This window comes from Larus michahellis, chromosome 14 (genome assembly GCF_964199755.1).
Source record: "Larus michahellis chromosome 14, bLarMic1.1, whole genome shotgun sequence".
Taxonomy (NCBI): domain Eukaryota; kingdom Metazoa; phylum Chordata; class Aves; order Charadriiformes; family Laridae; genus Larus; species Larus michahellis.
In genome coordinates this window covers 2315833-2430702 of record NC_133909.1, presented here as the reverse complement: position 1 = coordinate 2430702, position 114870 = coordinate 2315833, and the positions used below count along the sequence as shown (strand labels likewise).

At 56.2% G+C, this 114870-nt stretch overlaps 3 protein-coding genes and 2 pseudogenes across 5 annotated transcripts; all 5 read left to right on the top strand.

Annotated features, from left to right (window-relative positions):
* The first annotated feature begins 6184 nt into the window (after nt 1-6184).
* On the top strand, nt 6185-40994 carry LOC141751332 (tektin-3-like). Of its 3 annotated transcripts, none has more exons than XM_074607920.1 (11): nt 6185-6339; nt 8517-8607; nt 30153-30424; nt 33438-33520; nt 34182-34796; nt 35355-35438; nt 36091-36161; nt 36443-36586; nt 37458-37680; nt 38898-39052; nt 40644-40994. In XM_074607920.1, exons 5-11 carry the CDS (start codon nt 34218-34220, stop codon nt 40858-40860), a joined length of 1473 nt encoding a protein of 490 aa, XP_074464021.1. In that variant the 5' UTR covers nt 6185-6339; nt 8517-8607; nt 30153-30424; nt 33438-33520; nt 34182-34217; the 3' UTR covers nt 40861-40994. The 3 variants fall into 3 exon arrangements, with proteins under 3 accessions (XP_074464021.1, XP_074464020.1, XP_074464022.1); XM_074607919.1 differs by lacking the exon at nt 6185-6339 and adding an exon at nt 6510-7305; XM_074607921.1 differs by lacking the exons at nt 6185-6339; nt 8517-8607; nt 30153-30424 and adding an exon at nt 31261-32510.
* Nucleotides 40995-55931: 14937 nt separating this feature from the next.
* On the top strand, nt 55932-56596 carry LOC141751192 (RING finger protein 222-like; annotated as a pseudogene).
* Nucleotides 56597-59965: 3369 nt separating this feature from the next.
* LOC141751235 (tektin-3-like) lies at nt 59966-66603 on the top strand. Its single transcript, XM_074607652.1, has 7 exons — nt 59966-60544; nt 61103-61186; nt 61839-61909; nt 62191-62334; nt 63203-63425; nt 64643-64797; nt 66387-66603. Exons 1-7 carry the CDS (start codon nt 59966-59968, stop codon nt 66601-66603), a joined length of 1473 nt encoding a protein of 490 aa, XP_074463753.1.
* A 15071-nt stretch (nt 66604-81674) lies between these two features.
* On the top strand, nt 81675-82797 carry LOC141751393 (RING finger protein 222-like; annotated as a pseudogene).
* A 2910-nt stretch (nt 82798-85707) lies between these two features.
* LOC141751218 (tektin-3-like) lies at nt 85708-92271 on the top strand. The gene is made up of 7 exons (XM_074607617.1): nt 85708-86286; nt 86793-86876; nt 87529-87599; nt 87881-88024; nt 88881-89103; nt 90317-90471; nt 92055-92271. Exons 1-7 carry the CDS (start codon nt 85708-85710, stop codon nt 92269-92271), a joined length of 1473 nt encoding a protein of 490 aa, XP_074463718.1.
* The last annotated feature ends 22599 nt before the right edge of the window (nt 92272-114870 follow it).

Here is a 114870-nt window from a genome sequence, read left to right as displayed (position 1 = left end):
AATGGGTGCAATGTTTCCCTTTTTCCAGTGCCCGGGGACTTCACCTGATGCCATGACTTTTCAAATACCACCTTCTTCCAGGAACACCCCTTGTTTCCTTTGGGGTATTGCACTGGTGTTTCCCTCCTGGCTCCTGTGACCTCAGGAGCCCCCGGCTCATCTCTCCAAGACTTCAAGTGTGAGGCAGCGTCACCAGCGCGTCTCAGAGCAACAGGCCCTCGCTGGCACCCCGTCCCTCCAACCTTGGCATCTCATCCCACAGGGACAGCCCGATATTGTCCCCCTCTCCCTTCAAGCCTTGTTTAAAGCTCTGTCAATGAGCTCCGCTACCTCCTGAGCAAAGACCCTCTTCCCCCTTGGAGGTGGGTGGGGAGACCTTGGCCCAGGTTGCCCAGAGAGGTGGGGGAGGCCCCATCCCTGGAGACATTCAAGGCCAGGCTGCATGAGGCTCTCAGCAACGTGATCTAGTTGAAGATGTCCCTGCTGACTGCAGGGGGGTTGGACTAGATCCCCTTGAGAGGTCCCTTCCAACCCAACGCATTCTATGAGTCTTGGATTCTATGAGAGGTGAACCCCATCTGACACCAGCAAGCCTGGTGCCGTGTATGCCATCCCATTACCATAAAACCCAAAATGGTGTTGATGACACCAGCCACGGAGCCACGTATTAATAGGCTGGTCCCACCTGTTCCTTCCAATGTCATTGCCCGCAACTGGGAGGAGAGGAAAAAACAACCTGCCTCCCAGATTCCCTCACCAACCGCCCCAAGGCCCTGAAGTCTCCTTTGATGGGTTATCAAGCATTGGAACAGGCTGCCAGGGAAGTGTTTGAGTCACCACCCCTGGAGGTACTTAAAAGATGGCTAGATGGGATGCTGAGGGACATGGTTTAGTGATGGTTTTGGCAGTGTTAGGTTGATGGTTGGACTTGATGATCTTAAAGGTCCCTTCCAACCCAGACCATTCTATGATCCTATGATCGAGACCCCTTGGATTACGTGTTGTGGCTTCATTGCCACCCACACGGGAGAACAGGAATGGGTAGTAATCCAAGGGCCATACCTCTTCTTGTTGCCTAAGAAACGAAAAAGGAGAGAATGTCCTGGAGGAGTCTGATATGAATTTGGGTGAAATCAAAGCTTGCCACAAGACATGTTAACAGGATATTGCATAACTAAGGCATATTATCCGGCTTGAGGGAGAGAGAATTCCCAAAACAGTATCAGCGGTTCAGAAAAAAAACCCCAAAGTCACTGCTTTTATGAAAAAAAAAAAAAAAGAAAAAAGGGAGAAAACTTTGGCAAAATGGTAAGGAAAATTTGGGCAGTGTAGGATCATAGGAATGGCTGTGCTGGCTCAGAGCAAAGTGCAGCGAGCCCCACATTCAGCCTCTGACAGAGCCAACAGCAGATGCTTGGATAAAAGCACCAAAAGAAGGCAAGCACCCTGTGATACTTTCCCAGTCTACTTTCCCAGCTTCCAGCAATTAGCATCTCAAGGACTTCCTGAGCTGCCAGGGCTGTCCTTGAATTTAATGTCCCCCCGTGGATTTGTTTCACATGAGCTTGTTCCAGTTGTTCCTCGAGCCCGTGCAGACTTGCAGCATCCGCCGTGTCCCTCAGCCGGCAGCTGCAGGGGACGGAGCATCGTCACCCTCGGAGCATCGGCGGCCGCTCTCGGGACCCTGGAGGAGACCGAAAAAGGGGCCAGACCTGGCACTGCTGAAGCCAAAAGTCTAAAACTCAAGAGCTTGAGCAAAAAGCTGGTTTAGATCGGTATCCTCGGTAGGTTCAACAAAGGAGCTGGCAGGGGGTTGGCTGTCAACACGCAGGAGACGAGCACAAATCCCAGTTTCTGAAAGTATCTGAGTGTGTCCTGACACAGAGTCACGTCCCAGATGGGAACCTCGGTTGGTTTTTGTTTTTTTGGCTTTTGGAATCAGTGGGTAAATTTTGGTTTCCTTGAAGCCAGTGGGATTTTCTCCAGGGATTTCAGCCTGACTCTATCAGTGATGACAACTGGCTTGGAGGTGAAAGGGAAAAAGTTGGATGAAGTCGGGTCTTGGGGCATGAATGCAGACGGGACTCCAACATTTTATGAATTCTTCTTGGTTTGGTGGAAAACAAATGTCAGGAAAAGTAAGTAAATGTCTCCAAGATGTATTAGGGCTCTTGTTTTAGAAGTTTGCTGAACTTGAATGTCTCCCCTTCTGTCTTTTTTTTTTCTCCTTGAAATGGCTTTTCAGATCGCCATTCCACCAGTTTGACCAGAAAAGGTAAAAAAACCCACTCTCCCTCAGTGCAATTTGATCCAAACAGCATTTCATGCTGCAGCAAAGGCCCATGCCCCACGCAGCCCTGCCGTGGGGCAGCCGTGGGGCTTGGTAACCCACAGCAGCATCCTTCCCGGGGCACGGCACCCGCCTCCCCCCCGGCACCTCCCGGAGCCGGGGAAAGGGGGAGATCCTGGCACCCTCCACGCTCGCTGCCAGCTGGGGACGTGCTCTCGGGGTGGAGAGCCTTCCCCCAGGCCTTCGGCTGGAAAGACTTATTTAGAGAGTTATTTCTCTCTGTATTTTTATAGAATTATTGTCGTGGTTTGGGCCGGTGAGATGAACGATAGATGCTCTCCCCCACCCCCAAGGAGAGGAGGGAGAGAAAGAAAGAGAATTAGGAGTTTAGAAGGGACTAAACTACTTTAATGAAATATTAATAAAATAAAAAAAAATTAAAATGAAATATATACCATATATATAAACTGTATCAAGCTCCGAGGATGAGATCACGTCACCAGCAGGCACTGGGAAAGTCACAGACTGGACTCAGCGACGGATGGGAACTGCGTTGTTTGGGGGAGCACTATCGGTTCTCCGTACAATGCGAGTCAAACCGTATATTGCTCTCCTTATTTCCCTAGCAGCACAGATGTTTGAAACCAGGATCTTTTTTTTTTATTTTTATTTTCCCCGTTTCCAGATTTCTGCCCTTTTGCCCTTTGCATTTCAAGTCCTCTGTTGCCAATGGTCTCAGGGTAAGGAACTGGAAGCGAGTCCCTAAAATTGTGATGACAGAGCAAAATCTGGGGGTTAAAGAAGTTAATCCACAAGAATCATAGGACCATAGAATGGTTTGGGTTGGAAGGGACCTTGAAGCCCATCCAGTGCCACCCCCTGCCCTGGGCAGGGACACCTCCCACCAGCCCAGGTTGCTCCAAGCTCCGTCCAGCCTGGCCTTGAACCCCTCCAGGGATGGGGCACCTGAGAAGACACACGGAGAAAAAGTTGTCCTTTGGTGTCGTTTGAAAATGCTTGTTTTCAGAGCGGTTTCATTTGCCTGGCCTGGGGAAGGGGGTGGTGTACGTGTACGCTGGACCGATGGCGGCCGAGCCCATGATGTGCTGGTTCAGGTGATGCCGCAGACACGGTTAAACGAGGCTTCGACCCTTTTCAGCAAAGCCCTCAAAGTCCGTCACTGCCTTGTCAGATTAGATCCGAGCCCCTTGAATTGCTATAAAACCCACTTTCCCTCCTAAATTCTCATTATTTTATTCTAGAAATTCAAGCTGAAGCATTGCAAGAATTTTAAGGGATCCCGTGGAAGAGATTCAAAGTGAGAAATCCACTTTTTCTGGTTTTTACCCCGTGTTTATAAAACCCGTTGATCTTCCAGTATTCCCAGCGCAGCCTGTGGCAAATCTCGTTTGTACACAAAAGATTTTTCAAATTTCTTGTGGCGCCTGCCTGTATTTAGGCGGTGACCACTGCTAGCCACGCTCGGACGGAGCTGGGGAAGCCGGGCAGCCGTCGAGCCCCTCGATGGGAAGCAGGGTGCAATTCCCTGGCCTGTGCCGGGAAGGCGATGCCGTCTGATGCCCAGGGTTCTGCTGTGAACACCCCGCTTTCTCACCTCCTTCTGGCCCAGAGGCGCCATCCGGCACCTCCAGATTTGCCTCCCGTGTTTTCAGATGAACTCCCTGGAGCATCCCGGTCCCCCGGCACCAGAGCTGCCGTGATGGCACGTACTCAGCAGATGGTTTTCCAAAGCCCTGCTCCGTTTGGATGATGCACCTTTCCAAGAAGAGGAGCGTCTGAGGAGCACGGGATTGATGTGCTCTTCTCTCTGGGCTTCCTCCTCCGTTTCTAATCCGCAACTCTCCGCCAAGACAGGCTCCATTACCCGCAGGCTACTCTTTGCCCTGATTGGAGTTTCAGGTGTTTCTCCGGCGCTTAAAAAGCTGCTTTTGGCAGCATTTTCAGAGCTGGAACCAAAGTGGGTTTGCTCTCCCACGTTCATGGAGGAGCTCGGGTGCGTACGTGCCCCCCCACGCCCCCCGGCTGCCTGTCACTGCTGTGCATCTCCCTGCTCTGCTTTTGGGGAAGCGGGTCAGATAATTTATCCAGAGAAACACAGCCGCCGAGAGCTCAGCCCTACAAACCCGACTCAGAAGATGGTCTCTAACGGCAGGTTGGGTGGCAGTCCTTGGGGACAAGACCCTTCTCGCCCTGTGTTTGCGCAGCCCCAAGCGCGGCGGCTCCTTCTGCTCTGAAAGCAGCAGACAGCTCAACCCGCAGAGGCAAGACAGCCCGAAATAGCCTCGTTAGCGAGGAATGGACTGATGTTGGTCCAGATGTTTTAGTCCTCTGGGGCTTGCAGTCACGGATGGCACTGGCTGCCGGCAATGCCTGCGATGGCAGGCAGCAGTGTCACAGGGGGCAGGGGGGGTGGCACAGAAATGGGTGGGGTATTTTTCAGAGGGAAGGGCAAATTGCCTCCTTCGAAACCAGGCTGGGCAAACCTGCACAAGGCAGAGCCGGCGCTGCTAGAGCAGAGTTTGGCTCGGCAGCATCGCGGCGGGGCGTGCAGGCATGTACGGAACCAGGGGCTCGAGCACGGTGGGAGGCCGGGGGGGGGCTCATTTCAGCCGCTGGCCCATCTCCCCCCCCATCCCCATAGAGCGCTCCGAACTCCCACTTGCTGGCCGATGTGTGTGACGGGACCACTTAACACCAGCGCGGAGGAGCCAGAGCCCATGCCGCAGGGAACGCGCCTGTGCTTGCCAGGAGGAGGGAGCCAAGCACGCTTCTCTCCCTCTTTCTCCCAGGATTTGCAGTTTTGGTGGCTGGATGCCGAGTTCTCTCGTCTCAGCAAGCAGGACTAGTTCGGAGCTGGTGCGTGAAGAGGGGCAGAGGTGATGGGGAAAGGTGACGGGGAGGCAGGTGCTAGCGCTCAGGTCTCCCAGGGGTGCGCAGGTCTCCTGCGGGGACTATGGGGGAGGTCTGCGCGTGAGGTTGATTTCAACAGATTAGCTGGGGTTGAGGGATGAGCGAAGGCTGCCGTACCGGAGTGCAGCCACCCCTTCTGCCCCGAGCACCTAAGTCCTCCAGCATTTCGGAAAATCTCCATTTAGTGAAAGGTTGCTCAGTCCCACAGGATTCGGCTTTTTCAAGCGCTCAAAAAAGCCCCAGCCCCCGGAGCCAGAAGCCCATTGCCCATCGCGGGAGCAAATTGCAGAGGTGTCACTTTCCTGGCCGCAGCCGCACCGTGTAAACCAGAGGGGACATTGCCCCCGACTGCAGCACAGCCCGTTCCCCAAATCCCGCCCCACGGATCCCTGGCTGAGGCTACACGAACCGCCTCCGCCGGGGCGTGGGGGGCCACCCGGTGCAGCGGAGCTCTCTGTCCTCTGCGTGTCACCTCCTCGCTGACCGCGTCCCCCTCCCCGAGCATCCCCGGGGGAGGGAAGCTCCCTGCCAGCCCTCACCAGAACTCACTTATCTGCTCAGCAACACACGCGGCTGCAGCCGCCGGCCACCGGCCGCCTCCGGCACCCCGGGCTTCCTACAGCCCCGCACCCCGCCGTGCTGCGCCCCCCGCCCCCGCCCCCCACCCGCGGCCGCTCCGGAGAGCGGAACGGGGCAGAGCCGCCTCCCGGCACAGCCCCCCCGGGGCGGGGGGGGCGTCCACGATGGGGAAGCTGGGGGTCCTGGCTGAGGAAGCAAAGAGGGATGGCTGCCCCCCCCCCAAAAAAAAAACCAAGACCAAATAAAAAAAAATCCCCCCGCTGAGCCAGCGGGATCGGCCGCGCCTGTGTGCGGGGACGGGGATGGGGCAGGGAGTGACTCCCGGCTGGGGGGGGCCGGCGGAGGGGGGGTGGGTGCTGGCGGGGCCGGGGCGCTGCCGCATTTACAGGAGGAGCGGCCGGGCGCCGCGGCAGGGCCCTCCCCGTCCCGCAGCCGCCAGCGGGGCCGTGGCCCCGGTTAAAGGGGAAACTTGTCAGCGCCGCCGCCCGCTCCGCTCCGCTCCGCCGCTGCCGCCCCGCGCCCCTCGGCTCCGCCGCGACGTGAGTACGGCCCGGCCCGGGAGGGGGGCGGCTGCTGCGGGCTCCGCCCTGAAGGGGAAGGGAAGGGGAAGGGGAAGGGCTCTCCCGATGGGGAGAAGGGCCAGAGAGACCCTCCGGGGGGTCCACAGGGGAGAGGGAGGGGGGAGCGCACCCCCGTCCCCCCGCTGCGAGGGTCCTCTAGGGAGAGCGGTCAGGGCAGCCCCTCCCTGCTTCTCCGCGGGGAGATGGGCTGCGGAAAGACCCCCCCACACCCGTCCCGCTCCCGGGGGAGAAGGGCAATGAGAGCCCCTGCTGGGGGTGTCGAGGGCAGATAAGCCGAGGAGACACCCCCCCTACGGGGGTCTTGTAGGGAGAGGGCTCAGGGCAGCCCGTCCTTCCTTCTCCGCGGGTCCCCAGGGGAGATGGGCTGCGGAAAGCCCCCCCACACACATACCCCGGGGCGGGAGAGGGGCAAAGAAAGCCCCTGTTGGGGGTGTCGAGGGGAGATGGGTGGAGAAGAACACCCCCCCCCCAACCCGGGGGGAGATGGGCCTAGATAGGTGGCTCCCCCTCCTTCCCGCAGCCGTCCTCTGCGGGGGTCGCCAGGGGAGATGGGCCAGGGAAAGCCCCCCCTGGGGAGAGGGGCCGGCAGAATGACCCCCGGTGGTCCCCATGGTTAGGTGGGCAGGGGACCCTCCATCCCGGCGGAGGGGGGCCGGGGTAGCCCCTCGGCTGAGATGCGCCGAGATAGACACACACACACCCCCCCGCCGGGGTTGCCGAGGAGCACGCTGCCCTCGGGGGGAGGGATGGGAGCCCCCGCTTCGGAGGAGAGGGGCTGAGGGAGCCCCTCGGTGAGCGGGCTTGGGGGGAGCTTGGGGGATCCCCGGGGGCATCCGGGCCGCCAAGATGCTGCTTTTGCTGCTGGGGATCATCGTGCTCCACGTCACCGTGCTGGTGCTCCTCTTCGTCTCCACCATCGTTAGCGTAAGTACGGACTTTTCCTCCGGCACCGGGGTACCAGCGAGGCAGGGAGCGGCCGGCGGGGGGGTTCTGGCATGGCAAAACCAGAAGGTGGTGTTTTTATTTTTGGTTTATTTTCCAGCCTGGCTTTTAGCAGGAATTAGTACTTGCTGACTGCTGGTCTTCCTAACGGTGGGATTTTGGAGCATTTAGCACAGAAAGCTCTTTTCCGTATTTGTGCTGTCAGGTGTCACTGGGGGGGTGGGTCAGTCAGGTGTAATGGGGGGGTCGCTTGGTTGTGTGCGGCAGCGGGTGCTCAGGACATCCCCATCAGTCCAGAGGAGAGGGCTGTTGAAGGCCATCTCCTCATCGTCCCCATGTCACATCATAGAGCACCCAAAAGACTCTCTGTGGGGTGACGTCGCCCTCCCCTTTCATAAAGGAGCTCCACCTGCTAACGGGCTTCAGGCCACAGGACCAGTACAGCCAGTCTGAGCAAAACCCCTTGAAACGGGACTGGTTTGGGCACTGGCTCCTCAGCACCAGCAGTTTTGCTCTGCAGCTCTGCTCCTCTGGGGCTGTGCGTTGGGCACAGCCTCTCGCTCCCCACCCGCATGGGCTCCTCCTGGCGATGTTCAAGGCTTAAGCTGTGCAAGCAGTGGGAAGATGGAGGGTTGGATGCTGCACAGAGGGTTCCCAGCACCGTTCTTGGTCCAGAGCCCAGTTAACACGTCATCTACTTAGGAAGAGGTTTGCCTTGGTTTTAAGGCAGCAGTTTTGTAGAGCTGGTGAAGTTCCAGGCTTGCTTCACCAGGTTCTTCTTTCCCTTAATTTTTTTTTTCTTATTTTTTTTGGGTGGTCATAGTAGTAGAAGACGTTAAAAAAAAAAATAAATCTTGCGAGTCGTTAGAAATCACGTGGAACCATTCAAATAGCCCGGCCCGGCGCTGGGCGAGGACGGCAGAGGGGAGGGAAGCGCGCGTCCCCCGCGGGACTTGGTCCGTGTTTAAAGAGAATAAAGAGCTTCTGTGTTTTTTCTGCCGTTGGGGTGAAAGCGGCTGAAAGCAACTATCAGTATTTCCTTTCCAAACCCCTTTTCTGTGGAAAAGCATGTGCCTGGGAGCCCCCGGCCGGTACGCCCTGGGGCTGCTGGGTGCCGAAGCCCTGGCGGGGGGCACACGGCTGCCTGCCCCCTCCTGCCAGGGCGCTGCTCACGGGGCTGCGTCTCTTTGCAGCAATGGCTGGTGAACGGCGGGCACACGGCGCACCTCTGGCAGAACTGCACCTCCAGTAGCGTCTTCCACTGCCTGACCTCCTCCACGAGCGGTGAGTGCTCCCCCCCCGCAAATCGCTGCCCCTCGCTTTTATTCTCCTCCCCAGCCTTAGGAAATCAAGGGGGATTTGCCTGTGTGGGTTACTTGCGATTCCCTCTTGCTTTTCACTGCACACCCCCCCTCCGCCCCCGAAATTATTCCCTCCCTCCCCATCCCCTCCCCTCCTCTGCTCTGTCCCCAGATGGAGGGACAGGGATCCACCGAATTCCCGGTGTCCTAGTGGGGAGATTGCGCCCCCCCCAGCTTTACCAGTCCCTGAAACTGGGCTGGGGCTTAGCGTGGGTCCCAGCCCCGATGCCCATTGCTCTGCCCCCCAGCTGTGGGGCAGCTCCTGGCAGCACCGTGGCAGGGTGTTCAGCGCACCCAGCCGCAGCGGAGGTGACCGGCTCGAGTGCTTTTCGGTAGCCTCCTGTTATTAGCCCCTTTCGATGACACTGGGATGTATAAACGCGAGGCAGTCCTTGGAGCAGGGCTCGCTGGGCGCCCATCGCCCTGCTGGGAGTGGAGGGGCCGTTTTCATCACGCCTCCCTCTTGCCTGTGTTAAAGTGGTTTAAAGATGCCGCGGTGCCCTGAGGACACCCCGTCTCCAGGGGACACCCTGTCCCCTATCCAGAAAGTTGCCCTGCTTTCTGCCGCTGCGACAGGCTGAGTTTTGGGGCACTCTCCTCGCTCCGTGGTTCGCTGCCGAGCCCCATGGGGTGGGACGTGCTGAGCCCTCAGGCCCTGCCTCATCCCGCCGCTGACGCGGCACCTGCACATCTGGAGTGGCCGAACGGCCACCTCTGGCCTGGGCTGGGTGGAGGCTGCTGTGGCGCTGGGTGACGTCACCCAGCGAGCTGTGTGCTGAGGTCAGCAGGGGAGGGGTGCTTGCTGAGATGCCGTGACGCAGTTTGCAGGGCACCTAGCGGTACCAGTGTCATGAGACCTGTGCTCAAGGAGTCAGGCAAGCCCGTGCCTCAGTTTCCCCACAAGGCAGGGCTAATGCCAGTGGTGCCGCGTCCAGCGTTTGTTTTCAGTTAGCCTGGGTTTTGCTTTCCCCTGGAGACGGATTCTCCCAGTGAAACCAGTTGTGAATCATACCGATGTCACACTACGCCGGAAACACGCTCCTGGCGTAGGAGCAAACCGATGCCACGTGGTCTTGGCAAGTTGCAGGGAAGAGCACTGTGTGCTTTCAAAGGGTCTTGCGGTGATGGGAGACTGTCAGGGGTTTGTGGAGATTCATGTCGCCCTAGTCCCCAGCCTGGTGGGAGCAAAACTCTTGTGGGTCCCCGACGTGGGGAGATGGGTGCTCTGGGGGGTCCTTGGCTCCAAAGCCTCCTCAAATCTTTTGCTTTTCAAATCTCCACCGCTTTTTTTTTTTTTTTCCTGGGTGTTTGCAGGGTGCCGTGTGTTGGGGAGTTTTTAAGTGTTGAGAGGGGCTTGTCCAAAACGTGGTTGGGGTGGTTTCCTCCACGTCTGACTGCCCTGCTGGGGGTTGCCAGTCTATATTGCCCCGTTCCCAGGAGCTGCTCGAAGAGGGGCTTCCCTCTGGATCCTTTCAGTGGTGAATTTTTGTCATTGAAGGGACTATAGTCGGAAAGGCCCTGCTAAAAACGCCGTCAAGCGGCTGAGTTTGGTTCATGAGGTGCCCCAGTGGGCAGCTCTTTGAGTAGAGGTGCATTGTGCTCGAGCCTTAAAGAGCTCTCTGCCAGCTCTTATTGATGTGAAGGCTCTGCTCTGGCATCAGGAAAAGGAGGTTTTGCTTGGGCAAAAGCTTCTGCCCCATCCACCCTGCGGCCGGGCTGGGGGAGCAACGCCGCTGAGGACCAGTCTTCATCTGGTGGGACCCTGGATGCAGGAGCCAGAGCTCACCGGTGCTGTAGGAAGAGAGAATCAAAAGATATTTCCTGGGCTTTTAAAGCAAGGCTTTTAAAATCTGTGGGTAAAAATGGAATAAAAATAGCCCGCAGTATCCTTTCCGGTGGGTCCCTGTGCCCTCCCTCCCTGCTGCCCGTCTCCGAGCCCCTCCGCTGCCGGGGGACCCGCGGTCGGCCATGATTCGGAGCAATAAGAGGGACACGGAACAAGGATGCTGTGGCAGGACCAACTCCGGGGCTCGCCCTCATCCCCTGCCCGCTCCTTGTTAACGCTCCTCAGACTCTCTTTGCAAGGAACGTGCTTATTTTCCAAAATACGAAAGATCCTATACCAAATAACCACAAACCGTTCTCATTTAAGTCTCTCTCAAAACACAGGCTGTGCATGCCGCACGGCGTTGTAGAAAGCGGTAAGAATTTGTTTCTCTGTGCCTGTGCCAAGGACGGTACTCAACGGTTAATCGCCGAGTGCCAAGGTCTGCTCTGGGCTAAGAGCAAGAAATCCTCGGTCGGGAATTTTTGGCAGAACTTGGTCTTTACGTAGAGGCATTTTTTTTTCTTCTGGCCATCGCAGTGGCCGCCGCGGTGCAGTCATTTCTTCCTCTCCTTTTGAAAAGGAGCGGTACTCGGTGCTCGGAATATGTGGAATTAGGTAGGGTTCAGCATGGGGGGGGGTTTGTTGTGTGCTGTGATGTTCCCCTTTGGTTGCACTAGATGGCCTTGAGAGGTTCCTTCCAACCCAACACATTCTATGATTCTGTGTACTTTCTAACCACTTTTTTGGGGAAAATATGTCAAGGGCTCTCAAAAGAGTCAGTTAAAGCACTTTAGATGCTGCAGAGCCCGTTTTGATGTTGGAAATATCAATGCCAATGATGTAAATTAGCTAGCAGGAATTTGGAGTGAGGGTCCCTGGGTGTGATGGTGCTGTTACCTGAAATAAAAGCTCTCGAAACCAAAAGTAGTTTAGAGAGGAAATACTGCTTTATTTGCCACCAGTCTGAACAGATCCTCGGTGTAAGGGGATGCAACGGTGGCGTGGACCCTGGAGGAGGGGGTGTCTCGTGGGGGAACACTCAGGAGACTGGCAGAAGCCCCTACCTTGAAGATGCTGCTCCTGTTCGCTTTGATTTTCCTCTCTATCTTCCGGGCGTAGGTGGTCTCGCAGGTGAGCTGGGGGCCGCTCATGGTCTCCTGCAGCCACTCCCGTGGCTCCTGGGGCTGCTGCCGCGTGCCCTGGGCCCTGTCCCCCTTCTTCTCCAGAACAGGGGGTGCCTTGGCAGGCTGGTCCCTCTTCAGGAGGGGGGTCGGGCTGTGTCCCCGCTTCTCCACAGGGAGGTCTTGCAGGCCCAGGTGCCAGAGCATGGCCAGCATCAGTCTGCGCAGGGCCACGAAGTCGATGGCCCTGACCTTGGTCGTCCCAATGGCGACATCCAGCAGCTGGGCCAGGCTGAGCTGGGCCATGGCTGCCGCCGTGCCTGAAATGACAGAGGGACCTGAGCGGGACCTGAGCTCCTGGGGGAGTGGGAGAAAGAGCTGCCCAGGGGGGCCTTTCTGCCTGGGGGAGACTGGGATGGGTGGGAGGGATGGGCAGTCAAAGGCTTCCTCCTCCTCCCCTCGTCCTCATCCTCCTCCCTGTCCTCGTCCTCCTTGTCCTCGTGCTTCTCCTCCTCCTCCTCCTCCTCTGTTGCCTCCTAGGACCAGTGTGGTCACAGCGGCGGTGGGTGACAAGGGACAATGCAGCGTCCCCCGTTGCTGGGCGATGCCCCCACTCCCGGCCGGTCCTTGGGATGGGGTTATCCACAGGCATGGGAGAGGCCGAGGGTCCCGGCTGCCTTTTCCACCTCCATCCCTGAGGCGCAGCTGGCGCAGGCTGATCTGTGGCCGCAGCCAGCGCAGCCCGAGCCCGGGCAGAGGCAGCTCCCTCGCAGGGCTGTCCCGGTCACTCAGCCCGCTCCGGTGACACGTCCCGCAGGAGACCAGGCCCCGCTGGGAGCCACCACGAATATTTTTTTTTGAGGAATCGAAGTGCAAGACAGATTTTACCTTCTCCCTTAGACACCAAAGACTGCTGGTGACAGCACCAACTCCCTTTGATTTCTAGCATCTTGCTCCAAAGCAAAGAGCCACAGAAGCAGGGAAAAAGAAACGCAAATAAACATGAGCTGCCAGACAAGCCTAGGAAGGATTCAAACACTGGGAAAATCTTTGAATCCGAGTGATCTGTCAGACAAGTACGTAGGAAAAGAATCAGCAAGAACTTCTTTTCCCTTACAGTCCTCCAAGCCCGACCATTCCACAGTGGGGGCACTGCCATCTCCCTCCTTCGGTGAGGCACTCCAAGAGAGTTCCCAGGAAAGGAGGCGGGTGAGGAAGCAGGAAAGGGAGCAGAGAGTTGCTCTTCTAAAAGATACGAGAGATCCGTTTTCAGGCACTGGAGCAACAGCCACAGCTGGGCTCCGAGCATCCAGTGGGGCCAGGGGTTGCAGGCGTGGGACGCAGTTGGGATCCCCGGTGACTGGTCCAGCTCTTGCAGGTGGCTTGGGACCCCAAAAGCATCCATGATCCACCTGATGTCCACCCTCTCCTCTCCCCGGTAGATGGAGGTGCGGCAACCCCCAGCAACACGCCGGCCACACTGCCCAACTTCCCGGGTGCTCTGGACACGTTCTCCAAGCTGTGGACCTCGAAGAGCCTGCAGAGCATGAACAGCCCCATCCCCTCCATGGCCTGCTCCCCACGGGCAGCTGCAGCCCCTCTGGACATCCTCGCCCCATGGCCACCAGCCCACCCGGCCCCCGTGCCCCCCACCTGCACCCCCCGCAAAGGCCCTGGCCACCATGGACGGCCAGAGACAAAGCTGGGTTGGTGAGGGGGGAGAATCGGGGGGTCTGGGCCAGTGTGTTGGGAGCGGGGAGTCCCCCAGAAACACACGGGAATCATTGTCTGGGTCTTGTTGTTATATTTAAGTAGAAGCCTCTCCTCTGGCTTCCGAAATTCAGCACGGCTTCTTGCACAGCCCCCCCTGAACACCCCCTCACCCCGTCCTCCCTCCCTCTGCACCTCTGCCGGGCAGGGGGGAAGCAGAAGTGGGGGCTGTGATTTGTCAACGTGATGCCCCCCCCAGCCTGTGACCACCGTTCCTGGCCCTTCCCTGGGCAAGAGGGGAGCTGGGGGGGTTTAGTTTTCAAATCAACCTTGCTTAAAACAAGAAACAAACCAGCCCACCCAAGACCCCAGTAAAAAACAGTTACAAGGTTTTTTATTAACTAAAGAAGAATTATTAATTTAATTATTTAATTAAGATTGATGAACTTAAAAAAAAATTGAAAAATCCCGTTCATAGCACCAGCTGTTCCTGGCTGGCTGCCTGGGTGCTGGGTCCGTCCCGTGGGGCCCCTGCTCAGCAGGCAGCTGCTCGTCCAGCCGGTCCCTGCAGGTGTGGCTGTCCTTCCCCAGCAGATCCCTCACGTTGTGCTGGAAGGAGAGAGCGGGCTGGCTGAGCCCCGGGGCCGAACTCCACATCCGGGGAAACTGAGGCACGGCTCCCCCAGATGCTCAGCATCTCCCTCCCAGCCTCAGTCGCCCCTTTTGCATCCCCACCATTGTTATTCCTACCTTGCCGGGGAGCAGGAGGGGCTGGAAGGCTGTGGGGGGCTGGAGGCAGTGCATGTGCTGCAGTGGGGTGGTGTCCTTGTGCGAGCCCCCGCAGCTGCGTGGCACGGTGGGGTCCCTGCCCTCGGCCGCTGGCGCCCTGTTGGACGGGGCACAGGGATGCTCAGTGCCCAGTACTGTGGCAGCCCGTGCTCCAGCCTGCTACGGCAGGGAGGGGGCCAGGGGGTGCTCCCCGGTGGTATCTGTCCCTTCCGTCTCCCCTCCCACTGCGGCAGGAGACCCTCCACCCGTCCAGCCATCCTGGATCTGCTCTTTCCCCACAGCTCCCCAAGCCCAAGTTCAGGCTGAGACCCGACAGAACTTGTCACGTGTGGCTTCAGCACCCTTGAGACAGAGACCTGGGCCAGGTGGGGCAGTGTGGGCAGGCTGTAAAACCCCACAGAGCGGGGGCAAGCACAGCTGCCCCTGCGCAGCACATCTCTGCTCCCCTGCCCTGCCCAAGCCCCCCTGGAAGCCTCCGCCCCCACCCTGCTCGGGGCAGCGTCCTCAAATTCACAGGCTTGTACCCCATGGCACCTCCATCCCCGCTCTTCCCCCTGGGGAGGGCTCCCTGGGTCCCTGCTGCCGGGCAAGGCTGCGACGGGGCTTGGCAGGGTCGCACCCCCTAGGCAGACACCCGCACCCCCGTGCCAGCACCCGTCTCCCCCGTCCCACCCACGGTGCCGGGTCCTACTCGGGGCCAAGCAGCCGCATGCTGGGGGTCCGGTCCCAGGACAGGCTGTGGACATGGCTCAGCAGCTACTTTGTCAGCATGCCCACGGATCGCTGGGAAATTGTTCCCGTGCCAGGGAGCACGTGGGCACCAGTCGGGTAGCCAGAGGGACCGGGGCGAGCGTTGTGCCTGCAGCCACCACTGACCCCATCGCACTCACTCCTTAATCCCAGCGGCATCCTCAGCCCCTGGCTGCGGCGCCTTCTCCTGGAGCTGCCCCACGATCCTCTTGCCGTGCTCCTCCAGCTGCTGCCGGAAAGCCCCCAGCTCCAGGCGGTCCAGCTGTGGATGGGTGCACACCCTCAGCCAGCCGCCCCGCGATGGGACATCATTGTCCCCGGGGGGGACAGCTGGGAGGGGAGGGCCCTTGCAGGCAGGCCGCCATAGGCCCCCAAGGCCCGATGGTGCCAGTTTTGTGTGGTGGGGACAAGCCAACCCTCACCTTGGAGGCCGTCTCTTCACTGAACTGTTGCTGGACCTTCTCCTGGCCTATAACCTGGCTCAGCAGCTCCTCAATCGCGTCATTCAGCCGCTTCATGCTTGTGTTAAACTCGGTGAAGTTGACATTGGTGGCCAGGGCTGTCTCTGCTTTCTAGCAAGAGGGAAAGGCAGGAGAGCGGTGGGGAAAGGACGGCGGTACGATGGGCAGGGCCAGGTCGTGTCGGGAGGAGAGGGAGAAGCAGCTACATGGCCCTGCTCGTCCCATCACCCCCGTGGGCTTGGTCCCAGCAGCCAAAGGGACCTGGGGGGAAAGAGCAGGACCCAGCGAGGGAAATCCTGGAAATCGTCCCTCCCCTTGGCTGGTTCTGTCACCGAGCACCCAAGGGACCAGGGGTGTTTGTCACCCTGCCTGGGACCCCCTTGGCTGGTGCTGTGGCCCCTCAAGGGTGTAGCACAGCAACTCCCAGCACCGGGTCCTCCTTGTCTGCTTTCTCCTTCTCCAGCCTCTCCAGGGCCTGGAACGGAGCCTTCCCATGCAGACAGCACCCTATGATGCCACGGCAGGGTCAGAGCTGCCTCCCAGCCAGCCCAGAACACTGGCCTCCTCGGCTTCTCAAACTCCTCCAGGAAAGGCATTTGGAAGCTGTGCAGGGCTGCGAGCAGGTTGGCAGGGGGACAAACGCCTTGTGGTGCCCAGCCTGGGCTCTGCCTGGAGGATGCTCTGACCCCACGGGGCTTTCAGCCACCTACCTCGGTATCTTTGTGCTCCTGGTGACTGTCAGCCAGGACGTCCCCCACGACGGAGCGGAGTTTCTCACAGTCCCCTTGTACCTGCAGCGTGGTGGCCTGGGTGCTCTTCAGCAGTTCTTCATCCTGCTTCAGGGAGGAAGGTGACGAGGCAGTGCCATGCAAGGGGGGAGTGGCTGCCCCGTGGGGACAGACCCAGGTTACTTGGCTGGTGGCCATGGGCTATCAGTGCCAGCAGGACATTTACACCAGACTGTAATTTCCTTCCATGCTGCTGACTTGTACAAGCCAGTCTGGGGGGCGGTGAGGGGCTCCCCCACGTTACAGCGAAGCACAACCAGCCGCGGGGTTCCTAGGAGCCCCCTGCCAAGCCCCCCACACCGGCCTCCCCACACCGTGGCTCCTCCTCGGCAGCTGCTTCACCACCTTGCCCCTGGCTGTGGCCGCAGGGTGGTGGTCTGGGGTCGAGGGGAGCATGGCTGAACCCTTGGGGTGGTGGTCTAGGTTCCCAGGGTTCCCTGGCTGTGTCCTAAGGGTAGTAGTCGGGGGTGCCAGGAACCATGGCTTTGTCCCCAGATCATGGTCTGGGTGCCCAGGGACCGTGGCTCTGTCCCCAGGGTGGTGGTCTGGGGTCAAGGGGACCCTGACTGCACCCTTGCAGCGGTGGTTTGCCTCACCAGCTTGCCCACCGCCTGCCAGGACATGAAGGTGTTCACCTTTTCCTGGAGCTTCTCATGGCGCTGGAGAAGCTGCCCCACCTTCACTCCGGTGTCCGTGCTGGAGACGGGGCGTGCTGCCTGCGCCTCTGCCTCCTCCTGCCCCATGTGCTGTATCGCCCTCAGCTTGTGTTTCTGCAGGAAGGGGAGAAGGGATGGGCTCTGAGCTGGGATGGATGCAGCCAAGGAGCCCAGGTGCCCTGGAGGCTCGATGGCCCCAGCCAGCCCAGGGAGGTGTCTGGGAACCTTGCCAGAACCACCCCCCCGAGGTGGTGGGTGAAGGGAGCGCTACCTCACCTGTGCCTTCACCTGCTCATCTGTCTGCATCGCCAGGAGCTTCAGCCTGGCCTCAGTCCTCTGCTGATGCTCTCCCAGCTCCTTTAGCTCCTGCTCTATCTCCTGCAGGCCCAGGTCCTTCATCTCCATCAGCTCCTGCTTGATTTTTTGCAGCGTGGACCTGGCCAGGGAGATGGGGGCACAGGGAGGTTTATCCTCCATTGGGCTGCTCGGGGGTGTTCGTCACCCCTCAGACCAGGGTGCTCCAAGCCCCCCTGGGCTTCCCTGCAGCCCCCTGGGGTAGGAAAACCCCTCCCGTCCTCTTACCCCATCTGGGCGCTTCCATGCAATTTCCAGTTGGCTCCATCCACCCTGGGCTTTCCACGCGTATCCTCCAGCTGCCTGGTCTGGGAACGGGGGTGTTGGCGGAGTCAGGGCACGGCCCCTGTGTCATCCCAGCACCGGGGTCATTTGTATGCCCTGGGTTCAGGTGCTCACTTGTCCCCCAGGGGGCTGCTGTGAGACGTCCCTGCCACAGGCAGCGCAGGAGGTCTGTCTGTCGGGGCAGCCGAGGAGCTGCCGTGGCGCTGCCTGTGCCAGGTCCTGCCTCCCGGCGGGATGCGCAGGGAAGAGAAGGGCTGAGCAAAGGTCCGCAGAGCCCCGGGGCGTGCAGTGGCTGGAGGAACTGGGGGCTGCGGTCCCACTGGGTCCCGCTCCCGCAGCCGGGATGCCCCAGCACTCAGCGCCGACAGAGCTCAGGCTCCTCGGCCTCCTCCTCCTCCTTCTCCCCCCTCTCCCAATATGCTGCCCACCAGGCCATCCATCCCCCAGCACCTCCCAGCCCACCATGCTGCTCACCTCCTCTGGGGCCGGGCAGAGGCTCTGCCTTTCCTTCAGCCTTTGCTGGGGAAGGAAGGGATCAAGGGGTCAGGCCGGACACGGGGCTGGGGGGAACGGACCCACAGGGACATCAGTGCCCAGCACCGCCAAGCCGTGGACCATGGCCCGACACAGGAGGACTGGTCTCCGCGAGGGAGCTGGGGATGCAGCTGCCCCCTGTCCCGGTGCAGGATCCAGGCGGGATTGTGGCCGTAGCCCATCACGCTCCAGCACTGTCTGGTCCCAGGGGCCCGGCAGGCGGCCAGCAGCATCCTGGAGTTTCCTCTGGAGCGGGGCGAGGGGAGAGGCACCAGTCTGGATGTGGGAGCGGGATTTAAAAGGAGCATTTGGGCACAGGACAAAGGGAGAGCGGGCAGGCAGCCTGGGGTCTGTGGCTGGCTTGCCCAGGGCAGAGCCTTATCCCCCTCCTTCCCAGCTCCCACGTTTCTTTTTTTCTGCCCGTTAGTTCAGAAGTGCCCCAGCATCCCTTTGGCTGATGCCCGCAGTTCCCTCTACCCGCAGCCCGACTTGCAGGCAGCGGCGTCCGTTTGTGCCCTCGCCGGGGCAGTGGTGGGGGGCAGAGGGTGGGGGGCTGCAGGAGGGTGGGCTGAGCTCCCCTGCTCCCCCCTTGGGACACCCTTCCCACTTTGGGGTGGCGACAGGGAGAGGGGCAGGGAGGGGGCAAGGGCCCAGCTCCCTCCCGGGGCACCAGCGGCAGCTCACCAAGCCAAGCGCCTCCTGCATCCTGCGGATGTCCTCTGCCATGCGGGACTGCGCCACCTTCATGGTGTGGATCTCCTCGAGCAGCTCCTGGGAGAGAGCCGTGGGCAACAAGAGTGGGGTGGTGGGGTGAGCCCCAGGGGAGGGTCCCTGGGGACCAGGACCTTGACCCCTGCTGTGCTCTTAACTTGACCCCGGGCTTATTTCTGCCCACGGGGGATAGTTGGGGGGCAAAGCACAGCCGCCAGCGTCTCAGCGCCGTGCAGGATGAGGCCCCTGTCTGGTCCCCACCAGTGCTGGCTTTAGCCCTTGGGCGAGCCGAGGGGATTTGGGGTGGGAGATGAGGCCCATGAGGGACTGATGGAGCCTCCCAGCTGCCCCAGGAGCGGATGCGGTAGCGGCCGTAGGTCAGGAGCGGGGAAGGGAGGGATGGAGAGGGCGATGGGGCCAGAGCTCCAGGGCTGCTGAGCCTCCAGCTAGTGGGGCATTTCAGCCCCAGCTCTTCCTCCCCAAAACTCCAGTTCTTTCCGGCTGTGAAGGCCCACGTGCTGCCATGGGCTCAGGCTTAAAGCAGACCTCGGTGTAAGGGGATGCAACGGCGGCGTGGACCCTGGAGGAGGGGGTGTCTCGTGGGGGAGCACCCAGGAGACTGGCAGAAGCCCCTACCTTGAAGATGCTGCTCCCGTTCTCTTTGATTTTCTTCTCTATCTTCCGGGCATAGGTGGTCTCGCAGGTGAACTGGGGGCCACTCATGGTCTCCTGCAGCCGCTCCCCTGGCTCCTGGGGCTGCTGCCGCGTGCCCTGGGCCCTGTCCCCCTTCTTCTCCAGAACAGGGGGTGCCTTGGCAGGCTGGTGCCTCTCCAGGAGGGGGGTCGGGCTGTGTCCCCGCTTCTCCACAGGGAGGTCTTGCAGGCCCAGGTGCCAGAGCATGGCCAGCAGCAGTCTGCGCAGGGCCACGAAGTCGATGGCCCTGACCTTGGTCGTCCCGATGGCGACATCCAGCAGCTGGGCCAGGCTGAGCTGGGCCATGGCTGCTGCCGTGCCTGAAGCGACAGAGGGACCTGAGCGGGACCTGAGCTCCTGGGGGAGTGGGAGAAAGAGCTGCCCAGGGGGCCCTTTCTGCCTGGGGGAGACTGGGATGGGTGGGAGGGATGGGCAGTCAAAGGCTTCCTCCTCCTCCCCTCGTCCTTGTTCTCCTCCCTGTCCGCGTCCTCCTTGTCCTCGTGCTTCTCCTCCTCCTCCTCCTCCTCTGTTGCCTCCTAGCAGCAGAGTGGTCACAGCGGCGGTGGGACGGGTGACAAGGGACAATGCAGCGTCCCCCGTTGCTGGGCGACGCCCCGCCCCACTCCCGGCCGGTCCTTGGGATGGGGTTATCCACAGGCATGGGAGAGGCCGAGGGTCCCGGCTGCCTTTTCCACCTCCATCCCTGAGGCGCAGCTGGCGCAGGCTGATCTGTGGCCGCAGCCAGCGCAGCCCGAGCCCGGGCAGAGGCAGCTCCCTCGCAGGGCTGTCCCGGTCACTCAGCCCGCTCCGGTGACACGTCCCGCAGGAGACCAGGCCCGGCTCCCAACCGCCGCCATTATTGTGGTTTTCTGAGGCAGCAAAGGGTTGGCGCGGAGGGGAGTTGGGGGGGTCCGGGCCAGGGCATTGGGAGCGGGGGCTCCCCCAGGAACTCACTGGGATCATTGTCTGGGTTTTGTTATTGTCTTTAAGGGGATGACGTGCTGCTGGGGTGGGCACCGGCCCATGGGATCCTCTAGCTGGCCTTTTCTTCCCCCACTTTATTTTTTTAATCTATCGCTATAATCTATGAGTATCATATATATATAAATCCAGGGAGAAGGAAGGAGCATCCCAGAGGTACTGAAGGGTGTGGGGGGGTTCTCTAACAGCCCACTTCATGCCCGAGCAGCCCTGCAGCAGGGCAGGAGAGGGCAGAGGGGGAATAATGAAAAATAAATGGATGGAGGTGGCTGTCGAGAGCCCGGATCGTGGCCACGGCGGCACGGAGCCACTGGTGCCCCCCCAGCTCTGGATTTCCCAGACAGGTGCTGCAGCGCCCAGAGCAACACGCGCCTCTCCTCTGGCTTCTGGAATTCAGCACGGCTTCTTGCACAGACCCCCCTGAACCCCCCCTCACCCCGTCCTCCCTCCTCTGCACCTCTGCAGGGCCGGGGCGAAGCAGAACTGGGGGCTGCGATTTGTCAATGTGTTCCCCCCAGCCCTGTGACCACCGTTCATCTCCCTTCTCCAGGGAATTAATTTTACTAATTAAAGAATAGTAATGCATTTAAATTTTAAATAACAATCATGATTTTATTAATTAAAAAAATATATATTTCTTTTGGAACACCAGCTCTCCCTGCCTGTCTGTCTGGGTGCTGGATCCGTGTGTCCGGTGTCCCCAGTGCCTGGGCGAGGTGGCCGTTGCCTGAGTCCGGCTCCGTTGGCTCAGCACGGACTGGAAAGCTCAGCGCTGGGTCCGACGGGACCAGGCATCTCAGGCCATCATCTCAGGGATGCAGCCGGCACCTCCAGGGAGCCAAGGAGAAGAAGCAGGGGGTCAGCCAAGCCCCGCCCCCCCCCCCTCCTCACATGCAGCCTAGCCTTCCTAGGGCTGAGAAGGTCCAGGGGAAAGGAGGCTTTGGGCAAAGGAGAAGCAGGGATGGGGAGGGAAAGAGCCCCGGGAGCTGGGCACTGGTCTGTGCTGGGAGGCAGCATCCATCTCTGCTTGTGGCTCTGGAGCTGTGAGTGTTGACCCTGGGGATGTGATCTGGGAACTGTTGACTCATTGCATCTCAAGAGCTTTGTGAGGCTCGAACTTGCCAAGCCTGGCTGCTCCTGGTCTCAAGAAAGATGACCTCAGACCCAGCAGTTTTCTGACCACTAGAAAAAGCCTGGCCAACCTTTGGCCTTGCATGGCTCCCACCCTGGACCCCATGTCACGAGTCTGGCAGGTGCTGGGGAATATCAGCTTTCCTGCTCAGACTGATGTTTGCCTCCAAACAGCCTTGCTCTTATACCCCCACCCTGCTGCCTCCTTCCCTGTCTGCCCGAGGATAGCGTTTGGTGCAGGACTCGCCATGTGCATGCGAGATCAGCTGCTCACACCTACTCACAGTCCCCATCCAAGTGCCATGGTGACAACATCAGGAGCAATATTTCATCCTTGTAAGCCAGTGGGTTGAATCATGGCTATTTGGAGCCCACGAGAGGGGCCGTGGGGGTCTGTGTGCCCCCAGCGAGGGGAAGGAAGGGCTGGGGCTGGGGTGGGGGTAGGGAGGGATGAGAGTGGAGGAGCTGTAGAGAGAGCTGGGTTTGGGGAGGGTATAGGGCTGGGAGGGATATGGGAGATCATACAGGGAAGGGTGGGGCTGGGAGAGGTATAGGGAGACATGGGGCTGAGAGGGGTGTAAGGAGGGATGGAGCTGGGAGGGATGTGGGGAGAGATGGGGTGGGGAGAGATGAGGGGAGATGAGGCTGGGAAGGATGTGGTTTGGATGGGACTGAGAAGGATGGGATTGGGAGGGATGTGGTTTGGATGGGACTGGGAAGGATGAGACTGGGCAGGGAGTGGGAGTAGGGGGAATGGAGGGAGTACAGCTCTGTGAAAGACACGGCATGGCCATGCTGTAGGGAGTGTACAGAGAGGCAGGGATCTAGGAGGGCTTTGGGGAGCAGGGGTCGATGGGCAACAGCTCTGGGGGACCATGTGGCAGGGCAGTGGCTCTGGGAGGGTTGCCAGAGGGACAAGTGGCCCAGGCAGAGCCCCCCGGCGCTCCCTGCCCAGCCCCTGCAGTGAGGCTTTGCAGATGGGGACATCCCATGGCTTTGCCGGGGGCGGGGGACCCGATGGCTCTGTGCTGACGTGTCCCCCAGCCACTGGCAGCGCTGGCAGTGGGGTCGGCAGAGGCTCGGCTTGTCTGGCGCGTGCCGTGTCCTCGCAGCCTGCTGGGATGTTGCAAGAGCCGGGAAAGCAAAGTCACCGCCGCTCTGCGAGCTGCCCCCGTGAGCCGGCCGGGCTGGGGGGACTCTCCTCCCCAGGACTGAGTCTGGGTGAAGCCAAGTGCAGCGTACGGCCACGGCACCTGCCCTTGCAATGGCTGCAGCAGCCTGGGGCTGATTTTCAGGGAGGAGGGAGGTCGGGTGCTGACTGCTTGACCTACAGCCATGTGTCAGCCATACCCAGCGCTCTCCTGGGAGGTATCCAGATGGCCCAGCGGGATTGCTACCCAGACAGCCCAGGCAAAGGCAGGTCAGGTGAAAGCTTCAGGATGAGGAGCTTCATTAGGGCAGTGGCTGCCACCAGCTGGCAGCCACATCCCACCGCCTGCCGAGGGATGAGGGACTGCCATCCTCTGCAGGTCAGCCCGGGGCAAGACCTCAGTGTGGGGACAGTGCTGCCGGGCCAGAGGGCTGGCCAGATCTGGGGCCAGGACAAGGGCTGACACATAACAGGGCACTTCTTCAAGCATGAAGGCAGCAGACCCTCTGTTGTACGCAACAACGCCGATCACTTCATTTATCCTCCCTTTATGCTGCACGTGAAGTCCCCCTTTGAGCTGGCTGTGTCCATCCACATGGAGCCTTTTTTTGATAAATGTAGCTATTTTTCTTGACTACTGTGAGTGCCACCTTTGGTGCCTGGGCAGTATTTGCTGAATCGCTCCTTTAACAGACTTTGCCAGCGATGCCTAAAAGTACTGTTTTGCAGCTCAGCTTGCCTGCCAAAAGCACAGCCACCCTGAAACGCTGGTTGTCTTGGTTATTGCCAGGCTGCTCGTGGGGTGCAGGGGTGACCTCTTAGGCACCCTGGATCTGCTTGTGCCCATTTTCCTGGGGGTCCTTAACGATGGACATGGAGGGCCAAGGAGATGTGGGAAACTGCTGTGACACCAGCCACAGCCCCGATGCCGGCTCGGGAGCGTCTCTGTGCTGGACCCATCATCCTCCCAGGATGCAGAAGGGGACACCCGGGCACCACCTGCCCTGTCCCTCATGGGACACCGTGGGTTGGGGGTTGTCAGGACCCTTGTGTGTTTTCCAGCTGACCCCATCTGGAAGGGAGGACTGGGGTTATCCTTCCTATATTTTGACTACGGGGACTGCAGAGCCCACAGGATGGTGGGATGGGGACAGTAGCCCTCCTGCCTTGTGCCAGCATGTCTGGGCAGATGCATTTTTTCCCAAGCATCCTCCTATCAATAACCCACTTGTGTTTCTGGTTGATGATCCACCAGCTGACCCTGGCTGGTGGAGCAGCTCTGCCTGCAAACTCTCTGCTCACAGCACCATGCTGACTGCATGGTCATAAGACCCTGGAAAAATCATGAAATGAACCAAAATCCAATATTTAGTGCTCCTTTTATGGAGCCTTTCCTTTCCGGGCCACTCCAGCGTGTGTGGTGTTGCAGGGCTAGAAGCTGACCTCTACTTGTTCCCATTAAAGGCAGCAACCCCTCTGCAGTCTCGGCCCTCCGGGAGACAGGGCTTGGAGGAAAAAGCCAAACTGCAACACAACCTGGCAGCCAAAACCACAGGGAACATCCTGTTTTGGTAAAAGCCCCCCAGTCCCTAACCCCGGCAGCCTTTTCTCCTGACGTTGCAGGGATTCTGTGCATTGTCCCCCAGAATAAGGCTCGAGGGAGCTGCCTGGTAAAAAGGCAGCCAGAGGGGATGGCGTAAAAGAGTCCGGCAATACCCGCTGCTGCAGGGGACGCGGGTGGTAAAACATCCCTGGAGTGGCATGGCTCATGGCACAGCAGGGACGGGTCACAGTGACCGCGGAGGGTCTACAGCAGGTTTGTGTGCTTCCCCCGAGGGGCTGGTGTGGGCACCGGGGAAGGGGGGACAAGCCATTTTGCCCCCACATCCAGGGGTTTTGTGCAGCCCTGGCCTTGCTCATCATCTGAGGCGCTTGCCTTGGGCTGCCCCCGGACTCACTGAGCTGACGCTGTGTTGGTGGAGGGGGGAAAGAAGCTGAAGGAGCCCCTGGAGAGTGCAGTTGCCCTCCCAGGTATGGGAAAACCCCATGCCCCGTGGGGCTGTGTGGCTCGGCCTGGACTGGACGAGACAAATCCCCAAGTTTTGCTGTCAGAATAAGGCTCCAAGGGCTCACACCAGGCTCGGGGTCATTCCTGGGAGGGTTTGTTGGAGGCAGAGGCAGGTGGGTGCTGTGATGCCCAGGTACTGTGCAGGTGCCTTCGCAAAACCGCAGCATCCGGTGGGAAAACAGACATTGGAGAGGGGTTTGGGGATGTACCCCGTTGTTCCTTGGTGTTTGATAAGCATTCGTCATGTCAAATGACTGGATGTAAATTTCTGGTCATCAGGAGGATAAGCAGATCCCATCCACCCTGGTGGGGAAGAGGCAGCATCCCAGCTGGTGGGGACCACCAGCTCCAGACCTTGGCACCCCTGGAGAGGCAGGCCCAGGGCTTTTTTTTACGGTGCACCCGGGTCTTTTTTTTTTTTTTTTTTAGGGTGGCCACAGCAGATCCGAGAGTACCACCTGCTGGGCACGGCAAAAATCGCTGAGGAGAAAGCTGTCGGAAGAGCTTCTGCTAGGTGTTTTGGGCTGTCTTGGCTAAATCAGCAGCTTGATGGTGGGTCTGCATCCTGCCAGGTGCCTGACAGGCAGGATGGAGACATGCAAAAGGAAAAGACACTTATTTTCCCACTCTGAATTCAAGTAAAGCAAGTATGGGAAAAGATGGACCCCCTTAAAGGGCTTGGGTGCCTCCAGACTCATCCATCTTTTCCATCTATGTGAGTTTATTTTGACAGCACGGGAATGGATACAGCTAAGACAGGGGCCAGGACCCTTGGACCGTCCACCCCTTGGATTTACTTTTTCCCCTCTTCCCTTCACCTGGTTCCCACCAGTGCCAACTATTCACCATGTTTGAGCCGGGGCTGGGAAGTGGTGGGAGGAGAACGGGCTGAGCAGAAACTTGGAGAAAGCCTCAGATTTGCAGGTTGAGCCATCGCTAAGGAAAAACCTGGGGGAGTTTGGGAGGACTGGCCGTGTCGTGGGAGGGATGGGGCAGGTCTCCCCAGGTGAGGGACGCTTCAGCCAGCCCATCCTTTCCAGCAGCCACCAGCCATGTGGATGGGTTGTGGCTGCATGGCAAAGCTCCGCGCGTGCATCTTGCCGTCAGGAATAAAGCCATGATTTTTCTCAGCGGGATCCTCACCCTCGTTGAGAGAAGGGATGGAGGACACGTCTCTGCTCATTGGAAATGTCCCTGCTTCATCTCTTATGATTTGGAGAAGTGCAGCATGGATTTGTTATGGAAATATCGAGACCTATAGTGAGTATTTGCCTGGCACCAGGCTCACATATAGTTCGATCTTCTGGCTTTAAATGTGCTTTGAAAATAAGCACTTTCACGTAACTATATCTAATATTATTTTCCCTCCTCCCCACCTGGTCGGTGACAGTGGGAAGTTGGGGTGATGCTGTGGAAGACAAGGGCTGTCTGCAGCATCCGCTTGTCCTTGCAAAAGGCTGCAGAGCTCTGCCCAAAAGCCATCGCAGTTTTAGTGAAGGGACCCCCGGCCACCCCCGCCTGTAGGGAGGGCCGTGTCCTCTTCTGGGTCAGAATGTCCCTTGTTCCCTGGAAGCCACCAACCCCAGAGCAGAGAAGGTCTCAGCTGTGGTCCCTGGAGAGAAGCTGAGCCTGATGCTGCCTTCTTGCTTGGATAAAAGGATCCTGGAGACCTTGACCCTGCACTGGGTTTGAGGGGGCTGAAACACTGGCCGTGAGCTGCATTGCTTAAAGCCGGAGAAAAACATACAGGCAGCGTATAGGGACTTGCTTTGCTCCTGAAACTGGTTTCTTCTCCCTCAAGCACCAGCAGACTCAATCCCGTCATTCAGGAAAGATGCTGCTGCATGTGGAAGTGGGGCAAAGGCAGCGAGAAAAGCCATGCCCAGGAAAGAACGAAACTGCTCACAGAGCCAGGGCTGTGATATGCCAAAATCCCTTTGATTTTGGCGTGGTCAAAGCGGCTAAGGGAGGCAGACTCGTTTTTCCAGTGCCTATGTATAGAGCCGTGAGCTCATAGTTTCCGACGGCGGGGAGCATTCAAAGTATGGGAAACAGGAATTTCCACCCCGCCTTGGTGCTGGCAGAGAGCAAACTGAAGCTGGGAGATGCTCGGCTGCCCCAAATCTGCTCTCGCTGGCCCAGATCACTCATTCAGCAATGGAGATCTCGGTGGGTGCAACCCTGGCACCTCCAGCAGCTTCAAGGAGGGGCCAGGGAGGGGGATTGGGGATGCCCACCCCAGGGGTGACTGTGCAACCTCAGCCCCGGCACGATCTGTCTGGAGAGGTTTCAGCCTCAATTTCTGGACCATCCCAAGAAAACTGGGGTAACGAGTGGAGTGGCTTGGTCCCTGATCTTAAGCGGGGGGTGTGGAAGGTGATGACATGCTGCGGGTCTCCTTCCAGCGAGGGACAGGGCTTCACGGCTTGAGACATCCCCCCCGGGGCATGTCTCCCACCATGGGTGCTCTCTTTTGGCAGCTGCCCCAGTGCACGGGACGGCTCGGCGGGGCTGCACCTCCCCTGCTCCTTCCAGAAACCAGCCCCATGTTGTAACTGCTGCAACCGCTGCACCCACGAGCGACTGATACTGCTGCCCACGCCTGCAGCCCTGCCGCGACAGCCAGCCGCACGAAACCACCCCTCCTGCCCATAGAGGACCTCCAGGGCCCATCTCACTGGGGTTTGGGTGCCAGAGGTGCATCTCCTCTTCTGCCTGCCCCACGGATCCTGCAGAGCCCTGGGCATCTTCTTGGGGCTGGAGGACCGCAGGGCTGGGAATGCTTGTGCGGAGCATCTCTCTGCCCCAAGGCAAGACTCCCCGCTATGTCAGGGTTCTCCGGAAGGCTTTCCATGATGGAGACTCCAGGCCCTGCAGGGGCCATTGGGGCCCCTTGATGGTTCAAATCCAGGTCCCGTGGCTGCACTGCCACAGCCAGAGCTGGGGAAGGCGTGCAGGCGGGGCGCCTTGGGGTCACTGTGCCTGCTCTGGGAATCTCATCCTCACATCCCTGTGGAGCCGCTCAGCAAGCCTGAGTGTGGGCTGGCAGCCCCGTGGCCACTGGCCGGGCTGAGGGGTGGCAGGGGTGGCTGGAAAGAGTCGAGACTGTGGGAGAAGTGACCCACCCCGTGGCAGTTTTTTCAAGGCTTTGCAGGGGAGACACCTCTCAGGTTCTCGCCTGGGGGTCGAGCGAGAGATGGGCAGCACCCTGGGACACATGTAAGGCCACAGGGAACCTTCTTTAGGTGTGTTTCCAGCCGGCACCTGGCCAAACAGTGACTCATGAGCCACCTGCGGCTGCTGAGATGGCCAAGCTCGGGGCTTCTGCCTGCCCTGAGCCCACAGGGCTCCTGCCGCTGCCTGGACTGCAGTTCCCAAAGATGCTGGAAACCCCCTCCAGGGCAGGTTCAAGGCAGCAGTGGCCCTCGAGCCTGCTGGAGTGTGTTTGCTGGGCTGTGTGCTGCCACACCGGTGCTTGGGTGAGCGTCTGATGGTGTAGGGCGGGGAGCGCAGGGCTGGAGTGCGGAGTGTTTGGGGGATGAGGAGGGGAGGGGGCGTAGGGATGAAGATGTGGCCAGGGCGAGGAACAGGGAGCTGTGGCGGCTGGAGGCAAGAATTGTTTGGCAGGAGCCCAGCCCTGGTGCAGGGTGCTGCCGGTCACCCTGCTCTGCAGCAACAGAGGGAATTTGGGCTCCCGACATCCCCTTTAGCGACTGTTTCATTGGGGTTTGAGCTCAGGGATGAGCCCGACTACAGGTGCCCATCACATGAGGGAAAGCAGGCAGGACCGTGCTGCCTGTCCCTGCCCTCCGACGCCTGACACTGGCTCCTCGCCCACTCCCTGGCCAACCAGGCAAATATCAGGCCTTTAAAACGGGGAACAAGTTCCTCCGCATTCAATCCCCGGGAGCTGGCCCTGTCCCTGCTCCAGCTTCTGCGCAACACGCCCGCATGACACGCGCAGCCAACACCTCCGTGTTAGATAGGTGTCCCAGTCCTCTCCCCAGCTGGTGCTCGGTTCTGGGGCACGGCCAGCCCCGCTTCTGGGGACAGCAGTGGAGTGCATGGAGGGGCTCCTGCCCTGGTGCCCTGCAGCAGGTAAGGGGGCTTTGGGGGCACAGAGGAGCTGGTGCACAGGGTCAGGGTCTCCTTCTGCAGCACTCTGGGGGACCAGGTCCCTGATCCCTCTTAAAGCAGAGCAGGAGCCTGCATCTTTCTTCTCTTTGATTGGGAGGGGATGGTTTGTTGTGTTCTTGTGACCGTCCTGGCGCAGGGGATGGCTCCCAAGGAAGAGGAGGTCAGCCAAGGAGGGGATGGCAAAACCTCCAGAGACAGCTGTGAGGATGCCCATGGGCACAGTCATGCGTGAGAAAAGGGGTGCAGGTTGGGTCGGGTCTGACAATGCTGCAAGGTCTGGAAAAACCTGCAGGTTTTATGAAGCTCAGGTTTTAAGAGAAAGGAGCTGAGCTGAGCATCCCTCCTCCCCTCTCCCCTCTCTCCTCTCCCCTTTCCCCTCTCCTCTCTTCCTCCGCCCTTCACCCATCTCCCGCTCCCATCTCCCTTTTCCCCTCTCCTCTCTCCCTTCTTCCCGCTCCCCTCTCCCTTCCTTGAGCCGCCGCATGAATGCTCCCTGCCCTGGGAGACGCACGGCAGAGCTTCAGACCCAGCCCAGACGCGGGTCTGGGGATCCCAGCGGCCCCGCGCTCCCCCTGGCGCCCCAGGCTGGGGCAGGGGCCAGGCGGGATGGCTGGGCTCTGCCCTCCCCGCTCTGACTAAGAGGAGACGCCGGGCTCCGGGGCTTGCTGACCACACCATGCTCCGGCGTGAGGAGCACAGCCTGGAGATGGCTGTGGCCTGGCCACCAGCCTGGGACATCCTCCAGCAGCCTGGAAGGAGCCTGGCGTGGGTGCTCGCTGCCTGCCCCGGGTCCAGCACGCCCCCTCTCCATCCCCGGGGGGTCCTGTGCTCCCACCTGTCCCACTGCCCTGGCCTCCCCCTGCTCCCGCTGGCCCCTCTGTGTCCCCTGGGATGGGAGCATCTCCCTTTCCATGGCAGGTTTCTTTGTGGGATGGGAGTTCCCACCTCCCGTGCACCTGGAGCTGGCAGCAGTGCACGGAGGCACTCGTGACACAAGCTGAACCTGCTTTATCTGTACCACGTGCTGAGCACGTCCATCCAGGGGCTCGTGCATGTGATTTTGCAGCCGGGGATTGTTGCCCCCGCTGGCTCTGGAGTTGGGGTCCTCCCGTCATCTCTCTCTTGCCCCAAGGGCCACACTGAGAGGCGTAATGCTCCTGAAAATGCCCTGTCTTGTTGAGAGGATGCCTAGTAGCTGTCAACTGCATCTGTTAGGGGCAAGAGGGCAAAAGCAAGAGAGCAGGGAGGAGGAGGAGAGATGAAGAGATGGATCATGCTTATCATTTCAACCTTATTAACCCATCGTGCCTCTTCCTCGCAGCTGGGGAGCGCCTGTGTCCGACAGAGCAGGGATGTCTGAGGCCTCGTCCAGCAAGGAGGGACCCCCGGCCGAGTGCCCCGTGTGCTACGAGAAGTTCCACCCACTGGAGGCCATGCACCGCCAGCTCAGCTGCGGGCACACCTTCTGCCACGACTGCCTGGTGAAGTGCTTGCTCTCCGCCAAGCTTGACGGCCAGGTCCAGAGCAGCATCATCTGCCCATCTGCCGCTACGTGACTTTCCTCAGCAAGAAGGCGGCTCTATGGCCGCCCAAGCCAGGCACCAATCTCCGGGCCCTGGAGATGCCTCTGTCACCTTCCTCCTTGTCCCATCTGACCAAATTGGAGGCCAGCAACACCTTGGTGGTGCCCAGCCATTTTGTGATGCTGGTGCAGAGCTCCGGCCGGTGCTGCAGCATGGGGAACAGCCCCATGGACTCACAGAGGGTCCCAGGAGAGCTGGCGCGGGAAGCCCACATCTTTGTCATCAGTGACCATGGGATGCCACTGGTGGATGTGGACTGCAGCTCCCTGGGGAGGAGAAGCAGAACAGAAACACGAAGCTCGGTGTCATCCAGCTCGGCCCTGGGGGTGAAATGCTGCCAGTCGCCCATCGCCCTCACCGTCCAGCTCGTCTTGACGGTGGCCATGCTGGTGGCTGTGCTCCCTTGGCTGCTGCTGGTGAAGAGGGACTCGTAGCAGGGATGGGATCAGCTCAGATGCTGGAGGTGTCACTGATGCTGGGACAGAGCTAGGGCTGGGACCTCTCTCAAAAGATCCCATGAGAAAGTCCAGAAGCAGCTCCAGGTGAAGCTCTCTCTCATCTGGCCAGGGACTGAACGGACTTTCAGACCTTTCCGCAGATCTCCGGGTGCTCACAGTGTCGTCGCTGGCATTTTCTGCCTCTTTTGGTTAAAATGTGGCTGGTCAAACCCTGCTAGTGGGTTCCCCTGGTGTCTTAGCAGAGAGCATGGTTTCTCCTCCCGCACCCTGTTGAGGAGAAATAACTGGACTCCAGACGATCCAATGTGAATCAACAGAAGCCGTTTATTAAGCACCGATCATCATCTTTTATACCCTGTGTTGTAGCCGTACACGCGACTCGCTTATTTCTGATCAGCGAGTTACACTGTCCACGCGCTGTGCATGCAGTTCGTTCACACATCAGATTGGTTACAAGAATTCGCATAGTAAATTGCTTAGTTATTAGCACAACATGTTTTCTACCTTCTCAGTTCCCGTTTTTCCCATGTACTAATTCCATCTTCTACCACCTGTTTTGCTCTTAATCTAATCTCTCACAGTAGGGAGGCTGGCTCACATGGCCATTTTCTCTCAGATACATTCCTACAATACCCCCTTTTTCTTCTTGAGCCAGCCAGACCTTATGCATGTCATTTTCTATCATGTCAGTCACTTTGCGGAGAACACATGAGGCTGCCATAATCAATAATAATATAACCAACAATAGCATGAGCCCTTGCTTTAGTAAATCTGATAACCATCCCGTTATACCCCACAAGCTTAACCAATCATCGAAACCGTTTTTGACCACTTTTAATTTGGACATGTTATCCTTCAGCTCCCGTAACTGCTTATGAATGGATGATGAGTGGTCGGAAAGGTTCATACAACACATACCTTCAAAACCTTCACATCCATGACCCTGAGCTAACAGCAAAAAATCAATAGCCGCTCGATTTTGCAGCGTAGCATGCCGAATGCTATCAACATCAGTCAGCAAGCTAGATTTGGGTTGTCCATTGACGGTGCTGGGGGTTGTCCAGGCAAGGGATCAAGTTGCCCAGCAAAGGCACTAGGATGCACGCAGTCTGCACTGACTTGCCCAGGGGTGGCACTGGGTTGCCCACTGAGGGCTGTGAGTTCATAGGATCATAGAACGTCTCAAGTCGAGAGAGACCCATGAGGATCATCGAGTCCATCTCCCTGCTTCTTGCAGGACTACGGAAAACCAAATTATAGGACTAAGCCACTCAACAGTTGCCCAAAAGCTGCACCTGGTTGCCCAGGGGCTGCAAAACCTGCCCATGGAGGGCAGTAGGTTGTCCAGGGCAGGATCTAGGATGCCATGTGAGGGTATTTTCTTGCCCAGGGCTGGCCCCGGCTTGCCCATCGAGAGCAATGTGTTGCCCAACGGCTGCATCGGGTTGCCAGAGCGGCTGCAGGGAGTTGCCCGCGTAGAACCCGGTTACTGAGCACCCTGCGCCAGCGGCAACGCTGCCCTGGTTCTGTGACACAGAGGGCACTGGGGATGCTGCAGTGTCTGGCAGTGCTGCCACCCAACCTGACAGCACAGCACTGAGTAGCAGCCCCCCCCGCACACCCCCAAGCCTCTGCAGGGTGAGTATGTCCCTGAACTGGGAGGGAAAAAAACAGGTCATTCTCCTAATCCCCCTCCATATCTCTTCTGTCCTCTAAATGTACCCGGATGAGGTGGTCGGGGCTCCTGTCGTTGTGTCCGTGTTCAGGGATGGCACAAAGTGTCGCCCTGGGATGGCTTATCCCAAGGGGGATGCAGGGGCATTTATTTCAGCTGGAAATGCAGGGAAAAGTAGCCCTAGGACGTTCTCAAGGGGTTTTCCCTCCCTTTCCTAAACGTGTGTCTGTCAGTGTCTGAAAGGGCAGAGTTTATTTGTGGGGGTGGGAGCCAGGGAAGCTGCCTCCCACCCTCCCAAGGCCGTTTCTCAGGTATAAAGCGGCACGGAGCTAGGGAAAGCGCCGTCATTTATCCCTAGCCGGGACAAAAGGGCTGAAGGGAGCGGTTTGTGGGAAGTGGCACACACGGTGGTTTCTGTTGGACCTGAGCGCAGACATTTCGTCCTCGGTTCTGCCAAACTGCCTCAGAGGGTCGTGTTTGCGAAAGCTTCTTTTTCTGCTAAATATGAGGGTGTGAGTTTCCCGCTGCCTGTCCCACAGCCACTCCCATCAGGGATCTTGCTGTAGCACACCCGTGTCCTCATCTTCCCCTGGGGCTCCGAGCCAGGCTGGGAGCAGTGGGGACGGGACGGTGTGAGGGGAAGGACACGTCAGGCTGGCTACAACAGCCGTATTGAGGGACTTATTCCTGCCCGTGGGTGACACTTGTAACCTCACAAGAGCTTCGTACCGAGCACCACGTACCCCTCCGGAGTGTTTGTCCTCAGATGAGGTGTGTTTGGTGGCCCCCTGCCTTATCTTGCTGATAACCATCGATTGACAGCCTCAAGCTGGAGAGGACAATATGCAATTCTTGGTAGCAAAATCTTCATGTGTGGCCATTCCTCCTAGGGCTACTGCAAGGCTGGTGTTTCCCAAGCGCTCTGAAAAGACTGTGGGCCATCTCCTTCCCACGCACACTGATCTTACACCAGGTGAGCCATCGACACCTTTCCTCCTTTGCAAGGCAAGAGGTGGCCCCTCTTTTGAGGCTGAAATAGGGGTGTGGGGGGCTCAAATTTGGATATAGTCCTGCAAAGCTCAGCTCACCTGCAGGCTCCTCACTCCAGCATTTAAGGCAAGGGAAGATAGAGGGGGTGAGGATGGAGTCCCTCACCCACCCACAAATGGCGCTGGGCCGGTAGCAGATGTGTGTCCAAAAGGGACGCAGCTCTCGGGGCTGGGAATGGAACTTTTACAGAGAAAATGACCTCTGGAGTATCAGAAGATCAGCAGATACGCCAGCCAAAAGAAACAAAGGAACAGCAGAGAAGGAGCAACTCCAGTTTGACTGAATTGACAGATTTAAGGAAAACGAAGGCACGGTATCTGTCATTCTCCTTACGGCCGTGATTTGTTTTTCTCCGCATTCCAAGACCTGATGCTAGATACTAACAACCAAGTCAAACGCTTTTATATCCAAATGTTTGGGATGCTGTCAGGAGGGATTTGTTTTCAAGGGGTTTAGGCCTGTTCAGGCGCTGTGAGGGTGCTCTGTGCGTCGCTGTTCGTGTTTGCAGTTGCGGGTGTTGCTGTAAGAAGTAAGGCAAGTGCAGGAGGTTGCTGAGGTTGTCCTCTCTCTCCTCCTCTGTGCAGGACACGGACGGGACACACGAATAGCAGCGGTGGAGCATGGAGTCTGTCGGCTCTCCCTTACCAGCAAAGTTCGCCCATCCCAGAGCCATACCCACCAGGTTTCTCCCTGCCATCCACACCATGGCGTCAAGCTATAAGAACCGATTTCCTTACCGCCCCTTGCCTCAGAGCTACAGCCTCCCCTGGATGCCCAGCACCTACTACAGAACGGCTGCCAGCAAACCAACTTTGGCTGCCTTTTCCAAGAGTTCCCAGGGGATAACCGCCGGCGAGAAGCTTCCATCTGTTTCCACCAGAACCACCGTCTTCACCCGCTACACCCCTGAAGACTGGTACAAGTCCAACGCGACCAATTACAGGGAGTCGGAGACCTCCCAGAAGAACGCGGAGCGCCTGAGAGCTGATACCTCCCGCATCATTGACCACAAATACCAGCAGACCAAGAAAACGCAAGTAGAAAGCACCAAAAACCTGGGAGTGCGCGCCAATGACATCGCGTTTTGGAAATCGGAGCTCTGCCACGAGCTAGATGAGGTGATCGGGGAGACCAACACGCTCACAGAGGTGAAGACCAGGCTGGAGAGAGCCTTGGCCGAGGCGGACGCCCCTCTCCGGGTAAGCACCCATCCCGGCGCGCTGCAAGCTGCAGCCTACTGCTGAAACATCTGCAGCCCTTCAAACGTCTCATTAAGTTTCACTGCAGCTCTGGAACGTCTAGAAAGTTGTTATTAAGAGGCCATTAGTTAAGTTAGTAGTAAACAAACCCCCCTTGCCATCTGCTGGATCCCCTATCAGCACAGGCTGAGCACGTCAGAGCAGCGTTTGCTTAACTCAATATTTTTAGACGCAGTACATCCAGAGTCCTGATTTGGGAGACAAAAGCCCGTGTCTTACCACGAGGCTCTGGCGAGGTGGGCGTCAAGGCTGACACAGGTCCCCCGTTTCAGCTGTGGCTGCACCAGGGACACGTCTGCTCCCTCATGATGGTTTAATGCTGATGTTGCAGCTCGGCTGCTTTTTTTCTGCAAAACCAGCTGTCCCGGGCCACTTTTTTCCCCCTCTTGTCATCTCCGTGCCCACCTAGAATTTCTTTTCTTACATTATTGGAGATGGGGACAGTCCCCATAGAGAGCCCTGCCCCTGCAGCCAGCGGTGATGGCGTGTCCCCAACAGGTCGCTCAGGAGTGCTTACTTCAGCGGGAGAAGAGGATGGGCATCGACCTGGTCCACGACAACGTGGAGGAACAGCTCTTAACAGTAAGTTGGGCAACTCAGATCATGCGTTGAAGCTATTTTTACCGGATTTCAAAGTTATGGGATTTGGAGCACTGATCACCTGCCTCCAGCAGCCGGAGCTTCACAAAGGCAATGGGTTTGTGCTGAAGTCAAGTGAGCTGAGAGCAACACACTTCCTCCGGTGGAGCTGAATGTGTCTCAGAAATTCAGCCTGGGCATTTACACCGAAGTCAAGTCCATCTCCTCTTGTCCCGTACGGATGGGATTCCTCCTGGGGAGGAAAACATTTTGGGAGCAAAAAGGGCAGGTGCTGATCTGGGGACGGAGGTGTGTAGTGGTCCAGGGAACCGCTCTGCCTGTCCACACCAGGATGTGTCCCTGTCCGTGCAGTGGGACTAACCACCTCTTGACACTGAGGTCAAGGTGAAAAAATCCTTATTGACCCACCCTGAAAGGGAATGCAAAGGCCGTGGCTGCAGCCACAGCACCCTTCTGTCCCCCCCAGGGCGCTGGGCGCAGGCTCAGCTGCGAGTTTTCCTGCCTGTTTGCTTTGGGCAGGAAGACAAGCAGGCAAGTTCTTGCTGTGTGCAGGGTTGGAGAGGTCCAAGGGGAGGAGTGTGACCAGGACGAGTGAGTATGGACGCTGATGGGGTCCTCTTTTGCCTTTGCCCAGGAAGTCGATGTCATCAGGTCGTGCCAGGAGAAGATGCAGCAGGTCCTGGACAAGGCCAAAGCCCAGATCACGTAAGGAGGAGCTCCTTCTCTCATGTCGTAGGGCTGATGTGCATTTGTGGTCACAGCAGAAGCCCAGCAGAACCCCAGCAGATGTGAACCCCCAGAAGAAGCCTGTCTATCCCCACACCCCGCAGGCGTAAAGCCCATGGAGGCTCCATGGCATGCGGGCGGTGATGCTCGTGGGAGGACAGAGCTGCGCGGGGGGCCGGGAGCTGCTGTGGGGAGTGGAACGGGGAGGAAGCCATTCCACCCGTACGTCCCCACCGATGGCTGCTGTTTGCATGTTGAAGGTCCAACCGGGTGGCCCAGCAGAATCTGGAGAAGGATCTGGCCAACAAGCAGGTGGCCCACCGGATCGACGACAGGTGCCACCACCTGATGAACACCTCCCAGGGCATCAGTTACTACCGAGGGGTGGAGCAGGTCGATGCCACGTGAGTGCATGCTGTCGGTCCCCAGCAGCAAGCTGTCCCCGGGATACGCGGTGCCTCTCCCTGGCAGGGAGCTGCTTGTCCCCAACCCAGATCCATCCCGCCTGGAGACACCTCCCTCAGAGCGGTCATTTCTCTCCGCTCCTCGGAAAGGGAGCACAACCCTCTGCTGACAGTTGGATGCCAAACATCCAGAGGGTGAAAGCCAGTCCCACCTCATTAAACATTCTACCAGGGGTTGAGAGATCAGCCTGCCAACTAATTCAGCGGAGCACCTCTGCTGAAACAGCTCACTAAGTTTATGCGTATTTTCAAAGATGTGTCTTAGTTGTTGCTAGGCGATGTTTATACTTTTCAAGGACTCTTTTCAGCTTCCCATAGAAGTGAGGAGGAGCATAGGCAGAACAAGGGAAAGGCCAACGGAATATTCCGTACCATAGATGCCATGCTCAGGATATAAATGGGGGTTGGTGCGGGGTGGGAATATGCGGTCGGGGCTCGGGAAGGTGCCAGTTCACTGGGTGGTGAGAGTGACTTCTCTCATTATTATTATTATTATTATTATTATTATTATTATTATTATTATTATTATTATTGTTCGTTTCTGTTATTGTTCTATTAAACTGTCCTTATCTCCACCCACGAGTTTTTCCCTTTCCCTTTCCCCTCCTTTTCTCCCTCTTCTCCCTTCTGGGGGGAAGGGGGAGAACTGCACCAGCGCATGCGTGGTCCTGGCTGCTGGCTGGGGTTAAACTATGACATACAGTCCAATTAAAAGTGTAGATTTAAGCTATAGTTAATCAACGCTGCTCCCTGGCAGGGTCCATGCCTGCCCACATCCAGCTTACCGGGGGCCTCTCCTTTTCCCCGCCAGGATCTCGGTGCCGCAGTCCTGGGCCAAGTTCACCAACGACAACATCCTCCGCTCCCAGAGCGAGCGGGCGGCCTCTGCCAAGCTGCGGGACGACATCGAGAACCTGCTGGCAGTGACGGACAGCCAGATGTGGCGGCAGTTCAACGCCGTGAACGGCGCCTTCACCAACCGCATCGCTGAGACGGCCGATGCCAAGAGAAAGATTCAGACCCACCTGGCCAAGGTAGCCTGAACCCTTCCCTTTTGGTGTGACACTGTCACTTCCCAGTGACACCTCCAAAGCGCGACCCTCCACGCAGACCTGGCCCCAGCAGAGGAACGGTCACCACAAGAACCTGGTTATAGCATCATTTAGAATCATGGAGTCATAGGATGTGTTGGGTGTGAAGGGACCTCTCAAGGCCACCTAGTCCAACCCCCTGCAGTCAGCAGGGACATCTTCAACTGGATCAGGTTGCTCAGAGCCTCATCCAGCCTGGCCTTGAATGTCTCCAGGGATGGGGCCTCCCCCACCTCTCTGGGCAACCTGGGCCAGTGTCTCACCACCCTCAGTGCAAAGAACTTCTGCCTAATGTCTCATCTAAACCCGCCCTGCTCTAGTGTAAACCATTGCCCCTCGTCCTCTCGCTACATGCCCTTGCAAACAGCCCCTGCCCAGCTTTCTTGGGGACTTTCTTCTTGGAGCAGGATGAGTTGGCAGTGTAATTTCATCCCAAGGGATACTGCCCGTTGCTCATCCCAGCTGACAGCCTCCTAGCACAGGGATTTCCAGCAGAAAATGCCAACGCTACTTGCATCAGCGCTAGTTACTTCAGAGGCGCTGGCTGCCCTGCAGAAGGGCTTTACTGGGACTCTGCTGGGGTGTCTGCTGTGGGGTTTGCAGCTTTGCTGCTCCTCCAAGGACGTGTTTTCGGTCTCAGCACTCTGTGGTTGCTGCACAGGTATCGGTGTGTTTGCTCCGCCAAGCAGATGAAGTGGAGATCAGCCATGGGCAGCAGGCTCGCACCACTGGCTCTCATGGAAAGCTGCCTGAAAAGTGCTCGGCACGGATTAACCGAGCAGAAACTGGGCTTGCAGCATCGCGGGCTGGTGCCACATCCTTCAGCGAGCATCCACCAAAAACCTGCCCTCTGTTAGTTGCTAGTGATGGACGATTAGTTCCTGCAAGCAGTAATTTTGGGGAGTGGGTAATTCAGTAGATCCGTCACTGCTCCAAAACCTCCTCTGATGTGACAGCAAGAGCAAAGAGAGGCTTTTCCCCGCAGAGAAATGGCTGCTGGATCTGTGCCTCCATCTATGGCAGAGTGAGAGCAGTCTGAGCCCGGGGTCTGCTAATTGAACTTGGTTTTTTTCTGCAGATGGATGGCAGAAAAGGGAAATCACGTTGCCGCTGGAGAATATATTTTTTAAATTTATGCATGTGTTTCTTTCTTACGCCAGACAGTGCAGGAAATATTCCAGACCGAGAGGAATATAGAAGCCATCCAAAAGGCCATTAGGGACCAGGGGCCTCCATTAAAGGTGGCTCAGACCCGGCTGGACGAGCGCACTCGGAGGCCAAACATGGAGCTGTGCCGGGACACTGCCCAGCTGCGGTAAGGCAGGAGCGCGGGGCCGGCGGGGACCTCGAGGGCTCACGGGTGGTAGCACTCGGGAGCATCGCTGGATGACAAAATTAATCATGGGGGGTTGGTTTTTTTTCCTAAAGAGTCCTTCCAGAAGTGCACCGACATAATCAAAAGCAATGAGCGGGTATCCCAGCCTTTGGGTGCTGGGAGAGCTCTGCGCCCACAACGGAGGCTGTACCCCATGGCCGGGGGCGGCCTGATGCCACCCCATGAGGGGCTGGATTTTTCCTACTTGCGTCAACCCCGTCTTCTCTCCTGCCTGCTTCCCGGCGGCTGGATGGGCTCAGGTTTGAAGGACAAGCCCTTTACTCTCCAACAGGCTCATGCTGAGAGCTCTTAGGTCCTTGCTTTTGGGTAACCGCAAGGGTGCAGCTGCTGTGCAAGGTGCTGTGTCCAGTGCTGGGCTCCCCGGTTCCAGAAGGACAGGGAACTGCTGGAGAGGGGACAGCAAAGGGCTACCAAGAGGATGAGGGGACTGGAACACCTCTCTTGTGAAGAAAGGCTGAGGGATTTGGGTCCCTTCAGGCTGGACGAAAGACGCCTGAGGGGGGACCTTATCAACGCTTATCAATACTGAAAGGGGGGGTGTCAGGAGGATGGGGCCAGGCTCTTTTCAGTGGTGCCCAGGGACAGGACAAGGGTAACGGGCACAAACTTGACCATAGGGAGTTCCACCTAAACACGAGGAGGAACTTCTTTGCTGTGAGGGTGGCAGAGCCCTGGCACAGGCTGCCCCGAGAGGTGGTGGAGTCTCCGTCTCCGGAGACATCCCAAACCCGCCTGGAGGCGTTCCTGTGCCACCTGCTCTGGGTGACCCTGCTCTGGCAGGGGGTTGGACTGGGTGATCTCCAGAGGTCCCTGCCAACCCCCGCCAGCCTGGGATTCTGTGCACCACACGGAGAAGCAGTGAGGGCTGTGCTCACCTCCCCTGGGGACACTGGAAATCCTGTCAAGGACAGAGGGAGCTCTTTGGCATTGCACCCCGAGGGGCTGTGGAGGATCAGGCACCCTGAACTTCACACCTCCTCCTGGCAGCCCGCTGGGTGAGGCTCCCTGGGAAGCCTTTTCAAAGCAACTTAAACCCAGCCCCAGAGCCTGTTTAGCATCTCTCACGCCATCCTTTGTTCCATCCTCCACTTGTTTCACCTTCGCTTTTAGCCTCTCCCAGCTGTCCTCTTTCGCTGCGTGTGCACCCGTGGGTGTGGGGAGGACCCTTGCCCGGGGAAATCCAGGAGGGGGAGCCAAGAAACCCACAAAACCGAACAGGAACGGGAAACCACAGCTGCTCGTCCCTCTGCTTGGTGGCACCACCTGCTCTGGCAGACGCGGCTGCGCGTTGCCGAAGCCTTTGAGCAGACGTTCACCGTGCCTCCCCGCCGAGACCCCGAGGAGCTCTGCCCTCAGCTTCCCCATGGATCTGCCACAAACAGGGGGGGTCCGAGTGAGTCTGAGCGCGCTGAAGGGGGAAAACCAATGCAACAGGGGCCCATCAGCAGCGCCACGCTAGAAACCACCCGCGTGACGGGACTTCTAATGAGGGCTCCTTGCTGTTTTCCAGCCTTGTCAACGAGGTCCGTGACATCCATGGGACGGTGCAGACTCTTCAGCAGCAGCTGAGAGACAGCCAGGACACCTTGCAAATGCTGGTTCGTGCCAAGGCTGTCCTGCAGCATGACCTGGCCGTCAAAGCCAACTCCCTGTTCATCGACCAGGAGAAGTGCATGGCGATGCGCAAGACCTTTCCCAGCACCGCGTGGCTGCTGGGTCCCATCTAGGCTGGGCTCAGCCCACCCCACGGCATCCGTTGCCAGAGTTATCAGTTTTCTCAATATGCTTTAAATAGTACATGATTAACTTTCCACTTCCTGATGGAAGCCTGGGTAGAAATTAAATTATCACTTTGCATGTCACATGGTCTACCTGGAGTATTTTTTTTTTCCCTTTGGTTTTTCTCTTTCCACTGCTCTTTCACGGCGTGCCAGAAAGTAACTGAAAATATCCTGGATGCAACTAAGAGCAAATCCACCCACGGGGATTCATTCCTACCCATTCGGTCTGTGATTTTAGAAGAAAAAGTGTCATGTCCTCCTCCTTTGGAGTCTGATGTGGAAAAAGCACAGGATGAAGCCATGTCTCGAATCACCTCCTTTTCCTCCATGGGCCTTAGCGTGGCTTTTAGGAGGATCTGCCCCATGACCTTCCCAGCCACAGAGGTGACGCCGACACGTCGGTACCCTCCTTTAAACTCTTTTTAAAAATGGGTGCAATGTTTCCCTTTTTCCAGTGCCCGGGCACTTCACCTGATGCCATGACTTTTCAAATACCACCTTCTTCCAGGAACACCCCTTGATTCCTTTGGGGTATTGCACTGGTGTTTCCCTCCTGGCTCCTGTGACCTCAGGAGCCCCCGGCTCATCTCTCCAAGACTTCAAGTGTGAGGCAGCGTCACCAGCGCGTCTCAGAGCAACAGGCCCTCGCTGGCACCCTGTCCCTCCAACCTTGGCATCTCATCCCACAGGGACAGCCCGATATTGTCCCCCTCTCCCTTCAAGCCTTGTTTAAAGCTCTGTCAATGAGCCCCGCTACCTCCTGAGCAAAGACCCTCTTCCCCCTTGGAGGTGGGTGGGGAGACACTGGCCCAGGTTGCCCAGAGAGCTGGGGGAGGCCCCATCCCTGGAGATATTCAAGGCCAGGCTGGATGAGGCTCTGAGCAACCTGATCCAGTTGAAGATGTCCCTGCTGACTGCAGGGGGGTTGGACTAGATGGCCTTGAGAGGTCCCTTCCTACCCAACACATTCTATGATTCTGTGTACTTTCTAACCACTTTTTTGGGGAAAATATGTCAAGGGTTCTAAAAAGAGGCAGTTAAAGCACTTTAGTTTCTGCAGAGCCCGTTTTGATGTTGGAAATAACAATGCCAATGATGTAAATTAGCTAGCAGGAATTTGGAGTGAGGCTCCCTGGGTGTGATGGTGCTGTTACCTGAAATAAAAGCTCTCGAAACCAAAAGTAGTTTAGAGAGGAAATACTGCTTTATTTGCCACCAGCCTGAACAGATCCTCCACAGGGAGGTCCTGCAGGCCCAGGTGCCAGAGCATGGCCAGCAGCAGTCTGCGCAGGGCCACGAAGTCAATGGCCCTGACCTTGGTCGTCCCGATGGCGACATCCAGCAGCTGGGCCAGGCTGAGCTGGGCCATGGCTGCTGCCGTGCCTGAAGCGACAGAGGGACCTGAGCGGGACCTGAGCTCCTGGGGGAGTGGGAGAAAGAGCTGCCCAGGGGGCCCTTTCTGCCTTGGGGAGACTGGGATGGGTGGGAGGGATGGGCAGTCAAATCCTTCCTCCTCCTCCCCTCGTCCTCGTCCTCCTCCCTGTCAGCGTCCTCCTTGTCCTCGTGCTTCTCCTCCTCCTCCTCCTCCTCTGTTGCCTCCTAGCAGCAGAGTGGTCACAGCGGTGGGACGGGTGACAAGGGACAATGCAGCGTCCCCCGTTGCTGGGTGATGCCCCCGCTCCTGGCCGGTCCTTGGGATGGGGTTATCCACAGGCATGGGAGAGGCCGAGGGTCCCGGCTGCCTTTTCCACCTCCATCCCTGAGGCGCAGCTGGCGCAGGCTGATCTGTGGCCGCAGCCAGCGCAGCCCGAGCCCGGGCAGAGGCAGCTCCCTCGCAGGGCTGTCCCGGTCACTCAGCCCGCTCCGGTGACACGTCCCGCAGGAGACCAGGCCCGGCTCCCAACCGCCGCCATTATTGTGGTTTTCTGAGGCAGCAAAGGGTTGGCGCGGAGGGGAGTTGGGGGGGTCCGGGCCAGGGCATTGGGAGCGGGGGCTCCCCCAGGAACTCACTGGGATCATTGTCTGGGTTTTGTTATTGTCTTTAAGGGGAAGACATGCTGCTGGGGTGGGCACTGGCCCATGGGATCCTCTAGCTGGCCTTTTCTTCCCCCACTTTATTTTTTTAATCTATCGCTATAATCTATGAGTATCATATATATATAAATCCAGGGAGAAGGAAGCAGCATCCCAGAGGTACTGAAGGGTGTGGGGGGGTTCTCTAACAGCCCACTTCATGCCCGAGCAGCCCTGCAGCAGGGCAGGAGAGGGCAGAGGGGGAATAATGAAAAATAAATGGATGGAGGTGGCTGTCGAGAGCCCGGATCGTGGCCACGGCGGCACGGAGCCACTGGTGCCCCCCCAGCTCTGGATTTCCCAGACAGGTGCTGCAGCGCCCAGAGCAACACGCGCCTCTCCTCTGGCTTCTGGAATTCAGCACGGCTTCTTGCACAGACCCCCCTGAACCCCCCCTCACCCCGTCCTCCCTCCTCTGCACCTCTGCAGGGCCGGGGCGAAGCAGAACTGGGGGCTGCGATTTGTCAATGTGTTCCCCCCAGCCCTGTGACCACCGTTCATCTCCCTTCTCCAGGGAATTAATTTTACTAATTAAAGAATAGTAATGCATTTAAATTTTAAATCACAATCATGATTTTATTAATTAAAAATCTATATATCACTTTTGGAACACCAGCTCTCCCTGCCCGTCTTTCTGGGTGCTGGATCCGTTCCCAGTGTCCCCGGTGCCTGGGAGAGGTGGCCGTTGCCTGAGTCCGGCTCCGTTGGCTCAGCACGGACTGGAAAGCTCAGCGCTGGGTCTGACGGGACCAGGCACACAGGCTGTGCCCAGGACCATCAAAGGCACTCCAGGGACACATCCTGGTTCCTTGGGAATGCAAGCAGGGACACGTAGAGCAACGGTGACATCTGAGACGGGGGCAGGCGCTCCCTCAGATGGAGGAGGACTTCTGATGCCAGCGCCACCACCCCAGGGATGCAGGCAGGGTCCCCTGGTACCCAGGCCATCATCTCAGGGATGCAGCCGGCACCTCCAGGGAGCCAAGGAGAAGAAGCAGGGGGTCAGCCAAGCCCCGCCCCCCCCCGCCCTCACATGCAGCCTAGCCTTCCTAGTGATGAGAAGGTCCAGGGAAAGGAGGCTTTGGGCAAAGGAGAAGCAGGGATGGGGAGATGGGGAGGGAAAGAGCCCCGGGAGCTGGGCACTGGTCTGTGCTGGGAGGCAGCATCCATCTCTGCTTGTGGCTCTGGAGCTGTGAGTGTTGACCCTGGGGATGTGATCTGGGAACTGTTGACTCATTGCATCTCAAGAGCTTTGTGAGGCTCGAACTTGCCAAGCCTGGCTGCTCCTGGTCTCAAGAAAGATGACCTCAGACCCAGCAGTTTTCTGACCACTAGAAAAAGCCTGGCCAACCTTTGGCCTTGCATGGCTCCCACCCTGGACCCCATGTCACGAGTCTGGCAGGTGCTGGGGAGTATGAGCTTTCCTGCTCAGACTGATATTTGCCTCCGAACAGCCTTGCTCTTATACCCCCACCCTGCTGCCTCCTTCCCTGTCTGCCCGAGGATAGCGTTTGGTGCAGGACTCGCCATGTGCATGCGAGATCAGCTGCTCACACCTACTCACAGTCCCCATCCAAGTGCCATGGTGACAACATCAGGAGCAATATTTCATCCTTGTAAGCCAGTGGGTTGAATCATGGCTATTTGGAGCCCACGAGAGGGGCCGTGGGGGTCTGTGTGCCCCCAGCGAGGGGAAGGAAGGGCTGGGGCTGGAGCTGGGGTGGGGGTAGGGAGGGATGAGAGTGGAGGAGCTGTAGAGAGAGGTGGGTTTGGGGAGGGTATAGGGCTGGGAGGGATATGGGAGATCATACAGGGAAGGGTGGGGCTGGGAGAGGTATAGGGAGACATGGGGCTGGGAGGGGTGTAAGGAGGGATGGAGCTGGGAGGGATGTGGGGAGAGATGGGGTGGGGAGAGATGAGGGGAGATGAGGCTGGGAAGGATGTGGTTTGGATGGGACTGGGAAGGATGGGATTGGGAGGGGTGTGGGGAGGGATGGAACTGGGAGGGATGGGACTGGGAGGGATGTGGTTTGGATGGGACTGGGAAGGATGAGACTGGGCAGGGAGTGGGAGTAGGGGGAATGGAGGGAGTACAGCTTTGTGAAAGACATGGCATGGCGATGCTGTAGGGAGTGTACAGAGAGGCAGGGATCTAGGAGGGCTTTGGGGAGCAGGGGTCGATGGGCAACAGCTCTGGGGGACCATGTGGCAGGGCAGTGGCTCTGGGAGGGTTGCCAGAGGGACAAGTGGCCCAGGCAGAGCCCCCCGGCGCTCCCTGCCCAGCCCCTGCAGCGAGGCTTTGCAGATGGGGACATCCCATGGCTTTGCCGGGGGCGGGGGACCCGATGGCTCTGTGCTGACGTGTTCCCCAGCCACTGGCAGCGCTGGCAGTGGGGTCAGCAGAGGCTCGGCTTGTCTGGCGCGTGCCGTGTCCTCGCAGCCTGCTGGGATGTTGCAAGAGCCGGGAAAGCAAAGTCACCGCTGCTCTGCGAGCTGCCCCCGTGAGCCGGCCGGGCTGGGGGGACTCTCCTCCCCAGGACTGGGTCTGGGTGAAGCCAAGTGCAGCGTACGGCCACGGCACCTGCCCTTGCAATGGCTGCAGCAGCCTGGGGCTGATTTTCAGGGAGGAGGGAGGTCGGGTGCTGACTGCTTGACCTACAGCCATGTGTCAGCCATACCCAGCGCTCTCCTGGGAGGTATCCAGATGGCCCAGCGGGATTGCTACCCAGACAGCCCAGGCAAAGGCAGGTCAGGTGAAAGCTTCAGGATGAGGAGCTTCATTAGGGCAGTGGCTGCCACCAGCTGGCAGCCACATCCCACCGCCTGCCGAGGGATGAGGGACTGCCATCCCCTGCAGGTCAGCCCGGGGCAAGACCTCAGTGTGGGGACAGTGCTGCCGGGCCAGAGGGCTGGCCAGATCTGGGGCCAGGCCAAGGGCTGACACATAACAGGGCACTTCTTCAAGCATGAAGGCAGCAGACCCTCTGTTGTACGCAACAACGCCGATCACTTCCTTTATCCTCCCTTTATGCCTCACCCGAAGTCCCCCTTTGAGCTGGCTGTGTCCATCCACATGGAGCCTTTTTTTGATAAATGTAGCTATTTTTCTTGACTAATGTGAGTGCCACCTTTGGTGCCTGGGCAGTATTTGCTGAATCGCTCCTTTAACAGACTTTGCCAGCGATGCCTAAAAGTACTGTTTTGCAGCTCAGCTTGCCTGCCAAAAGCACAGCCACCCTGAAACGCTGATTGTCTTGGTTATTGCCAGGCTGCTCGTGGGGTGCAGGGGTGAATTCTTAGGCACCCTGGATCTGCTTGTGCCCATTTTCCTGGGGGTCCTTAACGATGGACATGGAGGGCCAAGGAGATGCGGGAAACTGCTGTGACACCAGCCACAGCCCCGATGCCGGCTCGGGAGCGTCTCTGTGCTGGACCCATCATCCTCCCAGGATGCAGAAGGGGACACCCGGGCACCACCTGCCCTGTCCCTCATGGGACACCGTGGGTTGGGGGTTGTCAGGACCCTTGTGTGTTTTCCAGCTGACCCCATCTGGAAGGGAGGACTGGGGTTATCCTTCCTATATTTTGACTACGGGGACTGCAGAGCCCACAGGATGGTGGGACGGGGACAGTAGCCCTCCTGCCTTGTGCCAGCATGTCTGGGCAGATGCATTTTTTCCCAAGCATCCTCCTGTCACTAACTCACTTGTGTTTCTGGTTGATGATCCACCAGCTGACCCTGGCTGGTGGAGCAGCTCTGCCTGCAAACTCTCTGCTCACAGCACCATGCTGACTGCATGGTCATAAGACCCTGGAAAAATCACGAAATGAACCAAAATCCAGTATTTCGTGCTCCTTTTATGGAGCCTTTCCTTTCCGGGCCACTCCAGTGTGTGTGGTGTTGCAGGGCTAGAAGCTGACCTCTACTTGTTCCCATTAAAAGTGGGAGCTTTTGTTCCCATGGGTAAAAGTGATAGCACGGTCTTGCAGCCTGTCTCAGCGATGGTGGGGGATAGTGAATTGTGTGGCAGCATAGACACAAGGAGTAGTGATAATTTGGTAACTACAGTAGTGTCCGAGAATGCTCAGGTGCAAATCAGGGCCTGTCCCCCCAAGAAAGTGGCAGGACAATTAACCCAACTGAAGTGCATCTACACTAATGCATGCAGCATGGGGAATAAGCAGGACAAGCTGGAGGCCATCGTGCAGCAGGGAAACTATGATGTGGTTGCCATCACGGAAACGTGGTTGGAAGACACACACAAGTGGAGTGCTGTAATTGATGGCTACCAGCTTTTCAGAAGAGATAGGCAAGGGAAGAGAGGTGGTGGGGTGGCCCTCTATGTTAGGGGCGGCCCTCTATGTTAGGGGCGGTTTTGAATGTCTAGAACTCAACAGTGTGAATGACAGTGTTGAGTGTGTATGGATAAAAATCAAGGGGAAGGCCAACAAGGCAGATATGGTGATGGGAGTTTGTTATAGACCCCCTAATCAGGATGTAGAAACCGATAAAGTATTCTATAAGCGTCTGGCAGAGGTCTTGCGATCATCTGCCCTTGTTCTCGTGGGGGATTTCAACTTCCCAGATGTCCGCTGGGAATACTACACAGCAGAGAGGGAACAGTCCCGGAGGTTCGTGGAGTGTGTGGAAGACAACTTCCTAACACAGCTGGTGAAGGAACCTACTAGGGGAAGTGCCCTACTGGACCTACTGTTTGTTAACAGAGAAGGTCTTGTTGGGGATGTAAAGGTTGGAGGTCGTCTTGGGCAGAGTGACCATGAAATGATAGAGTTTTCAATTCTTGGTGAAGCGAGGCGGGGAGCCAGCAAAACTGCCACCTTGGATTTCCGAAGGGCAGACCTTAACCTGTTTAGGAGCATGGTTGAGAGTGTCCCTTGGGAGGCAGTTTTGAAGAGCAAAGGTGCCCAGGAAGGCTGGTCATACTTCAAGCAGGTGCTCTTAGAAGCACAGGAGAAGGCCATCCCCATGTCCCGAAAGACGAGCCGACGGGGAAGAAGGCCAGCCTGGCTAAATAGAGAGCTTTGGCTGGACCTCAGGAAAAAAAGGAAAGCTTACATTCTCTGGAAAAGGGGCTTAGCAACTTATGAGGATTATCAAGATATAACAAAGCTATGCAGGGGGAAGATTAGAAGGGCCAAAGCTCAATCAGAACTCAGCTTGGCCACTGCAGTTAAAGACAACAAGAAGAGATTTTTCCAGTATATCAAGAGAAAAAGGAAGACTAGGGAAAATATAGGTCCACTGATGAATGAGACGGGTGCCCTAGTGGTGGAAGACACAGAGAAGGCAGAGTTACTGAATGCCTTCTTTTCTTCGGTCTTCACTGATAAAGCCGTCCCTCACGCATCCCATACCCTGGAGGCAAGGGGGAAGGTCTGGAGAGAGGAAGATTTTCCCTTAGTTGAGGAGGACCGGGTCAGAGACCACTTGGCCAAGCTGGACATTCATAAATCCATGGGCCCTGACGGGATGCACCCGCGAGTGCTGAGAGAGCTGGCAGATGTTATCGCTAGACCGCTCTCCATTGTCTTTGCAAGGTCACGGGGAACAGGAGAGGTGCCTGAGGACTGGAGGAAGGCTGACATCACTCCAATCTTCAAAAAAGGCAAGAAGGAGGACCCAGGGAACTACAGGCCGGTTAGTCTCACCTCTGTCCCTGGGAAGGTAATGGAGCGACTCATTCTGGATGTCGTCTCCAAACACGTAGAGGAACAGGAAGTTATTGGAAGTGGTCAGCATGGATTTACCAAGGGCAAATCATGCCTGACCAATCTGATAGCTTTCTATGATGTTATAACGGGTTGGCTGGATGAGGGGAGAGCCGTAGATGTCATCTACCTTGACCTTAGCAAGGCTTTTGACACTGTCTCCCATAACATCCTCATTAGGAAGCTGAGGAAGTATGGGCTAGACGAGGTGACAGTGAGGTGGATCGAGAGCTGGCTGAGTGACAGAACCCAGAGGGTTGTGATCAGCGGCACAGAGTCCAGTTGGAGGCCTGTAACCAGTGGTGTCCCTCAGGGGTCAATACTTGGTCCAATTTTGTTCAATATATTCATTAATGACCTAGATGAGGGGACAGAGTGTATCCTCAGCAAGTTTGCTGATGATACCAAGCTGGGAGGGGTGGCCGACACTCCAGAGGGCCGTGCTGCCATCCAGCGTGACCTGGACAGGCTGGAGAGCTGGGCAGAGAAGAACCAAATGAGGTTCAACAAAAGCAAGTGTAGGGTCCTGCACCTGGGAAGGAAGAATGCCAAGCACCAGTATATGTTAGGGGCGGACCTGCTGGGAAGCAGCTCTGAGGAGAAGGACCTGGGGGTCCTGGTAGACAGCAAATTATCCATGAGCCAGCAGTGTGCCCTTGTCGCCAAGAAGGCCAATGGCATCCTGGGCTGCATAGGGAAGACTGTGGCCAGTAGGTCGAGGGAGGTCATTCTCCCCCTCTACTCTGCACTGGTGAGGCCACAACTGGAGTACTGTGTCCAGTTTTGGGCTCCCCAGTTCAAGAGGGACAGGGAACTACTGGAGCGAGTCCAGCGAAGGGCAACCAAGATGATTATGGGACTGGAGCACCTCCCTTATGAGGAAAGGCTGAAAGAGCTGGGACTCTTTAGCCTGGAGAAGAGAAGGTTGAGGGGGGACCTGATTAATATTTACAAGTACCTAAAGGGTGGGTTTAAGGAGGACGGAGCCAGGCTCTTTTCAATGGTTCCCAGTGACAGGACAAGGGGCAATGGGCACAAGCTAGAACATAGGAAATTCCGATCAAATATGAGAAAAAACTTCTTTACGGTGAGGGTGACAGAGCACTGGAACAGGCTGCCCAGGGAGGTTGTGGAGTCCCCTTCTCTGGAGATTTTCAAGACCCGCCTGGATGCAGCCCTGAGGGATGTGCTTTAGGCAATCCTGCTCTAGCAGGGGAGTTGGACTAGATGATCTCTAGAGGTCCCCTCCAACTCTGAAGATTCCGTGATTCCGTGATTAAAGGCAGCAACCCCTCTGCAATCTCGGCCCTCCGGGAGACAGGGCTTGGAGGAAAAAGCCAAACTGCAACACAACCTGGCAGCCAAAACCACAGGGAACATCCCGTTTTGGTAAAAGCCCCCCAGTCCCTAACCCCGGCAGCCTTTTCTCCTGACGTTGCAGGGATTCTGTGCATTGTCCCCCAGAATAAGGCTCGAGGGAGCTGCCTGGTAAAAAGGCAGCCAGAGGGGATGGTGTAAAAGAGTCCGGCAATACCCGCTGCTGCAGGGGACGCGGGTGGTAAAACATCCCTGGAGTGGCATGGCTCATGGCACAGCAGGGACGGGTCACAGTGACCGCGGAGGGTCTACAGCAGGTTTGTGTGCTTCCCCCGAGGGGCTGGTGTGGGCACCGGGGAAGGGGGGACAAGCCATTTTGCCCCCACATCCAGGGGTTTTGTGCAGCCCTGGTCTTGCTCATCATCTGAGGCGCTTGCCTTGGGCTGCCCCCGGACTCACTGAGCTGACGCTGTGTTGGTGGAGGGGGGAAAGAAGCTGAAGGAGCCCCTGGAGAGTGCAGTTGCCCTCCCAGGTATGGGAAAACCCCATGCACCGTGGGGCTGTGTGGCTCGGCCTGGACTGGACGAGACAGATCCCCAAGTTTTGCGGTCAGAATAAGGCTCCAAGGGCTCACACCAGGCTCGGGGTCATTCCTGGGAGGGTTTGTTGGAGGCAGAGGCAGGTGGGTGCTGTGATGCCCAGGTACTGTGCAGGTGCCTTCGCAAAACCGCAGCATCCGGTGGGAAAACAGGCATTGGAGAGGGGTTTGGGGATGTACCCCGTTGTTCCTTGGTGTTTGATAAGCATTCGTCATGTCAAATGACTGGATGTAAATTTCTGGTCATCAGGAGGATAAGCAGATCCCATCCATCCTGGTGGGGAAGAGGCAGCATCCCAGCTGGTGGGGACCACCAGCTCCAGACCTTGGCACCCCTGGAGAGGCAGGCCCAGGGCTTTTTTTTACGGTGCACCCGGGCCCGGGTCTTTTTTTTTTTTTTTTTTTTTTTAGGGTGGCCACAGCAGATCCGAGAGCACCAGCTGCTGGGCACGGCAAAAAGCGCTGAGGAGAAAGCTGTCGGAAGAGCTTCTGCTAGGTGTTTTGGGCTGTCTTGGCTAAATCAGCAGCTTGATGGTGGGTCTGCATCCTGCCAGGTGCCTGACAGGCAGGATGGAGACATGCAAAAGGAAAAGACACTTATTTTCCCACTCTGAATTCAAGTAAAGCAAGTATGGGAAAAGATGGACCCCCTTAAAGGGCTTGGGTGCCTCCAGACTCATCCATCTTTTCCATCTATGTGAGTTTATTTTGACAGCACGGGAATGGATACAGCTAAGACAGGGGCCAGGACCCTTGGACCGTCCACCCCTTGGATTTACTTTTTCCCCTCTTCCCTTCACCTGGTTCCCACCAGTGCCAACTAGTCACCATGTTTGAGCCGGGGCTGGGAAGTGGTGGGAGGAGAACGGGCTGAGCAGAAACTTGGAGAAAGCCTCAGATTTGCAGGTTGAGCCATCGCTAAGGAAAAACCTGGGGGAGTTTGGGAGGACTGGCCGTGTCGTGGGAGGGATGGGGCAGGTCTCCCCAGGTGAGGGACACTTCAGCCAGCCCATCCTTTCCAGCAGCCACCAGCCATGTGGATGGGTTGTGGCTGCATGGCAAAGCTCCGCGCGTGCATCTTGCCGTCAGGAATAAAGCCATGATTTTTCTCACCGGGATCCTCACCCTCGTTGAGAGAAGGGATGGAGGACACGTCTCTGCTCATTGGAAATGTCCCTGCTTCATCTCTTATGATTTGGAGAAGTGCAGCATGGATTTGTTATGGAAATATCGAGACCTATAGTGAATATTTGCCTGGCACCAGGCTCACATATAGTTCGATCTTCTGGCTTTAAATGTGCTTTGAAAATAAGCACTTTCACGTAACTATATCTAATATTATTTTCCCTCCTCCCCACCTGGTCGGTGACAGTGGGAAGTTGGGGTGATGCTGTGGAAGACAAGGGCTGTCTGCAGCATCCTCTTGTCCTTGCAAAAGGCTGCAGAGCTCTGCCCAAAAGCCATCGCAGTTTTAGTGAAGGGACCCCCGGCCACCCCCGCCTGTAGGGAGGGCCGTGTCCTCTTCTGGGTCAGAATGTCCCTTGTTCCCTGGAAGCCACCAACCCCAGAGCAGAGAAGGTCTCAGCTGTGGTCCCTGGAGAGAAGCTGAGCCTGATGCTGCCTTCTTGCTTGGATAAAAGGATCCTGGAGACCTTGACCCTGCACTGGGTTTGAGGGGGCTGAAACACTGGCCGTGAGCTGCATTGCTTAAAGCCGGAGAAAAACATACAGGCAGCGTATAGGGACTTGCTTTGCTCCTGAAACTGGTTTCTTCTCCCTCAAGCACCAGCAGACTCAATCCTGTCATTCATAGTTCATAGCTCATGGTTTCCGACTGCGGGGAGCATTCAAATTATGGGAAACAGGAATTTCCACCCCGCCTTGGTGCTGGCAGAGAGCAAACTGAAGCTGGGGAGATGCTCGGCTGCCCCAAATCTGCTCTCGCTGGCCCAGATCACTCATTCAGCAATGGAGATCTCGGTGGGTGCAACCCTGGCACCTCCAGCAGCTTCAAGGGGGGGCCAGGGAGGGGGATGGGGATGCCTACCCCAGGGGTGACTGTGCAACCTCAGCCCCGGCACGATCTGTCTGGAGAGGTTTCAGCCTCAATTTCTGGACCATCCCAAGAAAACTGGGATAAGGAGTGGAGTGGCTTAGTCCCTGATCTTAAGCGGGGGGTGTGGAAGGTGATGACATGCTGCGGGTCTCCTTCCAGCGAGGGACAGGGCTTCACGGCTTGAGACATCCCCCGTGGGGCATGTCTCCCACCATGGGTGCTCTCTTTTGGCAGCTGCCCCAGTGCACGGGACGGCTCGGCGGGGCTGCACCTCCCCTGCTCCTTCCAGAAACCAGCCCCATGTTGTAACTGCTGCAACCGCTGCACCCACGAGCGACTGATACTGCTGCCCACGCCTGCAGCCCTGCCGCGACAGCCAGCCGCACGAAACCACCCCTCCTGCCCATAGAGGACCTCCAGGGCCCATCTCACTGGGGTTTGGGTGCCAGAGGTGCATCTCCTCTTCTGCCTGCCCCACGGATCCTGCAGAGCCCTGGGCATCTTCTTGGGGCTGGAGGACCGCAGGGCTGGGAATGCTTGTGCGGAGCATCTCTCTGCCCCAAGGCAAGACTCCCCGCTATGTCAGGGTTCTCCGGAAGGCTTTCCATGATGGAGACTCCAGGCCCTGCAGGGGCCATTGGGGCCCCTTGATGGTTCAAATCCAGGTCCCGTGGCTGCACTGCCACAGCCAGAGCTGGGGAAGGCGTGCAGGCGGGGCGCCTTGGGGTCACTGTGCCTGCTCTGGGAATCTCATCCTCACATCCCTGTGGAGCCGCTCAGCAAGCCTGAGTGTGGGCTGGCAGCCCCGTGGCCACTGGCCGGGCTGAGGGGTGGCAGGGGTGGCTGGAAAGAGTCGAGACTGTGGGAGAAGTGACCCACCCCGTGGCAGTTTCTTCAAGGCTTTGCAGGGGAGACACCTCTCAGGTTCTCGCCTGGGGGTCGAGCGAGGGATGGGCAGCACCCTGGGACACATGTAAGGCCACAGGGAACCTTCTTTACGTGTGTTTCCAGCCGGCACCTGGCCAAACAGTGACTCATGAGCCACCTGCGGCTGCTGAGATGGCCAAGCTCGGGGCTTCTGCCTGCCCTGAGCCCACAGGGCTCCTGCTGCTGCCTGGACTGCAGTTCCCAAAGATGCTGGAAACCCCCTCCAGGGCAGGTTCAAGGCAGCAGTGGCCCTCGAGCCTGCTGGAGTGTGTTTGCTGGGCTGTGTGCTGCCACACCGGTACTTGGGTGAGCGTCTGATGGTGTAGGGCGGGGAGCGCAGGGCTGGAGTGCAGAGTGTTTGGGGGATGAGGAGGGGAGGGGGCGTAGGGATGAAGATGTGGCCAGGGCGAGGAACAGGGAGCTATGGCGGCTGGAGGCAAGAATTGTTTGGCAGGAGCCCAGCCCTGGTGCAGGGTGCTGCCGGTCACCCTGCTCTGCAGCAACAGAGGGATTTTGGGCTCCCGACATCCCCTTTAGCGACTGTTTCATTGGGGTTTGAGCTCAGGGATGAGCCCGACTACAGGTGCCCATCACATGAGGGAAAGCAGGCAGGACCGTGCTGCCTGTCCCTGCCCTCCGACGCCTGACACTGGCTCCTCGCCCCCTCCCTGGCCAACCAGGCAAATATCAGGCCTTTAAAACGGGGAACGAGTTCCTCCGCATTCAATCCCCGGGAGCTGGCCCTGTCCCTGCTCCAGCTTCTGCGCAACGCACCCGCATGACACGCGCAGCCAACAGCTCCGTGTTAGATAGGTGTCCCAGTCCCCTCCCCAGCTGGTGCTCGGTGCTGGGGCACGGCCAGCCCCGCTTCTGGGGACAGCAGTGGAGTGCATGGAGGGGCTCCTGCCCTGGTGCCCTGCAGCAGGTAAGGGGGCTTTGGGGGCACAGAGGAGCTGGTGCACAGGGTCAGGGTCTCCTTCTGCAGCACTCTGGGGGACCAGGTCCCTGATCCCTCTTAAAGCAGAGCAGGAGCCTGCATCTTTCTTCTCTTTGATTGGGAGGGGATGGTTTGTTGTGTTCTTGTGACCGTCCTGGCGCAGGGGATGGCTCCCAAGGAAGAGGAGGTCAGCCAAGGAGGGGATGGCAAAACCTCCAGAGACAGCTGTGAGGATGCCCATGGGCACAGTCATGCGTGAGAAAAGGGGTGCAGGTTGGGTCGGGTCTGACAATGCTGCAAGGTCTGGAAAAACCTGCAGGTTTTATGAAGCTCAGGTTTTAAGAGAAAGGAGCTGAGCTGAGCATCCCTCCTCCCCTCTCCCCTCTCTCCTCTCCCCTTTCCCCTCTCCTCTCTTCCTCCGCCCTTCACCCATCTCCCGCTCCCTTCTCCCTTTTCCCCTCTCCTCTCTCCCTTCTTCCCGCTCCCCTCTCCCTTCCTTGAGCCGCCGCATGAATGCTCCCTGCCCTGGGAGACGCACGGCAGAGCTTCAGACCCAGCCCAGACGCGGGTCTGGGGATCCCAGCGGCCCCGCGCTCCCCCTGGCGCCCCAGGCTGGGGCAGGGGCCAGGCGGGATGGCTGGGCTCTGCCCTCCCCGCTCTGACTAAGAGGAGACGCCGGGCTCCGGGGCTTGCTGACCACACCATGCTCCGGCGTGAGGAGCACAGCCTGGAGATGGCTGTGGCCTGGCCACCAGCCTGGGACATCCTCCAGCAGCCTGGAAGGAGCCTGGCGTGGGTGCTCACTGCCTGCCCCGGGTCCAGCACGCCCCCTCTCCATCCCCGGGGGGTCCTGTGCTCCCACCTGTCCCACTGCCCTGGCCTCTCCCTGCTCCCGCTGGCCCCTCTGTGTCCCCTGGGATGGGAGCATCTCCCTTTCCATGGCAGGTTTCTTTGTGGGATGGGAGTTCCCACCTCCCGTGCACCTGGAGCTGGCAGCAGTGCACGGAGGCACTCGTGACACAAGCTGAACCTGCTTTATCTGTACCACGTGCTGAGCACGTCCATCCAGGGGCTCGTGCATGTGATTTTGCAGCCGGGGATTGTTGCCCCCGCTGGCTCTGGAGTTGGGGTCCTCCCGTCATCTCTCTCTTGCCCCAAGGGCCACACTGAGAGGCGTAATGCTCCTGAAAATGGCCTGTCTTGTTGAGAGGATGCCTAGTAGCTGTCAACTGCATCTGTTAGGGGCAAGAGGGCAAAAGCAAGAGAGCAGGGAGGAGGAGGAGAGATGAAGAGATGGATCATGCTTATCATTTCAACCTTATTAACCCATCGTGCCTCTTCCTCGCAGCTGGGGAGCGCCTGTGGCCGACAGAGCAGGGATGTCTGAGGCCTCGTCCAGCAAGGAGGGACCCCCGGCCGAGTGCCCCGTGTGCTACGAGAAGTTCCACCTGCAGGAGGCCATGCACCGCCAGCTCAGCTGCGGGCACACCTTCTGCCACGACTGCCTGGTGAAGTGCTTGCTCTCCGCCAAGCTTGACGGCCAGGTCCAGAGCAGCATCATCTGCCCATCTGCCGCTACGTGACTTTCCTCAGCAAGAAGGCAGCTCTATGGCCGCCCAAGGCAGGTACCAACCTCCGGGCCCTGGAGATGCCTCTGTCACCTTCCTCCTTGTCCCATCTCACCAAATTGGAGGCCAGCAACACCTTGGTGGTGCCCAGCCATTTTGTGATGCCAGTGCAGAGCTTCGACCGGTGCTGCAGCATGGGGAACAGCCCCATGGACTCGCAGGGGGTCCCAGGAGAGCTGGCGCGGGAAGCCCACATCTTTGTTATCAGTGACCATGGGATGCCACTGGTGGCTGTGGACTGCAGCTCCCTGGGGAGGAGAAGCAGAACAGAAACACGAAGCTCGGTGTCATCCAGCTCGGCCCTGGGGGTGAAATGCTGCCAGTCGCCCATCGCCCTCGCCATCCTGCTCGTCTTGACGGTGGCCATGCTGGCGGCTGTGCTCCCTCGGCTGCTGCTGGTGAAGAGGGACTCGTAGCAGGAATGGGATCAGCTCAGATGCTGGAGGTGTCACTGATGCTGGGACAGAGCTAGGGCTGGGACCTCTCTCAAAAGATCCCATGAGAAAGTCCAGAAGCAGCTCCAGGTGAAGCTCTCTCTCATCTGGCCAGGGACTGAACGGACTTTCAGACCTTTCCGCAGATCTCCGGGTGCTCACAGTGTCGTCGCTGGCATTTTCTGCCTCTTTTGGTTAAAATGTGGCTGGTCAAACCCTGCTAGTGGGTTCCCCTGGTGTCTTAGCAGAGAGCATGTCTTCTCCTCCCGCACCCTGTTGAGGAGAAATAACTGGACTCCAGACGATCCAATGTGAATCAACAGAAGCCGTTTATTAAGCACCGATCATCATCTTTTATGCCCTGTGTTGTAGCCGTACACGCGACTCGCTTATTTCTGATCAGCGAGTTACACTGTCCACGCGCTGTGCACGCAGTTCGTTCACACATCAGATTGGTTACAAGAATTCGCATAGTAAATTGCTTAGTCATTAGCACAACATGTTTTCTACCTTCTCAGTTCCCGTTTTTCCCATGTACTAATTCCATCTTCTACCACCTGTTTTGCTCTTAATCTAATCTCTCACAGTAGGGAGGCTGGCTCACATGGCCATTTTCTCTCAGATACACTCCTACAATACCCCCTTTTTCTTCTTGAGCCAGCCAGACCTTATGCATGGCATTTTCTATCATGTCAGTCACTTTGCGGAGAACACACGAGGCTGCCATAATCAATAATAATATAACCAACAATAGCATGAGCCCTTGCTTTAGTAAATCTGATAACCATCCCGTTATACCCCATGAGCTTAACCAATCATCGAAACTGTTTTTGACCACTTTTAATTTGGACATGTTATCCTTCAGCTCCCGTAACTGCTTATGAATGGATGATGAGTGGTCGGAAAGGTTCATACAACACATACCTTCAAAACCTTCACATCCATGACCCTGAGCTAACAGCAAAAAATCAATAGCCGCTCGATTTTGCAGCGTAGCATGCCGAATGCTATCAACATCAGTCAGCAAGCTAGATTTGGGTTGCCCATTGACGGTGCTGGGGGTTGTCCAGGCAAGGGATCAAGTTGCCCAGCAAAGGCACTAGGATGCACGCAGTCTGCACTGACTTGCCCAGGGGTGGCACTGGGTTGCCCACTGAGGGCCGTGAGTTCATAGGATCATAGAACGTCTCAAGTCGAGAGAGACCCATGAGGATCATCGAGTCCATCTCCCTGCTTCTTGCAGGACTACGGAAAACCAAATTATAGGACTAAGCCGCTCAACAGTTTCCCAAAAGCTGCACCTGGTTGCCCAGGGGCTGCAAAACCTGCCCATGGAGGGCAGTAGGTTGTCCAGGGCAGGATCTAGGATGCCATGTGAGGGTATTTTCTTGCCCAGGGCTGGCCCTGGCTTGCCCATCCACAGCAATGCATTGCCCAATGGCTGCATCGGGTTGCCAGAGCGGCTGCAGGGAGTTGCCCGCGTAGAACCCGGTTACTGAGCACCCTGCGCCAGCGGCAACGCTGCCCTGGTTCTGTGACACAGAGGGCACTGGGGATGCTGCAGTGTCTGGCAGTGCTGCCACCCAACCTGACAGCACAGCACTGAGTAGCAGCCCCCCCCGCACACCCCCAAGCCTCTGCAGGGTGAGTATGTCCCTGAACTGGGAGGGAAAAAAACAGGTCATTCTCCTAATCCCCCTCCATATCTCTTCTGTCCTCTAAATGTACCCGGATGAGGTGGTCGGGGCTCCTGTCGTTGTGTCCGTGTTCAGGGATGGCACAAAGTGTCGCCCTGGGATGGCTTATCCCAAGGGGGATGCAGGGGCATTTATTTCAGCTGGAAATGCAGGGAAAAGTAGCCCTGGGCCGTTCCCAAGGGGTTTTCCCTCCCTTTCCTAAACGTGTGTCTGTCAGTATCTGAAAGGGCAGAGTTTATTTGTGGGGGTGGGAGCCAGGGAAGCTGCCTCCCACCCTCCCAAGGCCGTTTCTCAGGTATAAAGCGGCACGGAGCTAGGGAAAGCGCCGTCATTTATCCCTAGCCGGGACAAAAGGGCTGAAGGGAGCGGTTTGTGGGAAGCGGCACACGCGGTGGTTTCTGTTGGACCTGAGCGCAGACATTTCGTCCTCGGTTCTGCCAAACTGCCTCGGAGGGTCGTGTTTGCAAAAGCTTCTTTTTCTGCTAAATTTGAGGGTGTGAGTTTCCCGCTGCCTGTCCCACAGCCACTCCCATCAGGGATCTTGCTGTAGCACACCCGTTTCCTCATCTTCCCCTGGGGCTCCGAGCCAGGCTGGGAGCAGTGGGGACGGGATGGTGTTAGGGGAAGGACACGTCAGGCTGGCTACAACAGCCGTATTGAGGGACTTATTCCTGCCCGTGGGTGACACTTGGAACCTCACAAGAGCTTCGTACCGAGCACCACGTACCCCTCCGGAGTGTTTGTCCTCAGATGAGGTGTGTTTGGTGGCCCCCTGCCTTATCTTGCTGATAACCATCGATTGACAGCCTCAAGCTGGAGAGGACAATATGCAATTCTTGGTAGCAAAATCTTCATGTGTGGCCATTCCTCCTAGGGCTACTGCAAGGCTGGTGTTTCCCAAGCGCTCTGAAAAGACTGTGGGCCATCTCCTTCCCACGCACACTGATCTTACACCAGGTGAGCCATCGACACCTTTCCTCCTTTGCAAGGCAAGAGGCGGCCCTTCTTTTGAGGCTGAAATAGGGGTGTGGGGGGGTCAAATTTGGATATAGTCCTGCAAAGCTCAGCTCACCTGCAGGCTCCTCACTCCAGCATTTAAGGCAAGGGAAGATAGAGGGGGTGAGGATGGAGTCCCTCACCCACCCACAAATGGCGCTGGGCCGGTAGCAGATGTGTGTCCAAAAGGGACGCAGCCCTCGGGGCTGGGAATGGAACTTTTACAGAGAAAATGACCTCTGGAGTATCAGAAGATCAGCAGCTACGCCAGCCAAAAGAAACAAAGGAACAGCAGAGAAGGAGCAACTCCAGTTTGACTGGATTGACAGATTTAAGGAAAAGGAAGGCACGGTATCTGTCATTCTCCTTACGGCCGTGATTTGTTTTTCTCCGCATTCCAAGACCTGATGCTAGATACTAACAACCAAGTCAAACGCTTTTATATCCAAATGTTTGGGATGCTGTCAGGAGGGATTTGTTTTCAAGGGGTTTAGGCCTGTTCAGGCGCTGTGAGGGCACTCTGTGCGTCGCTGTTTGTGTTTGAAGTTGCGGGTGTTGCTGTAAGAAGTAAGGCAAGTGCAGGAGGTTGCTGAGGTTGTCCTCTCTCTCCTCCTCTGTGCAGGACACGGACGGGACACACGAATAGCAGCGGTCGAGCATGGAGTCTGTCGGCTCTCCCTTACCAGCAAAGTTCGCCCATCCCAGAGCCATACCCACCAGGTTTCTCCCTGCCATCCACACCATGGCATCAAGCTATAAGAACCGATTTCCTTACCGCCCCTTGCCTCAGAGCTACAGCCTCCCCTGGATGCCCAGCACCTACTACAGAACGGCTGCCAGCAAACCAACTTTGGCTGCCTTTTCCAAGAGTTCCCAGGGGATAACCGCCGGCGAGAAGCTTCCATCTGTTTCCACCAGAACCACTGTCTTCACCCGCTACACCCCTGAAGACTGGTACAAGTCCAACGTGACCAATTACAGGGAGTCGGAGACCTCCCAGAAGAACGCGGAGCGCCTGAGAGCCGATACCTCCCGCATCATTGACCACAAATACCAGCAGACCAAGAAAACGCAAGCAGAAAGCACCAAAAACCTGGGAGTGCGCGCCAATGACATCGCGTTTTGGAAATCGGAGCTCTGCCACGAGCTAGATGAGGTGATCGGGGAGACCAACGCGCTCACAGAGGTGAAGACCAGGCTGGAGAGAGCCTTGGCCGAGGCGGAGGCCCCTCTCCGGGTAAGCACCCGTCCCGGCGCGCTGCAAGCTGTAGCCTACTGCTGAAACATCTGCAGCCCTTCAAACGTCTCATTAAGTTTCACTGCAGCTCCAGAACGTCTAGAAAGCTTTTATTAAGAGGCCATTAGTTAAGTTAGTAGTAAACAAACCCCCCTTGCCATCTGCTGGATCCCCTATCAGCACAGGCTGAGCACGTCAAAGCTGCGTTTGCTTAACTCAATATTTTTAGAAGTGGTACATCCAAAATCCCGGTTTGGGAGACAAAAGCCCATGTCTTACCACGAGGCTCTGGCGAGGTGGGCGTCAAGGCTGACACAGGTCCCCCGTTTCAGCTGTGGCTGCACCAGGGACACATCTGCTCCCTCATGATGGTTTAATGCTGATGTTGCAGCTCGCCTGCTCCTTGTCAGCTAAACCAGCTGCCCCGGGGCACTTTTTTCCCCCTCTTGTCATCTCCGTGCCCACCTAGAGTTTCTTTTCTTACATTATTGGAGATGGGGACAGTCCCCATAGAGAGCCCTGCCCCTGCAGCCAGCGGTGATGGCGTGTCCCCAACAGGTCGCTCAGGAGTGCTTACTTCACCGGGAGAAGAGGATGGGCATCGACCTGGTCCATGACAACGTGGAGGAACAGCTCTTAACAGTAAGTTGGGCAACTCAGATCATGCGTTGAAGCTATTTTTACTGGATTTCAAAGTTATGGGATTTGGAGCACTGATCACCTGCCTCCAGCAGCCGGAGCTTCACAAAGGCAATGGGTTTGTGCTGAAGTCAAGTGAGCTGAGAGCAACACACTTCCTCCGGTGGAGCTGAATGTGTCTCAGAAATTCAGCCTGGGCATTTACACCGAAGTCAAGTCCATCTCCTCTTGTCCCGTACGGATGGGATTCCTCCTGGGGAGGAAAACATTTTGGGAGCAAAAAGGGCAGGTGCTGATCTGGGGACGGAGGTGTGTAGTGGTCCAGGGAACCGCTCTGCCTGTCCGCACCAGGATGTGTCCCTGTCCGTGCAGTGGGACTAACCACCGCTTGACACTGAGGTCAAGGTGAAAAAATCCTTATTGACCCACCCTGAAACGGAACGCAAAGGCCGTGGCTGCAGCCACAGCACCCTTCTGTCCCCTCCAGGGCGCTGGGCGCAGGCTCAGCTGTGAGTTTTCCTGCCTGTTTGCTTTGGGCAGGAAGACAAGCAGGCAAGTTCTTGCTGTGTGCAGGGTTGGAGAGGTCCAAGGGGAGGAGTGTGACCAGGACGAGTGAGTATGGACACTGATGGGGTCCTCTTTTGCCTTTGCCCAGGAAGTCGATGTCATCAGGTCGTGCCAGGAGAAGATGCAGCAGTTCCTGGACAAGGCCAAAGCCCAGATCACGTAAGGAGGAGCTCCTTCTCTCATGTCGTAGGGCTGATGTGCATTTGTGGTCACAGCAGAAGCCCAGCAGAACCCCAGCAGATGTGAACCCCCAGAAGAAGCCTGTCTCTCCCCACACCCCGCAGGCGTAAAGCCCATGGAGGCTCCATGGCATGCGGGCGGTGATGCTCGTGGGAGGACAGAGCTGCGCGGGGGGCCGGGAGCTGCTGTGGGGAGTGAAACGGGGAGGAAGCCATTCCACCCGTACGTCCCCACCGATGGCTGCTGTTTGCATGTTGAAGGTCCAACCGGGCGGCCCAGCAGAATCTGGAGAAGGATCTGGCCAACAAGCAGGTGGCCCACCGGATCGATGACAGGTGCCACCACCTGATGAACACCTCCCAGGGCATCAGTTACTACCGAGGGGTGGAGCAGGTCGATGCCACGTGAGTGCATGCTGTCGGTCCCCAGCAGCAAGCTGTCCCCGGGATACGCGGTGCCTCTCCCTGGCAGGGAGCTGCTTGTCCCCAACCCAGATCCATCCCGCCTGGAGACACCTCCCTCAGAGCGGTCATTTCTCTCCGCTCCCCAGAAAGGGAGCACAACCCTCTGCTGACAGTTGGATGCCAAACATCCAGAGGGTGAAAGCCAGTCCCACCTCATTAAACATTCTACCAGGGGTTGAGAGATCAGCCTGCCAATTAATTCAGCGGAGCACCTCTGCTGAAACAGCTCCTTAAGTTTATGCATATTTTCAAAGATGTGTCTTAGTTGTTGCTAGGCGATGTTTATACTTTTCAAGGACTCTTTTCAGCTTCCCATAGAAGTGAGGAGGAGCATAGGCAGAACAAGGGAAAGGCCAATGAAATATTCCGTACCATAGGTGCCATGCTCAGGATATAAATGGGGGTTGGTGCGGGGTGGGAATATGCGGTCGGGTTTCGGGAAAGTACCACTTCACTGGGTGGTGAGAGTGACTTCTCTCATTATTATTATTATTATTACTATTATTATTATTATTACTATTATTATTATTGTTCGTTTCTGTTATTGTTCTATTAAACTGTCCTTATCTCCACCCACGAGTTTTTCCCTTTCCCTTTCCCCTCCTTTTCTCCCTCTTCTCCCTTCTGGGGGGAAGGGGGAGAACTGCACCAGCGCACGCGTGGTCCTGGCTGCTGGCTGGGGTTAAACTATGACATACAGTCCAATTAAAAGTGTAGATTTAAGCTATAGTGAATCCACGCTGCTCCCTGGCAGGGTCCATGCCTGCCCACATCCAGCTTACCGGGGGCCTCTCCTTTTCCCCGCCAGGATCTCGGTGCCGCAGTCCTGGGCCAAGTTCACCAACAACAACATCCTCCGCTCCCAGAGCGAGCGGGCGGCCTCCGCCAAGCTGCGGGATGACATCGAGAACCTGCTGGCGGTGACGGACAGCCAGATGTGGCGGCAGTTCAACGCCGTGAACGGCGCCTTCACCAACCGCATCGCCGAGACGGCCGATGCCAAGAGAAAGATTCAGACCCACCTGGCCAAGGTAGCCTGAACCCCTCCCTTTTGGTGTGACACTGTCACTTCCCGGTGACACCTCCAAAGCGCGACCCTCCACGCAGACCTGGCCCCAGCAGAGGAACGGTCACCACAAGAACCTGGTTATAGCATCATTTAGAATCATGGAGTCATAGGATGTGTTGGGTGTGAAGGGACCTCTCAAGGCCACCTAGTCCAACCCCCTGCAGTCAGCAGGGACATCTTCAACTGGATCAGGTTGCTCAGAGCCTCATGCAGCCTGGCCTTGAATGTCTCCAGGGATGGGGCCTCCCCCACCTCTCTGGGCAACCTGAGCCAGTGTCTCACCACCCTCAGCGCAAAGAACTTCTGCCTAATGTCTCATCTAAACCTGCCCTGCTCTAGTTGAAACCATTGCCCCTCTTCCTCTCGCTACATGCCCTTGCAAACAGCCCCTGCCCAGCTTTCTTGGGGACTTTCTTCTTGGAGCAGGATGAGTTGGCAGTGTAATTTCATCCCAAGGGATACTGCCCGTTGCTCATCCCAGCTGACAGCCTGCTAGCACAGGGATTTCCAGCAGAAAATGCCAGCGCTACTTGCATCAGCGCTAGTTACTTCAGAGGCGCTGGCTGCCCTGCAGAAGGGCTTTACTGGGACTCTGCTGGGGTGTCTGCTGTGGGGTTTGCAGCTTTGCTGCTCCTCCAAGGATGTGTTTTCGGTCTCAGCACTCTGTGGTGGCTGCACAGGTATCGGTGTGTTTGCTCCGCCAAGCAGATGAAGTGGAGATCAGCCATGGGCAGCAGGCTCGCACCACTGGCTCTCATGGAAAGCTTCCTGAAAAGTGCTCGGCACAGATTAACCGAGCAGAAACTGGGCTTGCAGCATCGCGGGCTGGTGCCACATCCTTCAGCGAGCATCCACCAAAAACCTGCCCTCTGTTAGTTGCTAGTGATGGACGATCAGTTCCTGCAAGCAGTAATTTTGGGGAGTGGGTAATTCAGTAGATCCGTCACTGCTCCAAAACCTCCTCTGATGTGACAGCAAGAGCAAAGAGAGGCTTTTCCCCGCAGAGAAATGGCTGCTGGATCTGTGCCTCCATCTATGGCAGAGTGAGAGCAGTCTGAGCCCGGGGTCTGCTAATTGAACTTGGTTTTTTTCTGCAGATGGATGGCAGAAAAGGGAAATCACGTTGCCGCTGGAGAATATATTTTTTAAATTTATGCATGTGTTTCTTTCTTACGCCAGACAGTGCAGGAAATATTCCAGACCGAGAGGAATATAGAAGCCATCCAAAAGGCCATTAGGGACCAGGGGCCTCCATTAAAGGTGGCTCAGACCCGGCTGGACGAGCGCACTCGGAGGCCAAACATGGAGCTGTGCCGGGACACTGCCCAGCTGCGGTAAGGCAGGAGCGCGGGGCCGGCGGGGACCTCGAGGGCTCACGGGTGGTAGCACTCGGGAGCATCGCTGGATGACAAAATTAATCATGGGGGGTTGCTTTTTTTTCCTAAAGAGTCCTTCCAGAAGTGCACCGACATAATCAAAAGCAATGAGCGGGTATCCCAGCCTTTGGGTGCTGGGAGAGCTCTGCGCCCACAACGGAGGCTGTACCCCATGGCCGGGGGCGGCCTGATGCCACCCCATGAGGGGCTGGATTTTTCCTACTTGCGTCAACCCCGTCTTCTCTCCTGCCTGCTTCCCGGCGGCTGGATGGGCTCAGGTTTGAAGGACAAGCCCTTTACTCTCCAACAGGCTCATGCTGAGAGCTCTTAGGTCCTTGCTTTTGGGTAACCGCAAGGGTGCAGCTGCTGTGCAAGGTGCTGTGTCCAGTGCTGGGCTCCCCGGTTCCAGAAGGACAGGGAACTGCTGGAGAGGGGACACCAAAGGGCTACCAAGAGGATGAGGGGACTGGAACACCTCTCTTGTGAAGAAAGGCTGAGGGATTTGGGTCCCTTCAGGCTGGACGAAAGACGCCTGAGGGGGGACCTTCTCAACGCTTATCAATACTGAAAGGGGGAGTGTCAGGAGGATGGGGCCAGGCTCTTTTCAGTGGTGCCCAGGGACAGGACAAGGGTAACGGGCACAAACTTGAGCATAGGGAGTTCCACCTAAACACGAGGAGGAACTTCTTTGCTGTGAGGGTGGCAGAGCCCTGGCACAGGCTGCCCCGAGAGGAGGGGGAGTCTCCGTCTCCGGAGACATCCCAAACCCGCCTGGAGGCGTTCCTGTGCCACCTGCTGTGGGTGACCCTGCTCTGGCAGGGGGTTGGACTGGGTGATCTCCAGAGGTCCCTGCCAACCCCCGCCAGCCTGGGATTCTGTGCACCACACGGAGAAGCAGTGAGGGCTGTGCTCACCTTCGCTGGGGACACTGGAAATCCTGTCAAGGACAGAGGGAGCTCTTTGGCATTGCACCCCGAGGGGCTGTGGAGGATCAGGCACCCTGAACTTCACACCTCCTCCTGGCAGCCCGCTGGGTGAGGCTCCCTGGGAAGCCTTTTCAAAGCAACTTAAACCCAGCCCCAGAGCCTGTTTAGCATCTCTCACGCCATCCTTTGTTCCATCCTCCACTTGTTTCACCTTCGCTTTTAGCCTCTCCCAGCTGTCCTCTTTCGCTGCGTGTGCACCCGTGGGTGTGGGGAGGACCCTTGCCCGGGGAAATCCAGGAGGGGGAGCCAAGAAACCCACAAAACCAAACAGGAATGGGAAACCACAGCTGCTCGTCCCTCTGCTTGGTGGCACCACCTGCTCTGGCAGACGCGGCTGCGCGTTGCCAAAGCCTTTGAGCAGACGTTCACCGTGCCTCCCCGCCGAGACCCCGAGGAGCTCTGCCCTCAGCTTCCCCATGGATCTGCCACAAACGGGGGGTCCGAGTGAGTCTGAGCGCGCTGAAGGGGGAAAACCAATGCAACAGGGGCCCATCAGCAGCGCCACGCTAGAAACCACCCGCGTGACGGGACTTCTAATGAGGGCTCCTTGCTGTTTTCCAGCCTTGTCAACGAGGTCCGTGACATCCATGGGACGGTGCAGACTCTTCAGCAGCAGCTGAGAGACAGCCAGGACACCTTGCAAATGCTGGTTCGTGCCAAGGCTGTCCTGCAGCATGACCTGGCCGTCAAAGCCAACACCCTGTTCATCGACCAGGAGAAGTGCATGGCGATGCGCAAGACCTTTCCCAGCACCGCGTGGCTGCTGGGTCCCATCTAGGCTGGGCTCAGCCCACCCCACGGCATCCGTTGCCAGAGTTATCAGTTTTCTCAATATGCTTTAAATAGTACATGATTAACTTTCCACTTCCTGATGGAAGCCTGGGTAGAAATTAAATTATCGCTTTGCATGTCACATGGTCTACCTGGAGTATTTTTTTTTCCCTTTGGTTTTTCTCTTTCCACTGCTCTTTCACGGTGTGCCAGAAAGCAACTGAAAATATCCTGGATGCAACTAAGAGCAAATCCACCCACGGGGATTCATTCCTACCCATTCGGTCTGTGATTTTAGAAGAAAAAGTGTCATGTCCTCCTCCTTTGGAGTCTGATGTGGAAAAAGCACAGGATGAAGCCATGTCTCGAATCACCTCCTTTTCCTCCATGGGCCTTAGCGTGGCTTTTAGGAGGATCTGCCCCATGACCTTCCCAGCCACAGAGGTGACGCCGACACGTCGGTACCCTCCTTTAAACTCTTTTTAAAAATGGGTGCAATGTTTCCCTTTTTCCAGTGCCCGGGCACTTCACCTGATGCCATGACTTTTCAAATACCACCTTCTTCCAGGAACACCCCTTGATTCCTTTGGGGTATTGCACTGGTGTTTCCCTCCTGGCTCCTGTGACCTCAGGAGCCCCCGGCTCATCTCTCCAAGACTTCAAGTGTGAGGCAGCGTCACCAGCGCGTCTCAGAGCAACAGGCCCTCGCTGGCACCCTGTCCCTCCAACCTTGGCATCGCATCCCACCGGGACAGCCCGATATTGTCCCCCTCTCCCTTCAAGCCTTGTTTAAAGCTCTGTCAATGAGCCCCGCTACCTCCTGAGCAAAGACCCTCTTCCCCCTTGGAGGTGGGTGGGGAGACACTGGCCCAGGTTGCCCAGAGAGGTGGGGGAGGCCCCATCCCTGGAGACATTCAAGGCCAGGCTGGATGAGGCTCTGAGCAACCTGATCCAGGTGAAGATGTCCCTGCTGACTGCAGGGGGGTTGGACTAGATGGCCTTGAGAGGTCCCTTCCTACCCAACACATTCTATGATTCTGTGTACTTTCTAACCACTTTTTTGGGGAAAATATGTCAAGGGTTCTAAAAAGAGGCAGTTAAAGCACTTTAGTTTCTGCAGAGCCCGTTTTGATGTTGGAAATAACAATGCCAATGATGTAAATTAGCTAGCAGGAATTTGGAGTGAGGCTCCCTGGGTGTGATGGTGCTGTTACCTGAAATAAAAGCTCTCGAAACCAAAAGTAGTTTAGAGAGGAAATACTGCTTTATTTGCCACCAGCCTGAACAGATCCTCCACAGGGAGGTCCTGCAGGCCCAGGTGCCAGAGCATGGCCAGCAGCAGTCTGCGCAGGGCCACGAAGTCGATGGCCCTGATCTTGGTCGTCCCGATGGCGACATCCAGCAGCTGGGCCAGGCTGAGCTGGGCCATGGCTGCTGCCGTGCCTGAAGCGACAGAGGGACCTGAGCGGGACCTGAGCTCCTGGGGGAGTGGGAGAAAGAGCTGCCCAGGGGGCCCTTTCTGCCTGGGGGAGACTGGGATGGGTGGGAGGGATGGGCAGTCAAAGGCTTCCTCCTCCTCCCCTCGTCCTCGTCCTCCTCCCTGTCAGCGTCCTCCTTGTCCTCGTGCTTCTCCTCCTCCTCCTCCTCCTCTGTTGCCTCCTAGCAGCAGAGTGGTCACAGCGGTGGGACGGGTGACAAGGGACAATGCAGCGTCCCCCGTTGCTGGGCGACGCCCCGCCCCACTCCCGGCCTGTCCTTGGGATGGGGTTATCCACAGGCATGGGAGAGGCCGAGGGTCCCGGCTGCCTTTTCCACCTCCATCCCTGAGGCGCAGCTGGCGCAGGCTGATCTGTGGCCGCAGCCAGCGCAGCCCGAGCCCGGGCAGAGGCAGCTCCCTCGCAGGGCTGTCCCGGTCACTCAGCCCGCTCCGGTGACACGTCCCGCAGGAGACCAGGCCCGGCTCCCAACCGCCGCCATTATTGTGGTTTTCTGAGGCAGCAAAGGGTTGGCGCGGAGGGGAGTTGGGGGGGTCCGGGCCAGGGCATTGGGAGCGGGGGCTCCCCCAGGAACTCACTGGGATCATTGTCTGGGTTTTGTTATTGTCTTTAAGGGGAAGACATGCTGCTGGGGTGGGCACTGGCCCATGGGATCCTCTAGCTGGCCTTTTCTTCCCCCACTTTATTTTTTTAATCTATCGCTATAATCTATGTGTATCATATATATATAAATCCAGGGAGAAGGAAGCAGCATCCCAGAGGTACTGAAGGGTGTGTGGGGGTTCTCTAACAGCCCACTTCATGCCCGAGCAGCCCTGCAGCAGGGCAGGAGAGGGCAGAGGGGGAATAATGAAAAATAAATGGATGGAGGTGGCTGTCGAGAGCCCGGATCATGGCCACGGCGGCACGGAGCCACTGGTGCCCCCCCAGCTCTGGATTTCCCAGACAGGTGCTGCAGCGCCCAGAGCAACACGCGCCTCTCCTCTGGCTTCTGGAATTCAGCACGGCTTCTTGCACAGACCCCCCTGAACCCCCCCTCACCCCGTCCTCCCTCCTCTGCACCTCTGCAGGGCCAGGGCAAAGCAGAACTGGGGGCTGCGATTTGTCAATGTGTTCCCCCCAGCCCTGTGACCACCGTTCATCTCCCTTCTCCAGGGAATTAATTTTACTAATTAAAGAATAGTAATGCATTTAAATTTTAAATAACAATCATGATTTTATTAATTAAAAATCTATATATCACTTTTGGAACACCAGCTCTCCCTGCCCGTCTTTCTGGGTGCTGGATCCATTCCCAGTGTCCCCGGTGCCTGGGAGAGGTGGCCGTTGCCTGAGTCCGTCTCCGTTGGCTCAGCACGGACTGGAAAGCTCAGCGCTGGGTCTGACGGGACCAGGCACACAGGCTGTGCCCAGGACCATCAAAGGCACTCCAGGGACACATCCTGGTTCCTTGGGAATGCAAGCAGGGACACGTAGAGCAACGGTGACATCTGAGACGGGGGCAGGCGCTCCCTCAGATGGAGGAGGACTTCTGATGCCAGCGCCACCACCCCAGGGATGCAGGCAGGGTCCCCTGGTACCCAGGCCATCATCTCAGGGATGCAGCCGGCACCTCCAGGGAGCCAAGGAGAAGAAGCAGGGGGTCAGCCAAGCCCCGCCCCCCCCCGCCCTCACATGCAGCCTAGCCTTCCTAGTGCTGAGAAGGTCCAGGGAAAGGAGGCTTTGGGCAAAGGAGAAGCAGGGATGGGGAGATGGGGAGGGAAAGAGCCCCGGGAGCTGGGCACTGGTCTGTGCTGGGAGGCAGCATCCATCTCTGCTTGTGGCTCTGGAGCTGTGAGTGTTGACCCTGGGGATGTGATCTGGGAACTGTTGACTCATTGCATCTCAAGAGCTTTGTGAGGCTCGAACTTGCCAAGCCTGGCTGCTCCTGGTCTCAAGAAAGATGACCTCAGACCCAGCAGTTTTCTGACCACTAGAAAAAGCCTGGCCAACCTTTGGCCTTGCATGGCTCCCACCCTGGACCCCATGTCACGAGTCTGGCAGGTGCTGGGGAGTATGAGCTTTCCTGCTCAGACTGATATTTGCCTCCGAACAGCCTTGCTCTTATACCCCCACCCTGCTGCCTCCTTCCCTGTCTGCCCGAGGATAGCGTTTGGTGCAGGACTCGCCATGTGCATGCGAGATCAGCTGCTCACACCTACTCACAGTCCCCATCCAAGTGCCATGGTGACAACATCAGGAGCAATATTTCATCCTTGTAAGCCAGTGGGTTGAATCATGGCTATTTGGAGCCCACGAGAGGGGCCGTGGGGGTCTGTGTGCCCCCAGCGAGGGGAAGGAAGGGCTGGGGCTGGAGCTGGGGTGGGGGTAGGGAGGGATGAGAGTGGAGGAGCTGTAGAGAGAGGTGGGTTTGGGGAGGGTATAGGGCTGGGAGGGATATGGGAGATCATACAGGGAAGGGTGGGGCTGGGAGAGGTATAGGGAGACATGGGGCTGGGAGGGGTGTAAGGAGGGATGGAGCTGGGAGGGATGTGGGGAGAGATGGGGTGGGGAGAGATGAGGGGAGATGAGGCTGGGAAGGATGTGGTTTGGATGGGACTGGGAAGGATGGGATTGGGAGGGGTGTGGGGAGGGATGGAACTGGGAGGGATGGGACTGGGAGGGATGTGGTTTGGATGGGACTGGGAAGGATGAGACTGGGCAGGGAGTGGGAGTAGGGGGAATGGAGGGAGTACAGCTTTGTGAAAGACATGGCATGGCGATGCTGTAGGGAGTGTACAGAGAGGCAGGGATCTAGGAGGGCTTTGGGGAGCAGGGGTCGATGGGCAACAGCTCTGGGGGACCATGTGGCAGGGCAGTGGCTCTGGGAGGGTTGCCAGAGGGACAAGTGGCCCAGGCAGAGCCCCCCGGCGCTCCCTGCCCAGCCCCTGCAGCGAGGCTTTGCAGATGGGGACATCCCATGGCTTTGCCGGGGGCGGGGGACCCGATGGCTCTGTGCTGACGTGTTCCCCAGCCACTGGCAGCGCTGGCAGTGGGGTCAGCAGAGGCTCGGCTTGTCTGGCGCGTGCCGTGTCCTCGCAGCCTGCTGGGATGTTGCAAGAGCCGGGAAAGCAAAGTCACCGCTGCTCTGCGAGCTGCCCCCGTGAGCCGGCCGGGCTGGGGGGACTCTCCTCCCCAGGACTGGGTCTGGGTGAAGCCAAGTGCAGCGTACGGCCACGGCACCTGCCCTTGCAATGGCTGCAGCAGCCTGGGGCTGATTTTCAGGGAGGAGGGAGGTCGGGTGCTGACTGCTTGACCTACAGCCATGTGTCAGCCATACCCAGCGCTCTCCTGGGAGGTATCCAGATGGCCCAGCGGGATTGCTACCCAGACAGCCCAGGCAAAGGCAGGTCAGGTGAAAGCTTCAGGATGAGGAGCTTCATTAGGGCAGTGGCTGCCACCAGCTGGCAGCCACATCCCACCGCCTGCCGAGGGATGAGGGACTGCCATCCTCTGCAGGTCAGCCCGGGGCAAGACCTCAGTGTGGGGACAGTGCTGCCGGGCCAGAGGGCTGGCCAGATCTGGGGCCAGGCCAAGGGCTGACACATAACAGGGCACTTCTTCAAGCATGAAGGCAGCAGACCCTCTGTTGTACGCAACAACGCCGATCACTTCCTTTATCCTCCCTTTATGCCTCACCCGAAGTCCCCCTTTGAGCTGGCTGTGTCCATCCACATGGAGCCTTTTTTTGATAAATGTAGCTATTTTTCTTGACTACTGTGAGTGCCACCTTTGGTGCCTGGGCAGTATTTGCTGAATCGCTCCTTTAACAGACTTTGCCAGCGATGCCTAAAAGTACTGTTTTGCAGCTCAGCTTGCCTGCCAAAAGCACAGCCACCCTGAAACGCTGGTTGTCTTGGTTATTGCCAGGCTGCTCGTGGGGTGCAGGGGTGACCTCTTAGGCACCCTGGATCTGCTTGTGCCCATTTTCCTGGGGGTCCTTAACGATGGACATGGAGGGCCAAGGAGATGTGGGAAACTGCTGTGACACCAGCCACAGCCCCGATGCCGGCTCGGGAGCGTCTCTGTGCTGGACCCATCATCCTCCCAGGATGCAGAAGGGGACACCCGGGCACCACCTGCCCTGTCCCTCATGGGACACCGTGGGTTGGGGGTTGTCAGGACCCTTGTGTGTTTTCCAGCTGACCCCATCTAGAAGGGAGGACTGGGGTTATCCTTCCTATATTTTGACTACGGGGACTGCAGAGCCCACAGGATGGTGGGACGGGGACAGTAGCCCTCCTGCCTTGTGCCAGCATGTCTGGGCAGATGCATTTTTTCCCAAGCATCCTCCTGTCACTAACTCACTTGTGTTTCTGGTTGATGATCCACCAGCTGACCCTGGCTGGTGGAGCAGCTCTGCCTGCAAACTCTCTGCTCACAGCACCATGCTGACTGCATGGTCATAAGACCCTGGAAAAATCACGAAATGAACCAAAATCGAGTATGTAGTGCTCCTTTTATGGAGCCTTTCCTTTCCGGGCCACTCCAGTGTGTGTGGTGTTGCAGGGCTAGAAGCTGACCTCTACTTGTTCCCATTAAAAGTGGGAGCTTTTGTTCCCATGGGTAAAAGTGATAGCACGGTCTTGCAGCCTGTCTCAGCGATGGTGGGGGATAGTGAATTGTGTGGCAGCATAGACACAAGGAGTAGTGATAATTTGGTAACTACAGTAGTGTCCGAGAATGCTCAGGTGCAAATCAGGGCCTGTCCCCCCAAGAAAGTGGCAGGACAATTAACCCAACTGAAGTGCATCTACACTAATGCATGCAGCATGGGGAATAAGCAGGACGAGCTGGAGGCCATCGTGCAGCAGGGAAACTATGATGTGGTTGCCATCACGGAAATGTGGTTGGAAGACACACACAAGTGGAGTGCTGTAATTGATGGCTACCAGCTTTTCAGAAGAGATAGGCAAGGGAAGAGAGGTGGTGGGGTGGCCCTCTATGTTAGGGGCGGCCCTCTATGTTAGGGGCGGTTTTGAATGTCTAGAACTCAACAGTGTGAATGACAGTGTTGAGTGTGTATGGATAAAAATCAAGGGGAAGGCCAACAAGGCAGATATGGTGATGGGAGTTTGTTATAGACCCCCTAATCAGGATGTAGAAACCGATAAAGTATTCTATAAGCGTCTGGCAGAGGTCTTGCGATCATCTGCCCTTGTTCTCGTGGGGGATTTCAACTTCCCAGATGTCCGCTGGGAATACTACACAGCAGAGAGGGAACAGTCCCGGAGGTTCGTGGAGTGTGTGGAAGACAACTTCCTAACACAGCTGGTGAAGGAACCTACTAGGGGAAGTGCCCTACTGGACCTACTGTTTGTTAACAGAGAAGGTCTTGTTGGGGATGTAAAGGTTGGAGGTCGTCTTGGGCAGAGTGACCATGAAATGATAGAGTTTTCAATTCTTGGTGAAGCGAGGCGGGGAGCCAGCAAAACTGCCACCTTGGATTTCCGAAGGGCAGACCTTAACCTGTTTAGGAGCATGGTTGAGAGTGTCCCTTGGGAGGCAGTTTTGAAGAGCAAAGGTGCCCAGGAAGGCTGGTCATACTTCAAGCAGGTGCTCTTAGAAGCACAGGAGAAGGCCATCCCCATGTCCCGAAAGACGAGCCGACGGGGAAGAAGGCCAGCCTGGCTAAATAGAGAGCTTTGGCTGGACCTCAGGAAAAAAAGGAAGGCTTACATTCTCTGGAAAAGGGGCTTAGCAACTTATGAGGATTATCAAGATATAACAAAGCTATGCAGGGGGAAGATTAGAAGGGCCAAAGCTCAATCAGAACTCAGCTTGGCCACTGCAGTTAAAGACAACAAGAAGAGATTTTTCCAGTATATCAACAGAAAAAGGAAGACTAGGGAAAATATAGGTCCACTGATGAATGAGACGGGTGCCCTAGTGGTGGAAGACACAGAGAAGGCAGAGTTACTGAATGCCTTCTTTTCTTCGGTCTTCACTGATAAAGCCGTCCCTCACGCATCCCATACCCTGGAGGCAAGGGGGAAGGTCTGGAGAGAGGAAGATTTTCCCTTAGTTGAGGAGGACCGGGTCAGAGACCACTTGGCCAAGCTGGACATTCATAAATCCATGGGCCCTGACGGGATGCACCCGCGAGTGCTGAGAGAGCTGGCAGATGTTATCGCTAGACCGCTCTCCATTGTCTTTGCAAGGTCACGGGGAACAGGAGAGGTGCCTGAGGACTGGAGGAAGGCTGACATCACTCCAATCTTCAAAAAAGGCAAGAAGGAGGACCCAGGGAACTACAGGCCGGTTAGTCTCACCTCTGTCCCTGGGAAGGTAATGGAGCGACTCATTCTGGATGTCGTCTCCAAACACGTAGAGGAACAGGAAGTTATTGGAAGTGGTCAGCATGGATTTACCAAGGGCAAATCATGCCTGACCAATCTGATAGCTTTCTATGATGTTATAACGGGTTGGCTGGATGAGGGGAGAGCCGTAGATGTCATCTACCTTGACCTTAGCAAGGCTTTTGACACTGTCTCCCATAACATCCTCATTAGGAAGCTGAGGAAGTATGGGCTAGACGAGGTGACAGTGAGGTGGATCGAGAGCTGGCTGAGTGACAGAACCCAGAGGGTTGTGATCAGCGGCACAGAGTCCAGTTGGAGGCCTGTAACCAGTGGTGTCCCTCAGGGGTCAATACTTGGTCCAATTTTGTTCAATATATTCATTAATGACCTAGATGAGGGGACAGAGTGTATCCTCAGCAAGTTTGCTGATGATACCAAGCTGGGAGGGGTGGCCGACACTCCAGAGGGCCGTGCTGCCATCCAGCGTGACCTGGACAGGCTGGAGAGCTGGGCAGAGAAGAACCAAATGAGGTTCAACAAAAGCAAGTGTAGGGTCCTGCACCTGGGAAGGAAGAATGCCAAGCACCAGTATATGTTAGGGGCGGACCTGCTGGGAAGCAGCTCTGAGGAGAAGGACCTGGGGGTCCTGGTAGACAGCAAATTATCCATGAGCCAGCAGTGTGCCCTTGTCGCCAAGAAGGCCAATGGCATCCTGGGCTGCATAGGGAAGACTGTGGCCAGTAGGTCGAGGGAGGTCATTCTCCCCCTCTACTCTGCACTGGTGAGGCCACAACTGGAGTACTGTGTCCAGTTTTGGGCTCCCCAGTTCAAGAGGGACAGGGAACTACTGGAGCGAGTCCAGCGAAGGGCAACCAAGATGATTATGGGACTGGAGCACCTCCCTTATGAGGAAAGGCTGAAAGAGCTGGGACTCTTTAGCCTGGAGAAGAGAAGGTTGAGGGGGGACCTGATTAATGTTTACAAGTACCTAAAGGGTGGGTTTAAGGAGGACGGAGCCAGGCTCTTTTCAATGGTTCCCAGTGACAGGACAAGGGGCAATGGGCACAAGCTAGAACATAGGAAATTCCGATCAAATATGAGAAAAAACTTCTTTACGGTGAGGGTGACAGAGCACTGGAACAGGCTGCCCAGGGAGGTTGTGGAGTCCCCTTCTCTGGAGATTTTCAAGACCCGCCTGGATGCAGCCCTGAGGGATGTGCTTTAGGCAATCCTGCTCTAGCAGGGGAGTTGGACTAGATGATCTCTAGAGGTCCCTTCCAACTCTGAAGATTCCGTGATTCCGTGATTAAAGGCAGCAACCCCTCTGCAATCTCGGCCCTCCGGGAGACAGGGCTTGGAGGAAAAAGCCAAACTGCAACACAACCTGGCAGCCAAAACCACAGGGAGCATCCCGTTTTGGTAAAAGCCCCCCAGTCCCTAACCCCGGCAGCCTTTTCTCCTGACGTTGCAGGGATTCTGTGCATTGTCCCCCAGAATAAGGCTCGAGGGAGCTGCCTGGTAAAAAGGCAGCCAGAGGGGATGGTGTAAAAGAGTCCGGCAATACCCGTTGCTGCAGGGGACGCGGGTGGTAAAACATCCCTGGAGTGGCATGGCTCATGGCACAGCAGGGACGGGTCACAGTGACCGCGGAGGGTCTACAGCAGGTTTGTGTGCTTCCCCCGAGGGGCTGGTGTGGGCACCGGGGAAGGGGGGACAAGCCATTTTGCCCCCACATCCAGGGGTTTTGTGCAGCCCTGGTCTTGCTCATCATCTGAGGCGCTTGCCTTGGGCTGCCCCCGGACTCACTGAGCTGACGCTGTGTTGGTGGAGGGGGGAAAGAAGCTGAAGGAGCCCCTGGAGAGTGCAGTTGCCCTCCCAGGTATGGGAAAACCCCATGCACCGTGGGGCTGTGTGGCTCGGCCTGGACTGGACGAGACAAATCCCCAAGTTTTGCTGTCAGAATAAGGCTCCAAGGGCTCACACCAGGCTCGGGGTCATTCCTGGGAGGGTTTGTTGGAGGCAGAGGCAGGTGGGTGCTGTGATGCCCAGGTACTGTGCAGGTGCCTTCGCAAAACCGCAGCATCTGGTGGGAAAACAGGCATTGGAGAGGGGTTTGGGGATGTACCCCGTTGTTCCTTGGTGTTTGATAAGCATTCGTCATGTCAAATGACTGGATGTAAATTTCTGATCATCAGGAGGATAAGCAGATCCCATCCATCCTGGTGGGGAAGAGGCAGCATCCCAGCTGGTGGGGACCACCAGCTCCAGACCTTGGCACCCCTGGAGAGGCAGGCCCAGGGCTTTTTTTTACGGTGCACCCGGGCCCGGGTCTTTTTTTTTTTTTTTTTTTTAGGGTGGCCACAGCGGATCCGAGAGCACCAGCTGCTGGGCATGGCAAAAAGCGCTGAGGAGAAAGCTGTCGGAAGAGCTTCTGCTAGGTGTTTTGGGCTGTCTTGGCTAAATCAGCAGCTTGATGGTGGGTCTGCATCCTGCCAGGTGCCTGACAGGCAGGATGGAGACATGCAGAAGGAAAAGACACTTATTTTCCCACTCTGAATTCAAGTAAAGCAAGTATGGGAAAAGATGGACCCCCTTAAAGGGCTTGGGTGCCTCCAAACTCATCCATCTTTTCCATCTATGTGAGTTTATTTTGACAGCATGGGAATGGATACAACTAAGACAGGGGCCAGGACCCTTGGACCCTCCACCCCTTGGATTTACTTTTTCCCCTCTTCCCTTCACCTGGTTCCCACCAGTGCCAACTATTCACCATGTTTGAGCCGGGGCTGGGAAGTGGTGGGAGGAGAACGGGCTGAGCAGAAACTTGGAGAAAGCCTCAGATTTGCAGGTTGAGCCATCGCTAAGGAAAAACCTGGGGGAGTTTGGGAGGACTGGCCGTGTCGTGGGAGGGATGGGGCAGGTCTCCCCAGGTGAGGGACACTTCAGCCAGCCCATCCTTTCCAGCAGCCACCAGCCATGTGGATGGGTTGTGGCTGCATGGCAAAGCTCCGCGCGTGCATCTTGCCGTCAGGAATAAAGCCATGATTTTTCTCATCGGGATCCTCGCCCTCGTTGAGAGAAGGGATGGAGGACACGTCTCTGCTCATTGGAAATGTCCCTGCTTCATCTCTTATGATTTGGAGAAGTGCAGCATGGATTTGTTATGGAAATATCGAGACCTATAGTGAATATTTGCCTGGCACCAGGCTCACATATAGTTCGATCTTCTGGCTTTAAATGTGCTTTGAAAATAAGCACTTTCACGTAACTATATCTAATATTATTTTCCCTCCTCCCCACCTGGTCGGTGACAGTGGGAAGTTGGGGTGATGCTGTGGAAGACAAGGGCTGTCTGCAGCATCCACTTGTCCTTGCAAAAGGCTGCAGAGCTCTGCCCAAAAGCCATCGCAGTTTTAGTGAAGGGACCCCCGGCCACCCCCGCCTGTAGGGAGGGCCGTGTCCTCTTCTGGGTCAGAATGTCCCTTGTTCCCTGGAAGCCACCAACCCCAGAGCAGAGAAGGTCTCAGCTGTGGTCCCTGGAGAGAAGCTGAGCCTGATGCTGCCTTCTTGCTTGGATAAAAGGATCCTGGAGACCTTGACCCTGCACTGGGTTTGAGGGGGCTGAAACACTGGCCGTGAGCTGCATTGCTTAAAGCCGGAGAAAAACATACAGGCAGCGTATAGGGACTTGCTTTGCTCCTGAAACTGGTTTCTTCTCCCTCAAGCACCAGCAGACTCAATCCTGTCATTCATAGTTCATAGCTCATGGTTTCCGACTGCGGGGAGCATTCAAAGTATGGGAAACAGGAATTTCCACCCCGCCTTGGTGCTGGCAGAGAGCAAACTGAAGCTGGGGAGATGCTCGGCTGCCCCAAATCTGCTCTCGCTGGCCCAGATCACTCATTCAGCAATGGAGATCTCGGTGGGTGCAACCCTGGCACCTCCAGCAGCTTCAAGGAGGGGCCAGGGAGGGGGATGGGGATGCCCACCCCAGGGGTGACTGTGCAACCTCAGCCCCGGCACGATCTGTCTGGAGAGGTTTCAGCCTCAATTTCTGGACCATCCCAAGAAAACTGGGATAAGGAGTGGAGTGGCTTGGTCCCTGATCTTAAGCGGGGGGTGTGGAAGGTGTTGACATGCTGCGGGTCTCCTTCCAGCGAGGGACAGGGCTTCACGGCTTGAGACATCCCCCGTGGGGCATGTCTCCCACCATGGGTGCTCTCTTTTGGCAGCTGCCCCAGTGCACGGGACGGCTCGGCGGGGCTGCACCTCCCCTGCTCCTTCCAGAAACCAGCCCCATGTTGTAACTGCTGCAACCGCTGCACCCACGAGCGACTGATACTGCTGCCCACGCCTGCAGCCCTGCCGCGACAGCCAGCCGCACGAAACCACCCCTCCTGCCCATAGAGGACCTCCAGGGCCCATCTCACTGGGGTTTGGGTGCCAGAGGTGCATCTCCTCTTCTGCCTGCCCCACGGATCCTGCAGAGCCCTGGGCATCTTCTTGGGGCGGGAGGACCGCAGGGCTGGGAATGCTTGTGCGGAGCATCTCTCTGCCCCAAGGCAAGACTCCCCGCTATGTCAGGGTTCTCCGGAAGGCTTTCCATGATGGAGACTCCAGGCCCTGCAGGGGCCATTGGGGCCCCTTGATGGTTCAAATCCAGGTCCCGTGGCTGCACTGCCACAGCCAGAGCTGGGGAAGGCGTGCAGGCGGGGCGCCTTGGGGTCACTGTGCCTGCTCTGGGAATCTCATCCTCACATCCCTGTGGAGCCGCTCAGCAAGCCTGAGTGTGGGCTGGCAGCCCCGTGGCCACTGGCCGGGCTGAGGGGTGGCAGGGGTGGCTGGAAAGAGTCGAGACTGTGGGAGAAGTGACCCACCCCGTGGCAGTTTCTTCAAGGCTTTGCAGGGGAGACACCTCTCAGGTTCTCGCCTGGGGGTCGAGCGAGGGATGGGCAGCACCCTGGGACACATGTAAGGCCACAGGGAACCTTCTCCATGTGTGTTTCCAGCCGGCACCTGGCCAAACAGTGACTCATGAGCCACCTGCGGCTGCTGAGATGGCCAAGCTCGGGGCTTCTGCCTGCCCTGAGCCCACAGGGCTACTGCCGCTGCCTGGACTGCAGTTCCCAAAGATGCTGGAAACCCCCTCCAGGGCAGGTTCAAGGCAGCAGTGGCCCTCGAGCCTGCTGGAGTGTGTTTGCTGGGCTGTGTGCTGCCACACCGGTACTTGGGTGAGCGTCTGATGGTGTAGGGCGGGGAGCGCAGGGCTGGAGTGCGGAGTGTTTGGGGGATGAGGAGGGGAGGGGGCGTAGGGATGAAGATGTGGCCAGGGCGAGGAACAGGGAGCTGTGGCGGCTGGAGGCAAGAATTGTTTGGCAGGAGCCCAGCCCTGGTGCAGGGTGCTGCCGGTCACCCTGCTCTGCAGCAACAGAGGGAATTTGGGCTCCCGACATCCCCTTTAGCGACTGTTTCATTGGGGTTTGAGCTCAGGGATGAGCCCGACTACAGGTGCCCATCACATGAGGGAAAGCAGGCAGGACCGTGCTGCCTGTCCCTGCCCTCCGACGCCTGACACTGGCTCCTCGCCCCCTCCCTGGCCAACCAGGCAAATATCAGGCCTTTAAAACGGGGAACGAGTTCCTCCGCATTCAATCCCCGGGAGCTGGCCCTGTCCCTGCTCCAGCTTCTGCGCAACACGCCCGCATGACATGCGCAGCCAACACCTCCGTGTTAGATAGGTGTCCCAGTCCCCTCCCCAGCTGGTGCTCGGTGCTGGGGCACGGCCAGCCCCGCTTCTGGGGACAGCAGTGGAGTGCATGGAGGGGCTCCTGCCCTGGTGCCCTGCAGCAGGTAAGGGGGCTTTGGGGGCACAGAGGAGCTGGTGCACAGGGTCAGGGTCTCCTTCTGCAGCACTCTGGGGGACCAGGTCCCTGATCCCTCTTAAAGCAGAGCAGGAGCCTGCATCTTTCTTCTCTTTGATTGGGAGGGGATGGTTTGTTGTGTTCTTGTGACCGTCCTGGCGCAGGGGATGGCTCCCAAGGAAGAGGAGGTCAGCCAAGGAGGGGATGGCAAAACCTCCAGAGACAGCTGTGAGGATGCCCATGGGCACAGTCATGCGTGAGAAAAGGGGTGCAGGTTGGGTCGGGTCTGACAATGCTGCAAGGTCTGGAAAAACCTGCAGGTTTTATGAAGCTCAGGTTTTAAGAGAAAGGAGCTGAGCTGAGCATCCCTCCTCCCCTCTCCCCTCTCTCCTCTCCCCTTTCCCCTCTCCTCTCTTCCTCCGCCCTTCACCCATCTCCCGCTCCCTTCTCCCTTTTCCCCTCTCCTCTCTCCCTTCTTCCCGCTCCCCTCTCCCTTCCTTGAGCCGCCGCATGAATGCTCCCTGCCCTGGGAGACGCACGGCAGAGCTTCAGACCCAGCCCAGACGCGGGTCTGGGGATCCCAGCGGCCCCGCGCTCCCCCTGGCGCCCCAGGCTGGGGCAGGGGCCAGGCGGGATGGCTGGGCTCTGCCCTCCCTGCTCTGACTAAGAGGAGACACCGGGCTCCGGGGCTTGCTGACCACACCATGCTCCGGCGTGAGGAGCACAGCCTGGAGATGGCTGTGGCCTGGCCACCAGCCTGGGACATCCTCCAGCAGCCTGGAAGGAGCCTGGCGTGGGTGCTCGCTGCCTGCCCCGGGTCCAGCACGCCCCCTCTCCATCCCCGGGGGGTCCTGTGCTCCCACCTGTCCCACTGCCCTGGCCTCACCCTGCTCCCGCTGGCCCCTCTGTGTCCCCTGGGATGGGAGCGTCTCCCTTTCCATGGCAGGTTTCTTTGTGGGATGGGAGTTCCCACCTCCCGTGCACCTGGAGCTGGCAGCAGTGCACGGAGGCACTCGTGACACAAGCTGAACCTGCTTTATCTGTACCACGTGCTGAGCACGTCCATCCAGGGGCTCGTGCATGTGATTTTGCAGCCGGGGATTGTTGCCCCCGCTGGCTCTGGAGTTGGGGTCCTCCCGTCATCTCTCTCTTGCCCCAAGGGCCACACTGAGAGGCGTAATGCTCCTGAAAATGGCCTGTCTTGTTGAGAGGATGCCTAGTAGCTGTCAACTGCATCTGTTAGGGGCAAGAGGGCAAAAGCAAGAGAGCAGGGAGGAGGAGGAGAGATGAAGAGATGGATCATGCTTATCATTTCAACCTTATTAACCCATCGTGCCTCTTCCTCGCAGCTGGGGAGCGCCTGTGGCCGACAGAGCAGGGATGTCTGAGGCCTCGTCCAGCAAGGAGGGACCCCCAGCCGAGTGCCCCGTGTGCTACGAGAAGTTCCACCCACTGGAGGCCATGCACCGCCAGCTCAGCTGCGGGCACACCTTCTGCCACGACTGCCTGGTGAAGTGCTTGCTCTCCGCCAAGCTTGACGGCCAGGTCCAGAGCAGCATCATCTGCCCATCTGCCGCTACGTGACTTTCCTCAGCAAGAAGGCAGCTCTATGGCCGCCCAAGGCAGGCACCAACCTCCGGGCCCTGGAGATGCCTCTGTCACCTTCCTCCTTGTCCCATCTGACCAAATTGGAGGCCAGCAACACCTTGGTGGTGCCCAGCCATTTTGTGATGCCGGTGCAGAGCTCCGGCCGGTGCTGCAGCACGGGGAACAGCCCCATGGACTCGCAGGGGGTCCCAGGAGAGCTGGCACGGGAAGCCCACATCTTTGTCATCAGTGACCATGGGATGCCACTGGTGGATGTGGACTGCAGCTCCCTGGGGAGGAGAAGCAGAACGGAAACACGAAGCTCGGTGTCATCCAGCTCGGCCCTGGGGGTGAAATGCTGCCAGTCGCCCATCGCCCTCGCCGTCCTGCTCGTCTTGACGGTGGCCATGCTGGCGGCTGTGCTCCCTCGGCTGCTGCTGGTGAAGAGGGACTCGTAGCAGGGATGGGATCAGCTCAGATGCTGGAGGTGTCACTGATGCTGGGACAGAGCTAGGGCTGGGACCTCTCTCAAAAGATCCCATGAGAAAGTCCAGAAGCAGCTCCAGGTGAAGCTCTCTCTCATCTGGCCAGGGACTGAACGGACTTTCAGACCTTTCCGCAGATCTCCGGGTGCTCACAGTGTCGTCGCTGGCATTTTCTGCCTCTTTTGGTTAAAATGTGGCTGGTCAAACCCTGCTAGTGGGTTCCCCTGGTGTCTTAGCAGAGAGCATGGTTTCTCCTCCCGCACCCTGTTGAGGAGAAATAACTGGACTCCAGACGATCCAATGTGAATCAACAGAAGCCGTTTATTAAGCACCGATCATCATCTTTTATACCCTGTGTTGTAGCCGTACACGCGACTCGCTTATTTCTGATCAGCGAGTTACACTGTCCACGCGCTGTGCATGCAGTTCGTTCACACATCAGATTGGTTACAAGAATTCGCATAGTAAATTGCTTAGTCATTAGCACAACATGTTTTCTACCTTCTCAGTTCCCGTTTTTCCCATGTACTAATTCCATCTTCTACCGCCTGTTTTGCTCTTAATCTAATCTCTCACAGTAGGGAGGCTGGCTCACATGGCCATTTTCTCTCAGATACATTCCTACAATACCCCCTTTTTCTTCTTGAGCCAGCCAGACCTTATGCATGGCATTTTCTATCATGTCAGTCACTTTGCGGAGAACACACGAGGCTGCCATAATCAATAATAATATAACCAACAATAGCATGAGCCCTTGCTTTAGTAAATCTGATAACCATCCCGTTATACCCCATGAGCTTAACCAATCATCGAAACCGTTTTTGACCACTTTTAATTTGGACATGTTATCCTTCAGCTCCCGTAACTGCTTATGAATGGATGATGAGTGGTCGGAAAGGTTCATACAACACATACCTTCAAAACCTTCACATCCATGACCCTGAGCTAACAGCAAAAAATCAATAGCCGCTCGATTTTGGAACGTAGCATGCCGAATGCTATCAACATCAGTCAGCAAGCTAGATTTGGGTTGCCCATTGACGGTGCTGGGGGTTGTCCAGGCAAGGGATCAAGTTGCCCAGCAAAGGCACTAGGATGCACGCAGTCTGCACTGACTTGCCCAGGGGTGGCACTGGGTTGCCCACTGAGGGCCGTGAGTTCATAGGATCATAGAACGTCTCAAGTCGAGAGAGACCCATGAGGATCATCGAGTCCATCTCCCTGCTTCTTGCAGGACTACGGAAAACCAAATTATAGGACTAAGCCACTCAACAGTTGCCCAAAAGCTGCACCTGGTTGCCCAGGGGCTGCAAAACCTGCCCATGGAGGGCAGTAGGTTGTCCAGGGCAGGATCTAGGATGCCATGTGAGGGTATTTTCTTGCCCAGGGCTGGCCCGGGCTTGCCCATCCACAGCAATGCGTTGCTCAACGGCTGCATCGGGTTGCCAGAGCGGCTGCAGGGAGTTGCCCGCGTAGAACCCGGTTACTGAGCACCCTGCGCCAGCGGCAACGCTGCCCTGGTTCTGTGACACAGAGGGCACTGGGGATGCTGCAGTGTCTGGCAGTGCTGCCACCCAACCTGACAGCACAGCACTGAGTAGCAGCCCCCCCCGCACACCCCCAAGCCTCTGCAGGGTGAGTATGTCCCTGAACTGGGAGGGAAAAAAACAGGTCATTCTCCTAATCCCCCTCCATATTTCTTCTGTCCTCTAAATGTACCCGGATGAGGTGGTCGGGGCTCCTGTCGTGTGTCCGTGTTCAGGGATGGCACAAAGTGTCGCCCTGGGATGGCTTATCCCAAGGGGGATGCAGGGGCATTTATTTCAGCTGGAAATGCAGGGAAAAGTAGCCCTGGGCCGTTCTCAAGGGGTTTTCCCTCCCTTTCCTAAACGTGTGTCTGTCAGTATCTGAAAGGGCAGAGTTTATTTGTGGGGGTGGGAGCCAGGGAAGCTGCCTCCCACCCTCCCAAGGCCGTTTCTCAGGTATAAAGCGGCACGGAGCTAGGGAAAGCGCCGTCATTTATCCCTAGCCAGGACAAAAGGGCTGAAGGGAGCGGTTTGTGGGAAGCGGCACACACGGTGGTTTCTGTTGGACCTGAGCGCAGACATTTCGTCCTCGGTTCTGCCAAACTGCCTCGGAGGGTCGTGTTTGCAAAAGCTTCTTTTTTTGCTAAATTTGAGGGTGTGAGTTTCCCGCTGCCTGTCCCACAGCCACTCCCATCAGGGATCTTGCTGTAGCACACCCGTGTCCTCATCTTCCCCTGGGGCTCCGAGCCAGGCTGGGAGCAGTGGGGACGGGACGGTGTTAGGGGAAGGACACGTCAGGCTGGCTACAACAGCCGTATTGAGGGACTTATTCCTGCCCGTGGGTGACACTTGTAACCTCACAAGAGCTTCGTACCGAGCACCACGTACCCCTCCGGAGTGTTTGTCCTCAGATGAGGTGTGTTTGGTGGCCCCCTGCCTTATCTTGCTGATAACCATCGATTGACAGCCTCAAGCTGGAGAGGACAATATGCAATTCTTGGTAGCAAAATCTTCATGTGTGGCCATTCCTCCTAGGGCTACTGCAAGGCTGGTGTTTCCCAAGCGCTCTGAAAAGACTGTGGGCCATCTCCTTCCCACGCACACTGATCTTACACCAGGTGAGCCATCGACACCTTTCCTCCTTTGCAAGGCAAGAGGCGGCCCCTCTTTTGAGGCTGAAATAGGGGTGTGGGGGGGTCAAATTTGGATATAGTCCTGCAAAGCTCAGCTCACCTGCAGGCTCCTCACTCCAGCATTTAAGGCAAGGGAAGATAGAGGGGGTGAGGATGGAGTCCCTCACCCACCCACAAATGGCGCTGGGCCGGTAGCAGATGTGTGTCCAAAAGGGACGCAGCCCTCGGGGCTGGGAATGGAACTTTTACAGAGAAAATGACCTCTGGAGTATCAGAAGATCAGCAGATACGCCAGCCAAAAGAAACAAAGGAACAGCAGAGAAGGAGCAACTCCAGTTTGACTGGATTGACAGATTTAAGGAAAAGGAAGGCACGGTATCTGTCATTCTCCTTACGGCCGTGATTTGTTTTTCTCCGCCTTCCAAGACCTGATGCTAGATACTAACAACCAAGTCAAACGCTTTTATATCCAAATGTTTGGGATGCTGTCAGGAGGGATTTGTTTTCAAGGGGTTTAGGCCTGTTCAGGCGCTGTGAGGGCGCTCTGTGCGTCGCTGTTTGTGTTTGCAGTTGCGGGTGTTGCTGTAAGAAGTAAGGCAAGTGCAGGAGGTTGCTGAGGTTGTCCTCTCTCTCCTCCTCTGTGCAGGACACGGACGGGACACACGAATAGCAGCGGTCGAGCATGGAGTCTGTCGGCTCTCCCTTACCAGCAAAGTTCGCCCATCCCAGAGCCATACCCACCAGGTTTCTCCCTGCCATCCACACCATGGCGTCAAGCTATAAGAACCGATTTCCTTACCGCCCCTTGCCTCAGAGCTACAGCCTCCCCTGGATGCCCAGCACCTACTACAAAACGGCTGCCAGCAAACCAACTTTGGCTGCCTTTTCCAAGAGTTCCCAGGGGATAACCGCCGGCGAGAAGCTTCCATCTGTTTCCACCAGAACCACCGTCTTCACCCGCTACACCCCTGAAGACTGGTACAAGTCCAACGTGACCAATTACAGGGAGTCGGAGACCTCCCAGAAGAACGCGGAGCGCCTGAGAGCCGATACCTCCCGCATCATTGACCACAAATACCAGCAGACCAAGAAAACGCAAGCAGAAAGCACCAAAAACCTGGGAGTGCGCGCCAATGACATCGCGTTTTGGAAATCGGAGCTCTGCCACGAGCTAGATGAGGTGATCGGGGAGACCAACGCGCTCACAGAGGTGAAGACCAGGCTGGAGAGAGCCTTGGCCGAGGTGGAGGCCCCTCTCCGGGTAAGCACCCGTCCCGGCGCGCTGCAAGCTGTAGCCTACTGCTGAAACATCTGCAGCCCTTCAAACGTCTCATTAAGTTTCACTGCAGCTCCGGAACGCCTAGAAATTTGTTATTAAGAGGCCATTAGTTAAGTTAGTAGTAACCAAACCCCCCTTGCCATCTGCTGGATCCCCTATCAGCACAGGCTGAGCACGTCAGAGCAGCATTTGCTTAACTCAATATTTTTAGACGCGGTACATCCAGAGTCCTGATTTGGGAGACAAAAGCCCGTGTCTTAACACGAGGCTCTGGCGAGGTGGGCGTCAAGGCTGACACAGGTCCCCCGTTTCAGCTGTGGCTGCACCAGGGACACATCTGCTAAACCAGCTGCCCCGGGCCACTTTTTTCCCTCTCTTGTCATCTCCGTGCCCACCTAGAATTTCTTTTCTCACATTACTGGAGATGGGGACAGTCCCCATAGAGAGCCCTGCCCCTGCAGCCAGCGGTGATGGCGTGTCCCCAACAGGTCGCTCAGGAGTGCTTACTTCACCGGGAGAAGAGGATGGGCATCGACCTGGTCCACGACAACGTGGAGGAACAGCTCTTAACAGTAAGTTGGGCAACTCAGATCATGCGTTGAAGCTATTTTTACCGGATTTCAAAGTTATGGGATTTGGAGCACTGATCACCTGCCTCCAGCAGCCGGAGCTTCACAAAGGCAATGGGTTTGTGCTGAAGTCAAGTGAGCTGAGAGCAACACACTTCCTCCGGTGGAGCTGAATGTGTCTCAGAAATTCAGCCTGGGCATTTACACCGAAGTCAAGTCCATCTCCTCTTGTCCCGTACGGATGGGATTCCTCCTGGGGAGGAAAACATTTTGGGAGCAAAAAGGGCAGGTGCTGATCTGGGGATGGAGGTGTGTAGTGGTCCAGGGAATCGCTCTGCCTGTCCACACCAGGATGTGTCCCTGTCCGTGTAGTGGGACTAACCACCGCTTGACACTGAGGTCAAGGTGAAAAAATCCTTATTGACCCACCCTGAAAGGGAACGCAAAGGCCGTGGCTGCAGCCACAGCACCCTTCTGTCCGCTCCAGGGCGCTGGGCGCAGGCTCAGCTGCGAGTTTTCCTGCCTGTTTGCTTTGGGCAGGAAGACAAGCAGGCAAGTTCTTGCTGTGTGCAGGGTTGGACAGGTCCAAGTGGAGGAGTGTGACCAGGACGAGTGAGTATGGACACTGATGGGGTCCTCTTTTGCCTTTGCCCAGGAAGTCGATGTCATCAGGTCGTGCCAGGAGAAGATGCAGCAGGTCCTGGACAAGGCCAAAGCCCAGATCACGTAAGGAGGAGCTCCTTCTCTCATGTCGTAGGGCTGATGTGCATTTGTGGTCACAGCAGAAGCCCAGCAGAACCCCAGCAGATGTGAACCCCCAGAAGAACCCCGTCTCTCCCCACACCCCACAGGCGTAAAGCCCATGGAGGCTCCATGGCATGCGGGCGGTGATGCTCGTGGGAGGACAGAGCTGCGTGGCAGGGCGGGAGCTGCTGTGGGGAGTGGAACAGGGAGGAAGCCATTCCACCCGTACATCCCCACCGATGGCTGCTGTTTGCATGTTGAAGGTCCAACCGGGCGGCCCAGCAGAATCTGGAGAAGGATCTGGCCAACAAGCAGGTGGCCCACCGGATCGACGACAGGTGCCACCACCTGATGAACACCTCCCAGGGCATCAGTTACTACCGAGGGGTGGAGCAGGTCGATGCCACGTGAGTGCACGCTGTCGGTCCCCAGCAGCAAGCTGTCCCCGGGATACGCGGTGCCTCTCCCTGGCAGGGAGCTGCTTGTCCCCAACCCAGATCCATCCCGCCTGGAGACACCTCCCTCAGAGCGGTCATTTCTCTCCGCTCCCCGGAAAGGGAGCACAACCCTCTGCTGACAGTTGGATGCCAAACATCCAGAGGGTGAAAGCCAGTCCCACCTCATTAAACATTCTACCAGGGGTTGAGAGATCAGCCTGCCAATTAATTCAGGGGAGCACCTCTGCTGAAACAGCTCACTAAGTTTATGCGTATTTTCAAAGATGTGTCTTAGTTGTTGCTAGGCGATGTTTATACTTTTCAAGGACTCTTTTCGGCTTCCCATAGAAGTGAGGAGGAGCATAGGCAGAACAAGGGAACGGCCAACGGAATATTCCGTACCATAGATGCCATGCTCAGGATATAAATGGGGGTTGGTGCGGGGTGGGAATATGCGGTCAGGGCTTGGGAAGGTGCCAGTTCACTGGGTGGTGAGAGTGACTTCTCTCATTATTATTATTATTATTATTATTATTATTATTATTATTGTTCGTTTCTGTTATTGTTCTATTAAACTGTCCTTATCTCCACCCACGAGTTTTTCCCTTTCCCTTTCCCCTCCTTTTCTCCCTCTTCTCCCTTCTGGGGGGAAGGGGGAGAACTGCACCAGCGCACGCGTGGTCCTGGCTGCTGGCTGGGGTTAAACTATGACATACAGTCCAATTAAAAGTGTAGATTTAAGCTATAGTGAATCCACGCTGCTCCCTGGCAGGGTCCATGCCTGCCCACATCCAGCTTACCGGGGGCCTCTCCTTTTCCCCGCCAGGATCTCAGTGCCGCAGTCCTGGGCCAAGTTCACCAACGACAACATCCTCCGCTCCCAGAGCGAGCGGGCGGCCTCCGCCAAGCTGCGGGACGACATCGAGAACCTGCTGGCGGTGACGGACAGCCAGATGTGGCGGCAGTTCAACGCCGTGAACGGCGCCTTCACCAACCGCATCGCCGAGACGGCCGATGCCAAGAGAAAGATTCAGACCCACCTGGCCAAGGTAGCCTGAACCCCTCCCTTTTGGTGTGACACTGTCACTTCCCGGTGACACCTCCAAAGCGCGACCCTCCACGCAGACCTGGCCCCAGCAGAGGAACGGTCACCACAAGAACCTGGTTATAGCATCATTTAGAATCATGGAGTCATAGGATGTGTTGGGTGTGAAGGGACCTCTCAAGGCCACCTAGTCCAACCCCCTGCAGTCAGCAGGGACATCTTCAACTGGATCAGGTTGCTCAGAGCCTCATCCAGCCTGGCCTTGAATGTCTCCAGGGATGGGGCCTCCCCCACCTCTCTGGGCAACCTGGGCCAGTGTCTCACCACCCTCAGTGCAAAGAACTTCTGCCTAATGTCTCATCTAAACCTGCCCTGCTCTAGTTTAGACCATTGCCCCTCGTCCTCTCGCTACATGCCCTTGCAAACAGCCCCTGCCCAGCTTTCTTGGGGACTTTCTTCTTGGAGCAGGATGAGTTGGCAGTGTAATTTCATCCCAAGGGATACTGCCCGTTGCTCATCCCAGCTGACAGCCTGCTAGCACAGGGATTTCCAGCAGAAAATGCCAGCGCTACTTGCATCAGCGCTAGTTACTTCAGAGGCGCTGGCTGCCCTGCAGAAGGTCTTTACTGGGACTCTGCTGGGGTGTCTGCTGTGGGGTTTGCAGCTTTGCTGCTCCTCCAAGGACGTGTTTTCGGTCTCAGCACTCTGTGGTTGCTGCACAGGTATCGGTGTGTTTGCTCCGCCAAGCAGATGAAGTGGAGATCAGCGATGGGCAGCAGGCTCGCACCACTGGCTCTCATGGAAAGCTGCCTGAAAAGTGCTCGGCACAGATTAACCGAGCAGAAACTGGGCTTGCAGCATCGCGGGCTGGTGCCACATCCTTCAGCGAGCATCCACCAAAAACCTGCCCTCTGTTAGTTGCTAGTGATGATCAGTTCCTGCAAGCAGTAATTTTGGGGAGCGGGTAATTCAGTAGATCCATCACTGCTCCAAAACCTCCTCTGATGTGACAGCAAGAGCAAAGAGAGGCTTTTCCCCACAGAGAAATGGCTGCTGGATCTGTGCCTCCATCTATGGCAGAGTGAGAGCAGTCTGAGCCCGGGGTCTGCTAATTGAACTTGGTTTTTTTCTGCAGATGGATGGCAGAAAAGGGAAATCCCGTTGCCGCTGGAGAATACATTTTTTAAATTTATGCATGTGTTTCTTTCTTACGCCAGACACTGCAGGAAATATTCCAGACCGAGAGGAATATAGAAGCCATCCAAAAGGCCATTAGGGACCAGGGGCCTCCATTAAAGGTGGCTCAGACCCGGCTGGACGAGCGCACTCGGAGGCCAAACATGGAGCTGTGCCGGGACACTGCCCAGCTGCGGTAAGGCAGGAGCGCGGGGCCGGCGGGGACCTCGAGGGCTCACGGGTGGTAGCACTCGGGAGCATCGCTGGATGACAAAATTAATCATGGGGGGTTGCTTTTTTTTCCTAAAGAGTCCTTCCAGAAGTGCACCGACATAATCAAAAGCAATGAGCGGGTATCCCAGCCTTTGGGTGCTGGGAGAGCTCTGCGCCCACAACGGAGGCTGTACCCCATGGCCGGGGGCGGCCTGATGCCACCCCATGAGGGGCCGGATTTTTCCTACTTGCGTCAACCCCGTCTTCTCTCCTGCCTGCTTCCCGGCGGCTGGATGGGCTCAGGTTTGAAGGACAAGCCCTTTACTCTGCAACAGGCTCACGCTGAGAGCTCTTAGGTCCTTCCTTTTGGGTAACCGCAAGGGTGCAGCTGCTGTGCAAGGTGCTGTGTCCAGTGCTGGGCTCCCCGGTTCCAGAAGGACAGGGAACTGCTGGAGAGGGGACACCAAATGGCTACCAAGAGGATGAGGGGACTGGAACACCTCTCTTGTGAAGAAAGGCTGAGGGATTTGGGTCTCTTCAGGCTGGAAGAAAGACGCCTGAGGGGGCACCTTATCAACGCTTATCAATACTGAAAGGGGGGGTGTCAGGAGGATGGGGCCAGGCTCTTTTCAGTGGTGCCCGGGGACAGGACAAGGGGTAACGGGCACAAACTTGACCATAGGGAGTTCCACCTAAACACGAGGAGGAACTTCTTTGCTGTGAGGGTGGCAGAGCCCTGGCACAGGCTGCCCCGAGAGGAGGGGGAGTCTCCAACTTTCCAAACCCGCCTGGAGGCGTTCCTGTGCCACCTGCTGTGGGTGACCCTGCTCTGGCAGGGGGTTGGACTGGGTGATCTCCAGAGGTCCCTGCCAACCCCCGCCAGCCTGGGATTCTGTGCACCACACGGAGAAGCAGTGAGGGCTGTGCTCACCTCCCCTGGGGACACTGGAAATCCTGTCAAGGACAGAGGGAGCTCTTTGGCATTGCACCCCGAGGGGCTGGGGAGGATCAGGCACCCTGAACTTCACACCTCCTCCTGGGAGCCCGCTGGGGGAGGCTCCCTGGGAAGCCTTTTCAAAGCAATTTAAACCCAGCCCCAGAGCCTGTTTAGCATCTCTCACGCCATCCTTTGTTCCATCCTCCACTTGTTTCACCTTCGCTTTTAGCCTCTCCCAGCTGTCCTCTTTCGCTGCGTGTGCACCCGTGGGTGTGGGGAGGACCCTTGCCCGGGGAAATCCAGGAGGGGGAGCCAAGAAACCCACAAAACCGAACAGGAACGGGAAACCACAGCTGCTCGTCCCTCTGCTTGGTGGCACCACCTGCTCTGGCAGACGCGGCTGCGCGTTGCCGAAGCCTTCGAGCAGACGTTCACTGTGCCTCCCCGCCGAGACCCCCAGGAGCTCTGCCCTCAGCTTCCCCATGGATCTGACACAAACAGGGGGGGTCCGAGCGAGTCTGAGCACGCTGAAGGGGGAAAACCCATGCCCCAGGGGCCCATCAGCAGCGCCATGCTAGAAACCACCCACGTGATGGGACTTCTAATGAGGGCTCCTTGCTGTTTTCCAGCCTTGTCAACGAGGTCCGTGACATCCATGAGACGGTGCAGACTCTTCAGCAGCAGCTGAGAGACAGCCAGGACACCTTGCAAATGCTGGTTCGCACCAAAGCCATCCTGCAGCACGACCTGGCCGTCAAAGCCAACTCCCTGTTCATCGACCAGGAGAAGTGCATGGCGATGCGCAAGACCTTTCCCAGCACCGCGTGGCTGCTGGGTCCCATCTAGGCTGGGCTCAGCCCACCGAACGGCATCCGTAGCCAGAGTTATCAGTTTTCTCTATATGTTATAAATAGTACATGATTAACCTTCTACTTCCTGATGGAAGCCTGGCTACAAATTAAATTATCGCTTTGCATGTCACATGGTCTACCTGGAGTATTTTTTTTTTCCCTTTGGTTTTTCTCTTTCCACTGCTCTTTCACGGCGTGCCAGAAAGTAACTGGAAATATCCTGGATGCAACTAAGAGTAAATCCACCCACGGGGATTCATTCCTACCCATTCGGTCTGTGATTTTAGGAGAAAAAGTGTTGTGTCCTCCTCCTTTGGAGTCTGATGTGGAAAAAGAACAGGGTGAAGCCATGTCTCAAATCACCTCCTTGTCCTCCATGGGCCTTAGCGTGGCTTTTAGGAGGATCTGCCCCATGACCTTCCCAGCCACAGAGGTGACGCTGACAGGTCCGTACCCTCCTTTCCACCCTTTTTACAAATGGGTGCAATGTTTCCCTTTTTCCAGTGCCCGGGGACTTCACCTGATGCCATGACTTTTCAAATACCACCTTCTTCCAGGAACACCCCTTGTTTCCTTTGGGGTATTGCACTGGTGTTTCCCTCCTGGCTCCTGTGACCTCAGGAGCCCCCGGCTCATCTCTCCAAGACTTCAAGTGTGAGGCAGCGTCACCAGCACGTCTCAGAGCAACAGGCCCTCGCTGGCACCCCGTCCCTCCAACCTTGGCATCGCATCCCACAGGGACAGCCCGATATTGTCCCCCTCTCCCTTCAAGCCTTGTTTAAAGCTCTGTCAATGAGCCCCGCTACCTCCTGAGCAAAGACCCTCTTCCCCCTTGGAGGTGGGTGGGGAGACACTGGTCCAGGTTGCCCAGAGAGGTGGGGGAGGTCCCATCCCTGGAGACATTCAAGGCCAGGCTGGATGAGGCTCTGAGCAACCTGATCCAGTTGAAGATGTCCCTGCTGACTGCAGGGGGTTTGGACTAGATGGCCTTGAGAGGTCCCTTCCTACCCAACACATTCTGTAATTCTGTGTACTTTCTAACCACTTTTTTGGGGAAAATATGTCAAGGGTTCTCAAAAGAGGCAGTTAAAGCACTTTAGTTTCTGCAGAGCCCGTTTTGATGTTGGAAATAACAATGCCAATGATGTAAATTAGCTAGCAGGAATTTGGAGTGAGGGTCCCTGGGTGTGATGGTGCTGTTACCTGAAATAAAAGCTCTCGAAATCAAAAGTAGTTTAGAGAGGAAATACTGCTTTATTTGCCACCAGCCTGAACAGATCCTCCACAGGGAGGTCCTGCAGGCCCAGGTGCCAGAGCATGGCCAGCAGCAGTCTGCGGAGGGCCACAAAGGCGATGGCCCTGACCTTGGTCGTCCCAATGGTGACATCCAGCAGCTGGGCCAGGCTGAGCTGGGCCATGGCTGCTGCCGTGCCTGAAACGACAGAGGGACCTGAGCGGGACCTGAGCTCCTGGGGGAGTGGGAGAAAGAGCTGCCCAGGGGGCCCTTTCTGCCTGGGGGAGACTGGGATGGGTGGGAGGGATGGACAGTCAAAGGCTTCCTCCTCCTCCCCTCGTCCTCGTCCTCCTCCCTGTCAGCGTCCTCCTTGTCCTCGTGCTTCTCCTCCTCCTCCTCCTCCTCTGTTGCCTCCTAGCAGCAGAGTGGTCACAGCGGCGGTGGGACAGGTGACAAGGGACAATGCAGCGTCCCCCGTTGCTGGGCGATGCCCCCACTCCCGGCTGGTCCTTGGGATGGGGTTATCCACAGGCATGGGAGAGGCCGAGGGTCCCGGCTGCCTTTTCCACCTCCATCCCTGAGGCGCAGCTGGCGCAGGCTGATCTGTGGCCGCAGCCAGCGCAGCCCGAGCCCGGGCAGAGGCAGCTCCCTCGCAGGGCTGTCCCGGTCACTCAGCCCGCTCCGGTGACACGTCCCGCAGGAGACCAGGCCCCGCTGGGAACCACCACGAATATTTTTTTTTTGAGGAATCGAAGTGCAAGACAGATTTTACCTTCTCCCTTAGACACCAAAGACTGCTGGTGACAGCACCAACTCCCTTTGATTTCTAGCATCTTGCTCCAAAGCAAAGAGCCACAGAAGCAGGGAAAAAGAAACAAAAATAAACATGAGCTGCCAGACAAGCCTAGGAAGGATTCAAACACTGGGAAAATCTCTGAATCCGAGTGATCTGTCAGACAAGTACGTAGGAAAAGAATCAGCAAGAACTTCTTTTCCCTTACAGCCCTCCAAGCCCGACCATTCCACAGTGGGGGCACTGCCATCTCCCTCCTTCGGTGAGGCACTCCAAGAGAGTTCCCAGGAAAGGAGGCGGGTGGGGAAGCAGGAAAGGGAGCAGAGAGTTGCTCTTCTAAAAGATACGAGAGATCCGTTTTCAGGCACTGGAGCAACAGCCACAGCTGGGCTCCGAGCATCCAGTGGGGCCAGGGGTTGCAGGCGTGGGACGCAGTTGGGATCCCCGGTGACTGGTCCAGCTCTTGCAGGTGGCTTGGGACCCCAAAAGCATCCGTGACCCACCTGATGCCCACCCTCTCCTTTTCCCGGCAGATGGAGGTGCTGCAACCCCCAGCAACACGCCGGCCACACTGCCCAACTTCCCGGGTTCTCTGGACACGTTCTCCAAGCTGTGGACCTCGAAGAGCCTGCAGAGCATGAGCAGCCCCATCCCCTCCATGGCCTGCTCCCCACGGGCAGCTGCAGCCCCTCTGGACATCCTCGCCCCATGGCCACCAGCCCACCTGGCCCCCGTGCCCCCCACCTGCCCCCCCGCAAAGGCCCTGGCCACCATGGACGGCCAGAGACAAAGCTGGGTTGGTGAGGGGGGAGAATCGGGGGGTCTGGGCCAGTGTGTTGGGAGCGGGGAGTCCCCCAGAAACACACGGGAATCATTGTCTGGGTCTTGTTGTTATATTTAAGTAGAAGCCTCTCCTCTGGCTTCCGAAATTCAGCACGGCTTCTTGCACAGACCCCCCTGAACACCCCCTCACCCCGTCCTCCCTCCCTCTGCACCTCTGCCGGGCAGGGGGGAAGCAGAAGTGGGGGCTGTGATTTGTCAACGTGATGCCCCCCCCAGCCTGTGACCACCGTTCCTGGCCCTTCCCTGGGCAAGAGGGGAGCTGGGGGGGTTTAGTTTTCAAATCAACCTTGCTTAAAACAAGAAACAAACCAGCCCACCCAAGACCCCAGTAAAAAACAGTTACAAGGTTTTTTATTAACTAAAGAAGAATTATTAATTTAATTATTTAATTAAGATTGATGAACTTAAAAAAAAAATGAAAAATCCCGTTCATAGCACCAGCTGTTCCTGGCTGGCTGCCTGGGTGCTGGGTCCGTCCCGTGGGGCCCCTGCTCAGCAGGCAGCTGCTCGTCCAGCCGGTCCCTGCAGGTGTGGCCGTCCTTCCCCAGCAGATCCCTCACGTTGTGCTGGAAGGAGAGAGCGGGCTGGCTGAGCCCCGGGGCCGAACTCCGCATCTGGGGAAGCTGAGGCACGGCTCCCCGAGATGCTCAGCATCTCCCTCCCAGCCTCAGTCGCCCCTTTTGCATCCCCACCATTGTTATTCCTACCTTGCCGGGGAGCAGGAGGGGCTGGAAGGCTGTGGGGGGCTGGAGGCAGTGCATGTGCTGCAGTGGGGTGGTGTCCTTGTGCGAGCCCCCCGCAGCTGCGTGGCACGGTGGGGTCCCTGCCCTTGGCCGCTGGCGCCCTGTTGGACGGGGCACAGGGATGCTCAGTGCCCAGTACTGTGGCAGCCCGTGCTCCAGCCTGCTACGGCAGGGAGGGGGCCAGGGGGTGCTCCCCGGTGGTATCTGTCCCTTCCGTCTCCCCTCCCACTGCGGCAGGAGACCCTCCACCCGTCCAGCCATCCTGGATCTGCTCTTTCCCCACAGCTCCCCAAGCCCAAGTTCAGGCTGAGACCCGACAGAACTCGTCACGTGTGGCTTCAGCACCCTTGAGACAGAGACCTGGGCCAGGTGGGGCAGTGTGGGCAGGCTGTAAAACCCCACAGAGCGGGGGCAAGCACAGCTGCCCCTGCGCAGCACATCTCTGCTCCCCTGCCCTGCCCAAGCCCCCCTGGAAGCCTCCGCCCCCACCCTGCTCGGGGCAGCGTCCTCAAATTCACAGGCTTGTACCCCATGGCACCTCCATCCCCGCTCTTCCCCCTGCGGAGGGCTCCCTGGGTCCCTGCTGCCGGGCAAGGCTGCGACGGGGCTTGGCAGGGTCGCACCCCCTAGGCAGACACCCGCACCCCCGTGCCAGCACCCGTCTCCCCCGTCCCACCCACGGTGCCGGGTCCTACTCGGGGCCAAGCAGCCGCATGCTGGGGGGCCGGTCCCAGGACAGGCTGTGGACATGGCTCAGCAGCTACTTTGTCAGCATGCCCACGGATCGCTGGGAAATTGTTCCCGTGCCAGGGACCACGTGGGCACCAGTCGGGGAGCCAGAGGGACCGGGGCGAGCGTTGTGCCTGCAGCCACCACTGACCCCATCGCACTCACTCCTTAATCCCAGCGGCATCCTCAGCCCCTGGCTGCGGCGCCTTCTCCTGGAGCTGCCCCATGATCCTCTTGCCGTGCTCCTCCAGCTGCTGCCGGAAAGCCCCCAGCTCCAGGCGGTCCAGCTGTGGATGGGTGCACACCCTCAGCCAGCCGCCCCGCGATGGGACATCATTGTCCCCGGGGGGGACAGCTGGGAGGGGAGGGCCCTTGCAGGCAGGCCGCCATAGGCCCCCAAGGCCCGATGGTGCCAGTTTTGTGTGGTGGGGACAAGCCAACCCTCACCTTGGAGGCCGTCTCTTCACTGAACTGTTGCTGGACCTTCTCCTGGCCTATAACCTGGCTCAGCAGCTCCTCAATCGCGTCATTCAGCCGCTTCGTGCTTGTGTTAAACTCGGTGAAGTTGACATTGGTGGCCAGGGCTGTCTCTGCTTTCTAGCAAGAGGGAAAGGCAGGAGAGCGGTGGGGAAAGGACGGCGGTACGATGGGCAGGGCCAGGTCGTGTCGGGAGGAGAGGGAGAAGCAGCTACATGGCCCTGCTCGCCCCATCACCCCCGTGGGCTTGGTCCCAGCAGGCAAAGGGACCTGGGGGGAAAGAGCAGGACCCGGCGAGGGAAATCCTGGAAATCCTCCCTCCCCTTGGCTGGTTCTGTCACCGAGCACCCAAGGGACCAGGGGTGTTTGTCACCCTGCCTGGGACCCCCTTGGCTGGTGCTGTGGCCCCTCAAGGGTGTAGCACAGCAACTCCCAGCACCGGGTCCTCCTTGTCCGCTTTCTCCTTCTCCAGCCTCTCCAGGGCCTGGAACGGAGCCTTCCCATGCAGACAGCACCCCATGATGCCACGGCAGGGTCAGAGCTGCCTCCCAGCCAGCCCAGAACACTGGCCTCCTCGGCTTCTCAAACTCCTCCAGGAAAGGCATTTGGAAGCTGTGCAGGGCTGCGAGCAGGTTGGCAGGGGGACAAACGGCTTGTGGTGCCCAGCCTGGGCTCTGCCTGGAGGATGCTCTGACCCCACAGGGCTTTCAGCCACCTACCTCGGTATCTTTGTGCTCCTGGTGACTGTCAGCCAGGACGTCCCCCATGACGGAGCTGAGTTTCTCATAGTCCCCTTGTACCTGCACCGTGGTGGCCTGGGTGCTCTTCAGCAGTTCTTCATCCTGCTTCAGGGAGGAAGGTGACGAGGCAGTGCCATGCAAGGGGGGAGTGGCTGCCCCGTGGGGACAGACCCAGGTTACTTGGCTGGTGGCCATGGGCTATCAGTGCCAGCAGGACATTTACACCAGACTGTAATTTCCTTCCATGCTGCTGACTTGTACAAGCCAGTCTGGGGGGCGGTGAGGGGCTCCCCCACGTTACAGCGAAGCACAACCAGCCGGGGGGTTCCTAGCAGCCCCCTGCCAAGCCCCCCACGTCGGCCTCTCCCTGCGTGGCTCCTCCTCGGCAGCTGCTTCACCACCTTGCCCCTGGCTGTGGCCGCAGGGTGGTGGTCTGGGGTCGGGGGGAGCATGGCTGAACCCTTGGGGTGGTGGTCTAGGTTCCCAGGGTTCCCTGGCTGTGTCCTAAGGGTGGTAGTCGGGGGTGCCAGGAACCATGGCTTTGTCCCCAGATCATGGTCTGGGTGCCCAGGGACTGTGGCTCTGTCCCCAGGGTGGTGGTCTGGGGTCAAGGGGACCCTGACTGCACCCTTGCAGCGGTGGTTTGCCTCACCAGCTTGCCCACCGCCTGCCAGGACATGAAGGTGTTCACCTTTTCCTGGAGCTTCTCATGGCGCTGGAGAAGCTGCCCCACCTTCGCTCTGGTGTCCGTGCTGGAGACGGGGCGTCCTGCCTGCGCCTCTGCCTCCTCCTGCCCCATGTGCTGTATCGCCCTCAGCTTGTTTTTCTGCAGGAAGGGGAGAAGGGATGGGCTCTGAGCTGGGATGGATGCAGCCAAGGAGCCCAGGTGCCCTGGAGGCTTGATGGCCCCAGCCAGTCCGGGGAGGCGCCACATCCAGCTCCTTCAGCTTGTGCTCTGTTTCCTGCAGTCCCAGGTCCTTCAGCTCCATCAGCTCCTGCTGATGGATAAATCCTGCTGATTTATCTCCTGCAGCATGGGCCTGGCCAGCAGGGGCACGGGCAGGCTTAGCCTCCACAGGGCCACTCAGGGGATGTCCCTTGTCCCTCAAGCCCTAATGCTCCCAGCCCCTCTGGCTCCCCTGCAACCCCCTCGGGTCCTTCTACCCCAGCTGCAGGAGGATCTGGGCGCTGACACCCACCTTCCCATCAGTTCCAGCCACCCCCACCTTTCCAAGGGCTTCGTCCAGTTGCCTGGTCTGGGAAGGGTGGTGCTGGCAGAGTCCGGGAGCAGCCCCCCGTATTGTCCAAGCAGTGTGGACCCCTGAAGAGGGAGTGTGTCTCTGGAAGCACCTAGGGGATGGGCAAGAGCCTCTACCCCTGAGATGCTGCTCTCATTCGCTTTGATCAGCGAGTTCTGCTGACCCCCCTCCTTCCCTCCCCAAGGAACAAGAACTCTGCCATTTTGGGGTCGCTATGCCCAAGAGCCTCCAACCGTCACATTGCCCACCACTCCTCGCCTGCTGACAAATGACTGGTCCAGCAGGGCACCTTCCCCAGTTGGCTCCCTCAGCAGCAGCGTCAGGAAGGTCTCTTCCACACACTCCAGGAACCCCCTAGACTGGTTCCTCTCTGCTGCTGTTTCCAGCAGCCATCTGACAAGTTGAAGGCCCCCAAGAACAAGGACTAGCCATTGTGAGACTTCTCCCACCCACTTCTAGACTATTTCATCTGCCTTGTCATCCTGCTTGGCTGGCCTGGCACAGACTCCCCCCAGGGTATCTGCCTTGTTGGCCTTCCCCGATTCTTACCAATAAACCCCCAACCATCATTAAACTCCAGACAATCCAAACCCTCCCTAACATACAGCGCTACCCCAACGCCTCTCCCTCCTTGCCTGTCCCTCCTCCTGAACAGCCTGTAACCTTCAACAGCCACACTCCAGCCATGGGATTCATCCTGCCAAGTTTCAATAATGGCAACTAGGTTTAGCATTCTGGCAGCACAGTGGCTTCCAGCCTCTCCTGTTTGTTGCCCGTGCTGCAGGTGTTGGTGGAGCGGCACTTCAGCTGGGCTGTCGGCCATGTCACCTTCTTCGAGGAACGCCCCTAGGTTCCTTTGGAGCATTGGCACTGGTGTTTCCCTCTTGGCTCCTGGGACCTCGGCAGCCCCTGCCTCATCTCTCTATGACTGCAAGTGTGCGGCAGCGTCACCAAAGCGTCTCAGAGCAACAGGCTGCGGGCCCTCGCTGGCACCCTGCTCCTCCAACCTTGGCGTGTCGTCCCACAGCTTGTCACGGGCAAGCCTGATACTGTCCCCCTCTCCCTTCAGGCTTAGTTTAAAGCTCTGTCAATCGGCCCCGCCAGCTCGTGAGCAAAGACCCTCTTCCCCCTTTGACAAAGGTGAACCCTGTAAGAAGTAACTAAAGGTGATTTGCTGATCGAACAAGTTAAGCAAGAGGAACGAACCCATTGTGGCAGTCTTGAGAACTCCCTGTTTTACCAGAAGAGACATGTCCACAACGTTATCTTGCTACACCAACATGGGAACTCCTGTTTGACAAAAAGCTTAACCACAATGTTATCAGAATGTATTGTTTTGAGCTGATTCTGTGACCAACATTTTATCTAAACTACCTCAAGCAAGAAGCTATGGAGGGGCGTACCGAAGATGTCGAAACCCGACCTCCGTGAAGATAAAAAGAGCTGCTCAGCTTGCTTGAATTTGCGAGCCTTTGGTGGAGCTGCGACTCCCCGGCCGCCCAGCGCTGCTTTTGCCTTCCTACCTTAATAAATATTTATTGAATCTATTTCGGACTTGATTTATTTTAAATTCAACTATAACAAATTTGGTGCCGTGACTCGGATCCAGACAGCCGACTCGGAATTCAACTCTGGGAGGGCGCCCCATCTTCGGATGGTCCCGGAGGAGATTCCGACTTAGCTCAGCTGGATTTTCCGAACTGAGATAGGAAAGCAAAAAGAATAGAGAAAGGAGATACTGCAGTTCCCCGTAATTTTTGTGCACGAAGAGCCGGACGAAGACTCGGGAGTGAGTAAGTATATTGCGGTTCCGTTCGGTCGGGGATTGGGTACCCGGGTGCGAGTGACTGAGACGTCCACTGGGCTTAGTAGCCCACCGGATGAAGTGAGTGTGGACCTCCTAATAGTGCGGTTCCCATTGTCCGCGAGGGCGTGGGCCACGAACGGAGGGAAGTGAGTGAATTTTGAGTGAAAGAAGGCACTTTCGGAAGATGGGACAGAAGAAAAGTAGGACTTCTGGTTCCATGCAGGAGATACGGGGTGGGGGTGGGCTCCCCGATATACCCCAAGATAGCCCGTTAGGCCTAATGATTAGATATTGGGATAGTTCCCCTTCTCGAAAAGGGAAATCCAAGGAGAAATTGGTCTATTATTGTATGGAGGTATGGGGAAGAAAACAGATAAGAAAAGATTTATATTGGCCAATTCATGGATCCTTAGAGGATTGGATATGCCAACAATTAAACATAATATGTTAACAACAAACGACCATTTAATAAGGAGGAGAGTGAATACGCCTTTTTATGGATCCTGGGCACGGCTCAGGCCGCTAATTTGTTTCCATTAAAAGAAAAGAAAAATGATAAAAAGAAAAGGTGGGATGTAGACGAACCTCCAGTGTCTCCCCCACCCTATGTCCCCCCTCCGCAAGGTCCTGAGCAAGATCTCCCTCCAACAGCCCCCACAGAACCTGGGGAAGAGGCTCCTCCTTCTAATCAAAGAATAACTAGAAGTCAAACTAGAGAAAGGAGGGAGGAAAACTTGTTGTATCCCTTAAGGGAGACTGCTATGGGGGGACCACAACCCGGAGTTGGATTTGTATCTGTACCCCTCAGCTCCGGGGATGTGAGGGAATTTAAGAAAGAAATGGGACAATTGTTAGAGGACCCATTAGGGGTAGCAGAACATTTTGATCAATTCCTCGGGCCTAACATTTATACTTGGGACGAGGTGGAATCTATTTTAAAGATCTTGTTCACAAACGAAGAACGAGGAATGATCAGAATGGCAGGCATGAGGCATTGGGATCAGAGGCATCAGCATGGTCCCGCCGGAGATGTAAAATGGCCCTTACAGCGGCCCAATTGGGACAATCAAGACCCCGCACATAGAAATAACATGATTGATCTGCGGGATATAATAATTCAGGGGATTAGAGATTCTGTACCCAGAGGGCAAAATATTAATAAGGCCTTTAATGAACAACAAAAGAAAGATGAAACCCCCACTGAATGGCTGGAAAGATTGAGAAAAAGTTTACAGCTATATTCCGGGTTAGACCCCGATAGCCAAGTGGGTCAAGCCCTGCTGAAAACTCAATTTGTAGCTAAATCTTGGGCAGATATAAGGAGAAAGTTAGAGAAAGTAGAAGACTGGCAGGGAAGGGGGTTAGATGAATTATTACGAGAAGCTCAGGAGGTGTATGTGAGAAGGGAGGAAGAAAATCAGAAGAAACAAGCCAGAATCCTGATGGCAGCTCTAAGGGAAGGACAAAATCAGGGCAGGAGAGGAGAAAGTCCCCGGAAGGGCCCAGTAGAACCGAGAAGAAGAAGATTTAGTTCTCAGGACATAGAATGTTTTTATTGTCGCAAGAAGGGACATCTACAGAGAAATTGTCGGAAAAGAAGGCAGGATGAGGAGATTTTTAAGGAAGATTAGGGGGGTCAGGGGCTCTATTTGCTGGGGACCCCTAAGGTTACCGAGCCCTTGATAAAATTGAAATTGGGTCCTCAGCACGAAGTGTTCGAGTTCCTTGTGGACTCGGGTGCCGAAAGATCAACAGTCCAAAAGTTACCATCTGGATGTGTTGAATCAAAGGATAAACTCCAAGTAGTTGGTGCAAAGGGGGAACCTTTTAAGGTGCCCCTGATAAGGAATGTAACAATAGAAGCCCCAAATAAATATGGAGTGGGAACATTTTTATTGGTCCCAGAAGCTGAGTATAACCTCTTGGGACGAGACCTGATGGTGGAATTAGGAATCAATTTGGAAGTAGAGCAAGAGAAATTAAAAGTAAGATTATGCTTATTAACTGCAGAAGATGAAGCCAAGATTAATCCAGAAACTTGGTATAGCCCAGGGTCGGTGGGAAAATTAAATATCAAACCGATCACGGTCTCCATAAAAGACCCAGACCAGCCAATTAGGATAAAACAGTATCCCATCTCTAGGGAGGGGAGAGAAGGGTTGCAGCCAGTAATTGAGAGACTTTTGGCCCAAGGGCTTTTGGAACCCTGTATGTCTCCCCACAATACTCCCATATTGCCCGTAAAGAAGCCGGATGGGTCCTATCATTTAGTACAAGATCTGAGAGCCGTAAATGAACGAACCATTACCCGGTTCCCTGTGGTGGCTAACCCGCACACTATACTTAATCAGTTAAGTCCAGATTATAAATGGTATAGTGTTATAGATTTAAAAGATGCTTTTTGGGCTTGTCCCTTAGAAGGAAAATGTAGGGACTATTTTGCTTTCGAGTGGGAGAACCCCAAGACCCATAGAAAACAACAATTACGGTGGACCGTTTTGCCCCAGGGATTTACAGAGTCTCCAAACTTGTTTGGACAAGCTCTGGAACAGTTACTGGAATCTTATGAATTAAGTCAGGGACTAATTCTAATACAATACGTGGATGATTTATTGATCGCTGGAAGAACTCAAGAAGAAGTCAGAAATGAGAGCATCAAATTATTGAACTTCTTAGGCCTCAAGGGATTAAAGGTTTCTAAATCCAAATTACAGTTTACTGAAGAAGAGGTAAAATATTTGGGGCATTGGCTCATAAAGGGACACAAGAAATTAGATCCCGAAAGAGTAAAAGGAATTTTGTCTCTAACAGCTCCCACTAATAAAAGACAGATAAGACAGTTATTGGGATTATTAGGGTATTGTCGACAGTGGATAGAAAATTACAGCAGTAAAGTAAAATTCTTGTACAAAAAATTAACTAAAAACGGGTTGGTAAAATGGTCCCCTGAAGATGAGAATCGTTGGGAAAATATAAAAAGAGATCTGGTAGAAGCACCTGTCCTCAGTTTACCCGATATCCATAAACTCTTTCAACTCTTTATCAATGTAGATAACGGGACAGCTTATGGGGTTCTGACCCAAGGATGGGCAGGGCAGAGAAAGCCTGTAGGATATTATTCTAAAATACTGGATCCTGTAAGCCGCGGGTGGCCCACCTGCTTGCAAGCAATAGTGGCCACTGCATTAGTAGTGGAAGAAGTTGGAAAAGTCACCTTGGGAGGTGAACTAAAAGTATACACCCCCCATAACATTCGAGGAGTATTGCAACAACGGGCTGATAAGTGGCTTACAGATAGTCGACTGCTAAAATATGAGGGAATTTTAATTAACTCCCCTCGACTAGAAATGGAAACCACTTCTATTCAGAATCCTGCCCAATTTTTATACGGAGAACCTAAAGAAGATTTGACACATGACTGCCTCCAACTAATAAATTTGCAGACTAAAATAAGGGAGGACTTAGAAGACAATGAATTAGACGAAGGAGAAAGATTATTTGTGGACGGCTCCTCATGAGTGGTTGAAGGACAACGGAAATCAGGTTATGCTATTGTGGATGGGTATACTTTTAAGATAAAAGAATCAGGACCATTAAGTAAAGCCTGGTCCGCACAAGCGTGTGAGTTATATGCTATGCTAAGGGCATTAAAGCTCTTAAAAAATAAAGTTGGAACTATTTATACAGATTCAAAGTATACCTTTGGGGTGGTACATACTTTTGGAAAAATTTGGGAAGAGAGAGGCTTAATTAACACCCAGGGAAAAGGATTAGTCCATGAAAAGCTAATCTTAGAAGTTTTAAAGGCATTAAGAGGTCCACTAAAGATAGCCATAGTCCATGTAAAAGGACACCAGAAGGGACTAACCCATACTGTAAGAGGAAACAATCTAGCCAACGCAGAAGCAAAACGGGCTGCATTATTAATGGTTCAGACCTTGAGAGAGGAACCTGAAAGGCTAAAATTAGATAAAACTTTCACTCTCCAAGAATTGGATAAGCTACAACAAATTGGAGCAAAAAGAGATGGCGATAAATGGCTGCTACCAGATGGCAGGGAAATTCTTCCAAAAGGATTAGCTCGGGGAATACTGAATAAATTACACCATAAAACTCATTGGGGAATTCAAGCTTTAGTGGATCAGTTTGAGACAAACTATGCCTGTGTCGGAATATACGGTCTAGCTAAAAGGATTTTAGAGGGATGTTTAACCTGTCACAAAGTGAATAAACGACAACTTAGGGAAAAGGTTCAAGGAGGTCGTGAATTGGCTAAAAGACCCTTTGAGAAAATACAGGTGGATTTTACCGAATTGCCAAAGGTGGGGAGATATCAGTATTTATTGGTCTTCGTTGATCACCTTACGCACTTTGTAGAAGCCTTTCCAGTGGTAAGAGCTACTGCAAAGACAGTTATTAAGATTCTTTTGGAAGAAATTATTCCAAGATATGGGACTGTTGTGGTAATTGACTCAGACCGAGGTCCACATTTCACATCCGAAGTAATTAAAGAGACAACTGAATTGTTTGGTACAAAATGGGAATACCATACTCCCTGGCACCCACAGAGTTCTGGGAAAGTAGAAAGAATGAATGGGGAGATAAAGAAACACCTAACCAAACTTATGGTGGAAACAAAAATGAATTGGGTTAAATGTTTACCATTGGCTTTGCTTTACATTAGAACTCAGCCAAGAACAGATACTGGTATATCCCCCTTTGAAATGTTGTATGGAATGCCTTATGACTTTGGGTTATTAGTGGAACACCCAAAAGTCAAGGATAAACTTTTAACAGAATATATTTTAGAACTTACAAAAAGAAGACAGGAACTAAGAAAGAAGGGCTTGGTAGTACAAAGACCTCCCTTGGACATTTCCATACACCGAATCCATCCCGGAGACCAGGTACTAATCAAAACCTGGAAAGAAACCTCCCTAACACCCCGTTGGGAAGGACCCTTTGTTGTTTTACTTACCACAGATACGGCTGTACGGACAGCAGAAAAAGGATGGACTCACGCTAGTAGGATTAAGGGACCTATCTTCCCAGAGAAGTGGACTGTGACGTCGGAACCAGGAGATCTTCGAGTAAAGATAAGGAAAAGCGAGACCGGTAAATGAACCACTCCAGAAGGGACGTAAGAGATAGTTTATATCGATGGTTCCAAATACCACCAGGAAATACTCTACGAAAGGTATATTTTGCACCCTGGAGTGAAGAAAGGATACCGGACCAAACCGGGGGGGTGGATTATACAAACTAACAGGAACTCCCCAGGTTTTTCCATTTTGTTGCGAAACAGAGACGGAGATACCCAAATCACCCGGAATAGGAGATCTCTGGGGAATACCCTGCTTAAAACACCCTACTTCCGGACATTTATGTTGGGTTGTTTGCCGATGTCTAAATTGTAATAGAGATTGGTCCTGTGTTTCATTTAAGAGACAACCCTACTGTATGAAATGTCGCAATGATTTGATACGTGCCAGGGGACCAGAGGATCCAGTGGAAATTCGTAAATTATTTTGTGGGTGGGAACTGTCAGTACCTGAACTTTGGGAAGTATATGAAACAGACTGGTATAGAGTTTTAAGACAGTGTGCTATAAGATTCGCCTGGAAACAGGCACAACAACCACATAGGTGGAAATATATTTGAGAGATAACTAACTCTTTAGACCTTGGAAATTATTGACAGAATAACAGCAAAATTCCCCTGAAGACTATCTGCTGCTGCCGAGAAGATCTTGATATCCCGTTGCTCGCTGCAAAGGAGTAGACGAGGAAGGCAGAGAGGTACTAAACAGTGGGGAAATGAAAGCTGGTATCCTATTAATGGTATTGATTACCATGACTTTAGAAAATGAACATCAACCCTTCAATTGGACCTTGGGTCGATGGGAAGATTCAATGGAAGTTCGGTATAATGTGACAGCCGGACCCCCAGAATTCCAAGTTAAATTGGAAGATTTAGTCTTTTATGAACTAGACCCACCTGGCCGACGAGAAAGAGCAATAAAACCTTTTTATCTCTGCCCCAGTTCGAATCCAGGGAAAAGCTATTGCAATTTCCCTAATCACTATTACTGTGCATATTGGGGATGTGAAACCATAGCTTCAAACTGGGACGTAGCCATTAAAGATAGATTTTTAACTATAACATGGGGACCCAGAGAATGCAACCCGCCAGCTCCTAGCTGGGATGGACACATAGAGGGCCCCCACCTTGGCAACTGTAAGCATGTTATACTAGAAATCCTGCAGCCTAATGACCACGGATGGTTATTGGGACGAACCTGGGGAATGCGATATTGGGAATCTGGAACTGATAGAGGAGGACTAATATTCATTCAAAAACGGGAAGTTAAAATGCCACAAGCAGTAGGGCCCAATCGAGTTATCACAAAGCAAAAAGGGAAAAAGAAGAAGCCAAAGGTAGGAAACTCCACAGCCTCAGTCACCCCAGGGACATACCTAACCTCTACAAATAAAGTGGAGAAAATACCCAAAGACAATGAACCCTTATGGGCTGTAATGCAGGCAGCCTATCAAGCTTTAAATACAACAAATCCAAATTTTACCATTTCCTGTTGGTTATGTTATGACATAAAGCCCCCTTTTTATGAGGGGATAGCTGTGTCATCTCCTTTTAATACCTCTACCGAGGACAATCCCTCCAGATGTAATTGGAAGGAACGGAAGGCAGGGATTACTCTCCAACAGGTCAGAGGGAGTGGTTGGTGTATAGGGAAGGCAACGAACGAGAGAAGAACTCTATGTACCAACCAGACTCAAAACTTTACGTCTAATACTAAATGGGTTCTGCCCAGTCCTGGGGCATGGTGGGTCTGCTCCATAACCGGATTAACACCGTGTTTGTCCACTGCTGTTCTCAAGAAAAGTATCTCAGAATTTTGTGTACAGGTTACTGTGGTACCTAGAATCCTCTTACATGGGGAAGAAACTATGTATTTACACTGGAGCAATTTAGGACATAAAATCAACAAACGAGAGCCAATATCTACAATTACTATAGCTACTCTACTTGGTTTAGGGGTCGCTGGGACTGCCACTGGCATAACCTCCTTGGTGCAACAACAGCAGAGTCTAACATCTCTAAGAGCTGCAGTAGACGAAGATTTGGCCCGAATAGAAAAATCTATTTCCTATTTAGAGAAATCATTGACCTCATTGTCGGAAGTAGTTTTACAGAATCGAAGAGGATTGGACCTTTTGTTCTTGCAAAACGGAGGATTATGTGCTGCCCTAGGTGAAGAATGTTGCTTTTATGCTGACCATACAGGGGTAGTAAGAGATTCGTTAGCTAAACTGAGAGAGGGATTAGAGAAAAGAAAACGAGAGCGAGAGGCTCAGTCCTCCTGGTATGCATCTTGGTTTAATCAGTCACCATGGCTGAGTACCTTAATTTCTACTTTGGCGGGACCCCTCATGATGTTGCTATTGGCTCTGACCCTTGGACCCTGTGTCATTAACAAATTTGTAACCTTTGTTGAAAGCAGGTTAGAAAAAGTGCAGCTAATGGTGATGAAGCAATCAGAACTGGAAATGAAACTTATACCGAACGAAAATCCTGAATTAGAAGCAGCTTGTGAGGTATTGTCTAGGTTTGATCAGCAAACCACTTATAAATAAAAGAAGGGGGGGATTGTAATAAGTAACTAAAGGTGATTTGCTGATCGAACAAGTTAAGCAAGAGGAACGAACCCATTGTGGCAGTCTTGAGAACTCCCTGTTTTACCAGAAGAGACATGTCCACAACGTTATCTTGCTACACAAACATGGGAACTCCTGTTTGACAAAAAGCTTAACCACAATGTTATCAGAATGTATTGTTTTGAGCTGATTCTGTGACCAACATTTTATCTAAACTACCTCAAGCAAGAAGCTATGGAGGGGCGTACCGAAGATGTCGAAACCCGACCTCCGTGAAGATAAAAAGAGCTGCTCAGCTTGCTTGAATTTGCGAGCCTTTGGTGGAGCTGCGACTCCCCGGCCGCCCAGCACTGCTTTTGCCTTCCTACCTCAATAAATATTTATTGAATCTATTTCGGACTTGATTTATTTTAAATTCAACTATAACAAACCCCATCTGACGCCAGGAAGCCTGGTGCCGTGCCGGCCACCCCACCATCGAAATGTTGCCATAGTGGACCCTCTGTTGCCCTCAGAAAGGAATCGCCTACGACTTTAACCCCTCTTTTCTTCCACGAGGTGGCCATGATACGTGGGGCAGGCCTTTCTGCCTCTGCCAGCACCTCCTCAGCCTGGCCGCGGCAGGATACAGGATCCCCTCCACACTGGGCATTTTCTAGCGGCCATTCCCGTTCCTGTCTCGGGGAGGGCAGAACACGGTTCCACCTGCCTCTCCCCGCCTCAGGCTCCCTGGCGCTCCTCAGCCCTTCTCACGGCCCTCGCAGCCCTGCCACCAGCCTGAGCAGATCGTCTCCCGTTCCCCCCCGCCGCGCCACTGCCCTCTCGGCTGCCAGCCCTCTCGGGGACGGGCTCTGGCGCTCTCTGCAGCCCCAGCGCTGGCCGGGCCGCCGCCTCCCTCCCGCCGCCCGGGCGGACACCACCCGGCGTCGCGGCGGGCCGGTCACGGCCGAGCTGCTGCCGCGCGGGGACGGCCCCGACTGACCACGCCCTCCCCGCACGACAGGACGCCACGTCCCGTCTGGCGCGCGCCCCTTCCCGCCCTTTCCCCCCCCGCCCCGTGTGGCGCGCGCCGCTTCCCGCCCTTTTTCCCGCTCCGAGTTGCGGGGACTCGTGCGCTGCGGGCTGAGGGAGAAGCGGGGAGCGGGGAGCCGGCGGGAGCGGCAGGGGGCAGAGGCGGCCATTTCTTCAGTGGTCGCCCACGGGACTTGGCACACTGTACTTTTATAGAGAACAAGTCCTGTGAGGAGCGGCTGAGGGAGCTGGGGTTGTTCAGCCTGGAGAAAAGGAGGCTGAGGGGAGACCTTCTCGCTCTGTCCAGCTGCCTGAAAGGAGGGCGTAGAGAGTTGGGGGTTGGTTTCTTCTCCCAAGTAAGAAGCGATAGGATGAGAGAAAATGGCCTCACGTTGCACCAGGGGAAGTTTAGAGTGGTTATTAGGAAAAATTTCTTCACAGAAAGGCTTACGAAGCATTGGAACAGGCTTCCCAGGGAAGTGGTGGCATCACCGTCCCTGGAGCTATTAAAAAGCTGGGCAGACGTGGTGCTGAGGGACATGGGTTAGTGGTGGTTTTGTCAGTGTTAGGTTGATGGTTGGACTTGTGATAAATGATTTAATCGCAAACAGGATTCCAATTAGAATTTATAATTTATTAAAGGAATAAAGGCAAGCAAACAGCACTGGGTGTGCCGGGGGTCTCTGCCCAACCAAGACACACACCTTACAGACCCCATTTTTGGTTTATATCTCCTGTACTAATACATATTCATAACTGCCTCTAAAATGGTTGGCCCTTGCCAAAAATGGGTGTATCCCCCCTCTTACAGGTCACTATGCAGATACCAACAGGACCTGTTTAAGTTGGTATTCTAGAATGTTCGCCAGGTGGCTCCTGCAAAACACAGACACGATAGACACACTGTCTCGTCTGCGGCCATACAGACAAAACAATCAAAGGTCACACTTCACCCTGTGGCCCTAACACTGTTCCACACTGACATGAATCAGCTAAGCACATTTCACACGAGTAAGAAGCGATAGGATGAGAGAAAATGGCCTCACGTTGCACCAGGGGAAGTTTAGGGTGGTTATTAGGAAAAATTTCTTCACAGAAAGGCTTACGAAGCATTGGAACAGGCTTCCCAGGGAAGTGGTGGCATCACCGTCCCTGGAGCTATTAAAAAGCTGGGCAGACGTGGTGCTGAGGGACATGGGTCAGTGGTGGTTTTGTCAGTGTTAGGTTGATGGTTGGACTCAATGACCTGAAAGATTCCTTCCAACCTAGGCATTTCTAGGATTCCCCAGCCGGCTATGCGGATGGGACAGGGCTCGGCCGCTGCCCGCTCGGCCACCTGCTTGCTCGTCAGGAGGATTCTTCCTCCCGCTCTGGTTTTCCACACCAAAGGAGACAATCCCAGAGAACATGGCAGGCTCGACTGGAGTGTCTGCTGTCGACCAAGGAAGCATGTAGTCACTTTAAAAACTGCTTAGCAGTCAACCTCCTAGAATTCTCCAATGCTGTCCGCCTGCACTGAGCCTGTTTGTGTCCTTGCGCTCCTGTTTTCTCCGTGCAGCCTCCTTTGCCATTATTCCTTGTGACCCCGGGTGGGAGTTAGAGGACACAGACCCCCACAGAAGGAGTTTCTCATTCAAGGTTGGTTTTCTCTCCAAGCTAATCACCACCAGTTTTGGCTCTTGGGGCAGGGGTTTCCAGGGTGCTCAGTGAAGGCATGTGTGAAATAAGAAGGAACATAAGATTTTTGAAAGATGAGGCGTGGAAAGGGCCACATGGTGACTTTCTGGCCTCACTTGTTGCCATTATTTTGCACGTTCCCCAGGGCAGCCATTCCTCCTGCCCCCGCTGCCCATTCCCAGGTGCTGCTCTTTGGGCTCCTGACTTGGGCAGAAGGTGTCAGAAAACTGGGTCCACAGGCTTTTTCAGGTGGTTCCGTTAGGGATTGTTTGAAAACCTTTGTACCTGCAAAGACTTGAGAACTGTGGCAAGAGAAGGAACCGACATCTAACAAACGCTGTAGGCAGACATCTTAAAATCATCACTGTTTGCTTGGAAATAACGCAGAAGGGCAATATGCTCTATGCGTGTCGAGAAGGCTTCAAAGAATAGAACGCCAGAGTTGTATAAATCCATGAGACAGTTCCCCCACCGAGATTCACATCCGTGCCCCGCTGCAGCCTGAAGAGTATTGAGGGTGGGAAGTTGAGTATCTTCCCCAACAGAAGAGGAGCACGATTCTACAGTTTTTGGTGTCAAATTCTGCAACTTTCAGTGTTCTCCATACCATAGTGACGTCAAATAAACCTAGATCGTGCAGAAATTGGTGGTGGGGGTGGTTTTGGAGTTGGGGGGGTTGGTAGAGGCGTGGGGTAGAGCACTGGGAACGGGGGCTCCCCCAGAAACATACTGAAATGTTTTTCTAAGTTTTATTGTTAATTGAGGAAGGGGGGAATGCTGCTGGGGAGGGCAGTGGCGCATGGGTGCCTCTAGCTGGTCTTTTCTTCCTCCATTTTATTGTTTTTTTCAATATATAACTCTGCAGCCAAGGAGCCCAGGTGCCGTGGAGGGTCGATGGCCCCAGCCAGCCTGGGGAGGTGCCACATCCAGCTCCTTCAGCTCCTGTTCTTGTTACCTGAAATAAAAGCCCTCGAAACCAAAAGTAGTTTAAAGAGGTGACATTGCTTTATTCAACGTTGAGCGCTAGGGGGAAAACCCACAAATCTAGCACAGCTTGCCGTGGATATTCACCCATTATTTATACACAAAATATTCTCATTATTCCACCTACCTAATCCATAACTCCACCTAGGCTTACACATTCATTAGGATGACCCAATAGCCCTTTTGCACGTGCATGCCAAATTTTGCTGCATCGGCAAAACACTTCTGCGCAAGCGTTGAGTGTCTTGGTGGTCGTTTGGGTAAGGAGACCCTTCCTCACATCATCCCGTTACAGTATTGACTCATCTCAGGACAGTAAAAGTTTACTGTGAGTTTGCCAACTTCTTGAAGATAATAAGGGTGTTCCTGGAAGCAGCCATAACTCTGTCCTAATTGGTATAGGTGTACATACGTGACGTATAGAAGAACCTTGAAGTGATTGACTACTTGCGGTGGTCTCCCCATTATCACTATCTGTAACATCAGCTCAGTGACTAACCATTTTCTCACAGGGTAAGAAAGTCACTAACGAGCTATTTTGTCACACAGTAGGAAGGTTAGTAAGAACCAACTATTTTAGAAACAAAGCAGAGGCCTGTCTTTGGTAACACACTGTCTCCTGCGGTCCCAGGTCCTTCAGCACCTCCAGGGCTGCTGAGCCTCCAGCTAGTGGGGCCAAGGGCAGCAGGGGCTGTATCGGACCTACCAGGACTCACTGATGGCACTATGGGGAGGACCAAGGGCAGCCGGAGCAGCACTGGCCCATGGAAGGCACTGTCCCATGAGAGCTTCTAGCTGGTCTTTTCTCCCACTCCCCTTTTTTTCTTTATGAAATACATAACATAAATATGAATAAATATTTCTAACATCTATAAATCCAGTGAGTACAAAGCAGCAGTTGTGCTGCTTGTGCTGCTGCAGGAAGGGGAGAAGGAATGGGCTCTGAGCCGGGATGGATGCAGCCAAGGAGCCCAGGTGCCGTGGAGGCTCCATGGCCCCATCCAGCCAGGGGACGTGCCACGCCCAGCTCCATCAGCTCCTGTTTTATCTCCTGCAGTGTGGACCTGGCCAGCGAGACGGGAGCATGGGCAGGGTTAGCTTCCATGGCACTGCTCGTGAGTGTCCCTCACTCCTCAAACCAGGATGCTCCCAGCCCTGCTAGGAAACCCTCTCCCATCCTTTTCCCCAGCCGCAGGCTGATCTGGGAGCTGCCATCCTCTTTCCAGTCAGTTCCAGCCACCTCCACCTTTCCACAGGCATGTTGCAGTTGCCTTGTCTGGGAACGGCGGTGGTGGCAGAGTCAGAGCACGGCGCCCCGTGTCATCCCAGTAGTGTGGACCCCTGAGGAGGGGGCCTCCAAAACCACCACCACCACCACCTGCACCACCCGCAGTCCTCCTGGCCTCCTGCCCCTCCATAGAAAGCAATGGCCACCATGGATGGCCAAAAGTAAGACCAGAGAGCAGCTGGCATCAGAGCAGTGTCCCCCTCCCCAAAGCTCCTGCCTCCCAGCACTTTGAGCACCCTGGATGGTTCAAAATGTCCTTCCCAACCTCTTCCAATTCTTGGCAACCCTGTCTGTGAATGAATGTTTCCTAATTTCCAATCTAAGCCTTCCCTGGGGCATGAGAGCCTCTAGCTGGTCTTTTCTTCCTCCATTTTATTGTTTTTTTCAATATATAACTCTGCAGCCAAGGAGCCCAGGTGCCGTGGAGGGTCGATGGCCCCAGCCAGCCCGGGGAGGTGCCACATCCAGCTCCTTCAGCTCCTGCTCTGTCTTCTGTAGTCCCAGGTCCTTCAGCTCCATCGGCTCCTGCTTTATCTCCTGCAGCACGGACCTGGCCAGCGAGATGGAGGCACAGGCAGGCTTAGCCTCCACGGGGCTGCTCAGGGGGTGTCCCTCACCCCCCAAACCGGGATGCTCCCAGCCCCCCCCAGGCCCCCCTGCCCTGGGGTAGGAAACCCCCTCCTGTTCTTTTACCCCAGGTTCAGGCTGATCTGGGTGCTGCCAGAAGGGGAACGGCAGTGGTGGCCGTCAGGGCATCTAAAGTCCTCCACTGGAAGGAGCCCCTCCCCACTTCTCGGGGGTCACTGGTGCCCTCTGTGTCCCCAGTTGTGTCCCCCGGGAGCCAGGCTGTGTCCCTGCAGTCCGCTTGCGGGTCCCTTGCACAGGCCGTGTCCCTGGACCCGTAGTCCCAGTGCTGAGCTTGCCCTGCACTGGGTGTTCCCATCCAAATGGGGGCTCAGCGTGGGCAGACTGGCCCCCAGCCGTGGGCCGAGTGGGCTCCGCTGCCTTGTGCAGCCCTGGCTTGGGCTGCCCGGGGCTGGGCTCTGGGGCGAGGGGCAGGGCTTGGCCCCCTGCAGCCCCGGGGGCAGCTCTGCCAGCCCAGGCCGGGGCAGGCGGCAAGGCTGGCAGGAGAGACCAGAGGGGGCCGTGGGGACACGGGTTGGGGAAAGGCCTGCACTGTACAGGCACCCTGCCCTCCCCGCTTTCCCCGTCACACCCATGGGATCCTCTCCTCTCCCCACGCTGGCCCCGGCCGTACCTTCCTTGCCCCGAGTGCAGGCAGCTGCTCGTCCAGCCGGTCCCTGCAGGTGCGGCCGTCCTTCCCCAGCAGATC

Bases quoted from the DNA above. Each gene is read 5' to 3' on its own strand.
- LOC141751332 (XM_074607920.1), top strand. From the start codon at position 34,218: ATGGAGTCTGTCGGCTCTCCCTTACCAGCAAAGTTCGCCCATCCCAGA. The intron at 36,587-37,457 runs GTGAGTGCATGC...TTTCCCCGCCAG, and splicing joins GTGGAGCAGGTCGATGCCAC to GATCTCGGTGCCGCAGTCCT. The intron at 39,053-40,643 runs GTAAGGCAGGAG...GCTGTTTTCCAG, and splicing joins CGGGACACTGCCCAGCTGCG to CCTTGTCAACGAGGTCCGTG.
- LOC141751235 (XM_074607652.1), top strand. From the start codon at position 59,966: ATGGAGTCTGTCGGCTCTCCCTTACCAGCAAAGTTCGCCCATCCCAGA. The intron at 63,426-64,642 runs GTAGCCTGAACC...TTCTTACGCCAG, and splicing joins TTCAGACCCACCTGGCCAAG to ACAGTGCAGGAAATATTCCA. The intron at 64,798-66,386 runs GTAAGGCAGGAG...GCTGTTTTCCAG, and splicing joins CGGGACACTGCCCAGCTGCG to CCTTGTCAACGAGGTCCGTG.
- LOC141751218 (XM_074607617.1), top strand. From the start codon at position 85,708: ATGGAGTCTGTCGGCTCTCCCTTACCAGCAAAGTTCGCCCATCCCAGA. The intron at 86,287-86,792 runs GTAAGCACCCGT...TGTCCCCAACAG, and splicing joins AGGTGGAGGCCCCTCTCCGG to GTCGCTCAGGAGTGCTTACT. The intron at 88,025-88,880 runs GTGAGTGCACGC...TTTCCCCGCCAG, and splicing joins GTGGAGCAGGTCGATGCCAC to GATCTCAGTGCCGCAGTCCT.